This window comes from Pectinophora gossypiella, chromosome 8 (assembly GCF_024362695.1).
Source record: "Pectinophora gossypiella chromosome 8, ilPecGoss1.1, whole genome shotgun sequence".
Classification (NCBI taxonomy): Eukaryota; Metazoa; Arthropoda; class Insecta; order Lepidoptera; family Gelechiidae; genus Pectinophora; species Pectinophora gossypiella.
Window position 1 is genome coordinate 10993050 of NC_065411.1, and position 144179 is coordinate 11137228.

The window sequence follows — 144179 nt, forward strand, 5'->3', positions numbered from 1 at the left end:
ATAGATTGTATAAACGCTGTTTCTTTAATAAGTGAAAATTTTGCTTATTGAACAAAATCCTATTTCAAATTCAATTTCCGTTGTGAATAACGATGATCAGTTTTCTTTTCATTTTGTAGCCGTTTGCTACGATCTCCGTAGCTGTCTGCTACGATAGCTGTAGCACAATGCAAATAAAAATTACCGACTACTCGTTGATGTTTTAATTAAAAAGCAATGGAAATGCTAATGAAATATTAATGCTATATAAAAAAAACTGAGTCGATATACACTTATTTTAAAATTTAGAATAATTTTCAAGTTATAGTTTATTTGTATAATAATTATCTTAGTAATGTACCTAAACCATTACGTCTCACACTGTAAATGTTGTGTGTACCCTTTAATTGGCTCATGTAACAGTCCAAAGTACGGGACCTTAGTAATTAAATAAAAAAAAAATACTAAAATACTCGATATCACATTATGAACTAAAAAAAATGTCAAAATATTTCTATTTTTGTAGCAAAAACGAATCGACTATATCGACTTTCGATCTTAGGATTAATAGTGTATATATGACAAACATAGTATTACATTTTGGTACGGAACACTAAAATCTGTGCAACTAGAAAATATTTAATTTATCATCTACATTTACTTTAAGCATTTTTTTAATTCCAGACGATGATATATTTTAAACTTAAAATATATTTTAATATATATGTCTTGTTATTAGATAGCTGCAGCTGTGAGAATCATCCATTTCTACTGTATAAATAAGATAACAGTTATAAATTCAACTGTTTAATATAAGTAAATAAATACGGCACTTGCGAAAGGCAAATTGGACTTTACCTGAAAATATACCATAGTATATTAAAATAAAGTCGTATATGCAAATTAGAGGCTTGGAATTTAATCTTGAAATATTGCAACTATCACGTAAATTTGAGGCTCACATACGTAACTTCACATGGGCTAAATTCTGAAGGAATTTTCTCTAATATTTCCCTCCTGGCTCGACTGCACCTTGTTTATATAGAATTCTTACGTCTGTAATCCCCATTGGTAATAACAGAACCATAATAACATAGTGGCTCCAATTCCTGCAGACACCTCTTAATTTTATTTTAAGTTATATCCGTCAAGGAAGGGAAAGGGACGAATGATTGACATCTGTTAATTTTAAAACGAAACGAATGAATAATCCGGGAAAATACAATAGGCATCTCGTGTGTTGCCAACTTAATTGTTTCGGGTTATTAATTGACCAATATTCAATTTTGGAAGGGTTTTTTCTTCTCCATATAATTAACGTGTGTTCGTGCATGTTTTTGCCTGTCGATTACCCGTCCCTTTCTTTTTCGGCGGATAAGAAGAAGAGAGGTATAACTTAAATGAACTTAGATGGTGTGTACAGTCATGAGCAATACTATGTACCCACTTTAGAACCCTATCGTACTATCATATTTGATATTTAATGAGACTTACGGTTTAATTTGTCAAAAAAGTTAGTGTGACATGGTATCAAAAGTGTATACATATTAGTACTCGTGACCGTACTGGAATATGCACCAATGTTATCAAATCAGATTATGGTACTACTTGTGGCTCAAAATATCGCCGCAGTGGGTTTATAAGTTAAATATGTGACGTATAAGATTCTGTAATTCTTCTTCTCTCGTCTGGGATGTAAGATCAATGACCGACCTTATCAATGGACCATGTAACCTATATACTTACTTAAGTAACTAGTATACTGGACCGACTGCTTACCGTGCTCTGCGAAGAATAGAATCTGGTGGCCTACAATGTCCTGACTAAACAGTCTCATAAGGCGATTTATTGTTAAACATGTTCCCAACAGGAATCGAACCCACGATCTCCGGATCGTAAGCCCAACGCTCGACCACTGAACTAGGGAGGGCGTTAAATCAGTAATAAAAACACATATAATATAATCCTTCACTATCTGGGGGGTGTATCTGGGGTAGGCAGAGTCGCAAGTGACTAAAAGATAAAATTAATTGCTTTTAATTCGAACTTTACATAAATATTTGTTTGTATTATACATTTTTATTTAGCCTAAATGGACTCTTTCTAACAGAAACGCCATTTGTAACTTGCATTCCGAATATTTCATATTTTGTGTAGAATATAATGGTCATTACATTTAACATTAATTTAATGATGTTTTGCTATTCTGTTCCGGCATTACAAGCATGTTACTACCATAATTATCTCGTAGTATCTATACTTATAATAAATCTGTAGAGAGGTCAATTCTGTACATTAAATATTTTTTCAAAATAACTATCAGGGGGTGATAAGTGGTCGATACTGATGCCAAAAATGCAATCAGTAAAATTTTTGTCTGTCTGTCTGTCTGTCTGTCTGTCTGTCTGTCTGTCTGTCTGTCTGTATGTTCCTTATAGAAACAAAAACTACTGGACGGATTTTAATGAAACTTGGTACAATTATTCTTCACACTCCTGGACAGGTTATAGTATACTTTTCATCACGCTACAATCAATAGGAGCAGAGTAGTGAAGGGAAATTCTTTTGTATGAAAAATCTAAACCACTCAAGTTAGACGTTTGAAATTTGGCATGCAGGTACCTTAGATACCGTAGAGGTGCACTAAGAAAGAAATTCCCGAAAATCCTACGGGAACGGGAATTAGCGGGAAAATCCTTTTGTATGAAAAATCTAAACCACTCAAGTTAGACGTTTGAAATTTGGCAAGCAGGTACCTTAGATACCGTAGAGGTGTACTAAGAAAGGAATTTCCGAAATTCTTACGGGAACGGGAATTAGCGGGAAAATCCTTTTGTATGAAAAATCTAAACCACTCAAGTTAGACGTTTGAAATTTGGCATGCAGATACCTTAAGTACCGTAGAGGTGTACTAAGAAAGGAATTCCCGAAATTCTTACGAGAACGGGAATTAGCAAGAAAATCCTTTTGTATGAAAAATCTAAACCACTCAAGTTAGACGTTTGAAATTTGTCATGCAGGTACCTTAGGTACCGTAGAGGTGCATTAAGAAAGGAATTCCCGAAATTCCCACGAGAACGGGAATTAGCGGGAAAATCCTTTTGTATGAAAAATCTAAACCATTCAAGTTAGATGTTTGAAATTTGTCATGCAGGTACCTTAGATACCATAGAGGTGTACTAAGAAAGGAATTCCCGAAATTCCCACGGGAACGGGAATTAGCGGGAAAATCCTTTTGTATGAAAAATCTAAACCACTCAAGTTAGACGTTTGAAATTTGGCATGCAGGTACCTTAGATACCGTAGAGGTGTACTAAGAAAGGAATTTCCGAAATTCTTACGAGAACGGGAATTAGGCGGAAAATCCTTTTGTATGAAAAATCTAAACCACTCAAGTTAGACGTTTGAAATTTGGCATGCAGATACCTTAAGTACCGTAGAGGTGCACTAAGAAAGGAATTCCCGAAATTCCCACGAGAACGGGAATTAGCAAGAAAATCCTTTTGTATGAAAAATCTAAACCACTCAAGTTAGACGTTTGAAATTTGTCATGCAGGTACCTTAGGTACCGTAGAGGTGCATTAAGAAAGGAATTCCCGAAATTCTCACGAGAACGGGAATTAGCGGGAAAATCCTTTTGTATGAAAAATCTAAACCATTCAAGTTAGATGTTTGAAATTTGTCATGCAGGTACCTTAGATACCGTAGAGGTGTACTAAGAAAGGAATTCCCGAAAATCCTACGGGAACGGGAATTAGCGGGAAAATCCTTTTGTATGAAAAATCTAAACCACTCAAGTTAGACGTTTGAAATTTGGCATGCAGATACCTTAGATACCGTAGAGGTGCACTAAGAAAGGAATTTCCGAAATTCTTACGGGAACGGGAATTAGCGGGAAAATCCTTTTGTATGAAAAATCTAAACCACTCAAGTTAGACGTTTGAAATTTGGCATGCAGATACCTTAAGTACCGTAAAGGTGCACTAAGAAAGGATTTCCCGAAATTCTCACGAGAACGGGAATTAGCAAGAAAATCCTTTTGTATGAAAAATCTAAACCACTCAAGTTAGACGTTTGAAATTTGTCATGCAGGTACCTTAGGTACCTTAGAGGTGCATTAAGAAAGGAATTCCCGAAATTCCCACGAGAACGGGAATTAGCGGGAAAATCCTTTTGTATGAAAAATCTAAACCACTCAAGTTAGACGTTTGAAATTTGGCATGCAGGTACCTTAGACACCGTAGAGGTGTACTAAGAAAGGAATTTCCGAAATTCTTACGGGAACGGGAATTAGCGGGAAAATCCTTTTGTATGAAAAATCTAAACCACTCAAGTTAGACGTTTGAAATTTGGCATGCAGATACCTTAAGTACCGTAGAGGTGCACTAAGAAAGGAATTCCCGAAATTCCCACGAGAACGGGAATTAGCAAGAAAATCCTTTTGTATGAAAAATCTAAACCACTCAAGTTAGACGTTTGAAATTTGTCATGCAGGTACCTTAGGTACCGTAGAGGTGCATTAAGAAAGGAATTCCCAAAATTCTCACGGGAACGGTAGTTAGCGGGAAAATCCTTTTGTATGAAAAATCTAAACCATTCAAGTTAGATGTTTGAAATTTGTCATGCAGGTACCTTAGATACCGTAGAGGTGTACTAAGAAAGGAATTCCCGAAATTCCCACGGGAACGGGAATTAGCGGGAAAATCCTTTTGTATGAAAAATCTAGGACTTATGATGACCAAATTGGAGATGTCCTTAGAAAAGGTTCAATACGATCTACTCTGAACCGGCGTGCGTGTATGAAGCGATTGATGAATGTGGAGGAAGCAAGAGAAGTGTGTCAGGATCGAAGCAAATGGAATTCTATAGTCTCTGCTTACCCCGGTGGGAAATAGGCGTGAGTTTATGTATGTATGTATGTATGAAAAATCTAAACCACTCAAGTTAGACGCTTGAAATTTGGCATGCAGGTACCTTAGTTAACTTAAAGCTTAGTTGCAACAGGATATTGCAAAATTCCCACGGAAACGGGAGTTAGTGGGAAAAAAACATTTGTATGAAAAAATCGAAACCGCGTAAGATAGATATTTTCAATTCAATTCAATTAAATTAAATTATTTATTGCATTCCATGTAGTACAATGGGGTGTTACATAGGCATAGGAACTAAAACATGGACCCTGTAGGGCACAGCAACGTTGAAGGGAAGAGAGGAAGTGTGTATTAAAATTAAAACTCAATGAACAATCAATTAAAAAAAAACAATTCAATCAATTGATTCAATCTAGCATGCATGCATACCTTAGTAAATATAAAGTTTATTTTTGGCTGTATTTTGAAAAATGGGAGTTATTGGGAAAAAAAAAATGTACTTATGAAAAAATCTAAACTGCATAAGTATGCACTCCCACACACACAAAGATCTCTCTCTTATATAACACGCCACGCGGACGAAGTCGCGGGCAAAAGCTAGTCCTAAATATTACCACACTAATGATACATTACGTCAAGTAATGGTTTCCCTGTGCCCACGGGGGTAATGAAGACGGATACCCTAGGGACATTACCCTTCGCTAATGTGTATGATGATTGATTTCAAGGAGCAGGTAAAAAAGTTACTACGATGAATAATTGGTTATTCGTCTTTCATTCCTGTTCAACGGTTATGAATTAGACATTTATGTTGGTTTTGTACGGCCGGCCTGAGGGCGGGTAAAACATATGGGATGGACTTAGAACAGTTCGCTTTTTAAATTACAGCTGTTAAGGCGAAGCAATATTAGCGCCACGTGAAGAAGCATATTTTTAAGGTGGCATGTATGTATATTAGTTTAAAATAATCTGGTGAAATTGTATAAGTACTAACAAAACATTGTGAACAGGTGAAAGAAATACAATTTAATTTACATATCATAAGAAAAGCTCACGACTATTTCTCAATTGGGGTAATCAGAGGTACATACATCGCAAGATGAATTAAGCACTCACACCTCATCGGACTTTCTGTTAAACCAACGTGATAGGTTGGGAGCCGTATCATCGTTAGTGACATCGTAACGAATACTGAGGGAGATGATTCAGGCCGTAATTTAGAGTTAATATCAAGTGGAATTTTCGATCGCAAAAGTATGGAACGGAAAATAATTAAAAAGAACACTAAAATTTTCATGAATTTTCCGACAGGAAATTCCACTTGATATCAACTCAGAATTATAGTCTGAATCATCCCCTTCAGTATTAGTTACGGTGTTACTAACACCCATACCTACTTGTATGGCTACCGTATGTACTTGTATGGGGTGTAAGTGTCATCGTAACGAATACTGAGTGGGATGATTCAGCTGATTATTCTGAGTTAATATCAAGTGGAATTTTCCATCGCAAAAGTATAAAATTGAAAATAATTTTAAAAAACTAAAAAAAATCGTGAATTTTGCGACGGAAAATTCCACTTAACATTAACTCAGAATCATGGTCTGAATCATCCCCCTCAGTATTCGTTACGATGTCACTAACACCCTGTATAATGGTAAAGTCAACTATATTAGTGAAAATTATAACTCATTGGTACAAATCCGGTACCGGGGTTCGAACCGGCGGCGCTCCACGTTTGAGATGTATGCCGGTGAACCACAGGACCACAGTAACAGTTAGATGATCGAAACACAATTTAACGTATCAAAATTCGCCGGTTTATAATCTGTCAGTAGTTAGCCGTAATAATAAACTAACTTTCGCGCAGGCGTGTCATCAGACAAATCAGTGAGGCAGTATTTATAGAGACGCCGCAAGTTTCTTCGTGAACACTTATTTGTATAAATAGCCATATTATGCCGCTTAACGGGAAATGTATGTAAGTGATAATCACCTCATCTCCGATACGGAGAAGTTACGACACTATCAACCGTTGGTAACAAGCCATGCATATCTGATTGGTTTAATCAACCAATTGCAGAAGTATGTATTAATTTAATGGAAAATATAAGTAGGTACGTATACCTACTTGTGATGACAGTAGTGTAGCAATAAGTGCCGATGGTGTTCTTTGAAAGATATTTTCTATTTGCTATCTTCGTCATTTCTTCCAGTTGATTAAGGGGAGGCCTGTGTCCAGCAGTGGGACGTATGTAATATGCTGTCTATATATGTGCACATCTTCGTCTTTAACTTTTTAAATTTATTCTTCTCTTGAAAAAAAGTAACAAAACAAAATTACTTAGGTAGGTAGTTATATAACAAAACGGCAATAGATGTGACGCACCAAAGCATTCGATGGCAAAATGGGAATTGGAACTAAGCGTGCACAAAATCACAAAGCGAAGAGAAGTTCGCCGTCCACGCGTATCTGCGGTTTGGACCATTAGCTGCAGTATCCTAGACAGTGCTGGAACAAGAGTCCACGCAATACAATATTAATTTTCTGTATTGCACATAACAAAAAACCCACGTTTCCGAGAAATGCATTTTCGGAGGTAGGTATGTGACTTAACTTGTATTGAGGTGGTATTCCCTTCGCGGGGTTGGAAGGTCAGACAGGCAGTCGCTTCTGTAAAAAACCAGACCTGTCAAATCTTCAGAGGTAAGCGGACCCTGTGAAAAACGGGATAATGCTAGGGAGATAATCATGATGCACATAACACAAGAAATATACAAAGAGCAATTTAAAATTCAAATTTACCTACAGAGTTAAGAGTTGTAAATGAGACAATATCTTGTTCTAAGTAGGTATAGGAAAGAACAGACTTGACTTACTCTACAATAAATAAATAAATAATAAGTTCATGCACCGCCTGCGCAATTTGAGTGGCAGGACGGGAGAGACATACTACCATTGATTGGCAGACCGTCAACATTTGACACTTCTTCTATCGTGTGGGTTGTAAGGTGGATTACCAACTTCATCAACCCTGGTGTCAGGGTTACTACTGAGCCGCCAAAGGCCCCTGACAGGACTCATGTAACGACTACGTTCTTACATCATCAGTAAGTTGTAACCGGGACCAACGGCTTAACGTGCCTTCCGAAGCACGGATCGTCTTACTTTCGGACAATCAGGTGATCAGCTCGTAATGTCCTAACCAAACTAGGGATCACAAAGTGATTTTTGTGATATGTCTCCACCGGGATTCGAACTCGGGACCTCCGGATCGTGAGCCCAACACTCAACCACTGGACCACGGGGGCCGTCAGTTTGACACTCCATCCGCCAATTAGACTATTGCGCCTTCCCGCATCTCACCGTTCACATACCTCAAGCGGTAACAAAAAATTGCGAACGGATTATACTAACATAACATTATTACACCAGTTAATCCACTAGAAATAGAAAATTGAAGCACAAACCTTCAAAAACAAAAAAAAAGAATTTTCGAAATTACTATACGGATAAAACGCCTTCGATTTCGACACCTCAGGTTGTCGTCTAGAACGTAAGGCAAGTATACCTAATATTTATGTGAGAGTATTGAACATTGAAATTCAACTTTGTTGTTTTGCTGGCTTCTAAAGTTTGTTGTTTGTTTTCCTTCTGATTTATTTTAGGAAAGTTTCGGGAGTTCTTTGAACCCGTAAAAATATTTTTCCAAGGCATTTCTAAGTAAAACAGAACCTCACGGTTTCATAACCACCTAGGTCCATACCTGTCATGTACCTACAGTCTGTAATAGGTGGTAATGGTAACCACTGTAAACTGCAACTACGAGTACTTATTTCGTTATTGTGCAGTATCTATCGTCTTTGAAACCGTGTAAGAACCTAGTGTTTCAAAACCCGAATAGCAATGTACGTACTTCTAAATGCTATTCCAATAATTAGAAAAAAAGGCTGGGATAGCTTAGAGATTCGAAGTAAGTACCTTTAAATAAATCAACAGCGAAAAATTTTATAAGTGCAACTGTTTTTGACATAAAATCTAAGGATAAGTAGATGGAAAAAGGTGTATAAATAGATATGAATAATACACGTAACCCTATCATTGAATCGTTCCGTCAAATTGATTACATTACCAATTGGAGCGACACGAATGATTATATTTTAATACGGCCACAGGAAAATCTATACGCAAATCTATACTTTACCTTAAACGCTATTTTGTATCTGTAGTTAGGTATAAACAGGGTGTTAGTGATAGCGTAACGAATACTGAGGGGAATGATTCAGACCATGATTCTGAGTTAATATCAAGTGGAATTTTCCGTGTCTCAGAATAATGAGCTGAATCAGTATTCGTGACGATGTCACTTACACCCCGTACGAGTAAGTACATGTAGCCATACGAGTACGTGTGGGTGTTAGTGACACCGTATCAAATACTGAGAAGGATAATTCAGACCGTGATTCTGAGTTGATATCAAGTGGAATTTTCTATTAGAACATTCATGAAAATTTTTGTGTTTTTTTTATTATTTCCAGTTCCATATTTTTGCGATGAAAAATTCCATTTGATACCAACTCAGAGTCATGGCCTGAATCATCTCTCAAAGTTTTTGTTACAATGTTACTAACACCCTATATTTATAATATTGTACCAAGCAAAGTAGGATATTGTGTTGACCTTCTTGAACAGGTAAGTTCGAAAACAGGAAGCCATTACGACCACCAGGTACGACAGTTTACAGGTTAATTAGTGTACCGCGATAACCGAAGTCACACGGACGGAGTAACGAACTGAAAGCTAGCAGAAAGGTACAAATAAGTTCTAGAAAAATAAGTCAATAGATCCCCTCAATCTGTGTCAACGGTGAACTGAGCTCGCCGGCTCAGGGGTGTAATCGCTCGGATTTGCGGCATCCGCCCTGACAACCGTAACATTCGTAATAAGATGCCCGGCTCTTCCCTCACAGGTTTTTTCTCCGTAATTTTCCGAGTTATTTCTCAGTAAAACAGATAATGAAAACATTACTGCCTTTTACTTGCTTTATTTGTTAACAAAATTTTACATACTTACAAAAGGTTTAGTACAATCTACTCTGAACCGGCGTGCGTGTATGAAGCGATTGATGAATGTGGAGGAAGCAAGAGAAGTATGTCAGGATCGAAGCAAATGTAATTCTATAGTCTCTGCTTACCCCGGTGGGAAATAGGCGTGAGTTTATGTATGTATTTTACATACCTCACTTATTAAATTTTTCCTGACGGTGTATTATATAAGCAGCCCTTAGTATAAGCCTGCAATTATTATAAGCACGGCCATAATCACAAGAACAGGGAGCTCGGTGAGGTGTGGGTACTTAATTCATCTTACTATGAATGTACCTCTGACTTCCCCATTTGGGATATAGTCGTGAGTCGTGAGGTTATGTTATCTTATAGGTAATCAATCACAAGAGTTACAGGAAATTCTAATATGGAATATTAACTAGATTTTTATTGGCGAGATATGACAAATATGATAGACTGAGTAATCAGATTACCAGTGCCTTTTATTCTTGATATTATATCTACTTACAGGGGATTAGTCCATTGGTCGACACGCCGAGGATGAAAGAGCAAATTGTTTCACCTCTCAGGCTATGCCTAAAACGTAGCAAAATATTAAGAAGATTATTTATCCCCAAAATTAATAGTGTACTTATCTATACTTATAATAAATCTGTAGAGAGGTCAATTCTGTACATTAAATATTTTTTCAAAATAACTATCAGGGGGTGATAAGTGGTCGATACTGATGCCAAAAATGCAATCAGTAAAATTTTTGTCTGTCTGTCTGTCTGTCTGTCTGTCTGTCTGTCTGTCTGTATGTTCCTTATAGAAACAAAAACTACTGGACGGATTTTAATGAAACTTGGTACAATTATTCTTCACACTCCTGGACAGGTTATAGTATACTTTTCATCACGCTACAATCAATAGGAGCAGAGTAGTGAAGGGAAATTCTTTTGTATGAAAAATCTAAACCACTCAAGTTAGACGTTTGAAATTTGGCATGCAGGTACCTTAGATACCGTAGAGGTGCACTAAGAAAGAAATTCCCGAAAATCCTACGGGAACGGGAATTAGCGGGAAAATCCTTTTGTATGAAAAATCTAAACCACTCAAGTTAGACGTTTGAAATTTGGCAAGCAGGTACCTTAGATACCGTAGAGGTGTACTAAGAAAGGAATTTCCGAAATTCTTACGGGAACGGGAATTAGCGGGAAAATCCTTTTGTATGAAAAATCTAAACCACTCAAGTTAGACGTTTGAAATTTGGCATGCAGATACCTTAAGTACCGTAGAGGTGTACTAAGAAAGGAATTCCCGAAATTCCTACGAGAACGGGAATTAGCAAGAAAATCCTTTTGTATGAAAAATCTAAACCACTCAAGTTAGACGTTTGAAATTTGTCATGCAGGTACCTTAGGTACCGTAGAGGTGCATTAAGAAAGGAATTCCCGAAATTCCCACGAGAACGGGAATTAGCGGGAAAATCCTTTTGTATGAAAAATCTAAACCATTCAAGTTAGATGTTTGAAATTTGTCATGCAGGTACCTTAGATACCATAGAGGTGTACTAAGAAAGGAATTCCCGAAATTCCCACGGGAACGGGAATTAGCGGGAAAATCCTTTTGTATGAAAAATCTAAACCACTCAAGTTAGACGTTTGAAATTTGGCATGCAGGTACCTTAGATACCGTAGAGGTGTACTAAGAAAGGAATTTCCGAAATTCTTACGAGAACGGGAATTAGGCGGAAAATCCTTTTGTATGAAAAATCTAAACCACTCAAGTTAGACGTTTGAAATTTGGCATGCAGATACCTTAAGTACCGTAGAGGTGCACTAAGAAAGGAATTCCCGAAATTCCCACGAGAACGGGAATTAGCAAGAAAATCCTTTTGTATGAAAAATCTAAACCACTCAAGTTAGACGTTTGAAATTTGTCATGCAGGTACCTTAGGTACCGTAGAGGTGCATTAAGAAAGGAATTCCCGAAATTCTCACGAGAACGGGAATTAGCGGGAAAATCCTTTTGTATGAAAAATCTAAACCATTCAAGTTAGATGTTTGAAATTTGTCATGCAGGTACCTTAGATACCGTAGAGGTGTACTAAGAAAGGAATTCCCGAAAATCCTACGGGAACGGGAATTAGCGGGAAAATCCTTTTGTATGAAAAATCTAAACCACTCAAGTTAGACGTTTGAAATTTGGCATGCAGATACCTTAGATACCGTAGAGGTGCACTAAGAAAGGAATTTCCGAAATTCTTACGGGAACGGGAATTAGCGGGAAAATCCTTTTGTATGAAAAATCTAAACCACTCAAGTTAGACGTTTGAAATTTGGCATGCAGATACCTTAAGTACCGTAAAGGTGCACTAAGAAAGGATTTCCCGAAATTCTCACGAGAACGGGAATTAGCAAGAAAATCCTTTTGTATGAAAAATCTAAACCACTCAAGTTAGACGTTTGAAATTTGTCATGCAGGTACCTTAGGTACCTTAGAGGTGCATTAAGAAAGGAATTCCCGAAATTCCCACGAGAACGGGAATTAGCGGGAAAATCCTTTTGTATGAAAAATCTAAACCACTCAAGTTAGACGTTTGAAATTTGGCATGCAGGTACCTTAGACACCGTAGAGGTGTACTAAGAAAGGAATTTCCGAAATTCTTACGGGAACGGGAATTAGCGGGAAAATCCTTTTGTATGAAAAATCTAAACCACTCAAGTTAGACGTTTGAAATTTGGCATGCAGATACCTTAAGTACCGTAGAGGTGCACTAAGAAAGGAATTCCCGAAATTCCCACGAGAACGGGAATTAGCAAGAAAATCCTTTTGTATGAAAAATCTAAACCACTCAAGTTAGACGTTTGAAATTTGTCATGCAGGTACCTTAGGTACCGTAGAGGTGCATTAAGAAAGGAATTCCCAAAATTCTCACGGGAACGGTAGTTAGCGGGAAAATCCTTTTGTATGAAAAATCTAAACCATTCAAGTTAGATGTTTGAAATTTGTCATGCAGGTACCTTAGATACCGTAGAGGTGTACTAAGAAAGGAATTCCCGAAATTCCCACGGGAACGGGAATTAGCGGGAAAATCCTTTTGTATGAAAAATCTAGGACTTATGATGACCAAATTGGAGATGTCCTTAGAAAAGGTTCAATACGATCTACTCTGAACCGGCGTGCGTGTATGAAGCGATTGATGAATGTGGAGGAAGCAAGAGAAGTGTGTCAGGATCGAAGCAAATGGAATTCTATAGTCTCTGCTTACCCCGGTGGGAAATAGGCGTGAGTTTATGTATGTATGTATGTATGAAAAATCTAAACCACTCAAGTTAGACGCTTGAAATTTGGCATGCAGGTACCTTAGTTAACTTAAAGCTTAGTTGCAACAGGATATTGCAAAATTCCCACGGAAACGGGAGTTAGTGGGAAAAAAACATTTGTATGAAAAAATCGAAACCGCGTAAGATAGATATTTTCAATTCAATTCAATTAAATTAAATTATTTATTGCATTCCATGTAGTACAATGGGGTGTTACATAGGCATAGGAACTAAAACATGGACCCTGTAGGGCACAGCAACGTTGAAGGGAAGAGAGGAAGTGTGTATTAAAATTAAAACTCAATGAACAATCAATTTAAAAAAAACAATTCAATCAATTGATTCAATCTAGCATGCATGCATACCTTAGTAAATATAAAGTTTATTTTTGGCTGTATTTTGAAAAATGGGAGTTATTGGGAAAAAAAAAAATGTACTTATGAAAAAATCTAAACTGCATAAGTATGCACTCCCACACACACAAAGATCTCTCTCTTATATAACACGCCACGCGGACGAAGTCGCGGGCAAAAGCTAGTTCAAAATAAGATATTTTAAACACGTACTACTTTTACATTTCTTTTTCTAAAACTTACATTTCGGAAAAATAACTCTAAAATATTTATGTATTTACCTTCTAAATTCTAGATAAGTAAGCATTTTAAATAAGTACGACCTTCATTCACCTTTTTTTGCCTTTGCTTCATTATGTAAGTACTGATGTCTAGGTAAATTATGTCTTGGCTAAAAAAATATCTTTAAATAGAATAGAACGATAAACTTAAAAGAAAGTTTTAACATTGTTTTGTCGAGTAAATTACTTCAATTTTAAAAAGTAATCAAAAATGTTAATAAAATATATAACATAATATAATAATAAATATAATAATATGTTAATAGAATAGTATAACATTATCGTTTCATATTATTTAGGCATTTCAGAGGGGTTACTTTAAATTGGCTAAGAGAAAACACTTCAGAAGTGGTGCTAAAAGTAGAGGACGAAGAAAAACGCCTTATATGGCCAAGTATGAGATGTTTTTACACTAAGTGATAAGTCTATCATCAGCCCTATAAAAAGGGAATATGACCTCATTTTCCGTTTATATCTTTCCATATCTCCAGGCACTACATGGACCCATGAGTAGCGAAACCATTCTTCTCAAAGTATGCCACTGAATGTTATTTTCCTTAAAAAAATATATGAAAATTATTTCCCACTGCGCGTTTACTAAAAATAGTATGCTGAGTACCATTTTCTAAAATTATTTGACTAGGTAACATTTTTTAAAATTATTTGGTTATATTATTTGTAAATAAATAATATTTGTAAAAAAATATTTGTAAATAATATAACCAAATACATAGCATTATATTTTTAATAAACTCATAAGTCTAATAACTAAACTAACGAAATGACACACAACAAAACAAAACAGAAAAATCAAATCAAAACAAAAGAAAACTGTCTGTGTAAAATATTCTTTCAACCTACGCTATTTTACAAATTACTAAAGTTCACAAAGTGTGTAGGTGTATACATGCAACCCTAGAGTATAATAAAAATAACTGTGCGGCTGTATTTGCGTCTATAATTAAGCTGTAACATTTTATATAAGTATAAAGGTTGCCAGTGGTAACAGGGTGCGAGATCTTTAATTAGTACACCTCACGTTATTTTATGGTCAAGCTGCACAATAACCTTTCTATTTTATCTCTCCGGGTTTATTTACAACGTACACAGATTTAGCTATCAACGAATAAAAATAAAGTAACGATTTGTTTAGTGTTGCGAGTTAATAAAATGTAAGAAAACAAATACAATAGAATGTAGACACGCAAGTATATCCTAATTAGGGTAGACAAAAGTATATACAGCCATCGCAAGATGAACTAAGTAGCCACACAGATTTTTGATTTTTTAGACCAACTTGTGGTGCTCAACGGTGGCGAGCGATAACGCCGTCTATAATCGTCGAGCCAACTGTGTTAGTGAAAACTGCAATGGACATAAGTAAATTAATAACTCAATAAATTCTTGGTAGAATAAGCTCCCAAATATATGAATTCAAAAAGTGCATTATATAAAGATGTGACAGAAACCAATGGACTCTAAACATTAATAAATCTCCAGATCTTATTCAAGTATAAACATAAACAGCCTGTATAAGTCCCACTGATGGGCACAGGCCTCCCCTCAATCAATCAGAGGGGGTATGGAGCATACTCCACCACGCTGCTTCACTGCGGGTTGATGGAGGTGTTTTTACGGCTAATAACCAATGGCTTAAAGTGCCCTCCGAAGCACGGAATCATCTATTTTTTTCAGACAATCAGGTGATTCAAGCCTGTAAAGAACGATGTAATTTCGACAACATCCCCATCGGGAATCGAACCCGGTCCTACAGATCGTGAGCTTAACGCTCTAACCACTATACCACGGAGTCTGGTGTTTTATTTATCTTGAAATATTTATAGTTAAAACAATATTTTACAGAGCATAAAACGCAAAACAAAAACCTCTCAAATAACATTACGAAAATTATGGGCAAAAGCTTAGTGTGCAACGTTATTCAACTATGTAAATCCCTTGGTAAAGGCAATAATTTCACTTGCGATAGAATAGTGGGTCTCTTGTGCTGAACGAATACCCACGGGACTAACTATAAAGGCTTCTACACCAGAAGCAGGTCAGAGACGTGTTGTTTGAAGTCGGGAAAACAATTTGAACCACGACACAACAAATTCAGGCACGCATCTGCCTGAGACGTGCCTGTCCTAGAACAATCTGCTAAATCACCAGAGTATCAATAGAGCCTCAGTAGTCTTAATAGAATAACCGGAATTTTGAAAAAAGAAGCATTATAGATGTTACTCTTATCAAGGTCACTAATGTAATGCGTTAGAGCAGAACAAAAGGAATTGAGGAATGGAAGAGAATTTTGAAATTTAAAATGATTGGCGGTAAAAAGGAGAGGCCAGTATGTGCAGAGATTACACTCTGCTATTTGATGTGTCATGATTTATGTATAATTGTTTTAGTGTTGTGTTTATATGTGCAATAAAGCGTTTTTGTATTGTATTGTATGTTTCCATAAAATGACAATTGTAAGAAAACGCAGCATTCCGCTAACATTTTACTTCTATTTACATTGTGATATATCAGTTCGATGGAAACCCTTGTCTTATTTAAAACTAGCTTTTGCCCGCGACTTCGTCCGCGTAGCGTGTTATAAAAGAGAGATCTTTGTGTGTGTGGGAGTGTATGTCAAATTTCAAGCATCTAACTTATGCAGTTTAGATTTTTTCATACGACATTTTTTCCCCGCTAACTCCCATTTTTCAAAATACAGCCATAACTAAACTTAGGTATGCATGCATGCTAGATTAAAAACATCTACTCGTATCTTACGCGGTTTAGATTTTTTCACACAAATGTTTTTTCCCGCTAACTCCCGTTCCCGTGGGAATTTTGCAATACCTTGTTGCAACTAAGCTTTAAGTTTACTAAGGTACCTGCATGCCAAATTTCAAACGTCTAACTTGAGTGGTTTAGATTTTTCATACAAAAGGATTTCCCCGCTAATTCCCGTTCCCGTGGGATTTCCGGGAATTCCTTTCTTAGTGCACCTTTACGGTACCTAAGCTACGTCTCTTCCAAATTTCAAGTGCCTACGTTTAGCCGTTTAGGCTGTGCGTTGATATGTCAGTCAGTCAGTTTCTCCTTTTATATATTTAGAAGATTAGATTAGATTAGATTTTTTTAACAAATGTTTTTTCCCGCTAACACCCGTTACCGTAGGAATTTTGCAATATCTTGTTGCAACTAAGCTTTAAGTTTACTAAGGTACCTGCATGTCAAATTTCAAACGTCTAACTTGAGTGGTTTAGATTTTTCATACAAAAGGATTTTCCCGCTAATTCCCGTTCCCGTGGGAATATAGGGGAATTCCTTTCTTAGTGCACCTCTACGGTACCCAAGGTACCTGCATGCCAAATTCCAAACGTCTAACTTGAGTGGTTTAGATTTTCCATACAAAAGAATTTTCCCGCTAATTCCCGTTACCGTAGGAATTTTGCAATATCTTGTTGCAACTAAGCTTTAAGTTTACTAAGGTACCTGCATGTCAAATTTCAAACGTCTAACTTGAGTGGTTTAGATTTTTCATACAAAAGGATTTTCCCGCTAATTCCCGTTCCCGTGGGAATATAGGGGAATTCCTTTCTTAGTGCACCTCTACGGTACCCAAGGTACCTGTATGCCAAATTCCAAACGTCTAATTTGAGTGTTTTAGATTTTTCATACAAAAGGATTTTCCCGCTAATTCCCGTTCCCGTGGGAATTTCGAGAATTCCTTTCTTAGTGCACCTCTACGGTACCTAAGGTACCTGCATGCCAAATTTCAAACGTCTAATTTGAGTGTTTTAGATTTTTCATACAAAAGGATTTTCCCGCTAATTCCCGTTCCCGTGGGAATTTCGGGAATTCCTTTCTTAGTGCACCTCTACAGTACCTAAGGTACCTGCTTGCCAAATTCCAAACGTCTAACTTGAGTGGTTTAGATTTTCCATACAAAAGAATTTTACCGCTAATTCCCGTTCCCGTGAGAATTTCGAGAATTCCTTTCTTAGTGCACCTCTACGGTACCTAAGGTACCTGCATGCCAAATTTCAAACGTCTAATTTGAGTGTTTTAGATTATTCATACGAAAGGATTTTCCCGCTAATTCCCGTTCCCGTGGGAATTTCGGGAATTCCTTTCTTAGTGCACCTCTACGGTACCTAAGGTACCTTCATACCAAATTTCAAACGTCTAACTTGAGTGGTTTAGATTTTTCATACAAAAGAATTTTCCCGCTAATTCCCGTTCCCGTGGGAATATAGGGGAATTCCTTTCTTAGTGCACCTCTACGGTACCCAAGGTACCTGCATGCCAAATTTCAAACGTCTAATTTGAGTGTTTTAGATTTTTCATACAAAAGGATTTTCCCGCTAATTCCCGTTCCCGTGGGATTTCCGGGAATTCCTTTCTTAGTGCACCTCTACGGTACCTAAGCTACGTCTCTTCCAAATTTCAAGTGCGTACGTTTAGCCGTTTAGGCTGTGCTTTGATATGTCAGTCAGTCAGTTTCTCCTTTTATATATTTAGATTACATATTTAGAAGATATTTCCGTCATACATGATTTCTATGTAACTTTAACCATTAAAGCTGCTCACGCGACGGAAGCTTAAAAAATGGAGTAACTTCTCCCGTTTTCCCAAAATTTCCCTTCACTACTCTGCTCCTATTGATTGTAGCGTGATGAAAAGTATACTATAACCTGCCCAGGAGTATGAAGAATAATTGTACCAAGTTTCATTAAAATCCGTCCAGTAGTTTTTGTTTCTATAAGGAACATACAGACAGACAGACAGACAGACAGACAGACAGACAAAAATTTTACTGATTGCATTTTTGCCATCAGTATCGATCACTAATCACCCCCTGATAGTTATTTTGAAAATATATTTAATGTACAGAATTGACCTCTCTACAGATTTATTATAGTATAGATAGAAGAAGATAGATATTAGAAACTATTGTTCTGTTGAGACGCTACCCGCGAACCAGCAAACAAACTCCGTAACGGAGAGGACTTGTTGGGGGGCTTAAAATATTTACGTTAATAAAACCATACGTGTGTTGTGTAAATCAGGGGATTTACACATACATGGGGCACACGTTGCGTAGCGCAATAAATGATAAGGTTTTGCTCAGCTCATTTGCACATTAACGTGTGCACCGTCCCCCTTATATTTGTTTTGTTTCCTAAAGGGTTTTTGGAAAAGGTTGGTACTTAACAATACTTATCATTATATATAGCCGTTACTTATCCTTTATGTTTGTATCATCAATTTGTCGAATTTACAAAGTTGATTAATTTATAAGTTAACAAGTGTAAAGCAAATCAAATCAAATGCATTTATTATGTAACTATAGGTTAACAAAAAGCAGGCCTTATGCTAACACACACACACATAAATAAACACACACACATCGTTTGCCAGCTCACATTGCTAATCTCTATGACATTGCTATGACAGGACATACCTAAGTAATCCCTGGCTGTCTTTTGAACGGTATCCCTTTGTTTGTCATTCTTACCACAATGATATCAAATAAAATTTGTATATAAATTATCTGCTACTTTAAAAAAGTATTATAAAATGCTTGCGTAGACAGCAAACCTAAAATTCTATGTTCTTATTAGCATATTCTATAAGTATCTTTTAAAAGATACACAAATACACTTACCTCAAAAGGAATCTTCGAAACGAGGACTTATTTTGTTATAAGTTCCTACCAAAATGATAACAAAGTTTGGACGTAAATTAATGGCGAATCGAAGCGAGGCTGGGTTGGTCTCGAGGGCATAAAGCCTTCACAGCATCTTGTCGCCGGGAAGGCCTGCGCTATATCAATGTCTCGACCCTACCTATTAAATAAAATGTCAACTGCTTTGGTCTAAAACCCTAAGATGACGTGTTCTAAGACATAAACTTATGACGCTTAACGTTTATCCAAACATACTTAAGTATATTTTATTGAAAAAAAAAGATCTAATTTGACCACAATCTCATCTAAAGCAAGAAACAAGCTGAAGAAAAAAGCTGGGAAGAATGCTGGTAGTAAGTTCAACATCTGACGTCACGACTAACGCCACTTGATGGTACGGCTTAGTACCATCATCAGATAATGGCACTTACCTCATTTATTATTTTACAAAATCACATAGTAACTTTCTAACAATAATGTTCATTTCGCTTATCATCCGAGTATGTCGTACAAGGTTCATCATACCTATGAAAACTTAAATTTACAAGCTACAAAAAACTTTAGACACAGTTCTAAAATGAGTTCTATAACCATGTGTTTGTACAACTATTCACTAGCCATCAACCTGGGTGGTCCTGGATATAAAATCTCCTTGTGAAACTGACAGTCGCTTTATACCAAAACCTTGCGACATAAAGCTCCCGCGGGCATTGAGGTTCGTTCCTGGGAAGTCGCTTCGGGCACGGTTTTGACCCCACGTCCGCTCTATCAATGTTCCATACCCCACCTATGAGAACTGACAGCTGTTTTAATCTAAAAAGTTCACCGAGGAAACCGTCTGTGACACTGGGTAAGTACAATCAATGTTCTTCTGATTTTCTTCAGATTTAGGTATTGACTATTTGTCTTTGTATGAATGGTCCGGAACAGGGAAAAAATGTTGGAGTATACCATGCTGCTTAAGTTTTATAGGCATGTCGCCTTCACAAGCTATCGAATATGAATGAACGATCAATGGGGTTCGTAATTTGTCAATAACAGGTAATCATTTGCATCTTTAAATTTATTTAAATAAGTACCAAAAATGCTTACTACTCTTGTGACAACTTGTAACTCTCCCGCCCCGGTAGAGATTACGTGTATATAAGCTCACATAACCAATAAAATTTTATGAAAATAAAATCATCATAGCTATCTACTTACGTATCCCATTTTCATTGTCCACGCCAATTATTATTGCCGTTGTTCAAATTAATTCGCGCTCAGCTGAAAACGGAATCCATTAAAATTCCATTAATTAAACTCTTTCAAACTGGCTCACAAAGCAGAGCAATCTCGTCGATTACTTGATAACTTTGGGCGTCAAAGGAGCTAGGCACAGCAAAAAGTTCCTTCATCTATAGCGTTTCTGACAAACTTGTCTTCTAGCAATTACAATGCTGTCAGAAAGTCAGAACGGCGCCCGCGGACCGTTTGTTCTAGCCGACCTACAGGGGCATACTCGCTACATGCTCGGGGCCACGCTTCGGAAAGCTTCAGGCAGATTGTGTGCGAAGATATTCAATTAAAATGCGCTTGGAAAAGGTCAGGTACTTATAATCTACCCACAGAAACGCAATTACTCCTACCCCTCATTAAGGCCCATATAAATAACGTTTAAATAATTACAAACCATGCTAATTATTGTACCTACTTACGTATTATTTATAGCCACAATTATGCTTCTTCAAATATTCGAATTCTTCAAACATGTTCTATGAATCAATATGGCGAATTATTGTATATTAAAAAATATGACAGCTACAAAAAAATGAAGTTGGTTGTCAAATTGACAGCCAAAATTACGTTGGTAATGTTGGTGTTAACAACAATGCCACATATTGGGTTAACGGGTGATTTTTTTGAGATCCGAAATATTTTTTAAACTAAAATATTATAATATTATGTAGACGTTTTAATTTGAAAATTTTATTATAAATACCTCACCAACGTTTCTATGAGAAACTTGGTTGAAAACAGGGCCTCAAATAGGTAGGTAACAGTACGCCGAGTAGTGTAGTACCTAACCTCTACGCCCCGAGCGTCCGGGTGGCGTCCCGAGTGCTCCACCTCGCGAACTTTGTACCTCCACGATGCGAAGATACATTTCCTGGACATTTCTGAATATTTGCCCCGCTTAGCATAAAGTGTCCAAGTAAACTGTTACGAATAGTTGCATTTTGCTTTACTTTATTGTACTGCAAGTGTAAGTAATGTAGTAAAACAAGAACGTTCAACCGTTATCAACGAAAATCAGAGTGACATTTCAAGTAGTAGAAATTAATTTAAACAGTAGTGTCTTAAAAATTGTTGTTGAATGATCCGATCCTAAAATTAATAAGTAAGTTATGAAAAAACTATCCAATATATCATAATAGATTTTTTTGGCGTGACTTATTGTAGATGATCGATTTGAGAGGGACTCGCGTGAGCGAAAACTACCCCTGCATAGGTCATGATCGGACGGATGCAAGTCGTGTAGATTTTCACCTTATTCCTAAGGGATAATTTACTACGCTTGTTAAGGAGACAAATTACATACTAAAGTTCTTAATATCCGTTAGAAGCGAAGAAGAAGTAGGATAATGTTAATGGCTCATGCAGCTGAAAATGACTGACCTGTAAGGAAAACATCGCTCATTCTCTGTACATCTCATTTCCAGACATTTCCTTATGCGGGTCAAAAGTTTACGTTTAAAGATTTATTCCTGGCGTTTGAGAAGACAAATGTTACAGTAAGTACGTGACAATGTTGCTTGTCTGGTTAACCTTTAGGCAGACATTCACTGGAAATGCTCGTCTAATGTAACAATGCACAGAACATTACATTACAATAATGCACTCGATGCACTGTCAGTCAGCATTACGTTACAGTCACACACTCATTGTTTTAATTTTCGAATGTCATATTTTGATGCATTTGGTTCTTTAAGGAATTTTGGATTTTGGGGTGGGTGGCAAATCTTAATATTTGGCCTGTATACACTTTCTTTGTAGTCTACTAGCCTTAATAGTTTGGTCTGTTTAGTTTGTTCGCCTGGGCCAGATTACACCGAACGAAGAATGAAGGAGTAATTTAGTCCTAAGATGTTGTAAATAATATTTTTATGTGCGAACGGACTAAATTATCAAAAAATTTTTCGTTCAGAGTGACTGAACCAGTCTCACAATACCATTCAATTAGTAGGCTACAAAAAAGTCGCCAACAGGCCATATGTTAAGTGGGTGAGCTGGCACCCCTGCATTAATGCCATAAATGTTTTAATTTTAAGTAAACTAATCCGTAACTGTTACATTACTTGTAACCGACAATGAACTGATAACATGTCGCCGTGTTGTTCATTATGTCCATCGATGGAGTGTCAAGAGTGCTTGCGGATTATTTTACTGAGGCCTCCTCGGCGATTACAATACAAGTGAATGCCTCCCATGAATGGCTGGCTTTACATTTTGTTCCGCGAATAGGTCGTGCGGTATGCTCAGGTGAGTCGTAGCACAGGTTTATCGATTGTGTGGGCACAAATTATTAGATGGCTCCCTCGAGCCCGAACGTGTCTCGCCTGGGAAACATAGACTTCTTTATTACCAGTTTCGGTATTTTTTACATGGTAAAATATTTTTACGGCCGGATTTCCCGGCGATTTACCACTAGCCACTAGACAACATAGGTTTTACTAGGGTATAAATATTTTTTTATTTCTCAAAAGCTAATTTCCACCCTCTTGATAAAAATTCAAAATTCACATCTCTTGTTAGTGATACGCTTACATTATAATACTTTTTTATTTGTATTTTTTTTAAATAAACGATATTGATTATGATGATATTACACAATTATTTTTTATCAATATCTTTTTTTTGTTTTAAGTATATCTTTCTTCTATCAATTGTTTATTTGTGTGTACATAGTTAATACATTAATCTGATACAACAGTGCTGCAAGCCAAGGCCGACTGTGCTACGAGTACGAGCTACAAGTGCTACGACACGCTACGACCCACGTGAGACGTAGCACGTTGCTACGCGCGTAGTTTACATTTTACCTGCCAAGAAAAATGTGGTACTGTGGTGTACTAGAAGGAACAAGTTGAATTTTAAATTTCGTCATGCATTATGTAGATGTACCGCGAACACACGTTACTTTGTTCACTCAGTCTAGCCTGGTATATCACCTGTAAACAGTCATAAGTTAATGTACGTACCAAGAAATCTTTCTTAAGGACCGCGCTTAAAAATCAACTTGTTCCTCTCTCGTATCTGTTTATAAAACAAACGGTAACACATAAATCACCAAGTTAATATTTCACCATTATCTCCGTTACTTACCAACTTAGCTTCGTGTTCACCTGTAAAACATCGCGCAACTTAAGTTGGTAAAGTAAAACTTATGGTGCTCGAAGGAACAAGACGGATAGCAAATAGAGACTTATCTTACCCGAGCTGGCGCAGATAGATAGGCCATAAATTTGTTGGAGCTACACATCCCCCCCCCCCCGCCTTCCCGCCCCGCAGCCCCCGCAGACGTCCGCGGCCATTTCTCAAACAATCGTGGCTTGAATAGTTTAACGAGAACTGCTAACTATGAATGATGTTCCTTTTTAACAGAAAGACTCGTTCTCTTAACTGTGATGGATTTATTTATATAAAATTTCGAACTGTATTGTAGGTTTTAATTTGTTTTGGTTAGTTGATGATATCTTTCAATGGTTTCTCAAAGTAAATGTTTAATTAAAAAGCTATGAAGATAACATTCTACAAATCTCACTTGAAAAGATTTTAATTAAAAGTTAGTATACTTAAATCTTATCTGTTAAAAATACGAACGTGCATATTTTTAATTTTCTCTGAACAATTACCCGTTTGCTCTGAGTAATTTTAAAAGACATAAAAAATGAGAGAACGCTAAGTCAATGGTAGAAAATTACAAATACAAGAAATATGAGACGAAGCTAAAACTTCACAATTCATCCACATTTATCAACGTCGGAAAATATGAATTTAAGAAAGTCAAATTACTAAGTTATTTATTAACTCTGTTTTGCTGGACTGGAGTTAATCCAGCTGTCGAAATAAAAAAGTCCCTTGCTATCTGTTTCAATTAATTTGTCTGGACACATCCAATTATTTGCTATAGGCATTACGCGTATATTATTTTTCTGTGTGGTATTGCCTACTGTTTTGCAAGCTAGAATTGATAGTAAGTAATTGAATCGATCAGAATGAGATTGAAGCTTATTGTACCCTCAGATGGAATGGCCGGAAGAAAAGCGTCGCAAGTTTTTATATAAAAGAAGATGTATAAAACCGATTACAATAAAATGTGTATGGCTCGGCACAAACGGGCCAAAGACCCAATGGCTATTTTGCACCTATTCCACATGACAAATAAGAAGAAAATAAGTAGGCACTCTAATAAATATTGAACGGTGTTTGTGTTCTTGACTTGGTATAGGTAACATTTGTTTAAAAAGAGACTTATACTTGACTCAGACTTTTATCTGCCAGGCGCGAGTAGTGAGATGCTACAGAGTGGAGTGGGTTAGTTTACGTAAGAAGAGAATTTCAGTGATTCAAACGGCAGAAAATGCGGTATCTACTTAATATGTTTAGAAATTGACAATCCTCCGAATATGTCTCGATAAAATTGTAAATTATATACTTAATAAAAGCTAGCAAACTACCAACGTCACACGTGTTAAAGCTTGGATCAGTGTTGGATAAAGTTGCGTAGTTCTGAGCAGAGGATTTGTCTCGTGACTTCGCTCGTGGTACGTGTATGTTTGTTTCTAAGTTTCATAATAAATGGGCAACTGTAATTGCTTTTACGTGCCGAAGGGCGGTCAGGGCAGAGTTAGTCCTTTTACTGCAAAATTAAGTCGTATGACATCCTGTTCCAGATTGGTTTGATATATTTCTCTCGACTGCCAACTCATAGCCGAGTTTTCCAACTAAGTGTTTGAGGTTTCAGAGCTTCGAACGCTTCAGGTGCTTCCTAAACTTTCCCATTTGAAACGTCAGTGTTAGAATGTGATACCGTATAAATTTGTGTTTTCGTATCCTTAGAATTACGATAACGCTCACCACACGACGGCATCCATCGCTGAAAGTATTCGGCTGAGAGCCAAATTTTAGCCTATAACTTACGTTTACCTTGAACTTACCACACAAATTAAATGCCACGTTATTCTAAGTCTTCCACCCCCACCTGAGAGTCGTACGATAAAGAATTTCCCTAAAACGTACCGACAGCGCAAAGAAAACCCATACCTACGATTTGCTCAGTAGTAGAGAGACAATGTATTATTCACGAGATAAGACTGGCCTTTGTGTAACTGGTAGAAGCTCAAATAAAATATTAAGGACAAGGTAATCACTCCGTTTGCTAAGAAAACACAGCGTACCATGAAAAAATGTCTTTCAGCGGCTACGGAGAACGTACAGCGCATTATTTATGAGTTCGCACGAAACTAAAGTGTAGGTAATACAGAGCGGGAGTCGCTCGGAGCAAAAGGTCGTAAATACCGTGAGAGTGTAGTGTGGTCGTTATTACAAACGCCGCTCTCGGTTCGCTCTTAAGAGCGGGAACTGTTACAAATTTAACACTTTCCGGCTGGCTTTTAGCCGAGTATGCATGTAGTCGGGCGTCGCGCCGGGCGGCCGCCTCGCCGCGCGCCGGCACACTCCAGCGCCGCCGCACTCGCCTCGCCATTCGCATGCTGCGAGCGCTTAAAAATTTAAATACCGGATTAAAGTCGCACACGTTCACCAAAAAAGCATAAAAATGTTGTTTCTCCAACGATTGTTATTGTGCCCAATTTTTCTTTGCTCTTGCTGGGCTTTTGTTAATATCCTACGTTTTCCTCGTTCTGTATTTTCACATTAACCATGTACTTATAATGAATAACAGAAAATGTTTTATTAAGATCAGAAGGTAGATTAAGTACATTTAATATTTTAAAACAAGGGTTTCTTTACTTTGATTACATATAGTTATTTTATCATTTCATATTAATTAGAACTTACATTCGCTCCCTCGAAATGGACAGATATTGGAAATGCACTGGAAAATCTCTACTAGAGATATAAATTACCGTAGTGATTTAATTATGTAAATCTAGTTGGGTTCCTTACAGTTGCAACGATTCATAATCAAGAGTTGTCCCTTCACGGAGTGAAGGAAGTAGGGGAGGGACTACAGATACGGATTATACAATAATTACAAATGCAATCAAAATCATATTCATTATATAATATGTACAATTACTTAAGGTACTATTAGTCTTAAGTAAAGGATCATTTGTCTTCCAGAAGGCGTCCATCTGTGTATCAACTCCATTCTTTGCAGCTTGAACATAGACCGATTAAACAAATATATAGCTGTAAAGGTTCTCTTCTTCTTTTCCCTTTAGAATCCTTTTTTTTAAGCAATGGAACAAATTATACGCTATTGATGTACTTACGCTAACACGCTATTCATTCACAGGCAACGGTAATTTTGCGAATTAAATGTGTAACCGATTTTATTTAGAATATTTTTAATGACATCATTAGTTACCGTTATCGTATTATTGAGTCAGTGATAAGTAATTCATTTGATTAATAAAACCACAATCAAAATGTTGCATGAAATTTCAGATGTGAAAATTTTGGTCGATATATTAATCGTGTTAACATTAATTAAATCTGTTCAGTACAAGCGCAATATTCAAAATACGTATGTGCCTAAGTCTGCTAATTTTGATGAAAAGGTGATGGGACAATCTTTTATGTAAGTAAAGCAAATAATAGACAACTCTAATACTTAGATAAAAAAAGTCTCTTTAAAGCGACACACTGAGCACCAAATCATGATAAGCGTATCGTGTAAAACCGCATCAGCGCCAACTCTTCCTCGAGAATTTTCTTTTCAAGGGTCATTTGAACTATTCAGTTCAGCAAGGTACAGCAAGTTTGAATTATACCCTTTCCAGAAATCCCTAATAAAAAGATCAAAAGTGCCTAAGAGGCTTACCAAACCGGGCCTTGGTGTAAACACGGTTATTTCACGGGTTTGCTCCAATCCCCAGAAAAATATCTAAGTATATAAATTCATGAGTAATATCATAGTATTTGAGTACCCTGACACTTTGACATATTAGATATTAAGTGAAAATTGCAATCCAACAGTTAATGTGACATGGTACTAAAGTGTACAGGCACGGGAACATAATTACAATCGACAAAAACAGCGAACTATGTGATACGTTTATGGATAAAACGTCTACCAGCCCGCAAATTTAGCTACTGCAGCTGGCCCGGCACGGAGACGTCTAGAAGTTTATTTAATTTCCTGATTGCCAACGAAAACTCGCAACAACCGGGAAGCTTGAACCGAGACCCACCGCAACTTACTACCAGAAATGTTTCCACTACGAAACTACACTTTGTATTTCGGCTATCTCAGTTTACAGTCGCGAAGGCGCGTATCGGATTACTAACCAATGAAATAGGTAAGTACATAATTTCAAGCAGAAACTCGACATCAATAAAGCACAGACAATCCTGATATCTGATAATCTTCTTACACATACATACATAAACTCTCGCCTATTTCCCACCGGGGTAAGCAGAGACTATAGAATTGCATTTGCTTCGATCCTGACACACCTTTCTTGTTTCCTCCACATTCATCAATCGCTTCATACACGCACGCCGGTTCAGAGTAGATCGTACTAAACTTTTTCTATTAAAATCTCCAGTTTGGTCAATGTGAGTCCTTCTAGGTCTTCCTCCGCCAGCCCTACCATCAACTTTCGCTTTATATACCGCTTTCGTCATAATATATTTACTTCTTTTACTAAATTAGATGCAGCCTAAAAATTACCACTGTTAACAATAATTCCACATCGAAACTAAGTACCTAAGTAGTACCTATAAGTACATTGGTTTTGGGCTATCACAATTTAGAATCACACACATTGTGCATATCAGATTACCAACCGTTTGAATATCAGTCGGAAGTAATTTGGAGGATTTATGTGAAATATTTGTAAAGCTAAAAGGTACATTGATTGTTGAGGATTTGTAACAGTGTACCATAGATATTTTATACCATTTTGTTACGAATATGACTTAGGCATTCAGATGATTCTCATACGACACCACGTACAGATGCGGCAGGCGGGTGCGGTGACGCGGATTGTGTAGTGGTGCACACCGCGTGGCAAGACTTGTCCGCGCGGATTACCGCCCCGCCGCGCGGATGATTTTCGGTCAGTATACACATATAACAGACATGCCGTATTACAGTGATGCGCGCGTAAGGTGTAAGGTAACATTGCAATTGGATGGGGGTCACAGTGGCAGCAGTGGGACACACCAGAGCCGCCGGTGACATGTTTTCCGATCCGATTTGCGGAAATGTTCCCGGATTAATTTCATCACGACATTGCTTAAATAAATACCTTCCAATAATATAAGAGGTAGGTACTTTCACTTGCAAAGATCCTTTGATGACTAGGTACTACATGTTTTATTCATTCGATTACTTATTTAATTTATATTCGTTTCATCCTAACAAATAAGCTCGTTGTTACATCCTGTTTACCTCTACCCTCGTAATAGATTGAAATCACTGTGTTATCCATCCCAATTCGCTAAATTAGAGATCATCATAATAATCTTACCTACCCGAATCAATGAACAACATACCTATTCTATTGATTATTTAAATGTGAAAAATTCTGCTAAATCTGGAGAAGATAAATCGTCTATCATTTCATGGCAATATTCCCATGGTTTTAAGAATGTAAGTGTTATTTTAAATGGATACTGTGATAGAAAGAGCTGGCAGTCGCTGGCGACATCTGTTCCGATCCAATTTGTGTGGGAGTTCTCGGATTAATTTCATCAAACGACGACGCGGCAGAACAAAAACTCCCTTGTTAGTTGGTAACAACTTCTGCAGCTTACCACGACGCCAACTGAGGTTGTGACGTTATTTTTCATAATTTGTCTTGTTTGTTCACTTGATTTGCCCGGTGTAAGTATGAATTGTCGCGTTGACAGCGACTCCCCGAACGGCGATTCCCGCTACGGCGCGTTTGTTTACGGCAAGTGGCTTAATAATCCTCGTTTTATAGTTAAAACAAGTGTATAAGCGCCTTTCTTTAAAAAATCACGTTTGGATGTGATTTCTGTTAATAAGCTAGTTGCGATAGAAATAAAATTTTGTAATCTCAAATTTTACCCGGAATTAAATGAAAGTAATCGAGGTTTTGTTGAAGAAAAACACATTAAAATTTGGTTTTTTACAGGTGCACCTACTATAAGGTGCAACAGTATAGGGCAAGTAAACCTTTCAGACTATAAGAATATAAGATAAGATAAGTTAAGATAATAAGATTATTATTGAGATATTTAAGTAATTACTAAATTGAAGTGAATGACGTCTGAGGAAAGTCGTTTATAATATTATGAAACCTAAATATAAAATGTAAGATAAATGCTACGAGTATTATTTATAATATTTACCTAAGTACGGTAAGTATTATATTTACTTTTACACTTACTACAGTTATTAAGTAAAAATTTGTATTATTGTATCTCAAATAATAAAGATGTAAATATGTCAATTTGGGAAGACACTGGCTCCTGAAATACAGTTTTTATTACCTTCGATGGGTTTGCTCTTGGCCCCAGAGTACACTGACTACTAGTACTGTTACTGAGTTATACTAGTTTAGGAGTCAAAGCCTTATTTATAATTGTTACTTGTTTGATGTACTCATTAAACTTTCTTTCTTATGGTTAACTTCTATTGTAATGATAGGTATAGTTCACAGAGACGACATTTTTTACTTTTACACTCATTAGTTGATCAAAGGAAGTCTCTCTCTTTTTCGCAGACTGAAGTCTTAAGAAGAAGAAAGATAATAAAAATGTTAATAAAATATATCTAAATTGTGGAAGTACGTTGCTTCCGAGAAAAAGATTAAGTCAACTTTGTAGCAATACCGATTGTCGATACGTGCCGCTCGTTTATTGGTTTTCGATGTTAAGATACTGCCTTAGCTCGTACACCACCATATTTATATATTACATTAAACCGATATAAACGGGCTCATAAAATTGTTATTGCTGGTTATCTTTGTAAACTTTGAAAAGTATTCAGACAGATGATATAAAGCCTATTCATAATAAATATTTAACAATAGAAACATGATTAGTATCCATTAGTATTTCTTCTACGTTATATCGATATCATAGAATAGGGAATAATATTATGTATAGAACGGAAACTACTAGGTTTACCTCCCCTCCCGCCCCCGCCCCCTTACTTTAGTCCTCAATCGTATGGCGTTAGGTTAGACGTCACACACACAGCTGCGCGTGTAAAATAACGTTAATGTGTAGTATCTGTGTAAAACGAGGTTTTTTGTATGAAGTGTCATCTGATCTACGTGTGTTCTTTTCGCAACCTACCTATACATACCTATGTTACATACCTGCCTCAGATGCCTTAACTACTTTATCGGAAAAATGGTAAGCACTGAGTGTTTAAATTCACATTTGAGTGATTATAACAGCGCTCTAACCTATATATATGTATAACAACCTACTCTACCTGTGTTTCACAAATAAATCAATTTGTATTTGTATTTATGGTCAACAGCCTCCGTGGTCTAGTGGTTAGAGCGCTAGACTTACGATCTGGAGGTCCGGGTTCTAATCCCGATGGGGACATTGTCGAAATCACTTTGTGAGACTGTCCTTTGTTTGGTAAGGACTTTTCAGGCTTGATTCACCTGATTGTCCGAAAAAGTAAGATGATTCCGTGTTTCGGAGGGCACGTTAAGCCGTTGGTCCCGGTCATTAGCCGTAAAAAAAAAAACACCACCAACCCGCATTGGAGCAGCGTGGTTGAGTATGCTCCATACCCCCTCCGGTTGATTGAGGGGAGGCCTGTGCCCAGCAGTGGGACGTATATAGGCTGTTTACGAGCATATTTATGTAACACAATGGTTCGGATATAAGTATATATTACTAAGTCTGTTTATGTAGTACTTGGTTATTCAAACCGCCTAAGTCAGCACTAAGTAAGACATTGATTGATGAAGTAGCAGTTTCGTAACATAAACATAATACAACACTATCATGTCTAATTTCAGTTAGACGTGAGCTACTGCACAGGTAACACGCGCATCGGTGACTGACTAACTTCATAGATCGTCAACCTTTTTGAGACCAATTATGAATTGTGCTACGTGTGGTGAATTATTCAACGACGGCGTTCAGTGCGGCGTGTGTAAGAAACATTATGATTTCGGTTGCGCTGCCATTACTGAAGCGGGATACCGAAGGTTAGGTGCTGATCGCAGGGCGGCCTGGAGATGTCCCGTCTGTAAGATCGGCGGGGCCTCACCCGCACGTGTGAACACTCCCGAGCCTGTCACGCTGGAAAGTATTTTTAGTGAAATACGCGAATTGAAACTGCAGCTAGCTGGATTGCCGATGCTAGTGGAAGACGTCAAAACTATCAAAGCCGAGTTGGTAGAACTGAAAACGTCGTTCGAGTTTCACAGCGTAAAACTCGAAGCATGCGATAAGCGGCTGAGCACTGTGGAGGTCGGCATGTTGGAGGTAACAAAACTGCAAGATTCGCTGCTTTCCACTGAGAATCAGATCGCGTGTCTAAAAAAGGAGTTGGCCGAGAGGGATCAATGGTCGCGACTTAACAATGTCGAAATTAAAGGTGTACCTTTGAAGAAAGATGAGAACTTATTCTTGATCACCGAAACTTTGGCGAAGGAAGTTGGTTGCACCTTTCCTCGATCGCAAATCAACTATATCGCTAGAATACCAACCCATGGATCTAAAGAAAAGTCTATCATTGTTAGCTTCTTGAATAGATACGTGAAAGAGGATTTTATAGCTGCGGCCCGCGCACGTGCCAAGAAAACCCTTACTGCTGCCGACATCGGATTCCAGGGCAATACACATCCTGTTTTCGTCAACGATCATCTTACTCCCCAGTCGAAGATTTTACTTACTAAAACGAAGTCCTTGGCCGACAAGAAGAATTATTCCTACATTTGGGTAAAGTTTGGTAAAATACATGTGCGGAAAAACGACGAGTCACAAGTATTTATTGTCTCCAAGGAGAGCGATTTAAACAAAATTACATAAATGATTGTTTAGTTTTCATACTTCACTTTGCTCTATTAATTAACTTAATTTCTTGGCTTACTTTAGTAAATGTCAAATATTATCACTTCTCATACTTTTTTACGCTAATATTTGCACTATTATGTTACACTAGCATTTATAATTATCAAATGTTTGTTACCCCTGTACTATCTATTGACTTGACGCCTCGTTATTGTTCGCGACTATATGCTATACCTATCGTCGCTCAAAACCGGTCCATTCAACTGAATGCAATATACTCGTATCTTATATCTGCCTCGCTTTTTCTTACATTCATTACAATTAGGTTTACTTGCTCGCACGCTCGCCTTACTGTTGCTACGCAATACCTTTTCTTGACGATTATTACCTACCAGCGACCATTCTTATCTATTCGTTGGAAATTTCTAAATTACTGTGTTAGTTTCTCGCTTTGTTATGGTTTGTTTCTTGGCCGATTGTTTTATATCATATTAAGCTATCTTATTTATTTATTTTTTGCTACTATTGTGATGTTATTATCCTTTAATTGCAATGCTTGATCGCAATCTCAATATATATTATCAGAATGCAAGGGGTTTACGTACTAAGACTGCAACATTTTATCGAAACGTTTGCAGTTGTAATTACGACGTCATTATAATTACGGAGACATGGTTGCTTGACTCAATCAAGGATGCTGAGTTGTTTGATGGAAGGTATGTGGTTTGGAGACGAGACCGTGACTATGCCTTTACTCAGCAAACGAAAGGCGGAGGGGTTCTTATAGCTATACGCAGGGACATCCCGGTCACCCCGCAGCCCACCTTTAACTCATGCGCTGAGGACTTATGGCTTACATTGTCTGTTAAATACAACGGTAGCAGGTCGCCCATAAAGCTTAACACTTGTGTGCTTTACTTATGCGAACAAAACTTGGGTTATTCTTTTTCGCAACAGGTACATAACTATTTTACCAAACTCGACGAAGTTGTAACCGTTAACCCGGAGGATAAATTTCTTGTAGTGGGTGATTTCAACATGAGTGACATAGAGTGGACGCCTAGCAATTACGATGACAATGTGTTGATACCCTCTAACTTCAGAACTGATTGTGAAGTCCGCTTAGTGGATGAGATGAATGCTCTTGATTTAAGTCAATATAATGGAATTAAAAACTCTTACGGTAGGACTCTCGATCTCGTATTGGCTAACGACTGTGTTACAGTCCGGGATTGCAGTAGTGACCCTCTAGTTCCTGTTGATATGCATCACGGCGCCCTCTCAATGCAGTTAGACTTTGTTAAATGGGACCCATTAATTACAGCTCCATATACTAGGTTTCTTTTTGATCGGGGAGACTACAAATCTATTAATAAAGAAATTTCTAATATTGACTGGCACGCTGAACTGTCCATTAATTCTTTGGACGACGCTGTGGGTGTTTTTTACAGCATTTTTGAAAGGTTAAGAGATAAGTATGTACCGTCTAAACTTATAAAGAATAGTTCGTACCCTAATTGGTACTCGTCAACCTTAAAGAGAGTTATCAAAGAAAAATTTAAATATTTATGCAAATATCGAGTTTACGGAAACCGTTCGGACGAGCAGTCTTACAAACTACTGCGGGACCGTGTTAAGATTTTAGAATTAAAATGTTACAATGACTATATTGGTACTGTGGAAAAATCTATTGAAAAAAACCCCAAGTTTTTTTGGTCGTATCTTAAATCGAAATCAAAATCCAATACAATGCCTAGTAGCTTAAATTATGATGATATTGTAGTTAACACTGGAAACTCCATATGTGATGCTTTTTCGTCTTATTTCCAATCTAATTTCTTGACCACAACAAGCCATCAAATCGATCCTCAAATTTCCAACTCCTGCTCCACTGTCTTTGATATTTCATCTATTCAAATCGACACAGATACTATTATAAGCCTTCTTCAAAAACTTGACACTTCTAAATCAGCTGGACCAGACCATTTGCCGGCTATTTTTCTCGTTAACTGCGCTAAAACCTTAGCGGTTCCATTGAGCATTCTTTTTAAACGATCTTTAGCCGAGGGTGTTGTACCCAGTCTTTGGAAACAAGCTTTTATTACGCCAGTTCATAAGAAAGGGCCTAAGACTGAAGTAACCAATTACCGTCCCATATCCAAGTTGTGCATAGTATCAAAAGTTTTTGAGAAAATAATTTATAGTCAGGTTTACCCAGCATTAAAAAATTCATTTGCTCCATCCCAACACGGTTTTTTGACGGGTCGATCAACTGTGTCTAATCTTGTGTTACTTAATGCCTTCGTGACCGAAGTTATGGATATGGGCAGCCAGGTCGATGTCGTTTACACAGACTACAGTAAGGCTTTTGATCGAATTCAGCATGATCTACTTCTATTGAAATTACAAAAAATAGGTATCAGCGGGGACTTGCTAAGGTGGTTCGCTTCCTATATTGATAATCGTTCACAAGCGGTTGTTATTAATAACTACATATCTAGCTGGGTCACAGTCCCAAGTGGTGTTCCCCAGGGTTCGTTGTTAGGCCCTCTGTTGTTTATTGTCTTCGTAAATGACATCGACCTCTGTTTCCGTACTTCCCAACTACTATGTTTCGCAGACGACATGAAAATTTATGCGCGTGTTTCGTCGGTGGCTGATGCTGATAACCTACAAGCTGATCTCGTACGTTTGGAGGAGTACTGTTGTTTAAATCAATTAGATCTCAATCCTACCAAATGCAGTGTTGTGACTTTCAGTCGTAAACGCAACTTAATATCGCATAGTTATAAGATTAAAGACAAAATTCTTCTAAGACAGTCTACCGTGCGCGATCTCGGAGTCATTCATGACTCCAAGCTATTATTTGAGAGCCACATTGATAACATTGTGGCTAAGGCATCTAAAGCACTTGGATTTGTTAAACGTAGCTGTAAGGAGTTCACGCAAATTAAAACATTCAAAATTTTGTATTGCTCTTTAGTTCGCAGTAACCTGGAGTATGCGTCTCAAATTTGGAACCCCAGATACGCAACTTACGTTGATCGTATCGAAAGTATACAGAAAAAGTTTGTTCGCTACTTATGTTATCGTAGTAACGACCGCTATGAGTCTGCTGGTTACTACGACCAGTGTAGAAAACATCACCTTCTTCCACTGATGAAACGTCGAGAAATTGCCGATCTGATATTTTTGCTAAAAGTTGCTTGTAATTCAATAGACTGCTCAGAACTTCTATCGCAAATCTCCATCAGAGTCCCTAACAGGACCCTCAGGTTCCACCAACCCCTTTCTCTGCCTTCGGCCTCAACAAACTATAGACAGAACACCTATGTATGGCGAGCGTGTAATAATTTCAATAAACTTTGTAAGGAAATTGATCTTGACTTGTTTAACACCGGTTTTGCAGCGGCGAGGAGATTACTCAGTCAAAGGTTTTTTGATGCCTAATCTTCTTTTTATGTTCTTTATTTTAACTTTAATTTGCCTGTGCACAACTCTCTAATATCATTTTTACTAGTTTAAGATTATCAGTGGAAACCTGTAATTAGTTTTCAACTGTTATGTTTTTTGTCTACTTTCTGTATTTTATAACTGTTGGTTTTCCTTAAATAAAATAAATAAATAAAATAAATAAATAAATAAATAATTTTCCTCAAATACTAAGCTAGTATTAACTAGGTAACAGACAAGGCAAATGGAATTGTTGTAGAGCAAATAGAAATACTGAATGTAGTGTAGTCATTACCAGGAAGTGTGCGGCGGAATGCAAATAACATTCACGTTCACAAAGAACATGCAACATTTAGTGCTTCCTATCAGTATACCCGTAACGCCAAGTAGAGCCGCGCTAATCTACATAAAGCTACGTCAAAAAAAAACATAAATTAATTTAGCATTCTCCACTAGTTTTCCAACGCATGCATGCGAGTATTTTTAATATTCTCGACATGAATAAATCAAGTCTTATGACTTTTATTTCCTGCAAAGTACATAATGTATAGAAATTCAAAATTGAAACACTTAGATTAAGTACTTAATAAAAAACCGGGACTATTATGCACACGGTAGTTAACGGTGCTCATTACAGGACATTACAGGCTGATCACCTGATTCTCCGAAAGTAAGATGATCCATGCTTTGGAAGAATAGAATTGAATAGAATAGAAAAAGTTTACTATAAAAGGACGCCACATACAAAAAAAAGACAACAACATCATATCTTTCCACAAAAACAATTACAAAAAAGCAGGATGTTTGTCGAAATGATCATAAGGTGGTGGTGGACGTCCTGAGATAAAAGGGCCTCACTCAGCACAAGTCGCGGCGTGAACCACGACGCTGATATTATGTGGAAGACACGTTAAGCCGTTGGTCCCGGATACTACTTACTGATATAAGTAAGTAGTCATTTCAGGGGCCTTTGGCGGCTCTATAGTAACCCTGACACCAGGGTTGAGGAGGTTGGTATTCCATCTCACAACCCACACGATAGAAGAAGAACGGCGCTCGGTGAGGCGCGGATACTCAGTTCACCCTGTGACGGATGAACTGGCTACCCCTAATTAGGATATAGTCGTGAGTTTATGTATGTTAATGTTTATATACATATATACATCATCATCATCAATTTAAGAGCCACGCTCTTGTCTGTGTTGCATTTTCCATTCCAGTCTATCAAAGGCCAATTCCTTGACTTCCCTATAAGACACGACGTTAACCTACATATATAAATACATACACAAATTCACTCCTATTTCCCACCGGGGGTAAGCAGACTATGGAATATAATATACGGTTATGTTTACAGAAACAACCTTCATGACTCTTGTTTAGCCTTGTTATTAGTTAGATCACGGGACAGGCTGGGTAGATTGTAACATTGTAGGCGATTTACATGTGTCAAGAACTCATTCAAAACAGATAATCTACACCAACCATACAACATGCAATATTTAGTACTTCCTTTTAGTAACTACCCAACGGCACGTGGCTTACACTCCGTACTGCGGCCGTCGCGTACCAATGAGCACAGACACCTCATGACAGCTTAATTATTCCGTTTGTCGGCGCCCACCACTACCACCCGCCCAGTGGCGTAGCTAGGTAACCAATAGACCTGCGGCAAAAAAAATGGGACCTCCTAATCTGTACTATATATACCCCGTTAAAAATTGTTAGATTGGCATGACAGCTGTCAGAACAATACATTTTCCTGATTAATGTGCCAATTTTTATCGAAATCGGCAGTTTAGGCGTGAAAAGGTGACAAACGAACAGACGCAGTTATTCCCATTAATACTAACTTAGTATGGATTCTGAAGGTTTCTGAGACACTGAAGTCTCCGAGGTCAGAGTAAGTGTGAAGTTTCCTGTTAAGGGTCCGAGGGCCCCCCTGAGTTTGAAGGCCCCAGTACACCGCTTAGCCTTCCGACAGCTACGCTACTGCCCCCCTCGCCCCCACTCCCATAGAAACAAGTTTTTCTTCTTTATTTCATTAATTACCTAGCTGACTATAATCCCTACCAATACTAAAGCAGTATTCATATTATGTAGGGGAGAACGAGATAATCGAAATCCAAGTAGGAGTCGCGGGCCGTAAGCTAGTTTGATTACTATACTTATCACTTTTAAGGACAGAACGTGTAATGATGTTCCGATTCCAAGGTGCCATACTATCTGTTGGCATCCCCAACAAAATTATATTTGCTTTCCTTCTTCTTTCACAATCTGCATAACTGACGTGTATCGTGTGTTGAACTTTAAACTATAAAAATTAATAAAAGTGCCGTTAATAACACTGTCCAGCTGTATTATTCCATCGAGAAGAGCATCGCCAACACCTAGATTCCCACACTATCTATCAATGACCCATGGTCTCTGCCTGTGAAATGGTTAAAATATATTCGGCCGACTACTGAGCACAACTACAGGGAGGTGTAGACTCGACCTTACTGGCCTGTTATCCCAATAAATACTATATGTATAAGCTTCTATTAGTATGTATTTATTGAAGCCAATCCCAAATGGTTTGTTAATAAATAGTGATTAAACTTAGTCAAATGAGACTCTTTTTAGAAATATCAGACCGAAAATATACATATAATTTATCTTTGACCCATTAAATAACTTATTGTCCCAGATATTATTATGACATCATCACTAATTTAAGAGCCACGCTCTTGTCAGTGTAGCATTCTCCATGCTACTTTTTAGGGAAAAATAGGGCAGTGGTTTCCCTCTTGCCTTCCGCCCCAAACCCCAGTACCCAGATATGACAGTTATTAATATTATTTCAGGACAAAAGAAGTGTAAATACGTGGCTGCTGGGATAGAAGTATCTACTAGAATAATACTATTTTTACGGTTTCCAAAAGTTGATCCAAAAGTCTGGAAACTTTCGAGCGCTGCTCTGTAATTCCTTTAGCCGAGGTACGTACGGTCGGCGCCAAAAGAAAATTTCATCTTAATAAAAAGACTTCATTTATTTATTTTTTAAGTTGGAAGTTTTATTGCAAGTGAACAAAGAACTCAATTGTATTAAATGAACTCCTTCAGAACGTCATTATTATTTTCTGGGAGATTGTTATAGTTTGACATGCAGATTTACCTCGGAATTCACGGATAAAATAAGCTTATATATTTTGGTGGCAACTGTACGTAAGGTGTTTGTAGAGTGGATGGCGTTTTATTTGCGAATCTGAGCAAAGTTTAGCGCAAATCCCTTTCAGCTTTAGGTTCTCTGCGACGACCAACTAAATGTTCATTTAGAGTGGGACTTTACGTGCCATTGGAGACTGACGGACGATGTGATTAGCATCTGATTTATAAAGGGGAATTGAGTGCTGCTTCACGCTTTACTTTTCATTAAGTTTGTTCCACGACAGAACTGAGAAAAAATTGTTCAAATCAAACTGCAAACTGACAATAAAGGCATATCAGCGTTTCCATCATCATAAGGACCTATCGAGAGTATTTGTGATGACTAATGCATGTACTATATTATATTTACAATTAACCTCTGTAGAGCATTGATTCGACTAACCGATCATAAATTAGTTACGTTTACGAGTGTCTCTCTACTGACATAATGGGACTCGATTGGTGGAAATCATGGCGAGGGGTGCGGTCTCTTGAAGTGGGGTAAATAAGCTCCGGCATATCGTGGGTACTTACATGTAATACATCTGAAGAGAATTATTGACAGTATTACAGCATGAAAACTCGGAGTAAAATTGTTTTACAAAGTCTTCTATCGTGTGGGTTATGAGGCGGATTACCTACCCCTTCAACCCTGGTGTCAGGGTTATTATTGAGCCGCCAAAGGCCCGTGATCTGACTCATATAACGACTACGTACTTACGTCAGTAAGTACTAATCGAGACCAATGGCCTTTTCAGGCACGGATCATCTTACTTTCGGACAAACGGGTGATCAGCTTGCAATGTCCTAACCAAACCAGGGCCCACAATGTGTTTTTGTGATTGTCTCCACCGGGATTCGAACCCAGGATCTCAGGATCGAGAGACCAACGCTCAACCTCTGGACCACAAAGACCGTTATAAATGTAAGTAAGTACCTATATTATATGAGGAGCTCGGTGGCGCAGCGGTTAACGCGCTCGGTCTGCGATTGTTCAAGTTAAACAACTTTCGCAAAGACCGGTCATAGGATGGGTGACCACAAAAAAAAAGTTTTCATCTCGAACTCCTCCGTGCTTCGGAAGGCACGTTAAGCTGTTGGTTCCGGCTGCATTAGCAGTCGTTAATAACCACCAATCCGCACTGGGCCCGCGTGGTGGTTTAAGGCCCGATCTCCCTATCCATCCATAGGGAAGGCCCGTGCCCCAGCAGTGGGGACGTTAATGGACTGGTGATGATGAAGTACCTATATTAGACTACAAGACTACATTTCACACAACTTTACATAATATTAGTAGGCACCCGCGATGCACTTTACCACCCTTAGGTAGCTACTTAAATGTATTTATTTATTGTTTTATTTTAGTAAAAATAATGAGATATTTATATTTATGTGTTAATATAAATTAACACATAAATACAATAAAAGTAAATAATAATAATATTTTTTTTTTTTTTTAATATATACCTTATACCTTCAAAGAAGCGATCTTTACATTGAAACCCACTTTTAACAATTTTCAATTTAAACCTGGAGACAATACAGTTATGTTATTTTGAATTTCAAACACGTTATTGGAGTAAGCAATGTAAACATCTCAGGGCTTCATGAATTATGTAACTATAGCACCTACTTTCCATTCCAAAATATGAGAGACCAAGATTATTTATCAATTGCAGTTTATAGATGTAGGTCTCGTACTAAGACACTGTACTAGTACTAAGGAACCATGGGCAAAGGATTAATAGTTCGAAAACCAAAACCAAATAAACTCACTTTATTATAGACATATTACTAGATTTAGTTTGTATGCTAGAACAGTCTTTTTGTCGCCTAAATCTAAGTTTAGTAAATTAGAAACGTCATTTTAAAATGACATACGTCAACTAAAATGTGCCGCCAGAATACTAATCCGGTTAATTTTAGATAAAATAGATAGATAGTAAGTTTGCCTGCAACAATCGGCACTATGTCAAATATAGCTGTTCGTCTCGTTTGCCATAAAATCGGCAACCATTGAGGTAAACGTGTGATTTGGTTACAACGGCTTAGAAATCGACTAAGGATTACGTGTTCCCTGACCTTTCCTTGGTTTAAGTTAAACATACATACATACATACATAAACTCACGCCTATTTCCCACCGGGGTAAGCAGAGACTATAGAATTCCATTTGCTTCGATCCTGACACACTTCTCTTGCTTGCTTGCTTGTTTTCTTGTTAAGTTAAAAAACTTAAAAATATTAAGTTCGTTTCTTAACTTAATAAACTTAACTTACTATCTTCCCTTATTAAGTTCCGTTTTCTATACGATTATATAAGTTGAGTTAGTGGGACCTATACGTACTAATGTAGGCTGTTTATTTCTAAAAAATAAAAACAAACCAAATACTTACAAAATATTCTTTATAAGTACATTGGTAGTTTATTATAAATTAATGACTTTCTTTCGGAAAACCTTGAAACATCTTACGAATTATGAATTCCAATAACATTGTGTACGTAAACAAGGGAAAATTTTCATGGCTTCATGAATTATGTAATATTGGCAAAACAACAGAAACAGGAACATTTTTAAGTAAGTACTTGAGTACAGGATAAGGAATGGAGTATGTGTCAACATTAAGTTCCATACCAAGGCACACTCCGGACAAGTCATCCAAAAAAAACTCTATTGAAATGTAGGTGACGCAAAGAGAACCGGTTAGTAATTTGAGTTTAAGGCCCCAGGTATTTTGAATGCTTTCACGTGAGATCGCGCTAAGAGAATTCAACTCACCAGACATGAATCGACTTCCGGCGAACCTGTGTACTATTGTAAGTTTGGTCATGCCATGCATGTCCCTTTCCGATTAATGAGTACAGACACGTGTCCAGTAATTGGTATGTCATATTGTTCGCAATCCCCTAAGAATAATGGAAGAATTGTCTAAAAGAATTTTCTAATCTTCTTGTTAAGTTTTTCACGTGTGGTATTCTAAACAGCTGTATTAACTTTGTGCCTAATTACTTAATGACACCGCCACATACTCTTTAGTTAGATATTAGTAGTTAGATATTAATAGTTAGATATTTATAATATTATTAGAATAAGGCACCTAGAGTCGCCTCTTTTATATTGCCGTACCCTTGCAGGGCGTCACATGTAGCTTTTTACTATGTTCCACCTTAATTTATGTTTGTGACATGCAATAAATAAATGAATATGAATCTCAATAAAATTGACATCATGAGCAATGGACGATTACTTCGGAGGGCGGCCGTATAATATTTTGATTAAAAATCATTAAGAGGCAAATCGCTTGAGATTTAGGTCAAATGAGCTCATCAATGCAAAGAATATTAAGTAAGTACTTACTTATAAGGAAATAAGATTATATTTAGTACTTACTAAAAGATCTATTTTCTATAAAATATGAACGACCAATCTTCTTCTATCGTGTGGGTTGTGAGGTGGAGTACCAACCTCATCAACCCTGGTGTCAGGGTTACTATTGAGCTGCCCAAAGGCCCCTGACATGACTAAAGTAACAACTACGTACTTACATCAGTAAGTAGTAACCGGAATCAACGGCTTAACGTGCCTTCCGAAGCACGGATCATCTTACTTTCGGAAAATCAGATGATCAACCTGTAATGTCCTAACCAAACTAGGGAACCACAAAGGAATTTTTGTGATATGTCCCCACCGGGAATCGAACCCAAGACCACCGGATCGTGAGCCCATCGCTCAACCACTGGACCACGGAGGTCGAACGAACAATTTAAATGTAGGTACTTATACCAATTTTTCTATGCAAATACAACAATACACTACAAAACAAGGACTCGACCGCCTCTTCGCAGTTCGCTTACTACATAACAACGGAAACCTGTAAACATGTTTTCCTTTGACTGCGCACTAAGTAGTACCTACTCATACAGGTTTAGTTAAATGCAATCCCAGATTAACCCATAAGCAAAATAAGCAATGGAGAATGTTCACTATTTTTGAATTTTAAGTTTCTGTAATCTCATTTGAAAATAAAAAATATGTGTGATAGAATTATTTTGATACGTCTTGAGCTAAAGGCTCATGGCTCATGTAACGACTACTAACTTACATCAGCAAATAGTAACCGGGACCAATGGCTTAACGTGCCTTCCGAAGCACGGATCATTATCATTATCTTAAATATTCATTATCTTACATACATATTATTATTATTCTTTCGTATGAGCTTTTCAATAACTAAACTTTAACAACTTTTAAAAAGTGCACATATTTGATGCCAAAAATGTGCCTTTCCTAAAGTGTACATAAATTATATAAATAATTAGTTATCTGTATTATTGCTATGTTATTTTGAAATGTAAAACTAGTGTTATAAGTTTTCATAACGTTCAACCGGCGAAACATTGTAAATTATATGTAAGTACTATGAACTTGACTGTGTCAGTTACTTAGTGATTTAATACTTATATCAAATAAAGAACTTTGAAAAACAAACAAACAATAAATTAGTAAACTTATTGCTTATTCTTCTTCGTTGTGTTGATACTTATGTTGTCGCAGTGCTATCGAGAATTACTTACCTACATAACGCAGACGAATATGAATATACCTTAATTCAGCAGAAGGCAAATAATTATGGAATTAAGAAAAGAAAATAGAACGTATTCAAATATCCTTAAACAAAATAAAGTCAAGTTTAAAAGAAAAAAAAACGAAAGCCAGTAAAGCGCAGATTCGGGGATAAAAGTGCGACACAAATGATATCCGCACAACTGCATTTTCTCCTCAGGTGTTCTCTTTTGGATATCTGCCAGAAATCCAAAGCAATATCGCGCCTCTTTAATTTGTGTGGTGAGAGCGCGGGCGGCAACCAAGCCCAAAGCAATTTTAACATCTCTTTTCTTAAACTAAGTTTAAATCTCTACGTAGACTTTTTTAATAAAACGCCTATTATTATACTTCTTTTTTTTTTCAAGAAGTTTAAACAAATCACCGCCTTATCTTCAATCATCTTAAAATGCAAATGGTAGTGGGCGTACAAAGAAGTTTCGGTAAAATAAATAGAAGTGTGATTTTTTTCCCACAGTAAATATTTTCTGTCTACCTGCTCCGCGGAGGTCCGTGTTGCTCTACCTATATTTAACAGATAAACTTATTGAAAGTGAAATCGATTAATGAAGTCGATTATATGAAATTGCTATATTGAACGCGACCCTATGAATGTCATTTTGGCGTTGTGAGGCGCCATTCAAGAAAAAAAAGGCTTTTCGGCGGGAAACGGGAACGGGACAGTTGCTTTCTTCATTGAGTAATCTAAATAATTAATACGAAGTGGTGTTTTGTGGTTAATGATCGCATTAAGTTAGTTGGAAGACATTCGCGAGTGTTATTATATTGGAGTATTCAATAAACAAAGTGTATCTGCCTATTTTCGCTTCGTGCCGGGAAGCCGCTTCATAACTCAAAAGTTTATGCGGACTTTTGAGTTAATTCGTTTGGGGTTCGGAGTAGGAGTCTACTCCGAGGGTGGGGGCTAAGGTTTCATCATCATCACCTTTCATCATTTCATTAATCATCAAGAAAAAAAATACGTCAGACATGGCTGTATGGGCATAGTTCCCTTTGCCTTACCCTTCGGGGAAAACCCTCAAACCAAAACAAAAAAAAAAACAAGAAAAAAAAGGCGTTGTCAGGTTTTCGGCGGGAAACGGGAACGGGACAGTTGCTTTCTTCATTGAGTAATCTAAATAATTAATACGAAGTGGTGTTTTGTGGTTAATGATCGCATTAAGTTAGTTGGAAGACATTCGCGAGTGTTATTATATTGGAGTATTCAATAAACAAAGTGTATCTGCCTATTTTCGCTTCGTGCCGGGAAGCCGCTTCATAACTCAAAAGTTTATGCGGACTTTTGAGTTAATTCGTTTGGGGTTCGGAGTAGGAGTCTACTCCGAGGGTGGGGGCTTAGGTTTCATCATCATCACCTTTCATCATTTCATTAATCATCAAGAAAAAAAATACGTCAGACATGGCTGTATGGGCATAGTTCCCTTTGCCTTACCCTTCGGGGAATACCAAAACAAAAAAAAAAGGCGTTGTCAGTTTTGACATTGACAATTTTGAGTTGCGAATTTGAACACGCCGCGGCTGTGCTCAGCTCACGTGTTTTTATTCAGTATTTTCATAGATTATTATAAATATGGGCAAAAGTAACAAAATGATATCTGTAAAACAGGCAATGCCGAAGAAGATGAAGGCGAAAAAATTGCAGAAGCCTGCCAAAGTAGAAAAGAAGGTTAAATCGAAGCCGGTGAAAGAAATTGCGACCAAACTATTATCTGAGGAAAATCAAATTGCAAGAGAACCCCAAAGTCTCGTAAATGACATTAAACAGAAGAATAAAACTAAATACGTTATGCCCTCTAAAAGCATTACGGAAAAGCTTGTGAATCTATCTCTTAACGCATTGCAACAGTTGACTGTTCACTACAAGAAGAAAAATACAATCTTTGAAGACGAAACGCCAATTTTTGCTGAAATAAATTGTATTAAAATACAAAACACAAAAGGAAATGTTAAATTGTAAGTATAGAGTCAATTATAGTTTACTTCAAGCATTTAAATAGCACAGTTACTTTGTCTCGGTTGTTTGAGGTTATTTATTATATAAAACAACTTTATTAAATTTACATTTATTCTTCTCAGTGTGCTGCCTCACACAACAGTTGCGTCAACGGGTGAAGTTTGTTTGATAACACCAGACTTGAAAAAAGGCAAGAAGATTGACCATGAACCAACAGTGGACCACTGGGAAGAACTTCTTCGTAATGCTGGTGTCACTGCAGTAAGTACTTATGAATTGTCAATAATTAAATTTGTTTTTAATCTTATAATCAACCTCATCAATATCAACTTACTATAATTCTCTCATCTGTTGTGATTTGTATTATATGGAGATTTACATTACAGGTTAAAACTGTCATTCCAATGAGGCAACTTAGAGTAGAATATGATCAGTATGAACTCAAACGTCGCCTACTTACACAACATGACTTTATCATGGTGGACTCTAGGATATTGAGTCATGTGTCACATATACTTGGAAAGATGTTCTTTAAAAAACACAATATGTTGATACCTGTCAGGATAAATGAGAAAACTAGTCTCAAGAAAGATATTGATGTTGGTTTACGTACAGCAATGCTTCGCCTCAGTGAGGGCGCCACTTCGACTATTATTGTAGGCCATACTGGCATGCCACAGAAAGCTGTAAAGGAGAATATACTATCCCTGGTTCAACAATTCCACACTAAATTCCCAGGAGGAGAAGCCAACATTAGGTCCATTGCTTTGAAGCTACCACTGTCTTTGGCTCTGCCTCTTTATGTTACATTGAGTAAGTATAAATTGGTTATTTTTAAATGCTCATATGGCACTGCCACTAGGCAACGCAAATACATGTACCTGTATTTATAGTTTAAATGTCTGTTCATTAAGAATACCTATAAATTACATCTTACATTCAATAGAATGAAATTTCCATGTTGTCCATTTTGAAATTACTTTACAAATTGCAGGACCATCAAATACAGTTGTACCACCAAAGCTACACCACCAGAAGCCCAAGAACTTTACAGTGTTGGAAGACGAGCTGTCAACAATACCTGGCAGTACTGTTAGAGTAGCACCTGATGGCACAGTTCACGTGAAGAGAGGCCCAGTGAATGACATTGGGTAAATGTTATTTACATATTTAATTTTGGAAGGAAGGACAAATATTTTTATGTTATGGGCATGACCGGTTGTCCTTGTGATCACAATTACTTTTTATAACACAATTATGTAATTATGGCATAATGTAATTACATCAACCAGTCCTAATAATACTAATTATGTTTATGGGGACCAGTGAAGTAAAATATGGAAAAACCCATTTTTCACTTTTGGTATTGTAAAATTATTTATAATGTAGTAAAAATTAAATTATTTTTCCAGAGACATGGAAGAGGATGACGAGGAAGAGAATGGTGAGGAGGTCTCAAGTGATGAAGAGGCATTAGAAAAAGAAGAGGATTAGTGAATCAAATGTTACTATTGAAAATAAATGTAATTATACAAAATAATTATCATAGTGGCTATTCCTTTCCATTCATGCTAAAATCAAGAGTCATAATAGAATATTTGTTTACAAAACAAGTACTGTACTTAAACTAATTAATAAGAATAAAAAAGTATTGTATAACATAGAAATTAGTAGCTTTGTGACGTAATCTCTTCAGCAAGTGAATCTGGAATGACAATGCTCATGGATGACTTGGGGATTACTGTAACCTGCATCTTAACAGGCCACACCTTTCTGAATTTCTTGAAGTTCTTAGGCTTTCCCCCTTGATCACCTGATTCTTCAATTTGAATTGGTTCCTTTTTGACAATTAAATTTTTTCTCACTGTTATTATAGTTGTACCTAAATCTAGATCATTCATTTTGACGTCTAATTCATCAGGATCCTCTTTCTTAACTTTTACATTTTTATAATCTGATGACCAATTGGCCTGATTTTCCATAAGTTCTTTAAGTTTTGAACCCCTTAAAGCTGATATGTCTACACTATCATCTAACTTGCGCTTTTTCCCTTGAATACTCTCAGCATCCATCTCTTTCTTAATATAATTAATCTTATTGAACATTGTATTATTTGATGTATCTCCGGCTTCCTTATTCTTTTCTTCATCTTGAACAAAGTTAAACAAATCATCCTCATCATTTCCATTGTTTTGTTTGTTTTGTACTGGTTTGATAAAATTCAGTAATTTTTCAGATTTATCTCCATTACCATTTTCATGTGAATTGTTCTGGAAATTAAAGATATCATCATCATTGTCTACAGCCATCTTCTTACTTGGGTTCAGATTTTCATTGCTGTCATCGCTAAATTTCCTTTTAACACTTTCATTATTAGATATAGGTGAGTGGCTAACATTGGAGGCAAATTTTTTATTAGCTTTTGCTTCATCATCATCTTCTAATTTCCTTTTTGAGCTTGCAGGTGTCAAAGTTTCATTTATCACAACATTTTCATTATTGATTTTTTGTGTTGGTTCTTGAGATTCTTGAGCCAGAACATGTCCTGGCTTAGTGTTTTGAGCAGGTGTTTGTTTTATTACTTCAGTTGAGAAATTGAAATCTGGATTGCAATACTTATCAGTTGAACAATAGAGAACAGCTAATCCAATCTCAGCATCTGCAATGATTCTCTTTCCCTTACTTTTCAAATAGTTTATAATGTCATTGATTTGATTTCTTTGTGCTTGTGTTTCTTGAGAAGTATTATTGGTCAAATTATACTGGATCACTATCTTATTTTGTTCACAGAGAGAAGACTTTGACATCTGTGTTTCACTCAGTAATAAAGCAGTGCCAGAACATTGTGTCAATACAGTTTTGTACATGTCAAGTTGTCTTCTAGAGAAGAAAATAATTGTTTTTCCAGCAAACAACGATTTTCTCTCTGCATTTGGAAAGAAAGAAACATTTTCTTTGTTCAGTGTAGACTCCACCACATGAGGTGTGAATTTACAGGGATCTGGTAGTGATGTTTGATTTTTCACAGCATCCACACACTTGCTCCAGAATTCAGTTGTGACAATGTAGGAACCTTGCACTAATGCTAGGACAACTTTGATGGTGAGAGTAATTGCAGGCATTGTTAAATATGAACAAGTGTCATCCCACTCACTTTTGAAGGTTCCTGCCAAGTTACTCAAACACAGCTTCAAGTTCTGTAAGCTCTCACCTTTAAGAGTAGATGTACAAGTAACTAAACTCGTTGCATGGACCTTCCAGACGCTGTTGATTTTGCCAAACCTTACAATGTCATTGTTGTTTAGCTTCACCTTCGAATCACCAACTTTTTCAGTCATGTTGTTAACAAAAGTGCCGTATCTCGATCCCATGTCTTGCAAATACAATTTGTTCTCCGTAACTGCCAGAGTCGCATGTTTTCTACTGATCGATGCATCATCAGAAATAGCAAAGTTGCAAACCTGCGCATCAACGCTTCTTCCTATGGTTATTTCATTATTCGGTGTCACATACAGTATTCTAGGATCGTTGTCAGAAGTTAAGTACCACATCGTCGATGTTTGTTTGTATTATCAAGAATAACAAAAATTTTCAATTTTCATAGATAACCTCAAACTAATGACAGCAGCGGTAAACGACGCAAAGTAGGTACGCGAACGAACGCTTCTGGCTGCGAGTGCGAAACAGTGTTGCCAACTTTATTTTCACCAGCCCACCAAATCTCTCGAATCTCGAACCACCAGAATTTCACTAGATAAAATACATACATACATAAACTCACGCCTATTTCCCACCGGGGTAAGCAGAGACTATAGAATCACTAGACAACCCAAAGCCGAATCAGTGCAATCAGATCGTGGGATGTTTTTTCCCCCTCTTTAGCGCCGCGTCGTAGTTAAAGACGTGCTAGAGACAGGGTAAATTATTCAATTATTACTAAGAATGATTCCTTAATAATATACCATATAATTTGCACTTAGCAACTGGATCACCAGTGCTTTCGACTATTTGCAACCAATCCCTTAAAACTGGGTCACGTAACCAACAATCACGAAACTTTTGGATGTACTGTGGCTTAGGCATCTTGATCTTACTCAATATGAAACTTATTGTATGTATTATGTACTAATAAATAAACTTTATATTGGTTCTTTCGCTCAAGTAACTCATAAACCATATTCGGTTGTGTTAGTGGTTAAATTCGTCACTTACCGCTAACTGGAAGGACTCTAATCCACTAAAAAATCCACTAGCCACTAAAACTAATATTTTTTCGCCGAACCACATGTCTAAACCACCAGATCTAGTGGAAAATCTACTAAGTTGGCAATACTGGTGCGAAACAAACATACAGGGTTGCCAGACACGTATTATGGATTTCCCCTATTCTCTACAAATAAAATTCCCAAAACAGTAGTATTTCAACTATTATTTTATGAAGTATTATGAAGATTTAAGTTTCTTACGTTATAATACTACACCATATGATACACCACCGAACATTCACTATACACAAACATGCCCGGCTGAACGGACAAAGTCCTTAAAGCACGCGTTCCAAGACTCCATAGCGTAAGCTGGTAGTTTTTCGAACACTGAAAGTCTATAAATAAATAATTACTGTAAACGTAAATTCTATCATATTTTTTCTAACGGTAACGATATTGATTTCCGGTGTTCGAAGATCTGCCAAGGTAGATCTTTTAAAACCGGAAGTCAATGGCCCTAGTAGATATGCAAACGACATTTTCATGATGACAATTTATACATTTCCTTTTTCCCAGACTTTTACGAAGAAGACTCATTTTGCAACCCTACTGTTGACTGATATAAAAACAACAAAACTCTTTGGTAAAAAAAAACAACATAGTCTCCTCTCCATTCCTCTCAGATTTTTTTTTTTTTTTTTTTTTTGTTTTGGTTTTCCCCGAAGGGTAAGGCAAAGGGAACTATGCCCATACAGCCATGTCTGACGTATTTTTTTCTTGATGATTAATGAAATGATGAAAGGTGATGATGATGAAACCTAAGCCCCCACCCACGGAGTAGACTCCTACTCCGAACCCCAAACGAATTAACTCAAAAGTCCGCATAAACTTTTTTGAGTTATGAAGCGGCTTCCTGACACGAAGCGAAAATAGGCAGATACACTTTGTTTACTGAATACTCCAATATAATAACACTCGCGAATGTCTTCCGACTAACTTAATGCGATCATTAACCACAAAACACCACTTCGTATTAATTATTTAGATTATTCAATGAAGAAAGCAACTGTCCCGTTCCCGTCTCCCGCCAAAAAGCCCATTCCTCTCAGAGTCTCCTCCATGTCTATGGTCTCCTCCGCTCGTAGTTGACAACTTGTTGACAACACTATAATACCATACATTTGATTAGAAAAATCGATTCGAACGTAATCACTCACCAATTGATTCAATCTCAGTCAATCGTTTATGGCAACCCTATGTTTTAAGGGACAAACGACGGGAAACTGGAGTTTAATGAGAAAAAAATATTTTGTTCAGTGATATCGACATTGTCGCGTGGTTTTTAATATTACGGCGAGCTATCAAACAGTGAATTAAATCTATAAATACGTCAAATCTGAACTTAACGGAAGCTATCAAAAAAATCGTAGTGGCAGAACACGCCCCGTGGCCGTAACTCGTTTCTTCCCTTTTCGCTCAAAAATACCATTAATAATTTCTTTGTGTTGATCCAGTAATCTGGGCAAGCAGTGTCTTGGTTATAATATGATGAACTTAATATAAAACAGTGATTAGATTCTTCTGAATCCGATTTTACCGGTGTTAATTAACAGCCGAAATAATGAATGACAATGGATGCATACATCTGAGTAATTTTAAGGCTGCGAAGGGTACAAATCCTTATAGAATTGTGCATGCATTTTTTGTATGCTGTACCTCGTACGAAGCCAGGCGCTATAAGGTAAGTTATAGTACAAGTATATCTCAAAGAACCGAAGATATAGGACCTTTATGTAAGACGCAATTTAATAATTAATATTATCGTAATGACAAACAATGATAACTGGATATGACGAGTCTCATTTAGATTTGAAATGAAACTGTCAGCTGTAGGTAATCAGCTGATTGCTCTTTGATCACATACCAGCTGGTCATGAGTCACAAACCAGAGAATGAATGCAAATTATGCACTCATTGTTTTTCACACTTTGAATACTGAAAGGCACTATGCAAATACAACCTTATTCCAGTTTGTTAATACTTTTATAATCATTATGTACTTTCACCACCTGTTAAGCATAAAATGTTGTCATATAATTTTGAACTATGCTACTATTTGACTTATTGTATTTTATTCAAATATCAACTACTCCAATAAGCAACAGGAGTGATATTTAGTATGTATGTAACTAGCACATGATTCTTACCCAAATACTTATCATTATCAACTTATATTTACTTTTATCTTATTACCTAGCCAATACAATTTGTGACGTTCTTGCATGGCCTGGGACAGTGTAGGGAGAGGGAAAGGCATTATTCAGTATGTCATTTCAAATATACCCTCTCTTGCATAGGCTACATCATGCCTGTGCTTTACCTGCGGCCAGCCTGGCCCACGGATGCACTCTTGCCTCCATTGCATCTTCTTTGCCTGCTATGGAGGTCACATTCAAGACCATTCCAAAATTAAGAAGCATTTCCTCTATGTGGACCTCAGCTATGGGAATGTCTTCTGTGCTCAGTGCCAGGACTACATCTATGACCGTGAATTTACTGAAATTGCTCAGTCAAATCGGTTAAAAGAGGCCAAGTAAGTATTACTTTATGAAATTTATAAAATACCTATCTATTAACCCCTTAAATGCCGGAACGCGGATCTCGACCAGACACAATGTAAAATCTATTGTGTCTGGTATCTCGGCATATGAGAGGTTAAACAATTCTTAAATATCATGAGTGTATAGAACATACGCTATCATGATATAGGTACCTTTTTGATTTAATTGTTATATAAACTAATTTAAATGATTGCATAAAACTGATTATTTATAGAGACACCAATCAGATAGGTATTTAAAAATCATCAAATTCTCTCATAGTCCCCATTGGTGACATATGTAACCAATGGGGACTATACCAATACTTCAGCTGGTTAATTAAATCTGACGTTTTTGATCTTGTATAATTTATCATAGGTGTTCAAGATGAAAGCAAAGCCAAAGAATTTACTTGATAGAATATTTGAACAGGTTAATAAGTTTAACCTTTATATATTATAAGATTGAGGCCAAATATGATTCTAATTTTGATTGGTTATGGCTAGAGTAACTAAATATGTAATAGGTACCTGTATTAATTTTATCTCATATATACTATACCACACAAGGCCCAAAAGCCGAGGTCTAAATAAAAACTCGAAATAGATAACTATTCTATTCTATCCAAGAAATAATAACAGCATGTAATAGCACCTTTGGTGTACTTGTAGAGCCTAGAGTTCAAGTCGACTTTCCTTTTGTCTAGGTCCCTGGGAATAGGTATGCCCTTCATGCCATGGCTGCCCAATAACAACGAAGCTATGGCGCTACGGCGTCTGCGCAAACGGCGCATAATAAGCCCACACACCACCATTGGGCTCAGAGGCTTACAGAATTTGGGCTCTACTTGCTTTATGAACTGTATTGTCCAGGTAAGTGCACAAAAACATGATTTCTTCTGTCGTGTGAGTTGTAGGTCGATGACCGACTGCACCAACCCCAATTATTGAAAAACAATTTGGTGATAAAAGTACCTATAACCATCGCTTGGTAAATTTTACGATTTACCGTACTTCGAGCTTTTACAGTAACACATCTACTGAAAACCTAATTACTTCAAAAAGACTTTATTCAACTGATATCACAGCTAATATAAACATTAAATGTGTACGTTATTTTATTAGTTATTGCAAATACCTACGCGAACTGAATTATTTTTAGTTTATCAAATTATAGGTTAAACTTTACGTACCTACCTCCGACGTAGTATTTCCAAAGATAGGCAAGGAAGTTGTTAAACGTTTTATTAAACAGATGCTTATTTTTAATGTAGGTACCTACCTATCATCAGGAAAATACATTATTTCAATTAAGAGCCTCTATAAAACATCCTGTTAAGTTTGCCTGTTATTCCTCTTAAATCTAGTCATTTATTATTATGCGAAACTCCTTTATTCAGTTGGTGGATATTTGCATAACATAACATCACGCATGTATCCCTGATGGAGTAGGCAGAGGTATATACTTACACCCACTCGCCAGGTATGTTTAAGCTCTATGTAGGTAATAGGAGTTGAGCCTATTGCTGTTAACCGGGTACAAATCCTTGAAACCACGTGATATCAATTACATCGATAATCCAAACATAAATTCAAACTCATAAAGTCGAAATCTATGGTTTAGAGCTCGAGCTAGGATTCGAACCCGTGACACTACGATGTAAGTCACGCGTTCTACGACAGGGCTACCACAGATTATACGGAGTTTGGTATTTGCAACAAAATTGTAATTTAAAAAAATAATATTCTACGAATTTTGAATTCTCTTTTCCATTTGTAGTATTCTGCAGCCAATTTGTTCGTTTCAGACGTTGATCCATACGCCGCTCTTGAGGGATTATTTTCTGGGAGAGAAACACAAATGCAAAGCGCAGGGTACCGGGAAATGCCTCGTTTGCGAGGTTTCTAAGCTGTTCCAGGTAAAGTAAAAATAGCACCTAGCACGACGCAATAAGCTCGTATTGATTTTCAAGACCTACGGACGGCGCATCGCGCGGGAAGCGAGACCTGGGAATTTCGATGCGAATTTGTTACCTAGAAATGTACGATGACGTATAATGTCTGCTTCATTGTTCGTTTGTTATTTATCTACTTTCAGGATCGTTAGAGTCAAGAATTTCAATCAGTAGTTTTGATCGCGTAATTCCATGATCTCAATTACGTTTGTAGCAAAACTTGTCCTTAAAGCGAATGATTTTACAATTGCTATAATAGATACCTGTTAGTAGGTAAATTGATGTTTTAGAAGATATCTCTTTACGATTGTACGTCTTATTTTCAATTCACCTAACGTAACGATTCAAAGTTATAGATAAGTTAAATTATTTATCGCAGCTTAAAATAGGTGGACATAACATAGTCGTTGACTTGAATGTCTACTAAAGTTCGTACATATTTTCAGGAGTTCTACTCGGGCGCTAAGACTCCGCTGACTCTACACCGTCTGTTGCACCTGATATGGACTCACGCGCGCCACTTAGCCGGCTATGAACAACAGGATGCTCACGAGTTCTTCATAGCTACATTGGACGTTTTGCATCGGTAACTGCTTCACACTTTCGCACACTTAAATTTGAAATTATATAGGTATATGCCTACGTCTACCAATACTAGAAATAATATATTTTTCTGTATTTTTACGTGCTTTCTTACGATTGTTATAAATTCATCTTTACTCGCGTTACGAACACTTGTTCGCGTCATGGCATTTTTCATGAAAACGTCCGGTGATTTCGATCACCTCAAACTTGGATAAAGAATTTATTATCAGTCTGTTACTAATCTGATTTCAAAACTGCATTAACGGTATCACATGTATAATTAATGCTTATTGTAACAACACCTTCTGCTGTATCATTTCAGGCATTGCATGAATGGCGTCGAAGATACCGAGAAGAAAGAGAACGGTCGTTGCAATTGTATTATCGATCAGATATTTACCGGGGGACTGCAGAGCGACGTGGTGTGCACGTCGTGCTCGGGAGTCTCCACCACGATTGATCCATTCTGGGACATCAGTCTGGACGTGGCCGGCCCGGGATCTCTGCAGGCTTGCCTGGAGCGCTTCACACGGGCCGAACACCTCGGGTCCGGAGCCAAAATCAAGTGCTCCAACTGCCGAGTGTACCGCGAATCCACGAAACAACTGACCCTAGAAACGCTGCCGATCGTGGCCAGCTTTCACCTGAAACGCTTTGAGCATTCCTCGCAGATTGACAGGAAGATATCTGCGTTTGTATCATTCCCGGCTGAGTTGGATATGACTCCTTTTATGTCGTCGCATCGTCGAGCTGTTGACGTCGGAGGGGCGGATAACAATAATGCTCCCGAAGGCATATTTGAGGATAACCGCTATTCGTTGTTCGCCGTTGTGAACCACCTGGGTTCGCTGGATGCCGGCCACTACACGGCGTACGTGCGACAGATGAAGGGCAGCTGGTTCAAGTGCGATGATCACATGATCACCCGCGCGTCGCTGCGTGAGGTCCTGGACAGCGAAGGGTATGTGTATATTACTTTACAAAACAATACAGGACAATTACAAAATAAAAATAGAATTACAATCGGCGGCCTTACTACTTTATATTTGCGTTGTATACTTAATTAATCGTAAACAGAATAAATACGTCCCACTTCTTGTCTGATTCTGATGCCTCTCCATCATCAATCAGATGTTTCATCCCTACTCAAATTATGGAGGTCCTGTAGTAGTTTACGACTCGTAACTAACCTAGTTGTCTAGGTTTTTAATGATATTCTGATACAGTAAATGCTGTAATGTGTGTGCATCTACAAACCAAGCACTAACATTATATATTTTTTTCTGTTGCAGGTATCTTCTCTTCTATCACAAAACGGTTCTGGAATATGAATGCGACGTCTCTTAAACGGTCAGTAAATAAAGATATTCTAAAATGTATACAATATCATGGATATCCGATGTTTTACATCCTATCCTGTTATATTCAAATTGCTTTCAATTGGTATACAAAGAAAAAGTATACTTCGGATGTTGAAGTAATATAAGAAAAAAGTCATGTTTCCTCTCGTGATATTAGTAAGTAGATGTTTGATGGAATTCTTAAAGCAGGGCCGCAGTCAGAATTAAATTCAAAGAATGTAGACCCTTATATTACGGGCGATATATTTAGATCTAAAGTCTGACTACGACACTGGTTCATCTCGTTCGATGGTTTCTGCGTATAATTCACGAATTTGTTAGAATTAAGCTTTAATGTTATGTAGATTTTCTCCGTAAAACAGTCGGAAGTCGTAATAATATTATGTTATAGTGTTGCCAATCGATAGTTTGGTAGCTGTCGATACTATCGAAGCTCACAGAAGAAACAAAGCTAGTGATACTATAAATTCTTTGGACTATCGATTTTTTGAGATTATAGTATCAAATTTATATACCACAAAACTACTTTGCTTCAGACAGCTTATACTTTGGTGATAATCTTACAGTTGGTCCATAATATCGTCAAATTTTGAGCTATCAATACTATAATGCTCTTTTTAAGATAAAAACTATCGGTTGTAAAACTATCCATAGTTCGGCAACACGAACTAAAAATATTATAAATGAACTGAACTTGTCAACTATTTTTCTCATTATTTTAAACTATTTAAAGCTTGTGAACTTTGCTTTATTGAGCGACGTCGTGGGTGCATCGCATTCCCGCTTTAAAACTTAGTTATATTATGCATTGAGTTAATTACATGTCGCAAAAATATTTAGTGTCTGTTGTGAATATTTGTAACAAAAAAGTGTGAATATAATTCTGTAGATATTCGAAAGGTATTTAATAAATTAAATATTGAAATTGATTTTTACATGTGCCAGTAAGCTCATAAATAATACAGGTATATTTCCTAACGCGTGGGCTATTTTTTTATTTAATTACGACGTGAATGAACACCGCAAGCATATTACAATCAGAACAGCAACCATGCAACGACAGATAGTAAAAATTTCCTCTTCCTTTATACTACAGAGTTACTAAAATTGTGTTTAAACAGATGCGGCAACAGGGTGCAACTGCAATCTTGAATTCATTTCAACCCGCGTCTGTATTTCTCTGCTGATACGCTCACTTATAAGCTTTTATTAAGTATGTCGCTTATTTGGTACTGTATTAGGTACTCACTTATACACGTATAAATATCTCGATTAGCTTACTATTCTGATTGTAGTATGCCGCAAGCAGTTGTGTCGTTTGCTGTCAGAACAAATGTTTCTATCTACCTCGCTGTTTTATATCGTTTGCATTTCGACACCCCCTGTAGTAAAGAAAGGATTCTGAATTGTGAATATCGTTTGTTTTAGGACTTAGTAAAGTTAGCACTGGAACGAAATGTACTAAGATCAAAATGAGGTTCTGCAATGACTAAACCATGGCATGGTGTCACATGGTGTTAGTTGCAATATGAAACATTGTTTTCTAACATATTCACATATCGTCGCTCTTGTACACTTCGTTCAAGTGCTAATAAGTTGAAGGATTTAGTAGTTCGTAACCTATGACTGAACTGACATTAGCTTAATGTGATATTTAATATTTATGACTTGTATTAAACTGTAGTTAGGTGTATGAATTTACAATTCTGGAGTAGATTATTTTTGTTTGAGTTTTTAATCATTATTTATACTGGTGTGGAATGGTGATGAGCTTCTACTAAAAACATACAGGTTTTAGTAAAGTTATGAAGTATTTAAAATCTGTAATTTGTACTATAAGTATGTTATAATTATTGAAAAGGCCTTTTGCCGGAATTGTGGCTATCATTTCAAACAGTTCCTGATATTTTCATGTTCTATACAGATAGCGCTCGTCATACATTTGACCGGTATGAAAGAACAATATACCTATTATTGTTTGCATTTAATAATTTTAGTAATTTGATCCGAGCCTTATCAAATCTAAAATAATGAACTATTAGTCCATACGGAAAAAATGTGATAAAATCTTAATGCGGTGTTGAAATCTAATCATCTTATTTTAATTTGACAATCAAATTCGCGTTAAATTACGGAAACGTGTAAAACTTAATATACAATTAAAGGGTATGATTGAACACTAAATGTGTACTATGTATGTATACGTGGCATCGATGTTCCCATTCCCCAAGTATTCAATGTACCGTGCATGCACTACTATATAGGTACTATACATATGAATTGTAACAAATATGGCTCCCTCCCCGCCGACTCGTATCCGTACTTGCTATAGTATAATCACACCAGTAGGTAAATTATCTTCATAGAATAGTATGTAACAAAACAAACGACAACATTAAATCACTTGTTGGCTTGAATTTGTCGTTCAGAGTGTACAACATGCATGCGCATAACAAGCTACTTCTGCACCATCATCTATTTTATGAAGATACCTTAGGTACTTGTCGGATTGTACTATGCTTTTGCTGTTGTGCAGACTACTGCCATTCGCCATTGTTAGAATAAAATGGATGTAACAATATATTAATGGATTTAACATTATCTAAAATGAATGTAATAGGAAATCAAATGTAACATTATACATCTATTAAAATATTTTTTGCATTGGCATTCATTATCAAAAATTTAACTTATTGATCAATCCGTGTTTTTGTTTAATTGTCATACCATGTCCTGTATGATGTATAATTATTATGAAATTAAAAATATTATTATGACCAATACTAGTTTCTTTACAACCTTTTTGCAATAAAACAAGAAGTTCTAACAATATTTTTATTTAAAATATCACAAAAATATAAGACTAATAATTTTTGCTTCAAGCAATGACAACACTATCAATAAAAATTTTGTTAACAGCTCGAATTCAAATAAATAAGATCAATTTTTGGGTCTATGTTATACATTATTAAGTCATTTTATGACATACACAATATTATATTCTACACACTAATGATTATATTAATAACGGTACTCAGCTACTCTCAAATATTGTATGCCTATCTAACAGAGAACGTGGAGGTGATATAACTGGACTGCTAGTAGGACTACCAAATTCATTTATTTTTTTACGATGGTCGTACCACCAGAAAAATAAATGGCTTTTAGTCCTAACATTAATAAGTGGTAGTACCACAACCAACCAAAGCCCCACCAACACACAACAACACCCCCCCCATATTACCCCGGAGGCATCAACGTTCCAAATATATGGCAAAGTCGCAAGGTAAGATGCGCGATGTGTGGCGATATCGCCCGATGTCTCCTGAGGCTCCACAAGGCTCTTCACTTTAGCGTTAGACACTAAGATATCGCAAATGGGAAAATGATACACACACTGGATACGACATAGATAGTTAACAAATAACCTAATGAGTCCACTTGAGGATTCACAGTTTATATTCCAAGTAAATACAAATTGACTTTGAAGATTTGTGTAATAAACTGAAAAGCAATATAAAGTGATGATTTGCGTAAAAACTGAGAAAATAATCAATTGTTATGAATGGTTTGCTCAATGTATTACCATTACATTTTTTAATCAATTGACATTCTCTGTTAACTAGGTTGCTATGGTAACTTACATATTATTAAACATTGTGGCTACTGGTTAGTACCTCTACATTAACAGTAAATACCGCGCTACGCTATCACATCACATCAGACTAAAATTTTCCAATTTTTGACCAACATATGTTTTGGTATAACATCATGGCATGACTACTAGAGATGTGCAGACGATGGTTTTGGCCGACTAGGCGACTAAATGATCAGCTACTGCTTTGAAGGAAAATACTGTGTCTGAAGTTGAAAATGTACATGAAACTTAAAAAACGTATACAGCTATTTATTTCTATCATTAACAATAATGGTTATCAAAGATTATTGACTGATGTTCGTAACATACGACAATTACTATTTAATGCAAATAGATATATTTCAAAATTTTCGTGATGTTTAAGCAGATTCACTCGAGTACTAAACTGTATATTCATAAAGTCTGAAAAAAAAATCGGCTGTAGTAGTCATGTCAAGATAAAAAGCAATAACAATCGATTAAACCATCACATTTTGCAAGTGACAAGGTGTCAGTTTGTTTTTTATCCCCCATCTCTTTTTTTCTCTCTTTCCTTTCCATAATATATTAATAAAGTGGAGATATAACTTCTAACAAAATTCTAAGCATAGATAATCCTATATACTAGGTATTTTAAACAATGTGGCAATGAGAAATAAAAATAAAAAACTAAATCTAACTATTTTTTGTAATATGAAGTGAGAATCTGAAAATAAATAATAATATTTGACATGATTAAAAGAAATGAAAATATGACTTCATTATGCCTTTGAAGCTGTGAAAATGAGAGCTTCCTATTGGACTAGATGTTAAGACTTTATTACAATGTAATGCTAAATACGCTCAGGGCAAACCGTTTTAGTAACATTTTTCGTTTTAACTGGCAACATTGGTCGCGATTGTTAGTAGTGTGGGTATGAGAGTGATAAGCAGAGAAGATTCTATAAACTCTAAAGTACTACCAAAAATTATAATTGTAATCAAAAGTAATGTTAACAATGTTGCCAGTTAAAAAATACATTACAATTATAGTAAAAGACAAATAATAATAATAAAATAATGATTATACAATATAGTATTACAATAATGATAGTATTACAATTGTAGTAATATCTTGTAAATTTGTGTGCAATAAAGTGCTTTATTATTATCATTTATTATTAAACTGAGTACTATTTTATCTGATTTTTTGCGACATTACAGTTATGAAAAAATATAAACAAAAAACAAACCAGTAACCGTTTCAGCCACATGACAACAAAAAACACACTGAACATACTTTACATTACATTGTTACAAACAGGGGGGTTAAAAAAACAAAAACAATATTGGTAATTGACATTTGTTAACATTGCACACTTTCTTTCATATGCGCAAGTGTCAAATTGCAATATTGTTGCGGCCTTTTTATCCCCCCAGCTACGTATGGAGATTCTATTTCGCGGCGGAGGCGGGAGCGGGCGCAGGCAACGATTCATCAAGTAAGCTCTCGAGCTGTTTGACGTCTGTCACGGGCAACGAACAAGCGTAGCGGCGGCATACGTACGCCGTTGGTACGTCGCCTGCCCTTATACGGCTTAAGACTGCAAAAATAGTAAACAACAATCATTATTTTTTAATAAACAAAATTACAATATACAAGATCAAATCTCACACTGATCTACTGCTGACGGCTGTTCTAATGTAAACAGATGGAAAAATCTATATACAATAAAAAATGTTAGTTTCACTATGATCCAAACATGAAGCCATTAATGTGACATTCAGAGGCCTTATTTGGCTGGAGTACAAAGGAGGTCAGCTGATATCATAATTGTTTCGAGATTTAAACAAAAGAAAAATCTCCTTTTCATGACAGTTGCATGCTTTTCTTGTTGTTTCTACAAATCAGCTTCTTGCTAACTAAAACACAACGAAAAAAATGTTGACAAAATCATCACTAATTTAAGAGCCACGCTCTTGACGGTGTAGCATTCTCCATTCTTATCTGTCAAAGACCAATTCCTTCACCTCCTTATAAGACACGACGTTCGCCTCGTTCGTCATTCGACAAAATACTTGTTTAAAAATAGACTTGATAAATATACAAAGAATGGAAGAACCAAATAAGTAGAGATAAGTAGCATTCATCAGTTGTTTAAAACTGCCTGCCGGCTAAATAATAATAACTAATCTTAAATCTAACTTGAGTAAATGAGTTCTAGGGCGTGCTTCATAAGGATCGCAGCAAAGACTCACGTATCTCAGACATACCGGCGGAAGATTCAGCACTGGGGTCGGCCACGGCGAGCACCCGCCCGGGGAGGAGCCGGGAGCGCACCACGCGGATCAGCTCCATGGTGCGAGGGTCCGATTGTCCGCCGGCTATTAACACCTAAAAAAAACCAATTTATTGTAAAATATATCTGCAAATTTTTTTTTGGCCTTTAACGGAATTTATGTAACATTTACCGTAAGGATACGTGACTAAGGATTTATATTTGCGTCAAACTTGGCGTACTTCCACGTTAATTAATCAATTCAAACACTCGCATCGGTAGCGCTACATCAACTGACCTATTGTAATTAAGCGCCTAATTTAGCCGTTAACGACCTTCTGATTTCTTACATTATCCTTTTGCCTTATAAACTTTCGTAATTCAAAATTAATTACTGCCGCTGTCGAGGTCACGGTCAAATGAATCTTAATGAAGACAAACCTGCGTAGGCGAGTCGTTGTAGAACATGAGAGCGGATATCATTTCGGGCAGGGTCGTGGGGGAGTCGTTGAGGCGTTTGGAGAAGGCTTGAAGCAGTCGCTTGGCTTGTTCACGTTCGCGTTCGCCGCCTTCCGGAGCTGCGCTCTTGTCGGCGTACGCGGCTAAGCGTTGTAGGTTGTGACATGCCACGCTGTTGCCGGATGGCTCTGCGCCGTCCTGGTCTGTGAAATGGAAAAGCAATAGTTATTTAGCAGCTACTTCACTTCTTTTACGACTTGGAGCGCAATACTAATTTCAAAAAACGTGAACTCGATTGACCTCTTCCTTGTTCAACTACATACATGTACATTACATGTCTGTGACATTTCGAAACTCGCAAAATCTAAATACGTCTTACCTTCTTTCAACCTCAACACAACAGTGGTATCCTCAGCGGAACAGGTGTAGTAACCGCCATTTACTGGGTCCCAGAACAACTCATCCTGTTTCAGTTGCAAGTCCCGCGCCCATTTTAACCAACCGGCGTCGAGAGACGCCTCGTACAGATCCAGTAGTCCTTTGATCATGTATGCATAGTCGTCTAAGAAGCCTTTGATTGGCTGTTCTCTGAAATTTTAAAATAGAAAGCTTCTTTGTTTATAGCTTCAATTACAGGCAAATATAGTCTTTCCCAAATTATACTTACGTCTGCGCAATCGCTCCATCATCACCTCTGTAGCACGAATGCAGCAATGTTTTAGCAGAAGCATCATACAAGTGTTCCTTGACAAAGTTTGCAGTTTTGATGGCATCCTCCACATAGTCCTTGTCACCCAAACCCTGTCCTGCTCGGGCGAGACCAGCAATCATCAAACCATTCCAAGAACAGATCATCTTACTATCCAAATGCGGACGCGGCCTTTTCTGACGAGCTTGATACAAAATCTCGGTACATTCAGAGATTACTTTATCAAACTCCTCCAAAGTTAAGTCAAACTTTTTAGCGACATCTTCTTTGCTGTCGTAAATAATTAAAACATTCTTATTAGTGAGCTCCTCATGAGGGTCGCTCTCAGGAGAAATGTTGCCATCTTCTTCAACATGGAAGTACTCACAGAAAATATCGAGATAAGGAGTAGATTTAATCTTTTTGTCACCAATAAGTGATTTTATTTCATTATATTCCCAAACACAGAATGCTCCTTCTTTCTTGTGAGGAGCACCGAAAGTAGGGTAAGAATCAGCATCTTCGGCACTGTAATATCCTCCCGACTCGTGCCTTAAGTCCCTGTTCACATATTTTATTATGTCGCGAACTACATCTGCATAAAACTCATCCTTACTCGCGAGAAAAGCATCGGTATAAGCAACTGTTAGTTGAGCCTGATCATATAACATTTTCTCAAAGTGTGGCACATGCCATTCATTGTCAACTGAGTACCGAGCAAATCCGCTGGAGACATGGTCATGTATACCTCCCATAGCAATCTTAGTGAGAGTGTGCAAACACATTTCCAAACACTTCTTCCCCTCAGGATGAGATTTATCACGGGCATAGTAATGGAAGAGGAAATTAAAAATGGAAGCTTGAGGAAATTTAGGTGCTGTACCAAATCCACCAAATTCAGGTTCATAGATGGACATGTATCTGCGGACACATTTCTCCCAAGTAGCTTGTCCAGGGACTGATGCAGATGTCTCTGGATCAACGAGAGTTATTTTTTGCAAGGCTTCCAAGATGTTGACACTGGCCTCAACAAACTGTGCATGGTTTTCCTTCCATTTTTTGGCTAAGGAAAGGAGAATGGTTTTGAAGCCTGGTCTCCCCCAGCGGTCTTCTGGCGGGAAGTAGGTGCCACCTGTGACGGGACGTAAGTCAGGAGTGATAAAAACAGACATGGGCCAGCCACCACCTCCAGATGTGGCCATGATAAACAGCATATAAACTCTGTCTATATCTGGCCTCTCCTCTCGATCTACTTTAATGTTGATGTAATGTTCATTCATTATTTTAGCAACATCTTCATTTTCAAAACATTCTTTCTCCATTACATGGCACCAATGGCATGTAGAGTAACCAACTGATAAGAAAATCAGTTTGTTTTCCTGTTTAGCTTTATCTATAGCTTCTTGGCACCAGGGGTACCACTGCACTGGGTTGTGAGCATGTTGCAGCAAATATGGGGACTTTTCAGAGATCAGCTGGTTAGTGTGTTTTGGTCGATCTGGTGGCTTCTCATTGCTTGGAGTGGCCATTTTAATTATATTGTCGCTTAAACTCCTTGTCAACTGAGGTTTGCTTAAATTGTTTGGTGTCAATGTAGTCAATCTGTTGTAAAAATAATAGACACCTTTATTGTTAGTGAATTAAAGTGATGATTTAATGAAAGTTAAATTAAAAAAATATACATATAATGATTATGCATTTATTTACCTTTTGAATATATTCTTAATAAACATTAAAACAATAAACTATATTAGGTATTTATGATATCTTCTGTTCTTTGATTTAAAGGACTGCAAGCAACATTTTGTTAATATGGTTAATCATAAATTATATGGATGTTAATATTTGTTAATGTACATTACTGTTTCCAATAAGAAATTGACATCAGAATTACATTAGTTAGTCACTAGCATATTATTACATCATAACATACAGTTCTAAATAGTACATCATCCAGGTAATATTTTTATACTTCTTATTTATGTGAATGTAAAAGTTTCTTTAAGACAGTAGGTACTGAAAGTGTTGCCAACGATGTTTGCGTGTAACCATGCATTGAATGCTAATGGACGATAAAATATGCCAAGTTTTGTACCTATTTGAGTTATACAACAGGGTCAGTAACCACAACTTATTAACTGTATTGATAAAATTAACATAGACTCTAAGGAAATCTAGTCAATAAGGTTCTAAATTATAATTAATTGTGCAAGTTGTTGCGCCTTTCTCTAGTAAACATGGCTAGTAAACAAAACAAGGTCACTCGACAGGACCAAAATAGACAGGCAATGCTACGGCTGATAACAAGCTTGTAGCTACGCAATCGTCTCCCAACTTACATGCAGCTATAACCTACATTGCTATTTGTATTTAAAGATAAGAATACCTCTTAGACTGGCCCAAATCTCGGTGACAACAGACCGGGTTTGGCAGAACTTGCTCCTTCGTGCAATTAGGATTCAAGTTGATATTCTTCAACCGGCTATCCCCCGTCGACAGACGCCGCAACAGCAAGACAGCACGGCCAGTAGGCATAATAAACCAAATTTAATAAAAATTATTGCGTTTCACAACATGAAATTTCGCATTCCAGACAGCACAACATGCCACTTTTTTTTTTTTTTTTTTTGGTTTGGTTTTCCCCGAAGGGTAAGGCAAAGGGAACTATGCCCATACAGCCATGTCTGACGTATTTTTTTTCTTGATGATTAATGAAATGATGAAAGGTGATGATGATGAAACCTAAGCCCCCACCCTCGGAGTAGACTCCTACTCCGAACCCCAAACGAATTAACTCAAAAGTCCGCATAAACTTTTGAGTTATGAAGCGGCTTCCTGACACGAAGCGAAAATAGGCAGATACACTTTGTTTATTGAATACTCCAATATAATAACACTCGCGAATGTCTTCCGACTAACTTAATGCGATCATTAACCACAAAACACCACTTCGTATTAATTATTTAGATTATTCAATGAAGAAAGCAACTGTCCCGTTCCCGCCTCCCGCCAAAAAGCCATATTTTGATTGATTTGACTGACATTTTGATCAAAGTTGCCATTGTAAAGTTTTTACCAGTGTCGCTAGGAACAAATTAAAATATCTACCATGCATGTTTTATACTAATTCCATAAACTTCTACTAGAGGGCGCAACTTTACTCAAAGTACCCTCAATGATTTTACACCACAAGCAAATACTGAGGTAGATTAATAGATTTTCATTATTTAATCGTAATCTTGTCTTGTTCATTTTATTTATTTAAGCCTAAATAACCTCACCCTTAATTACCGTTACTTGTTATACGTAGTATCTCTTACTAGTCTGTGTTGTTATACATATATTTACAATGATATAGGGAGGATTTCCTTTTTATCTCTCGTATAGAGAATATAAAGAATAATGACTAATCATGGAAATCTTTTTCATCAAAGGTTCTCTTAAATTTGTTATTTATATACTTTTCTCCTGGTCTGGAGTATCATAATCATTAAATTTTATCACCTGCTTAACTGGGCATGTACCTATCAATAGTTGACTAAAGGATAAGTCCTTTCTAAATATTTAGACAATTCTTCAATACCTACCTATCCATCTTTTGTGACGTGTTTACGGCTTTATCCACTCCAGTACGTTACAGGCGTGAATACGCCCGAGCTCCGGGCATAACTTACATTATATCTAATGTGCTGTGTCTGTAACCTATCAATGTCCCAATATTGATTAAAAAATCTAGAGATATGCTATATCTCCATTCCACACCATATTTCGTACCTTATTGGGAAGTATGGGAAGGTTATAGGTATAGGTAGATAAGTCCCTACACTAAATACATAAAAGGTACCTTATGCAAAGAACACAGGGTACCTCGTTCTACACCGCTTTTATACTGCAGGACACATTACTTAATAAACATCCGCACTAATTGCCTATGCATGTTGTCATAATCTATTCTGTGCACCGCAAGACTGCACCCTCGTGTATTATGTACAGTACGCATGCGCTGAAATCTGGACGCCATTCTCACTTTCGCCGCGACCGGACATGTTTTGACGTATCTAAATGTCCAATGTATTTGATCTAATGTGTTCTTGACACGAAATGTGGTGTTTTTCGGAAATGAAGAGCCGTGTGAAGTCCCCCTTATGATATTAAAAATATTTAGTCGAGTAGGTGAGTGTTTGTTGGGATCAAACTTGATTAAATTGTTATGTTTGTTTTATGGCCGCTAGTTATTTACCTACTCAACCGTTTATTTTCCAAAAGAGAAGCTTAAATGTAAATGTAGAGCTTTGTAGCGTTTCAGATAATAGTAGTAGATAGGTAGGTATGTACAGATAATAATAAGCATGTTGAACTTTCGTTTACGTTGCAAGGCTTTCGTTAAGATTTGGTTATTTGCACAATACGATAGGTACGGTAATCATCAGAATTTAGCTAAGATCATAATTAGGTATATCTACCTACAAAATATAATACTTATCTAGGCATGACCACCCTTTTGTACCTTCTTACTACCTACCTAACCATCCTCGTTATGTCCTACGTTTTAACTGTATCACCTACGCAGTCATCTCATTTTTTTAATGGCGGAGATCTCGTTTTCCTGTCTACCAGGCCTCTGTTATCAGTTTACCTAGTACCTAACACTAGATAAGTACATACCAATCGATAAAAATGGCTCGTGAGCCGTTTAAGCCTACGAATTTACCGGCATGCGGCAGACAGACTATGAACACACTATAAGCTACCGTTTCCATGGCAACATAAGAGGGTTGAAGCCCTTTCGTCGGGCTCGCTCCCTCTCCCTCACAAATTGGCCCTCTACAGTGGAATCACATTAAGCCGTCTATCAAGTTACCTTAATGAATTTATTAGCAAAACATTTATAGGTGAAACAAAGTTGAATCGTATTAAATTAATACTGTATGGGTCCATATCTATATTCAAGCTACGTCAAGTCACATGGTTAATTTTTGCTAATCAGAACCCAAGTCTTAATAAAGTGACAATCTAAATTCTTAGCTTTAATAATACAAGTTGTAAATGGACAGTTATTAAAAAGTAGATCAATAAACAAATTGAATTCTGATTGAAATTGAGCTTAACAACGTAACGGTTTCTAAGTTATTAGATAGGTAGGAGTTACCACACGACAAAACAAGTTATTAACAAGTTATCTGTTATAATATTAACCGAATAGTGAGGTAGGTCTGCTACGAAAAGAAAAATGTAACATCAATATCTTCCTGGCTTTAGTGGAAGCCGATTCTAGATCACTTCGTCTAGTATTTAAGACGAGAGGCGATGTTGTACACCTGCCACCTATACCTATCTAACTACACCTATATTTATACCTATTTCATTCTATCCATATTAAATTAAATACCTATTACCTATTCACATTTAGTAACTATTTAATAAGCACTTAATTAAAAATTGGACCTTGAGATGTTCATTGTACTCTACCCTCACGAAACTACTAGACACGTATTTATATATGCCGCTGGAACCCCTTATTAGATTCCTGTTGGAAACTGCCTTTGTTCTTATCACTACAAAAGACTGACTTAGAAATCAAGGTCACAATTGAATGCTTATGCTAGTATTATTAGTGAATACATGTGCCTCTATTAATAAAGAAGCCCAGTTGGTAAAACGCTTGCCTCTCACTTTGACGTCGCAGGTTCGAATCCAGCTCATGTCATGTTTGGATCATAATTGATTATCACGTGCTCAGCGGTGAAGAAAACATCGTGAGGAATCATTCCAGAGAAATGCATTTCGGAGGTACGTGACCTAACCTGTATTGAGCTGGTTTTCCCTTCGCGGGTTGGAAGGTCAGACAGGCAGTCGCTTCTGTAAAAAACCGGACCGGCCAAATCTTCAGGTTAGGCAAGCGGACCCTGTGGAAAACGGGATAATGCTAGAGCTCTCAGCACGAACCATTACATTATTAATAATAATTATTATGCAGTCAAAAAGTAATTACTTAGATACCACCCAAATCAAATCCTAATCTAGTCCAGCTTATAATGTCCTGGGGTTAGGGTGAAAGTCCAGTTGTCCATAGAAAGTCCCGTTGAAACACTTTTGTATCTTGATTCCAGGTTTCCAGGTGTGCCACTCCAAGAAGTTTCAAAATCACGTGCCTTAGATATCTTCCTCCGATTCACTCTACACTTGTTATTTAGAGTAACTAGATTTTATAGTCCACGAGTTAGCTGTCCAAACACGCGTCCAGTAAAGTCGGCAAAATTTTCGGTCCGTAACATTCTGTCCTGAATTACAAACACTATAAAGACGTTTTATTGAACACCAGACGTTATGACGAACTAAATAAAGATTTATTACATTATTAAATTAAAATAATATAGTTTTTAATTACTAGACGAATATAATGTGCCATATCAAAACGAAATACAGATTGGAAGCAATAGCGCAACGAAAAGTTGAAGTGTTCGATTGAAAATTTAAAGGCACTGGTACCGACTAGTGGCGTCACTAGTGCCGGGAATTTGGAAGCGGAGGGCGCAGTAGGGTGGATGTATGAGTTGCTGGTATCAGGATGTCATTGTGGGTGGGCAGCGGCGGCGGCGCGGAGCTTCGCCCGCCGACCACCACCGCCGCGCTCATGTCGACCAACACGTCAATGGAGTCGGGCATCGAGGCCGGGGTGCTGCCCACCGTCACTGGGTCCCTCGCCTCCGCCCGGGACTCCCTCGGGTCTCTCTCCCGCGCCGCGGAGCCCATGTACGACACCGACCACACAGATCTCGGATCCGAACTTGACGAAGCCGAGATCAGGAGGGAGTTGATGCATGATGTGAGTTCACTCAGTATTTTTTTCAATTTGAAACCTGATATTTAAATCTAATAAACCTACTTTCTTGTACAATGGCAGAAGCGTACAAAAGTTACCTACACAACATGAGATAGCTACTTATTTAAGTAGATATTTCACAAAATTACACACTTGAAATAATTGACACTATTTCAAGTAACAATAACTATTTAGAAAAAAAATGAATTTAGGTATTTAAAAAAATACCTAATTCGATTAGGTACATATATACATATCTAGGAGCAAGTTGCTAGAGCTGAATATCTCTCTAATATAATATTTAATACGTTTATTTCCAGAAATGGCGGCTGCTGTTCGATAGGGTAAGTTTCATTTTTACTTCAGATAAAGTTGTACCTATGCATTCAATCGATTCGCTGTTTGTCGAACGAAATAATTGAATGACGTTGGAATGACGTACATTATTTGTTCCGCTATGATGAGTAGGATGAGGGGCATTCTCTACGCCAACGTGGCGTTTAGAATAATGGGCTATAGCTAATCATACCTTTCATAAAACCAATGCATTGGATATAAGAAAAGATAACAAAGACATAAACCTGTTTTTAATTCAAACCAAGAACCTATTTTATTTTATACTCAGTTCATAAATTGAAGTAAGTGTTGTGGATGCTTACGAAAAAAAAACAATAATTTAATGTCTTACTCAAAACATACCAATTAATTTAAAAGCTAATAAACTTCTCTACTCTTTCCGATAAAGCTGCCAGTCGACTGGTTATAATTCATAAAAACTGCCGTTTGACGATGATGATACGGAAACAAATTTCAGAGAATATTCTTTGTTTTTGACTGATTAAAATGTACAGGAGCAGGGTATAAAAAGTTTTTTAAGCAGATAAAGAGTGGCGGTAGCGCCGTGGATCAAACGAGGACTCGTCACGTAGCAAGCATTCAGATAATACGAGGTAGCAAGGTAGCAAAGAGATAGGGGCGCTTAACTTTTTGTGCCTCTCTTTTTGGAATCGCACGGAGATATCATAACACAGCCATACACACGTGTGAAACAGCGATTACGACGTTTTGGGTGCTCTGTTGAAATCATAATTAACTACTCGAAGTTATGTACGTGACCGTATCAAATATCGAAACGGTTGTTTTTGAGTATAACAATAAAGAGTGGATTTAATGCGAACCGTGGTTGCAGTTCGATCCGGAGGGCTTCGGAGAGATCCCGTGGCCGGACTTCTTACAGACCCTGGAGCACCCAGACTTCATAGCACAGGTGCCGCCTCATAAACTGGAGGTAAATATTATTCAACTATTTTCACATGTGACAACTTACGATGGGATAGACATTGGTGAAACCGTCCTGTATCCTTCGGTATAGGTGATCAGAAAATAACTGGCCCATAGGTACTTGATATCCTATGATGGATATGATGACCGACTGAGTGTCTGAGAGACGACAGGTCACCATCCCATTGCCGATATATAAATTACACCATACTTAAATTGACATTCTACATCTTCTGTGATTATTAAGTCTCCGATTGAACTTGAAATGTAGGAACTACCATATTTTTTTTAATTAAGAATTTGTGGAAAATACACTTTGAAATAAATACAATGTCGTGTATTGCAGATCCTGCTGGACAAAGCTCGGAGTGCCACGAGCGACGCCATCACGTTTCAGGAGTTCGTCAATGTGGTAAGTACGAAATAACTTCTTAAAATGTCATACTAAATTAATTGGACTTCCAACACTTACAACTTCTATATAGGTATTTATGAAGGTATACAGACCTAATTTATCTCCAAAAGCATACTTTAACTGCCCAATTAAGTCCATAAATTCTTTTTTACGCTCATGTGTAATAAATACAGCGATATATGCGTCAGAGGACGGCGTCCTTTACCTCCGCAGTGGGTTAGGTTATGTCCCACCGCCGCCTCCCACAGTTACAAGACAACTAAATTAAGATGCAACGCCGATTACACTCTCCTCGCTCGCGTCCGTAGCACTCTCACTCCCTAACACACACACGACACGAATAAAAGTTAACAAACTTCCACCTCACAAAATATATGGTATCGTAAACGTAAACGCGAAAGTTAAAGTTCTGTGTGGCCGCAAGAAACCTATATTCGAAAAGGACCCACGTCCTTATCGGGGTCTTATTGTCGCGTCTCGAAAGACGATAAGGTCCGGCACGATTTATTAGGTGGACATTTATTTTTGTATGGTAAAATATATTATCTTAAATGCGTATTAACACTGAGCACCGTCCTTTTTATTATTTGTTTTGTTTTGGCCCTTTATTAATTTTAGGTAGAGTTACGGTGTCAAGCAGGCGTTGAGGAAAGATACACGTAATTATTTACTTTGTAGGTAAGTATTATTATTATAAATGTGAATTGCAAAATGTAAATCATACAAGTAGGTTAATACAAAAGAAAAACAAATCTTAATCAATATTTACGAGCTGTTTAAAATAATTAGAAGATCTGATTAACCTTCATATATCACTTTAATGCAGAGACTTGTCAAATGTAACCGAACCCTCGATTCATTATTACTCAGAGTATATTTTTACAATATTTGCATAAAAGAATCTTAAGAAGCACTTTACGTCCAAGTAATGTGGGCTGTGAGATATGACCGTCCGACGCTCACTTATATTAATTAAGTTATTAATTCAAACGGTCGTTTTAAAAAATAAACTTAAGGAACTTCATAAAATATTGTCCTGTTTATTCGGGATGACACTTGTGAACGAATGTTAGTTATGTTACATTTATCTTCCGTATTAAAGCCGTATTGCCAGACATAAAGTTATAACAATAGGTTGTTTAAAAATAATTAATGTTTTTAATTATTTTGTTAGTAAGTATTACCTATAATGATACCGTTATGCACGCTATTAAGACACATGTGAAGCTTGAGTTTGTTGAACTGAAGAAGACTGGGACGCCTTGGAGATAGGGATCTTTGTCTTGATATTATTTCTTAGCTGCATCAAAAAATGTTTTGCGTACAATTGTATGGATAGTCGTAAATCAAAATTAAATTCGACGTATAAAGAGACAACGAGGGACAGAGGAGGCTCGTGGGCGTCCGTGATGCGGCATTCTTATGCTAATCCGGGCCACATTCGAACGGGGTGGGCCAAATTGTTATTTATATTGTCACCTCGCGCTTTTTTGTTCAGATCTACCTAAACTCTTCAACTAAATTACTGGTTGACTTCATATGAACATTGTAAGCTCACAACCGATCCGATGATTCGACGTTTTCACTCCGGAACAAATAAATGTACGACCAGCCCCCAGACACTTGCAATACGATGTGATATTCGAAAACGATCGGTCATACAATGGAGTGACCCCAATATTTACTGGGAATAGCAGAAATGTGGAAGTCATTATTTTCCCAAATGTTAGGGCAATAGCCCTAAACCCTGCGGTTTTTGTTATGAAAATATGTTTTATTGGCCGCCATAGGTTGTGATTGATGTTCGAACAGTGACTGGAACAGAGGCTTTTAGTCAAATCGTGCTCGTTCACCGAGCCAATTTCCTAACAGGAAATTAGTTCACTCCATTATACTGATTTACCCGCCAAAAGATTAACTGAACATCTTGCTTCCTCTATTATTTTATTAATGCTTTTGTGAATAGCTCGCACATAATATTATTAGTGAAAATATTTAAAATAAACTGCCTTGATAACAGAGTAGCTTCTGAAAGTTTTTCCTAAGGAAGCAAGTTCGACTCGCGGTGGGACCACACCTCTGAATATAATTTCGAATTCCGATCACTTTCTTTGTTTCTTTAACTTGGCTGTTTATATTTTCCGAAAAGGACCCACCTAGGTTCCCTAGTAACGAACCTTGTTCTTCAAAGTAGGTACTTACGAAGGTAGTTTCAAAGTTAAAGAGCGTAAAACTAAAATGCTAAACATATCGGAAATATTTTCTTACACGGAGATATATCCTCACGACTCGCGAGTCCCGCATTAACCCTCCTATGGCTGCTGCAGCGCATTACCTGTCTCATAGCACAAAAAACTTTTGAGCGTCGCCGCAGGCCCTTAATCAATTTATGGGGCGCTAACTGGAACACGGAAAATGTATTAAAGCGCTGTGGGAACCAGACACACGCCAAACAGTTTTCGAAACACTAATAATGTTTCATTTTAACCTTTGACAACCTATTATGTATTATCGGAAGGAATTCGAGATTGAATTTTTCTTTAGTAACCACACACCTAAAGCAAAAAGTATCTTGACTAATATCATTGTAGCAAACACACAGCACACTTTGTTCACCAAGTAATGCCTCAAAATGTCACGGTAAGCATCTCAAATCCAAAATTTCGGAACAAAAACAATTACTTAATAAAACACACTTCAATCAAAATTAATTGCTTTACGCATTAATCTCTTTATCTTCCCTTACCTACAAAACAACGTGTCCGGCCGTTCGCCGAGGTAATGGAAGCAATCATTCCAGATAAGATCCCTCTAATGTGAGAAAAGGTAGACGTTCGGCTCGGATCGTTAATTTAATTTGAAATAATAAAAGTTATATCCATCATTTATCACTTTCGACAAATTTATTTTTAAATGCCCACTTCGGGGTCCTTCTTATCTATGACTGGCCGGCGGGGTGGGGGCAAAAAGACAAAAAAGCGCGTTATAAATAGGCGTAGGCGTGCCGCTGTCGACGAGGCGTCAAGCCGTCATTAATTCGAGGTGGCGGCCAGAGCATACGCAGCCTCACGCCTCACGCTAGACGCAGTAAGTACATAACATGTTCATGCGCGGCGCTGAAGGGTTAACAGGCCTCATCTTAAACAAAGGATCTTTATATTTAGTAAAGAAATTATATAAAATCTTCGTAGAATTGGCAACATGAAAAATATTATATGTAAGTATTTACTTACCTCCACTGATCCATATACCCTTTGCCCTATATATATACCTACGACCGCGCTATCCACTTAGCCGGCCCCAATATTCCCAGTAGTGATCCATAATTTAAAAAATAAAATTGAACTGGGTATATGTCAAAGGCAATTTGGAGCGGGTACCTACCTAATTCGTTAGCAGGTCCTGTCGAGGGCGCATTCCATCGTCGAGTAGGTTTTCGTGTTCGGCCGGTGTGTCCGTCCGTAACTCACTTGGTATCGGTGCCATCTAAATTGAGATTTTATTGACGATTACTGTTCTAGACGGTATCGTTGCGATCTTGGCGCCCGCCGGGGCTGTCGCGCCGCTTTGATCCCACCTCTGATCAGATGGACATTTTTTTCCTTTGGACTAGAGATTATTAGGCTCCTAACTCTATCATTGGCAAAAAACTCAAATTGTTTATTCTATCTTTCAGCCCTGAGAATGTCACTGTACCACATGTCTACATTACCTAAAATTATCAACAAATAAACTCAACTTGATTCCAAACATCAATAATGAACAATAAAATTAGGGACATCAAAATACATGCCATGAAATAAACAACAGCTACATTTATGTAATGTGTAAATAAAAGAGGTTGTTCAAATTAATCTGTATTGATTCCAGTGATCGAGCTCATTCTACTTTACGTGTATTTATTGTGTTATATTCACTAACTCCTAATGTCCCAATGCATCGTCCACAACTATTCAAAACCTCCTCCTCTACATTTACTGACCGACTTCTTTTACCAATAATGATACAAAAGTATTTAATTGTGAGTGTCAATCGACATCGATAGGGACATTAATTTCTATATCACCTATTGTCTGACTGAACAATGTGGGGTATCTCTGGGAGGATTCGGCAATATAAGCTTTTTTCCCTGACACCGATAGCCATCGACGCAATCAACATTATCATACAAAAGCATGGATTGAGTTGGAACAACTTATCCGAAATAATCTTCTTTGCCTGCCAATGCTAAGTTATATAAAACCACACACTTTATTTTTCAATTTAATATATATTTGTCTTCTGTACTTGAGATAGGTATTTCGGGAACACTTTATAATTTAAAACATCAAGAGCAAATTCAATAAATTAAGTAATTCGAACGATGCTTTTCAATAATCGGGCACGATGCTTTCCATAATAGACAGACTATGAATTGTATCGTACACTCAACATGAAATGGTATGACCATTAGGTCATCGGTTTGTCCGCATATTCCGATCTTAAAGATTTTCACACAGGTTTGCAACATAATGCACGATTTCTGAGGATTTCCAGAAGGAATATTTGGGTGTGACAAAAAAGGGCGGAATCCCTCGGAGGTTACTGAGGGCCAAATGATGATGGCCGAGGTCGCCGTGGCGAATCAGCGCGGGGGTTGATGGCTCATGTAATTCGAATATATTTTTTTTAACCAATTTTTTCCTAAGACCACACCGGAGCAAATTTACAGTAATTTCACGCGCGGCGAGTTCACACGCACCTGTGCCCGTACAATGGGTTTGTTTACGTAGAATAATAATATAACCCGATAGGGTTGAAATGTAATGACTTGACGCTTCATTAATTGCTTAGCTTTGAAAGTCTTTATTATCGTTATGGCGCCTCTAAAGTCTAACATAACATAGCGTCACTCTGTGATCACGCCAGAATCCCTGAAGGCCTCTGGCTACCTGGGACCTGGAGCTTTGGTGTTGGCGTTGGAGGTTTGAACATCACCACTAGCTACATCTGAAATTACTTAATGTTTCCACAACATTGATGTCGCAATAAAAACCTACCTACAACATATTATCCTTCTGTATATCCCGTAAACAATGAATGAAATCCTTATATATGCGTCATCTGATTGATTAACCACAGAACCGCGTATGCGTATACCTATTTAAATGGACCATTATTAACTTTTAGCCTTGGCACCTTTAAGGGAATCTAATAGACAATCATACTAATAGGTCAAGAGGCCTTCATTGTTATAGGGTTGTATTACGAATATTAATTGAATATAACCTAAACCTAAAGAGAATAATACGCCTCTTTGAAAATTCAAGTCGGAAATTCCAGTGCGTACACTTTTGTACTAGACCAAACCACCCATATACGGAAATGCTCATCATATTGCAAATAGATAAAATCTAAGTTGACAATGACATTGACATCGGTTTGCCGGTGAATGAACTGTTGCGAATATGTGGAGGTGTTGATCGTAAAGATTCCAAAACGGGCCCCTCACGGTGATGGGGGCCGGTGACATCACCGCATCACCGCACGCTGCTCCGAATAGGACCTCACCTCACCTCAGTACCAAGCCGTGGCCGACAACTACTATTTAAAATAAGAAATTGCGTAAAAAGGATAACAAAACAATTGGACAGTTAAACGAGAACAAGGCGCCTGCGCCTGGAATGCCGCTCTCTATATTTAGCGAGCTCGTTTGCGCTGTGTCGAAATGAATAATATAATATGAGAGAACAGAAGTTGAGCGGCGTATAAATTAGCAGATAATCGACCGACATCACCTGTCGATGCCCACGCGCACGCGTCTCGCCGCCTCGCGTCGCGGACACTCCGGCCGATGCTTGATTTACACCGTAATCTGTTGCTATGATATCGGAGCACGTGCTCGCTATCTAGCAACATCATCGCCTTTAAATAAATAAACCTTCTTATTATCTGCGTACGGAAGTTTTCAAGAGCTTGTCGAAGCGCCACTTTCTAATCTTTATTTACAAACCTGTATCCTGTACTGACATCCCGACATCGGCAGCCGGGGTTGCCCGAGCAACCGTTCACGCGCGCGATGCGGAGATAAGACAAGGGCGATGCCAGACGCCCCCAACTAAATATTTACAGTGCGTCTGTGAGGAAACATAAATAGTGTACGTCCGACAGTATTCGTTAGTGCTGTTAATTGGATTCGTCATGCAGCCCGCGGCGTTCGCTGTGGTCGCCGACATGACCACATCACGCGCCGACAATCGCACCCGTCCGAAATATCACCCGCTGCACAATATACCACTGATTACGATGGACGATATGAAAAAGAACGAGCTGCACATTACACATAACATCCACATCTCAAAGGAAACGTATAAACAAAGTGAAGAGTAGAAAGCGTAGCCTGTATTAAATAATAAGGCATTGACTGGGAATGCTCACAAGCGCGAATTAGCGTCCATAGTTATGCACATAGAAATATAGGGTAAACGCCCCTAATGCAGGCGTTTGTACGTGTTTGACGTCCAGATAATAACCACGTTATGTGGCTTAGTGTACAATTAACCTGGCGTTCTCAGAGAGCTGCCAATTAAAAGAAGCACTGGGATCGAACTCCCGACCCGCGGACACTGTCCGATCAGATGATGATTACTACGCACTAGGAAATAATAGGCAATGCAACCAGGAACACAGCCATTTGTTACGCTTATTTAAACACCTGTCCTATTTAAACTACGTCTACGCTTCCATGATAGCTATTACATTATGTTTTATACAAAAAATATATATTGTTACCGCATTGTGTTCGTGATTCAACTGCAGCAAGGATTACTCGTACAATTGAATATGAAAGCCATTAAAAAAGGAATTAATCAGCATTGTGGGTGATAGTTTTTGAAATATATGTGTTTAAATGGTGTAATTTCATGGCGGATGAGCAGGGCAATTAGTGAGGTCTCCGTGAGAGTGGCGAGAGACTGATAAGCATCGGAGCTGGTAACTGGTGTTCCGTTGCCGACGGCGGTCGCCGGGCGCCACTTCTCACGTACAATATAACACGATATAAACAACTGTAAATACACCCCACAACTAGGCATCGAGTATTTACTCAAATTTATTTAAAACCGTCTCGAGCCCATTTAGTTTAAGCATGCATGTTTTAACTTAGGCTATACTCGTATGATCGAAACACATAAATTCAAAGATTCGAATTGACGACCTTCGCATGTTCAGGGTGTTACTATTATAAATTTCTCACGTGCAATTCCACTCCATAAACTCCCTACCTCATTGTTTTTGCGTGTCTCGCTAAAATTATTTCAAAGTTCATGTACTAAAATAATTAACCCCACAATTTCACTGTGCCACCTTAATTCACCTCCAGCTATTCTATATTATTTTTATGTGTACCTACTTACTTAATTGATTTATATCGTGACTTTGTTGAAATGTACGCGGTCAACTTGTGTGACCGATAAGGAATTACGATTACAAAGCTATTGTATTTTTTGAATTAACGTTAAGTAGCTACTTAAGTATATTTATTTTTAACAAGTTACAATTTGTATTATAACAGCTTCACCTAATGGAAAGCAAATAGTAGGTAGACAGTAGAGACTGATTATTATCAAGTTAATTAAGCTTTTGGATACAAACACCTTCGCTGAATCTGTTTAATTATATAGGTAATAAGTAGTGAATACATAGTGGTCAAACAAGAAAGCCGTCAGTAGTGTAGTGGTGCGTGCGTGTTTGAGTTTGAGTAGAACATTAGCGGCGCGGCGCCCGCGCAGCCGCCCTCGCGCCTTTCTCACGCCCACACCCACGCCCGACTCTCTTCTTTATTGCTCACTATTCTCAGCCATTGTTCTAAATCTTTAATATTATCCGTCTCTTAACACTATAAAGTTATTACACGTATTATCGACAATGATTCATAGATAGACATTTATTCCGCTTTTTAACCAAATACTCGATGTGGGCGGGTTGGAGAAATTGTAAGTGCATTATGTTTAAATTCCATTTGGTATAGTAAACAACGCGTAGGCACCGGGAGAGCTCGGGGAACTATTGATCGTGAATAATAGATGTGGAACAGTAAATTGTGGAGCTCTGCATCCGTATCCGAGCGGAACTGGGCGAGCGCGCCACACAAGTCGTCTCTAATCCTCGGATCCCGGGAAATGCCGGGAATAAGTCACCGAGGCGGTGCTACTCGCAATTGTTACTGGCCACTAATGTGCTGTTTGCCCTGCATTAGTCGCGCTACAGAAATAGATGTCTTTGTCGCGCTCTCGCAAAGGGAATAATGGCATTCTGTAAAGGATTCAGTACTAAATGGTGCGATGCGGCTCACAGCTAAATCCGATAACACTATAACGAATAAAGACCTGTTTTTTCAGCTTCCGAAGATTACAACGGACTATTTTTACAATATTACGACCACATATAGAGTTTAAAAAATGCGTAAATGTTTATTTCTTCAGAAGTTCGTCTTATACTCAGTCACATTAAGATGGGATGAATGGTAATATCCATTTAATTACTTTCTGAGTGAACTGTCGCACGCTTAAATGTATTAATAATAAATTAAATATCGGTCATAATTTCTTATGCTTCATCAAGCTTAAATGATTGATATGGATGTATTTACCCATTGGCAAAGAATAACACAAGATATTAAAAAAAAAGTTTATTTAGTTTATTCGCTTCGTGAGCCAAATTAAGCAATGTAATGACTGTTATCCCCTGCCTAATCTCGACTCTAATTGCAATATATCTTACAGATAAGGTGATATCACGTCTCCGGGCCGTCTCGCGTGCTCGTGTAGGCGCAGCTTGAGACAATAGACGTGTTTGTTGCTGATCTCGCGGCACAGCCGATCTCCGAAACTATTAAAAGCTAAAATTACATTACATATTACATTATATTCATAGGTTATTGGTTTGAAATAGGTATTCGGGGCAGTAAACAGCGTTTGTTAAGCGACAGTCTGTATATAAAAGTTTCGGATCAATAGGAAAAAGGATTATTATTATTTTTTATTATTAATTTATTACATTTTATTATTAGGATTATTATTTTTATTAAGGTAGTAGGTACATAATAAAAGCTCAAAATCAATGACGGCAGCGGCAGGCCTTTTTTGGCGTGACCTTCTATGGCACATTCTGTCTCGCAAAAAATAGATTTTAACACGATTCCACTAAATAAATACTAATGTGTACTTAATACATTCGTGGTACAATTGGAATACGGTGAATAAAGAACTAGTAAAATGGCAGTAGTAAATAGTGTGCAGTGGCGGAACTAGGCCCCAGTGGTGCGATTTGTGGGCTGAATGTATGGGCTAACGCTAACAACTGGTTGAACATCCGAAGTCCTTGATTTAGTAGTACTAGTAGTAAGTACTTAGTTTCCGAACCTACACTGTCAAACTGCAACACTCGTCTGATTTTCTGCATTCCAATTTTAAAATTACCAAAATTTGTTCTTGTTTAAAGTTCATTATTGTTAGTTTGCAAGAGAAGTGTGTAAGTATCGAAGCAAATGGAATTCTATAGTCTCTGCTTACCCCGGTGGGAAATAGGCGTGAGTTTATGTATGTATGTATGTTAAAGTTCATTATCTTCAGTTCATAAATAATTATTTATTTATTAAGTATTTTTCTTTTTCTTTCTGCTTAAATGTCCCATAATGATTCTTCACATGTGGAGTGGTGCTCCCGCTTTGTGGGTTGATAACCAAACTTTAAATAGATATGTGTGCAGTGAGCCGTAAAAGCGCCGGCTAAGAATAGTTGGCAATTTGATCAATTTTGCATATAAACTTTAGACAAATATGCATACAGTGAAGCTAAAGCGCTGGATGGATGTTAATAGGCAAAGAATAGTTAGCAATGTGGGCGATGTCCAAAACCCGAGCCCACACACCTTCTGACCCCGTGTTCGTGCTTATTATTTTGGTTATTTATTGATTAATTGCCATATGTCATGTATGGCGTGCGATAACACAATCATCAATGAGACCGTCTATAACTTATTTCCACTCGTGTGTAGGTTGAGTTGCTTTGTTTTTGGTTATTAACCTCTCATTTAATATAGGTATGTATATCTGTACTTTGTGTGCATGTACGTATAATGGACAATGATATTGTTTTCTAAAATTCAATGTCTTTCCTAAGCGATATACTTAGGTAACTTAGGTGACTTAGGTAACTTTCTTATTGAAGAAAAATAATGTTTTCGAAGCTTCGACTTCGATGTATTATTATTTTTCACATAAGAACTCTTTGAGTACCCGGTGACGGAGCTTTGGATTAGACTGTACAATTTTGTAAAAAAAACAGTTATGTTAATAAATTACATAGACCCAACTGATGGGTTAACCGTTGTTAAAGCGATCCATTACCAAAAATAAAAACACATACTTATTGATCTCAAACTGATGAAATTAAAAACATTTAGCTTACATTATTCAATCTACGATGTGAAGAGCAACCTTTCATATTTCGCGTCGGCGTAAATTATATCACAGTTGAGTCTTTAATCAGATTTCCATTAATGAGGTAAAAACTGAGATGACGAACAAACACCATTACATTTGCTAATGGACCCGTCTAATGAACAACTTTCCTTAATAGGAAAGCGCCTTTTATGCACGTTTCTCTCAAACAACATTAATTATGAGCTTGTGAATATATAAACGTAAAAAAACATTTTGTACAATATGTACTTCGTTTGGCAAGTCAGCGAGGAGAGTTTTTTTAAAATAAGTAAAAAGCTAAAGAAAAAACTGAAACTGAAATTGATGAATGGAAAAGTCGATAAAGAAAATGAGGTTTTATGAATAAGTTTTTATTTTAGTATTTGTTTCTTATAAACTGAAGACTTCAGGAGACATCATACGAATTCTGAAAAACACGTTAAATACTCGTTTACATTTTAAAGGATATCTTCATCAGCTTTGACACTTTAACGTGTGCTTATTTGCTCATGTAGGAGGCGACACCAGTAATTCTGGGTGTGTTATGTTACGTATTACCGAATCACGGGTTGGTATGCGCGCGCGCAGGCTCGGTGGCCGCCCCCCGGGGGCTTTGTCGGCGCCCCCCGCGGCTCCCATCTCCCACTTACGTGAAAAATTACTCTCAAATACCAACAAACAAGATCTGTACACCTCAATTTGATATCATAACTCCTTCGAAATAAAACCTGTAATCATTCCCGCCACACTGCGTCAGTTACGATAGCTCGAAGCTTGTAAGTCGGCAGCGTTTGTTTTGTCACTTGCACGTAAACTAACAGGCAAGTGCGGTGGACGTCTTAATAAACGGTGCGGTCTCGGTGGCCGCGCGATATATCACGTGGACTTAGATAAATAAAGGACCTCCACTAGTTACGGCGCCCATTTAGTAATCTCCCGCTTTTATTGCTTTCATATACACTTTTTTATTCGAACGTTTCTTTTATAAAGCGTTGTAAACGTCTGGAAAAATATTTTGGTTAGTAAACGTATCGGTAGGTATTACCGGTATTTCGACATGACTGTGATGATTTCGTCGAATTTGTCGATGTTACGAAATCAATTCGTCATCGGCGATGTGATGTACCGTCGTGACAGGTGCGCGAGTCACCGACACGCTCCGGATCGATGCCGATCAGCTATCCGATCGATTATTTATAAATAATTGACCGATCGAGATCTCAGCTACCGAACAGTCACGTTTATTACCAAAAAAAATCGATTTTATAAGTCGTGCGGAAGGCTGTGATCGATTGGATCGGCAATCGTGGTGAAATTTTTTCTTCCTTTAAAGATTGTATTGGTTCCTCAACTTGCTTTTGAATTAAGTAAATGATATAGGTACCTAGTTAGGTATCAGACAAAATGTACAACTTAAGTTTTTATTTTATTCAGGAACCTAGTTCAAAAGCATTCTCATTTCAAATTATTAGTAAAAGATTGACTAGCGATCGTAAAAGTCTTATACGAAGTGTAAACAAAAAGAAGTATAACAACTTACTCGCACGCCTCAACATGCGATGCGATGCGAAAGCCGACGTCCGCTGATAAATCACAAATCTGGCAGGTAGCGTGACTAGTGTGGCGACATACGCTATGAGCTTCCAGTCAATATCGATACATACACCTAAAACCTAACACATAGAACCTACGCTAGGTTTAAAATTAAGTTTTATAACAGTATTAAATGTTCTTCTATCGTGTGGTGAGGTGGATTACCAACCTCATTAACCCTGGTGTTGTCAGGGTTATTATCGAGCCGCCAAAGGCTCTAAAATATATAAAAGAAAATTAACTACTTTAGTAAGTAAGTAATTAAATAAATAAGTTACTTTACTATTTTACGTAGATATTAATTTAAATATTATTTAAAAGAGAATCAGAAAACGAACAAAATATTGTGACATCAACTTACTTAATTTAGATTTGGTTTTTTTATTTTCTTCTACAGGAAAAATATACTTACCTAGTCCTTGATTAGGTACATTGCCGTCTGAGTCAATCTAACTATATACATAGGTACCATATTAAAATCACTTTATTATAAGTATTAATACGTAGTAGGTACTTACTTAATTTTAATATTTTGGCCATTGGTGCTAATTCCTGTAAATACCATCTAATTTTATTTTAAGTTATATCTGTCATTTTCTTATCCGCCGAAAAGGAAAGGGACGGGTAATTGACAAGCATAAAATTTATGGAACACACGTCAATTTTAAGCACAAATCTAAACCAACCGTCTAAAAATTTTACATCAGTCAATAACCCGACACATTCATTTACTCATTCTTCCTAAAATTAAGAGCTGTGAATCATCCGTCCCTTTCCTTTTCGACGGATATGAAAATGACGGATATAACTTAAAATAAAATTAGGCGGTGTTTGCAGGAATCGGGGCCATTGAATAGTTAAAATAAAAAACATGCTTGGATAGGTACCTAAGTACCAACTACCTATTTGATTGATATGAGTCGAATGTTCATGTTTTTGTAATGCTAAAACAAAAACTTTTACGAAAAACTTCAACCAATCGCAGTGAATATTTCAGTTACCTACGTGACTTGTGTTTGTCAAAAATATCGATAACGCTTTGCATTATTTATGAAGGACATCGACAAAAAGATGACACTTTTGCCATCTCTCTTAAACCCCATTTATAATAAGTTAATTTTTTGACATGGCCCATAAACCGATTATTACTAACAAGGTGGTCCTTCATTATGCTTCTCTCTCACTCCTTCGTTGCAAGTTTATTTTTGTCTCTTTTTATCAGACGTGATGATAATAGTGTAAACAGTAAGGTCCAAGTGAGAGCCGCCTTTGGATGGCTCTATTATAATGTCAGAAGCCTGTGAAGTTTCGGCAACTAATTCAATCAGTCTACTTGCCTAAGTCAAAGTCAAACAAAAAATACTTTACTGATTAACTCTAGGAAAAAATCACAAAAATAATAAATAAATGAACACCTATACTTATAAGAAAAAAATATAAAAAGTATAAAATAAATATATGATTTTTTTATCTTTTTTGTGACTAGAAATCTTTAATGCTTTTTTCGTTATCAAGCTGTATTATAAACTCTTACATGCCTATTATGTTTACGAGTAGTATGTGAATAAATAATCAATTACGTATGCATATATTTTTTTATGGAATTCTATAGTCTCTGCTTACCCCGGTGGGAAATAGGCGTGAGTTTATGTATGAATGTGTGTATGTGTTTGCATATTCTTCATTCTTTGTTATTATGTATCTATATCAGAATTCAGAACTTTTCATTTCCAATTTTTAGCTGTGATATCGTTGCGTTAGTATTATAGTAGATAGGTACATCCCGATTGGCATTTAGGTGTGTGTGGAGGGCTGCTATTCCTGTCTTGTCCCGGAGCGGTCTTCCTGGAACGGAAGTCCCGTCGGAGAGTGGAGAGCCGCCTCCTTGTTAATGGCCTGTTTAGACGAGCTCCTTTGTTACTTGCTCACGTCCTGCCACTCACTACCGATTAAACTAACACTAACATATCAACGACATCGCTTGCTGCCTTTGTTTTACCGTCTCCACAGAGTTACATGATAAAAAAGTAATGTACGCGACGTTCCTTTAAATTGTCGGCACCAGAAACAAAGGCTAGGTGTGATATCGTTGTCTCAGTTTCGACTAGTTTAAATTGACGTATCCTGTTGTCAGATTTCCTGGCGTTAATCCTGTGGATCGTGTTTAAATTAGTCACGAGCCGTTTACTTTCTTTGATGTTTTGATCAGTTGTTTTTTTAAGGTATTTTGAGAACGATTCCGATACTTTTGCTCAGATCGCCGGTGAGTATTGTTTAGTTAAGACACATGCGACAACAGCTCTTGTTGATTTAAAGGTGTTAAAGAAACATTATCGGATGTTACGGCTGCTGCGACATTTGTATTACTTACCTTTTTATAAACAAACAAATCGTTCCTATGTTTAGGTGGTGCGAGTGGTAAAAGTCCAGTTTGAATGAGGGACTTTCCAGGCTACGGTCCTCAAAAACAATATAGATGGCGTTGTACAGATTTCACGTGATACTTAATTACCTATTTTCTCATTGCTCGGGTATATGATTATTCAAAAATATAATGTAATGACAGAGTCATACATAAAAATAATTGTTGATTGATATTTGGATCAGATATGGTATAGCTCTTTATTTTGTTCAGAATAATAATGGATGGAAGATGTGTTGTGGCTGGGTGTAATAACAAGGGTCATCATGGGCCATAAACAAATATAAAAGATGCATATGTCTGTTGTCCATGAAATTAGAAGGTTAAAAGAAAGCAACTAGCCTGGAAAGTCCCTCATCGCATTCGGCTCTACATTAAAAATACTTTACGAATCGAGCATTTGAATTTATATCCAATTCATATATAAACATCAATCAGTATTAGTTTTTAAATGAAAAAATATCAATAGTAATGAAAGTCAATCTAGCGCACTGAGAAGTGAAATTAGACTCACCGAAATAGTAGAACTATGATGATAATAATATGTTATAGTCATCACAGAGATGATAATATAAAATACCTTGACACATTGACATCGAGACTCCAAATCATTAGCTCAAAACAAAGTAACAAAATCTAATATAATTTAGTTATAATTCGGCAAGAATACCTACTATACCATCCAGGTATAAGACATAAACAAGGGTCAGTCAAATAATGATGGATGGCAAATTATGTGACTTATCTCAGATACCTTCTCAAAATCCGTGAATCATTGCGTGCCGTTGTTCTGAGTCAAGGCAACAACATTGGCAAGGTCACATTACTACCGGTGGCAAATCCTGCTTGAAGACATTGGACAACTTGGACTTTCGTTCGCTTACTACCGTTTCTATGTCCTGTATGCCTACTGTTTTGGAATACATAGTTATGTTTGTGTATAAAAGCCCGAAGTACCCACGGTCAATCAGTGATGGTAGTAAAAGTCCGAACTGATTTTGAATAATCGTGATTTCGAACTTTTACCGGAAGCACATGGTTACTCTTAGCATTTGCCATTGACGGGTAAATTAAAAAAAAGGTGACATTTAGACATGCGCGGCGTGCGATGTCGTCCCTGGTCCATTAGTTGAGCGTTGGGCCCACTTTCAGCTGGGTAAATCCTAAGTTTAACCAGGTGCCTGCCGGTAAAAGTTCGAAATTAAAGATTATTGAAAATTCAGACTTTCACCACCATCACTTGGTAAATCTTAAGATTTATCGTATTTCGAGCTTTTACAGTAGATAACTTACGCCTACCATTTGTAAGAACTATACGTATACTTAGGCAGTGCATAGTAATTTCACAAAAGGTCGCATTACTAAAGTGACAAATCAATCCTACATGTTGAATTGAATATTCGTACATCGCGGTAAATTATGTTCTTTTTTAAGACACTAGCTCTTACCCGCGATGTCAACCGGGTGAGCTTACAGCACAGAATAAGGAATAATACTACGTAGAACGGCAACTCTCCATTCCCCAGCAGCGTCCTGAGCTAGGTTTACCGCAACCCCCCTCGAACAGTGTCTGACGTCACACACAGATGTGCGTGTACGATAATGTCAATGTGTGGTGTCTGTGTAAAACGAGGTTGTTTGTATGGATGTGCTTACCTATAGTCTAACAACCAATCAGCTCGCGATACCAAACACTTTAGGACCCCGATACCGACCCCGCCGGCGTGGTCGACAATTTCCCTCATTCAGCGCTTATCGCTATCGACCCACTAGGGTCGATTAATTCTTTCAAATAATTTTCTCTCAGACGACGCCCTGAGCCGAGGTTCGCGCCCAACTGGGCACCCTCAGGTCTGTTGTCTTAAACGTTGTACCGGGTGAGAGCCTTCAGCGCTCTCCATTTGTCCGGCCAAGTAGTTAATGCCATCTGCGGCAAAGCTACAATAAGTCACGTCAAAAAAAAAGCTTATAGCCTAAGCCCATCTCTGCAAATTCCGCCATATTTCTAGGTGCCAATGTTCTTGTCTTTGTTCTGTCGTCATCAGTGGTATAGTCGTGGAAAAGTAATAATTACTTTTGTTATTATAATATTAGTGCGTATAAATAAGGATTGGTCATTCATTCATCAACTGCCACTGGTTGGTAATGTCCTGTTGTATAGTCCAAGTCCGGATTGCACATTCACACGGTAATTTACATATCTATAAGGTAATTTGTATTGACGTCGTTGGGTATTACCATATCCGCTACTAAATTGGTAATGTCACAATCATAACGAACTCTACTTTTTCCGGTATATTGATTCAAATATACTTAGGAACTATTTTCGTTCATCCCCTGGTAATTTGTAAGTAACTTTAATTTAATAATTAAACTAGCTAAAACTAAAAGCGAACCAAAATTAAATAATTACCCGAATCATTACGCAAACAAAGAACCCAAACGCCACATCTAATTTCCCATAGCGCTCAAAGGACGTGGGTCTTACAAATAAATAAAACAAATAGTAAATTTCATTTATTTTCGATGCGCTCGCGCTGCTTACCGCAAGCTAGTAGATGATTGCTCAATTACAGGACCTCCTTAGTAGAAACACTAACAGCAATGCACAATCTAAAAGCAATTTCGACCTTATAGAAGACGACATAGACGTTTTTTGTTCAGTTGTTAATCTCGGGCGGCGTTCACAAAAGGTGGGTTCGAGTCCGCGCCTTGTCATTAGGGCACAATCAAACATTATGTTTAGGGATCGCCGACAGCTTAACCGGAGTTTTTCATCGGTTTCATAATTTGTTATTTGGGATTATAGGGAGCGTGCCGCGCACAGAGTAAACATCACTGCGCTGGCGGCGAATCGACAAATAACGACCGGTGATAATTGACCGCGTGTTTTTTGCATCTCCAATCTACAGGCCATCAGAGTGGTGTGTAAAATAACGATCAGTAAGCGTTATTCCATTCTTTGATTGGCCTACAGTATCCCACTTCATGTCAGAAACTTCTATTCTTAACTTTCAAAACGGGATTTTAAGATAGGGTCATAATAGATCTCATTATTTACAAACATTTATCAACTCTACTATTTTGATAAGCTGTGATAATTGATATTACGTTTACCCTTAACAATCTATATTTTTTTTAATATTATATAATACTAGCGACCCGCCCCGGCTTCGATCGGGAGGAGGAAAAAATGAAATTATTTACGACATCACATTAAATACAACAAAAGTAACAGTATTTCTCCACTATTTAATGGATGTTATTATACATGTAAACATTCTTCTTCAATCACTCTATCTATTAAAAAAAACGGCATCAAAATCCGTTGTGTACTTTTACAGATTTAAGCGTACATATGGATATAGGGACAGAAAAAGCGACTTTGTTTTATACTATGTAGTGATTACAGATACACGTATTACAGATAATTTGTAATTAGAAATGTTTCGACATAGTTCTGATTTCAGTTGCTAAACAGCATAACATATCACGGCATAAATTATACAATCAAAATTTTATAATCCTGAAACACATAAAACTGATGTTATGCGCCAGTCTAATTTACACTGATATAATTATTTCACACGTAACAATAAGTAATATCCAAGATTACTGTTAGGTATTACGGGTCTTGACCTCTGTAAGTACTTACTGTCTGTTTGCGAAACGTCAATTAGGAATATATTCCTACATTTTTATTACTCGACGATAATTATTTGAAAATATTTATTTTTTTAAATTCCTAGTTCGGTTTCAATATACCAATTGTTGAAGACACGCCCGCGGTAATATATTTCAGCAGAAGGTAGGTAAGTACCTACTAACAAAATGAAAGTTGTGATAGAGTAGCCCAACTCCATCTCCAATAAACCACGATGGCAGAATTATGTGATATTTTGCTCAATAGTAAGTATTTACTTTGAATATTAACCAAAGGTATTGGTACCTATATAAACCTTCATGGTAGGTAAGGAAGTTGCTGTAATCGGAACAGAATAGGGTTGCGTAAATTTGCATAAAAAGACATAACAAGATTGCGTCGAGCATGTAGTGTTCGGGTTTACTGTAAAATACGGTAAACGGTAATGCGACTTGTTAGTTCCGCCACATACCGGCCGCGGCGATCCGTTCCACGCACCAGTCACGCTTGGCGACACCCAACTACTACTGTTTGTTTCCATTTTTTACATACACCACTCGCCGATTACGCTCCGTTTCACGATTCAATCGCTTCAATCGGAAATTATGCAATAACTGTACATGTCCAAATCCTCTGATACTATGTTTTCATTGTGTGGGATTAGTTTATGGTCAGGTGCTCTCAAAAGCAAACCCTTTTCAGCACGGCATCAACTGTAGCAAGCATTTAATCCGTGAAATTATCCTTTCTTATTTGCAATTTTGAATTCGACACACCGTACTTGTGTTCGCTACATTTCCAAAATGAATGTCCAGTTCCATTTTAAATTTGGCATAGTTTAGGGAATTTTGTAGCCAACCTACAACACGAACATTTTAGCTAACGAATTAATTATGTCAACAACCGAAGTATTAAAAAATCAAGATTTTTTTGAGTGAGTAATCGCATCTTTATCCTTGCATCGCCTTTAACAATACATCAACAGAACAAACTTGAAAACGTTCAAAATAAATTATTTGCCCTGTTAGCCAAATATTGTCAATAAATGAGAAGCATGTAACATGCGTGTAACCCAATTGGCCGCACAACGAAGCAGATGCATCTTGACAGTTATTGCTTCCCAAATTGCGAATTTGTAAACATTAGTGAATCATGAGAATAGCTGAACACAAAGACGGACCCGGATCTAAGAGTGCTCTACCTGCGGCTTCCGAAATCGCGCAAAAAACACCAAAATTGATTCAATGGGCTAGCACAAAAAGCCGTTCATTGTGTCCCCTGTATTTAGCGATGCCGATTCGACTCGACAAATAAGGTTATATCGCTTGGAAAAAAATAAGGATTATTGGTTTGAGAGGGCATAGTTGCTGCTACCAATCGAGTAGCCTTCCATATAAGGCGGAACGTAAAATATTAATGGGCATATTAATGCCTGACTCCTCGTTCTACACATTCATTGCAAAAGGTCGAACAGTTATAAAATTTAACTTTTTTGGCCACTACTTAATCTTGTTTTTCGTATTTATGTTAGTTGGTGCGCCACCATTTTAATATATATATATATATAATGTATAAGTTTACTTAAGTAATTTACTGTCTGACTAAATAATCTGCTCATTCTTTGACATAGTTGCTGGTAGTCGCCTAAAGTAACATTCCGTTCGATATTTGATCGCAATGGTTGCATTCAATGAACGATCTAGTTCACACATAAGCCGCCTTTTGATTGGCTATCGACCTGATTATCACGTTTCCAGGAATTTGGGTCAATGTTAGATTATTTCTGAGGGGACTAGTTGTCGCAGTAAGTCGGTCTGGAATTGACAGGAAGACGGTAATGAGAGACAGGATGGACTAACTGGCATCACTCGGCCCACACACAAGCTAGAAGTTACTGCATCAATAATTGGGTAGGTGATTCATTTGCTAGACTACATATTTTTATGTAGATACCGTGGTTCTATTGTCTCAAAAATATGGACATGTTTTTGTTGTCATTCATTTGTCCGAATAGTAAGGAACGTTAGGATATTTTTCATTATGCGAGTATATCATTCCTTAACTGCACAACTAAACACAAAAACCTCTCACATAAAGATATCCCATTAATTTCACATTAAGTTCATAACATAATTTACAACATTACAAGGGACAAGTACGGGTACAAGAGACGGTAAACGGCTGGATTAACATTTAATACACATTGCGGCGGCAAAAAGTTGCGCGGGCGCAGACGACGAGGCGACGCGTGCGCCAATGAGGAAATGCTTCAGATGTCGCTGTTGACACGCGATGCAAGTTCAAACATGTTGCAACTCTCGTGCCGCTGAAAAAAAGGCGAATTCCTCTCGCAACTTTCGCAAATTGACGTTACGGTTAAACGTCTTCCGGTCGTAAACTTTTGCAGAGAACATTTAGGCTATGAATACATGTAGGTATCGTTATAAAGGAACTAGTGGAGACATTTTATCGTTTTCCTCGTACATTTGGCGACAACAGGACAATATTCAGGTGTGAATTGCGCGTGCGTCATACGGCACGGGCGTAATGAGCAAATCGTGGTCTTCCGCCGGAGGCGCGGCGGCGCCACTGCCACTCACAAGCATACACTTTTGAACATACAGAATAGATCTTCCCCACAAAAATAGAATAAGATTAAAAATTGTAACTTACTTTTGTAATTGTTATGCAGGAAATCCGATCAAATACGGCTATATTGAAATTAGTTCCGGATTGCAATATCTAATTAGAACTCATCATTTAATTTTTTCATTTCATTTCATTTTATTTCTCGCCTTTTTATAGTCTTAAAAATATCTGTAGTTCACTAACTACTACCAACATAATTATAAATACATCAATCAAATCAAATACCCTTTATTGCACACAAACAAAACATACAAACATTTAAATATAAAACATTTAGTAACAGTACAAATGGTGCCAATCAATGGTGCCTACCTATCTAGATAACAGCAGGTATTCCTTGAACATTTTCAATTCATTCAATTCTCTTTGTCATAAAACTCGTTTAATAAGCAAATCACTGATTAAAACAATAACATTTCTTCTTTTGTTACCTACCTTGAATCAGTTGACGTTAAAGGAAAACAATTTCCGAGTAAGACATTGATGACGCGAATAGTTTCAAATTAAAAATGACAAAGTTCGATGTTAGGAGGCTATCATTCTTTGAATTACCACGATGCGGCATGTCACCGAGTTAGCTACCTACCACATAAAAAGCGCTATTATTACAAAATATTATTTTAATTACTTACTTATCGTCGTCTTATAGTGAAAACCTCCTAAGCACCGTTTAGAAAAACTACTTGATTTTCTTTATTGCCAAAATTTAGGAATACTCAACAGTACTACCGCCTACATTAGGCTGGTTTCCAACTAGTCAAGTCAGTTAGATACTTTTTTGTAAACGTCAAAACACGAAATTACTATGGAATTTATATGCAAAAAAAGCACTCTGTCGCACTTGTTATTAAGTTTTTCTTGATTAAAATTCATAAATAAGTAAAATAGAACAAAAAAGAAAATGTTTTTCGTTAGTTTTAGATCTGTTTTTATTTAGAAATCAGAATTCCATAATTTATCTTGAACCTAGTACACGACCTATTTGAGCTTCTCGTTTTTATCCTCATTAAGTAATTTCAATCTGGGTAAAAACTGAACCACATTTTTTTACCCGGATTGGAACTAGCTATTGCGAGGTTTTGTTACCAAAAATCACAGACTTACAATATAAGGCGACTATATTAGGTATTATTAATTACCTACCTATTGTTTCATGTTAAACCGCCAAAATTTCCAAATTACCATGTATTTGTTTAGTCTAATATACGCGTATTTCGATATTTACTTAGCCTCTTTAATACGAAATGTCTGTGGCACACCTACAGTGGCGGGCGCCGTGTGTTTATTCGATAATAAGGCAACCGCCGTCGCCATCAATTGAATGATTGAATGATTGCAACCACTCGTCATAACAGGGTATTACTGCACTTCACTAAATATGAACTACAGAGCTCATGTGTTTTATAATATATATGTATTTTTATGTATTCTTGTAAGGAATACATAATAATCCATACTAATATTATAAATGCGAAAGTAACTCTGTCTGTCTGTCTGTCTGTCTGTCTGTCTGTCTGTTACTCTTTCACGCCTAAACGGCTCAACGGATTTTGATGAAATTTGGTATGGTGATAGATGATAACCTAGAAATGGTCATAGGCTATAAATAATCACGCCATCGTTCTTAGGGGGTAGGCAGTTGGCAGATAACTAAATTGATTTAGTGATTTGTAGTCGTTTTTGTTGGGACTTTTGCTCTTTCACGTCTAAACGGCTGAACGGATTTTAATGAAATTTAGTAAGGTAATAGTTGGTTATCTAAAAACGGTTGTACGATCAAATTGATCACGTCATCGTACTTAGGGGGTAGGAAGTAGGCAGAAAACTGAATTGAGTTAGTGATTTTTTTATGGTTTTTGCTGGGAGTTTTGTCTATCATGCCTAAACGGCTCAACGGATTTTGATGAAATTTAGTTAGCTGATAGATAGTAATCTAGAAAAGGATATGGCCTATTAATATTTATGCTATCGTACTTAAGGCGTAGGCAGTAGACAGAAAACTAATTAGATTAGTGATTTTTAATTGTTTGTTTTAAAAGTTTGCCTCATTCACGCCTTAACGTCTGAACGGAATTTTATAAGACTTGGTTAATTTAAAGATAGGATCTTAGGCACGGACACAGGCTACTTTTTATGGCGGGAAAATACCTCATTCCCGCGGAAATCCAGATTTTGTGATCGTGTCAAGAAGCGCATGACGCCATAGCTACTGGAATGATTTCGATGTTTTTTTTTAAACTGAGTGACTTCAAGTTAGTATTTGATCACTTTTCTAACTTAGAGGGTAGGTAGGCGCCATAATTTAGGGAATTTATGATAAAATTTTGATGCAACTGTCTTTATTAAACAGTTATATCTCATTCCTACAGGAACCTACACATAGCTATAGCTAGCTATCTATTAACATTAAAACTCTTTCTAGAATCACATTACGCCAATTAATTGATCTGATTTGTATAAGTTTTTTTATTCAACTGACTGTTACATTACATACAGATAAAATCTAATTACTTACACCACATAATTAATATAGTACTACATGACTAGCTACGCTTTAAACTTGAGGAGGTAATTCGATAGACATTTATACGAACTTTAAGCCCAGTAATCAATCATAGTAATAAGGTAATACTCATTTTAGACAAAGAAACGGATAGGTAATCAGTTCGTCAACGAAATTATAACACCTACACTTAGTTTGTTTACTATTTAACGAGGGAAAATAATCCTTACTAATATTATAAATGCGAAAGTAACTCTGTCCTGTCTGTCTGTTTCGCTTTCCCGCTTAAACCTCTCAACCGATTTTGATTAAATTTAGCACAGACAATCTTTAGACCCTGAGAAAGAAAATAGGATACCTTTTATTGCGAAAAGAAGGGACGAAGAGATTGAAATAGGGGTTGAAAGTTTGTATGGGATATTTTAATCTATACTTATAATAAATCTGTAGAGAGGTCAATTCTGTACATTAAATATTTTTTCAAAATAACTATCAGGGGGTGATAAGTGGTCGATACTGATGCCAAAAATGCAATCAGTAAAATTTTTGTCTGTCTGTCTGTCTGTCTGTCTGTCTGTCTGTATGTTCCTTATAGAAACAAAACCTACTGGACGGATTTTAATGAAACTTGGTACAATTATTCTTCACACTCCTGGACACGTTATAGTTTACTTTTCATCACGCTACAATCAATAGGAGCAGAGTAGTGAAGGGAAATTCTTTTGTATGAAAAATCTAAACCACTCAAGTTAGACGTTTGAAATTTGGCATGCAGGTACCTTAGATACCGTAGAGGTATACTAAGAAAGGAATTCCCGAAAATCCTACGGGAACGGGAATTAGCGGGAAAATCCTTTTGTATGAAAAATCTAAACCACTCAAGTTAGACGTTTGAAATTTGGCATGCAGGTACCTTAGATACCGTAGAGGTGTACTAAGAAAGGAATTCCCGAAATTCCCACGGGAACGGGAATTAGCGGGAAAATCCTTTTGTATGAAAAATCTAAACCACTCAAGTTAGACAATTGAAATTTGGCATGCAGGTACCTTAGATACCGTAGAGGTGTACTAAGAAAGGAATTCCCGAAATTCCCACGGGAACGGGAATTAGCGGGAAAATCCTTTTGTATGAAAAATCTAAACCACTCAAGTTAGACGTTTGAAATTTGGCATGCAGGTACTTTAGTAAACTTAAAGCTTAGTTGCAACAGGATATTACAAAATTCCCACGGGAACGGTAGTTAGCGGGAAAATCCTTTTGTATGAAAAATCTAAACCACTCAAGTTAGACAATTGAAATTTGGCATGCAAGTACCTTAAGTACCGTAGAGGTGCACTAAGAAAGGAATTCCCAAAATTCTCACGGGAACGGGAATTAGCGGGAAAATCCTTTTGTATGAAAAATCTAAACCACTCAAGTTAGACGTTTGAAATTTGGCATGCAGATACCTTAAGTACCGTAGTGGTGCACTAAGAAAGGAATTCCCGAAATTCCCTCGAGAACGGGAATTAGCGGGAAAATCCTTTTGTATGAAAAATCTAAACCACTCAAGTTAGACGTTTGAAATTTGGCATGCAGGTACTGTAGTAAACTTAAAGCTTAGTTGCAACTGGATATTACAAAATTCCCACGGGAACGGTAGTTAGCGGGAAAAAACATTTGTATGAAAAAATCAAATCTAAATAAAAGGAGAAACTGACTGACTCAGTGACTGACATATATCAACGCATAGCCTGAACGGCTAAACGTAGGCATTTGAAATTTGGAAGGGACATAGCTTAGGTACCGTAGAGGTCCACTAAGAAAGGAATTCCCAAAATTCTCACGGGAACGGGAATTAGCGGGAAAATCCTTTTGTATGAAAAATCTAAACTACTCAAGTTAGACGTTTGAAATTTGGCATGCAGATACCTTAAGTACCGTAGTGGTGCACTAAGAAAGGAATTCCCGAAATTCCTACGAGAACGGGAATTAGCGGGAAAATCCTTTTGTATGAAAAATCTAAACCACTCAAGTTAGACCTTTGAAATTTGTCATGCAGGTACCTTAGGTACCGTGGAGGTGCACTAAGAAAGGAATTCACAAATTCCCACGGGAACGCGAATTAACGGGAAAATCCTTTTGTATGAAAAATCTAAACCACTCAAGTTAGACGTTTGAAATTTGGCATGCAGGTACTTTAGTAAACTTAAAGCTTAGTTGCAACAGGATATTACAAAATTCCCACGGGAACGGTAGTTAGCGGGAAAAAACATTTGTATGAAAAAATCAAATCTAAATAAAAAAGAGAAACTGACTGACTCAGTGACTGACATATATCAACGCATAGCCTGAACGGCTAAACGTAGGCATTTGAAATTTGGAAGGGACATAGCTTAGGTACCGTAGAGGTGCACTAAGAAAGGAATTCCCGGAATTCCCACGGCAACGGAAATTAGCGGGAAAATCTTTTTGTATGAAAAATCTAAACCGCTTAAGTTAGACGCTTGAAATTTGGCATGCAGGTACCTTAGTTAACTTAAAGCTTAGTTGCAACAGGATATTGCAAAATTCCCACGGAAACGGGAGTTAGTGGGAAAAAAACATTTGTATGAAAAAATCGAAACCGCGTAAGATAGATATTTTCAATTCAATTAAATTATTTATTGCATTCCATGTAGTACAATAGGGTGTTACATAGGCATAGGAACTAAAACATGGACCCTATAGGGCACAGCAACGTTGAAGGGAAGAGAGGAAGTGTGTATTAAAATTAAAACTCAATGAACAATCAATTAAAAAAAAAACAATTCAATCAATTGATTCAATCTAGCACGCATGCATACCTTAGTAAATATAAAGTTTATTTTTGGCTGTATTTTGAAAAATGGGAGTTATTGGGAAAAAAAAATGTACTTATGAAAAAATCTAAACTGCATAAGTATGCACTCCCACACACACAAAGATCTCTCTCTTATATAACACGCCACGCGGACGAAGTCGCGGGCAAAAGCTAGTCGAGTATAAAGTACTTACGTCAGAGATTTATGCCAACAGTTTAATCTCTTTATTGCACTTATTTCAGCAAACTACAGACATACGATTGTATCTAATCTTAAACGAAGATAAGATAGATTCTAAGTAGATTTCTAATTGAATAAGAATACGGATACTAGGCACACAGCAAACACTAGCGAATTTGTTAGTTACTGTATTCTTATACAGTGTTAACAAGTATCTTATTAAAAATAACTTTCCTACATGAGCCCATGTACTTACCAAGCAATCAACGAAGTTATAGAGCTCTCATTAAAGTAGTCGAGATATACGCGTACGCCACACGCGGCGCTCTGACCTCCCAGCTCAAAGCAACGTAATCACCGTAATCAATCAGTATTCAGTATAATTCAATATAATTTAATATTGACATCACTAATTCCATCGCCTTATCACTGCTACCACGGGAACGATATAAAACATCGCTTTGCGACATAAGTACTATCATCAATAAATTATTTCTGCCAATTCCATATTATTAAGTTAATCTTGATTTGACTTTTTTATTTCATATTCATTATTCGCTAAACAGCTCTCTTTCTATAAGTAACATAAAAATTTAAATAAGTACGTAAGTAGTTTAAATTATGTTCCGTGCGTGGTATGAAATGGTTCAATGCAATACTAGTGTCACTTAAAATATCATAGGCTGGCTAAAATCTTGCAATAAGTAGGTAAGTATATTATGCGTGCAATATGAATGGTCATATATGGTTGCTATTTTATTTTATTCCTGTTTTAATAATCCCATGATTATTAAAAAATAAAATAGCAACATAACAAACACAACATAAACCCACGACTATATCCTAATTTAAGTACCCACGCCTCACCGAGCTTTCTGCAAAATAGCAAAATGGTACATATTATATAAATATTTAAAAACAATATTAACAAAAAAAACAATATTATTTTTATAAACAATATTTAGGTAATAAATTAGTAAGTGATGTCAAGTATGTTCCTACTCTATCGAATTGGTTATATAAACTGTAATGGTATTTGTAAGGTGTTTTGAATAAATAAATAATAATAAATAAAAAAAAATAGGAATGATTTCCTTTATTTCGCCAATTCATATTCATCGCCTGCTATTGGCTGCGGATGCATTTTATTATTAGTTTTTCACAATGTTAAGCTTTTTGCACTTCTTGTGAGAACTGTTATTTTTTCCCATGGGAATAGCCTGCGTCCATTTGTGTGAAATAGGTGTTATTTGTAATTGCGAAACCTTTTTATAAAACTTGCAGAAGTAGCAAACAAAGCAAAGTAGTAGTAGTATCTGTTTCTCACCTTCATTTGAATGGGAAAATAGTATCTTTGTTAACTTGTAATAAAGCTATTACATTAAAGAGTTCTCAGAGCACTAGAAATCAATATCGCTTCAACACAAAAAATATCCTAGAATTTCTATCTTTTTACAAATTTTGTTCACCATCTTTCAGTTGGAAATGTTATTCTTAGTACATTGGCGGGGACTTTTCTTCTCACAGTTAGAGAGTAAGTACATCTTATTTTGTTAGCCCTTTACTTTTACACGTGGACAACATTATGTACCTACTGCTTGCGTACATAATTTGTATTTATTATTTTTTCTAAAATAAAAATAAAATATAAGTAAGTACCAACAAACGCACTAATGATGAACTCGAATGAAAAACATAAAACAAGATACACTTAATAAAAATTCTTTGCCTCCAAGCTCCAAATACCAGATCACAATTAAAAAGCAGAGAATTACAATTCTCATCGAATTACAGAAGTAACAATCTCGGACCGTTTTTCCGCATTTTTTGTTTTTTCTCAATAAAAACGTTCCGGCTCCACGTGAACCCGGCCAATTAATAGCTCTGTTAATTAATGGATTAGCAAGCGGTCGCGGATCAGAAGCATCCGACGTTATTACTCTTGGGAAACTGGGTAGACATCGGAACTGATAGATTTGACAATTGGGATAGGAATAGATATAATTGATAATCACTGATTGATTAAATATAGTGTTTGCTGGCTACGAAATATTCACAACATGTAGTATAATCTTCTTTTTATTTATTCATAACTAATTTTGACACTTTTGGCTCTTACATTTTATTCTTAGTGTCTAATTTATTTGAAGTTTTCATTGATGCTACACTGTCTCTGTCTGCTATATATTATTCTTATCTCACTACCTCTGGCTTGTTTGCCAATTTTTAAAATGAAATACTTTCACAATAGAGAGGGATCAAAGTACACCTACAATATATGTAACAAACAGTCATAGATAATGACTTTTAGAGTCACCAATACAAAGTATTGGCATCTCTAATCCCTCTATCCTCTACAATGCAGCGTGTAGGAAGCCGTCACGGTGCGCGCGCGCCGCGCTTTCACGCGCGCGCCCCTGCACCCGCGCCGATACAGATCTCCGCCACAATTGCTTCACCACCACTGTGCGTCTATACATCCAGTAACGTAACGATGCTGATAATGAACAGCGACTTTGAAAAACTTAATTATGAAGCAATTTATAAAAATAAGATAACGACGTAAGGTGTCTATATGAAGATAAAGTCTCTGGAGTATCCTGTGCGATAGGGGGACGAGAAAAAAAAAACGAATATGTAAAGCGCACTACATTAAGTACTCATAATTTCGAGATTACCAAAAGCAAAATAAATAAGCTAAAAAAATACTTTAACCTCAATTGGGTAAAATGATGTTCAACCTTTATAAACGTCAAAATACCATGCAAAAGTAGGTGTCGTCCGACAATTATTCTTTCCCATTTTAGTTATCTCTCTCTAATAGAGCTTGGTGAGGTTTTAAAGCTTGCTTTTAGGGCCGTAACTCACCGAGACGCCATATGGCCACGTCGGGAAACAATTTACATTGAAATGGCTTTGTTGCCAAAGCGTGTCGCCAAGTAAGTTACCTACCATACATTTCAATTCGCCGGCGACGTGTCCATGGCATCTCGGTGGATCATGGAATTATGATCCTTCGAATTAAATTTAAATGGTATTGAGCTGCCTCACTGCCACAATGTAATATTGTGCCACCACGCCGTACGCTAACTAGAGCGATTTTAATTATGCATATATAAGAGCACCGTGCATACCTAATGTGTTATAAATTTTTCTAATGTGTAAGAGAGTGTCATCCGTTTTATGAATATACTTAAATAATAAAGTAAATAAGTAGTTCTAGTTCTAATGCCATATAAATAAAGCAAAAACTTTATTTTTTTAAGGGATTTTAACAAAGTTTGTTATGCCAGCCCCATCGATCAAGACTGTTTAGATCTGATAAAAACACACAGCCTAAAATGTGAAGCTGTTGTGAATGAAAGCATAAATCAAAGCATCAATATTGTTGCTAGTTTAAGAATGACTGAGAGGTCTTAGACTTACTTACATCAAAGCCGTAATCTATACTAATTAGTATCCAACTATGATGTGTACGTAGTACAATGCGCATTATAAATTAATCCTCAATAACTAAAAACATTATAAAAGACATCAACGACCACTGTATTTGCCAGCGAGTGTATACTTTCAAGAAGACAAAAGCTGGTTATAATTTACAAAAGTGTCGACGGTGTAACGAGCTATATACATATCATAAACAGCCTATACACGTTCCACTGCTTGGCATAGGCCTCCCCTCAATCAACCGGAAGGGGGTATAGAGCATACTTTACCACGCTGCTCTACTGCGGGTTGTTGAAGGTATATAAAAGAGCTATATATAAGAAAGTGTTGTATCTTGATTTCCTAAAGTTTGAATATAGCTTAGTCAATCCCATCCCATCCCCAACAAACAAAAAGTGTAAACCGTAGGGGTGACGACGATCAATTACATGCTAAAACACACCCGACACCGATAGCCAAACAAAGTCGCTTCTCATGAAAACTCAAACAGAACTGTTGACCAACCCCACGTTCAGTTGTCGGTCACAGTTTTCCCATAAACTTCGAAAAATACTCGTCCATATTTGTTGTGAGCGGCAAACTGACAGCGCAAACAGTGTGGTCAAATCTTTTAAGTAGGCAGCGAGGGTCAATATTTTTGTTAATAATTTAGTGGCGTTCCCACGGCTGGTAATGGAGAGGGCTCGAGCGTGAACTTACCCTTGGTATAAGGACCACTTTGTTTGGCGACGAGGAATATTGACAGAGGCTGCGAGTAAGACATAGTTCGTTGGAATTAATTTAAATTTAGATTGTCTCAGTTTATTTTTTTAATAGCTATCTTTACGTGGTTTAAGATTGTATGTCAGTATTTTGTAAAACGAGTAATTTCGAATAGTCACGAAAACTCCACGCAAACACTACTTATCTATAAAAAAGAAAACAAATAAAGTACCTAAATAAAACCAACATCGACACCTCATTGTTTATACGTAATTTCAATTAAGCTATCCAATAAGGAAGCTGAAAAAAAGTTCATTGTTTTTAATTATTTGCCTGAGGTCCGTTAAATGAAACAAGAAGTCGGTCAATGGACAAATTAACAATACAAGAGAACAAAAGATAATTAGCTGGTGGTGCAATAGACTGTGCCAAACCGTGGAGAACAAAGGGAATAGAAATTCTAACTTCTTGTGATAGATATTTTACCGGATTTATGTACTTCTCTGTTTATGTTATTGAAGACAAACATACATTTAATTTAAAATAAATTATACCACGTTCTATTTTTTAAAATATAAACGTATGCATATTAAGTAATACCCATAACTGTAACCGTGCAGTTGAAGAATGCGCCCTGTTCCTAGTTCAAATGAAATCACGCGAGGGTGTGAAGTGACCGGCGGCGCCAGCGTGTGAATTGCAAACCATCGCGTAACTCCCACATAACACAAAACAATAGGCAAAATATAGGCACGTTATAGAGCAATAGAAAGTAGGAGGAAACTCCAATAATAAAGTCATACATACATAATAAGATTGTATACGTAATGGAATTGAGGGCGCCTTGATTGAAAGAAAAGTGAATTGTATTCCACAGTTCCTACTTACGCTGAGTACTGAAAAAGGGAAGTGAAAGAATATAACGCTAAATATGAGAGACGTGGAGGAAGACCAAAAGAGCTTACATGGAATAGATTAAAGAGAAGGCGAACGTCGTGTCTTATAAGGAGATGAAGGAATTGGTCTTTGATAGACAAGAATGGAGAATGCTACACCGACAAGAGCGTGGCTCTTAAATTAGTGATGTGATGAGGGACGTGATTCTTGGAAATTATAATACGTATGTAAGTATCTATCCATCAAAAGATGTAGTAGTAAAGCAATAATTATACTTTGCATGAAATAAAAATTATTATTTCCTTAAAAGAGCATTTCAAAGCCATTTAAAAAGAAAAACTTAACAAAATCCTTGCTAACACTAAACGAAGTTACGAAAGGTACCGTAAATTGTGTTAAATGCATTGTTCAACATCAATACCTAAGTCGTGATGTAACATTTTTAAGCATAAAAATTCGTTGCAAGGCTGCAATTATTAGAACCGCACGAATTAGTGCGAAATATAGGGCTCTGAGGTGAAGATTTAAAGTGTAAACATCGAAAATTGGTGATCGCTGTGTTTTCACACGAGAAACATCGCACCTCGTCATCTGTTTGCCAGACAAATGGGTTCTTTACTATTGAAATATTATGCTGCTAATCGCTAATATTACTGCAAATATAACCATCATATCCATTTTAAACATATGAATTTATCCTAAATAGCTATACTGTTTGCGAGGATGACATACTTTTAAGTACATTAACGGATTTTACCGATTCATAAGATAAAGTTAAGATTACTACTTTCGTTACGTTTAACGTGACAAAATATGTCCGACATTTATTTTCTGATGACGTGGTACCTATGTTGTTTTGCTAATCGTACTAGTCTTTTACTTATAGTACGTACGCAAAAAGCAAACTAAAAAAACAGCCCAAAATTATTATAACAATTCCGTGCCGCTACCATTGACACTAGTAATGATATAAATTACGGCGCAGTGCGCAGGACATTTGACGTAATGACTTCCGCAGCACATAAATATGCGCGCCATCAATGGATGCACTTGAAAACCCGTGAATGAGCGACAGAGAGCGGCGCGCGCGCACCGAAACAATAACAATGGTGGCGTGTGAGTTGCGTACGCAAGTACTACAAATTGTTTCACACTGGCCGCTACTCAGAAGTATGTTTGGATTTGAGCGGCGACATGTTAAAGTTAAGACCCTTTTGGAATGTCTACCTAGATTATGTGTCGGTGTTTTGTCTTTTGATAATCGATTTTTTTCTTTGTTCGAAGTTATGTATATCTCTAGAAATATTATAATAAAAAATACTCTTTATACCATTTTTACCTTTGATCTGAGCGGCCGATTTCTAAGGACGATGGAAGCAATAAAGACGATGTATTGGCGACGAAACGAGCTCTACAAAATTTCCCTTGCGTAAAAAAACCATTAAAACTAAATCAACCTTGACGTACATTTCTCTGAACTGCCGAATATTTTCATCTGAATTCGGAAGTGAGTCAGTCAACCTACCTGTTTCTCCGGGAACTACGATTTTCATTGATCGCAGAGTTCATTGATGAATGAGCGCGTGAGTCATACGCGACATTAGAGGTGCGCGGGCGCACGAGTCACGACCGCAACCGGACGGAAAACTACGGTAACCAGGATTCACCAGAAACTATAAGTTTAGATAAGAAATAAACAAATGAACTCTCTTTTGATCACTCGATTACACAGTAAGCTGTAAGTATACTTCCTTAGGATGAAAATAAAGAAGTTTTTAATCTAAATAGTAGAACATACCAAAGTCAATAAGACAGATTTGTTAAAAACCACCAACATTGTTAGGTAAATTTACTTACTGTACTAATTGATTTAGGTACTACTATATTGAACTTAAATGATGAAACACAACAGCAACATAAGATTATGACTATTTTCCCAATTAAGTTAGTTAGAGGTGCATCAAACATACAATAAAACAAGAGGTAATGTGTAGAAGAAATATCGATATTAGTAACAAAAGCATTCCAAACTATAACCAGACGCGTGGTCCACCTACGGAAGGCCGTCTGAACGGACGGATGTAGTGACGTAGACTGTGTGCTACAGTACATATAGCACATACCTGCAACTGCATTCCTAATGCCATCCTACACTGGACGTGCAAAGGGGTATTGATTTGCAGTGCACCTGTTTCATAGAGTAGGTATGTAATAGAGACGTCACATTATAATATTATATACAAGGTGTCAGTGACATCGTACAAATACTGAGGGGGATGATTCAAACCATGATTCTGAGTTGATATCAAGTAGAATTTTTCGTCGGAAAATTCATGAAAAATATAGTGTTTCTTTTATATTATTTTCAGATCCATACTTTTGAAAAATTCTACTTGATGCCAACTCAGAATAATGGTCTGAATTATCCCTCAAACTTTTTGTTACAATATCACTAACACCCTGTAACTGGCATTATTTTTAATTCGCAACTTTGACGTAAACTGTAAACGGTTGCACCATTAAAACAGTGGGGCAGTGTGGACCTACCTACTTTAAATCCCGTCCCATTGATTGAAGGGACGCCTGTGCTCGCTCAGAAGTAGTGGGACGTACATATATAAGATTTATATGTTATTTATGTATTGGCTGCAGTAAGAGCTTATTGTACTTAGTGTAAAGAATATCTGAACGATGTTTATGCAGAAACGCCACTTTAGAGTTGTTATTTTTCAATTAGTTCATAAGAACTTCAAAAAAAATATATAATTCCAAAATAACACCTTCATTTTAATAGGACAATAACTTTTACTTACAAAGTTACTATGGACTCTATACGCGGTTTTCTTTCAAAGTTAACTACCCTACGCCATCAATAGCCCTCTACTGAATTGAAAGGTACCGGCTGCGACTCAGACGTGATGGTACTGCAGTATTGCGGATATCGCAGCAGATTCATTCATTCCAACCTCGAACAATGACATCGAAACTATTTGGTTCCAAATTAAAAAAAAGTTTCATTGACCATCGCATGTTTACGTTACACAAGCTCGTACAATAGCGAGGTAAATGAAACGTAAAGCGTCCCCCGCCGTTTAGATATGGTACGTAGCTGGAGAGACAATACGAGAGCGAGAATAGTTACCTACCTACATAGAGAAACTTTTCTAGAAAAGTTTCCAATCACTCTATGACACAAAAAAAAATCACTCACTCAAGTTTCGAATCACTCTAGACATCAAAATGAATCATAATTTCCTGTAACGAAAATTTTACAAGGCATTTTCCCTGTAAGTACATTTCTTAAATGTTAAAAGTATTGAAAATGAACTTGAAAAATAATTAATAAAACAAAGAACAGTGTAACAAAGTGATTTCAACAATGTCCCCGTCGAGAATTGAACTTGGATTTCCTGATCGTGAGCCCAACGCTGTAATCACTAGACCATAAAGGTTAATTGATTAATTGATTGTAATAATTCGATTAATTAGTACCTAGTTAGATTCAGTTGTAACCAAATTTATGACTCCTGGGGCCACATTATTTTTCTATTCAGACAAATTTGTCTCCACAAAACAAAGTTTCTGTTCCACTTTTCCATCTAACCTAGTACAATGAATACAGGAACGTGAGAATGTTGTTTTAAACTAACTTCATCTCTCTACGTGCCTTCACAAAGGGCGCACCTCAAGCCTCCTTCGGTCCTTTGCCGGCAACTGTACAGATTAAGTAAATAACTGTTGTAAAGGTGTCATAGCCATAAACAATGTGTATTCTCTATCTTGGAGTAAGCTTCGAAACTTGCATACAATCACGTAATGACTTGAGGACGACAAAATGCAATTATTGTTTTGTACCGTGGGAACGAGCACGGATTTTGCCTTTTTTCGCTGCTTCCTGTGCGGACAATTGGATTGTAATTTTTTTTCTGCTATGTAGGACATAGGTACCTGTTTTAAGCGATGGAGACAATGCGACCGGATATAGAAAGTGAGGAAGTTAATAAACTCTTACACTACTCATAAGTAGTCCGCAATCCTATCGACTTTATAATTTTAACAAACCAATGTTGTTCCATTGTATTTGCCCAACACTGTCTCATTAAACACATGACAAAAACGAAGCCCAATTCCACGTGGTGGGTAGTCGAACTAGTAGCATGATCGATGGCGGGACATCCGGCGGACATACTTCCTCTGCATTGTCCTCTGTCCTCCCCTCATCGGCTGCCTCCCGAGCCCTCACATTGCACTTCCCGTCCACTTGCGGCATGGCAATGTGGTACCTACCTAATTGTTGAATAACCCTTTATTCATTGCAATATATTTGTGCCTTATTGTTCATACGAAAGAAGTAGCACACATAAAACATACCTAAACATAAATCTCTTTTTGTTTAATATTTATTTTAGGTTATACTTACGAGTAATATTGTATGCATACTTAGGTTAAGGTATTTATTGTATGTTGTTGTTTCTTATGCTTAAGATACATGTAAGATTCATTTATCTAGTTTAGGCATCACAGACTTCTCTTAGGCAGCAATTTTTTCTTTTTTTATTTCTTTTTTTTAATTTTTATATCGTTTGTAGTGAATAAAATTATCTTTTATTATCTTTATTAGAACATAAACAGTCTCTGTATGTACCCGCCTCCCGTCAATCGACCGAAAGAAATAAAAACTTATAAAACAAGTCGCTTTTTTAAAATAACTTGAACTTAATTTAATAATACAGAACTACCAGTATCTAAGAAACTAAAAAAAAGATAGAGCCTTGGGAAATAAAATCATTTTGCCTGCATAATGAAAAAAGTAAGATCATAGCCTTATTTCATCAACTTTATGATCGCGCGCGTTAAAAACTTCAACAAAGTAAATTACCTAAACATTCCAAAAAATATTTTTTTTAAGTTCTACGTCAAGTAACGAAGTTGTGTAAACGCTAATTAATGGAAGTTAAACGGTCGTAAAGAGTATATAATCGGTGGAGCAGAGCAGACGTTCAGGCTAATTGTTTACCGTTCAAATTACAAGACGGTTACTCGTCTTTACAGAATAAATTATTATACAAAGTGGGCAGTTATATAACTTGTGTATATGTAAAATACACAATATATTCAGGCGTTTGTATTCTATTTAGAATATGGCGTCATAAATGTACCTACCTATTGTGTCCTACTCAACATGATGGTCTAATTTCATGGGTGAATGGATTGATCATCTGTCATCGTGCAGTGTATGACTTCATATTAAGGTCTTAAGGTCAAAGTCTTTAAAATCCAAACCTCATTGTTTAATAATTGTGTCTATAAATCTGAGTCTCCTTTGGTGATTAGATTGGTTGGTACTCCACGTCACAACCCACACGATAGAAGAAGGTGATGGCTGCAAGTTGTCTTCTGACGTGATCTACGGATCAAGGACGTAACTTTGTGTACGTGTGTATTCTATGTCATCTTCATTATTCATGTGCTCGTCGATATATATAGATAGAAGAATCCAATTGTTTCTAATCTTCTAAAATATTACAAAATAATCATCCTTCTGCCTTTATCCTACTCTAGGTGAAATTGGCACAACATATATTCCTCTCCCGTTCAATCGTCTCGGTGCTCACACCTTTCACTCACATATCCTTCTTTACACAGTCCATCTACACTTTATTGGATCGTCTCCCTATACTATATTCATCCACATTCTTAACTTTCCTCGTTATATGTCTTAAGCTATCACAAAATTATTTTCTTTAAATTTTATCTGTCATACTACAAAGCGCCGACTTCTACCACCGTTTGTTATTAAAACTTATTAATTAATATGTAAACGGGCCGTCAATGACGGATATTAGAATGCAAACAGTGTTATCGTGTGATAGAGAGTTAGTGATGTTACTACAGCGTGTGTATAAACGTCCTTTTTTTGACGTAACTTATTGTAGATTTGCCGCAAGTGGCATTAACTACTTGGCCGATGTTAACGTTCGATATCCTTTATTTTGCGAGTCAAAAAAAAATTCAAAAATCAAATAATATATCTTTATTCAGTTGGTAACATAGTTACACTTTGAATCGTCAATTTTTACATAACGAACGTCTCATCCGCCTAAAACTACTGCAACTTCTTACAACCTGTATAGCCGGGGAAAAGAAGCTGCAAGAAAAACCTCGGCACAGGGCCCTAGACGTTCTTTAAAAAAAAAATAAACATAAAATATTGGTATACAATTGAGTAATTTAGCTGCCTAATATCAGTTCTCAAACAGTTAATCCCGTGCATTCATATCTTCTAAATAATCACTAACTTACTAGTACAATAAACTCTGCTCTGAATTCACTTCTTTAGTTAAATAGGATGAATGATAACTGAGATAATCACTTATTAACACCACAGAAACAATGTATTTGATACTACTGAAGGTCGACTGAATAATCCACAGGAATAATTAATTATAAAGGTTAACATTCTGTACTACCTGCTATCAGAGGTGTTGGCTAGAGCGGAAGAAAAGAGTGTCAGATATTTCTCCCCGGTCATACATAATTTTCTGTTACGTTCGATGCGCCTTAATCTCACTCCGATTAGAAAACTCCAAAGTATATGCAATCGATGCGATGATGAAGAAAGTACTCGAGTATTCAACTTTTCTAATTCGGATTACGATTAACTAGTACATCACTAGCAGTGAGCTATGCGCAGCCGCCGGGGGTGTGTCGGCAGGTGCGCGGACGCACGTGCGCAGCAGCTTTGACGCGCCTCTCCTGAATTTAGGCTCATCAAATAAGAACAAAAAATATAGGAAAGGAATAAATTTTGCTTCACTTGAAATTTTAATAAAAACAATCGGTTTCTAGTACACACTTCTTCTATCGTGTGGATTGTGAGGTGGATTACCAACCCCATCAAGCCTGGTGTCAGGGTTATTACTGGGCCGCTAACACTATGTACATAATTTATTTTATTTTGAGTTTTGTTTATTTGTTTTAGTTTTACTTAATTTTATTTTTATTTAGTTTCATATTTTTGTATCTCTCCTTCCGAGAAACTGTGAAAGGCATACTTACAATACAAGGAATAAAAATAAAATTGTTGTTCAAAATTCTAGATTAAGTAAATTAAATTCATCTTTTTTGGGGTTATGTATACGTTTTTACAATAAAATACCAGATAATATTTTAAATTTGTCAGAGAACAAATTTAAAGCTCACGTGAAGCTTACTTTATGTAAAAAAGCCTATTATAAGATTAATGATTACCTAAATGATAAAAATGTCTGGTATTGAATGTGTTCCTCTAGTTATTAAATAACTTGTAATGTACCCTCATTGATTTAAAAGATGTGTTGCTGTTGCAGTTTCTTGTCATTTCTTCTCCTCAGCCATAACACCTTGCGAAATGACGTAAATTCAAAAATGTTACATTGACCTTCAACAAGTTTATCCATGATAATTACGTTGAATAAAATGATTCTGATTCTGATTCTTTGTTCTGTAACTGTTTTGTTTATGGTGTAATTAGGAGGTGTCTGCGGAAATCACCACCGTTATACACAAGAATGTTCTTGCTTGCCTTCTGGGCAATTACTCTCTAATAACACTTTTTATTTTGTCAAAGTAATGGTATCTTCGTATTTCTCAACTGACACTAACTAATTGTGTTCGACTCCAAAAGCTCGAATAAAGCGCCCAGGAATGGATGTGTGAAAACACAAGCATAAACGTTTATTTACTTACTTACTTACAATATTGTTGCTTAAAGAACACACGAGAGGAAACTTGCTCCTACTAAAACCTGATTATGTTTCACCTCCTACGGTAATATCTATACATTACTACTTTTCACAGATTGCTAAGCTTTCCCCAGTTTTCGATTGCTTCTAAGTAGGTACTAAACAATGCCATAGAGTACACAATATTACTGCGTATAGAAGGGACACCCTCCGCCCACTCTAATACTAGCTTGATATGCCTCAAATCCCCCCATCGGGGGCCACTATAATCTATCCGTAAGTACTCTGTCTCGCTTTCATGTACTTACGGGGTAAGGCGGTATATGGTAAAAACGACACCTTTGTATGGAGTGACCGCGTGCTATCAGTTCAGTTCAGTTTCAACAGACACTTGTAAATACTTCTCTGAGATCATTGACTTGTCTACTGGTCAATAAATTCAACAATAGGAAAACGACGGCTTGCGGTTGCGACTAAATTATGATCTTCCCACCTGCTTTTCAAACATTAATATTACACGCCTCGCTTACGATACAAACGATCCTGTTCTGTTGTGTTGGCGCGATGATGAGGCATACTCGGCCGGTGCCCACATCGGAACCAGTCGCGCTTCTGGACCGCTCGGCTCATTGTCAGTAAGTCACGGTGCTCGCGCAACTGGTCCGACAAACAATGCTCGACAATACGTCGGCAAGTTACCGTGGAGACTCAAGTAGCTTGTTGTCACAATGTCACTTGACACTGGCTCCCATACGCCTATGCATTCCGGTCTTTGCGACATACTATTTCCTTGATTAGTACCTGCCTACATAGGCTTGTTCACATTACAATAAGGTAGGCTTTCTAGTTGTTGCGAAGCTTCTGAATTGATGTGACATGAAAGGAAATGTCCATCTGTCAAAATCAGCCCTGACGTATTGGAATTGTGGAAAAAAACCGTTTAATTCTCCCCTAACCGCGGCTTTCGGCGTTGATTCATGTCCACCCTTGAGCGCAGTTTAAGTAAAAGAACAAGTACAATCGGGCGGAAGCGGAAGGCGCGTTTCGCGATCTCGCGGCGAAATTCGGATGGCAGCTGCGCGCGCGCCGCTCCGCTTAACCAGCTGCCGTCTAATAGGTCATTTCCGTTTTGGTTCTCTTACTCTTCGGACGTCTACAATCAATGAGAAAGTACTCGTACATTCTATTACTGCCAGAGTACTCATTAAACTCTTTCTTTTATGTTTACACGATGTATACTTAAGCATCATTCAAATGCCATTAGGACACCCTTTGAATAGCAGTTAAATATCATTTCAGTCAGTTTGCATGGCATCATTTATGTTCCCAAAGTATAATTTTAGATTGCAGAGTGCGATAAAAATAAAACATTATCTTATTTTTAGCCTCTCTGGGGAGAGTGAGCTTCCGTCGATTTATCACCTGGATTAGAAAAAATGATCTCCCAAGGCTCAGTCTCGCATATGCCAAATATAAAAAAACAATTTACTCTATGAAATCTTAGAAGCGTAGTACGCTCGTCGCCACCCACTGTTACCAAAATAAAATCTTCATTCAATCATACAAAAAAGTTCTCGGTTGCACCGTTAATTTGTGTTTGATTGTTTTCAGTGCAGACGGAAGTCATTCGTACAGATGTTTCAGTTTTTTTTCCTGTATTCGAAAATAGACTCGAGATCAAGCACGTGAAGTTTTTCATATCTCCGTGTTGACAAATAGCGTGTGTAGTCGTGTCATTAATTTCGCGTCTCGAGCGAAGGAAAATTTAATAAACTTGGATTTATGAACGCGTGTCAGCCGCAGGAAGCAACACTGATTCAAACGACGGCTTGAATGGCTTCTTGTGATTCCTTTTTGATCACACAAGTCGAAGGGTGATTCTATAAATAAAACTATATCTGCTTCTTTAACTTTATACATATTAATTTGATTCGAATAACTAAATGAAAGTCGCTTTGTATCTATATCTCATTTTTGTTAATTATCGTGCCTGCTGAAGGAAATTTAACCCAAACTCATCAATATTTTCATTACAGCCTTAAAGTCTCCTGGAGTTCATTGCGGTCACAGGCCACTTTACCACAGGCCTCTTAAAAGTCCATCAGAATACAAAAAGCTAACACCCAAATTCAATTTGGTCTCATTTCTTAGCACTTGAGGTGCACTTAAGATGCACATGGTGGTAATACTGTGTAATTCGATTACTTGGTTCCTCCATCTGTCAGCAGAAACCGTCCAAACGCCGCGCGCCGGCAAAAAGCCGCATTCTTCCGACAACCTGCTTCCGGAGTGCGCGTGCGATGGTGACAATAGAAAGCGTGTGCTTTTTGTTACACTTTTTTAATAATTTTAAAATATTTAATGTAGTTCAATGAAGTACGAGTAAACTATGCAGGAATGTCAAAAAAGAGATGTAGAGACAGCCTCGTAACGTGTCGGATTAATAAAATGTAGGTATAGATATTCGTAGAAATGAAAAACCTCATGAAATAAAAAATATTAAAATAACACCCAAAAACCGGAAATAAGAACATTATCTATCTAGTACTGGTACGTTTCTGTTTACAACAGTTTTCCACTACCATTTGTCTTATAAGGGCTTTTTAAGGCAGTGGAGTAACTAAGTTAAAATAAAAAGTGTTTAACGTGTAAATACTCATAGTTAATTGTATATCTAGGAAAGTACATAAAAACACAAACTACAAAAAGCAGCAAAGTAAGGGGGAAGCCTCTGTCCAGCAGTGGGTCGCAATATGCTAAACTATACATATAAAATTAATGCATCACTTTATCTATGAATATTTTTCTAATACTTTATTTATCATGTTGCATGGTAGTAGACAAGCTTAGAAACATCTGTTCGGTAATAATATTGACATTCCGTAGGCGCCATCAATAAACTACCACTGCATTTATGGCTAGTTGCATTTTTGACGGATACCGTAATGCGTTTAAAAACACCTTTTAGTTCAATATGTTTATTTTAATATACGATTATTACAGGCGATGTCTATTAATTTAATGTTATTCCTGGTATTAAATTTACGAAGTACCTACATGTTAATTAATTGTATGACTAGTCTATTAGACTAGTTGTCATAGTAATATACAATGCTTCTATTTATTGTTAACAAGCTATTGTATTAAACTTAAGTAGGGAGTATACAAAAAGGAAATGTGTATACTTTTACATCCTATAATATTATGCCCACGTTATTCGAGTACCTACTTAACACCTAATAGTCGAATAGTAGAGAAGTATGGAGCATCATTCGATTAAATTAAATTCATTTCATTCAAATATTAAAGTCCATATTTTCAATAAAATTATAAATTAGAATACAATAAATAATATTAAAATGGGATAGGCAGGTTTTAGTACCTTCTCACCGGCACAGATACAGGCATAATCTGTCATGAAAGCTTTCGGTGCAGTCATTAGTACTGAGGAATCAGTTTAGAGAAGGCCTTTATTTTTCAAACTAAAGTAGCTTTCTAGCTACCTTATTTAAACGTACTATCTAATTTCTTTGACATAACACGATTTCGCAAATTCCCTAATCCCATGTCCTTGCAAACTTAATGCTGTTTCTTTTGTTACAGGTATGTATCTCCAATTTCAACTTATCGCCTAATCAGCGACATATCAGCTACACAATGGACAAACTGGTGTTGTAAGCTTATTATAAGCTTTGTCGTAGCCCATGATCTTGTTTAAAACAAGATTATGCGCTTTGTATACTTCTTGCTATGATCTATTGTTATTTGGTAGTCATCCTATTGTCCCCAGCCCCTTAGCCGCTGAAGCCACATTATCTGTCCCGTCATCTGAGTGAGATGGGGTAATTTGATACAAGTCGTCTCCTCGATGTTTAACCTAGTTTCGTGTTAATTCATTGGATAAGGCAGTGATTTCTTTGAAAAAGGAATCTTGAAAAGAGAAAATTACTTAAACCGAAAAAGTAGATGTTGGTTTTGGAATTTTATAAGTTATGACTGATAATTACAATGCACTCGTACAATATACGTATACCAAACCGCAACAGTCCCTACACTACAGGTATAGCCACAAATACAAATAAGTATACATATATACACAAATACTTCTATATCGCAAATAGGCAAGAGCCGTACAAAGCTAATCCATTCCCGACCCAGTTTGATAACATCTGGCAAGTAAGGTGTCTCATACATACCCATACAACGCTAGTCTACTGTAGCCATTCAATAACCATTCAATTTGACACACGTGTGCCGAAACATACGACGCGGATTAGGGAAACTATTAGGCTACAGAATAGCATAGGGTTCAAGGGAAACAGGGATTTGTCCTCATGTTAGTTGGAAATGAGGACGAAGGTATGTGACAATTTCGCTAGTGCCTATCAATAGGTATATAAAAATATTTTTATAAGTCTTTAAGGGTGAAAGCACATTCGGTGCGGCATCGATTAGCAAATCAAACATTCATTGAAATGGGTTGCCTTTGCATAGCTTCTCGAAATCTTTTTAATGATTATACTATTGATCGACCGTGAAACAATGAAATGAAACTGAACAAATGTTCAAATTTTTTACACATTAATTTAAATAAACTACCGTCATGTGGCTGTAAATATATTTTTTAATGTTCGGAAAACTTTCACATGTTCATTTTTTAGTAAATTTCTTTGGATTTCACTTACTTGGAAACGAAAATAACTTTCTTACCGTCAGCCCTGCGCAAAGAGTGCAGGGCTGTTCCCGTCACATTAGCCGGGTGTTAATGCGTTTTTTCTATGACATGTGCTACTGGCAATTTGGCCGAAAGGTGCGATCGGCACTGATTTCACATGTGCGGACAACGGCCCTATTAGCTGCACAATGGTATACGTGCCACATGGTTACATTGATACACTGCCACCTTTAATCCAACCGTGATTTTCGTAACATATTTTGTTACGTTTAAACATGTATAAATAGGTATTATTAAGTATTTACATATTAAGCGGTCTTTTCTGTCACTGAAATAGATTCTAATACTTAGATAGATATCGGACGCCGTGGTCCCGTTGAGGCCTATGATAAAATAGAGGGCGAAATATAGAAATAAGTCACTAGTATATAAGCATATCTAAACAAAGACAAAAATTAAGGAAATGGTAAATATTTCAATCATCAAAGTGCACGGTAAACCCCGTGACGCGGCGCTACAAGCCAAGAAAGGGGTCGACTAAATTATGGCATACCTACCTGTGCCTTTACGGGCTATGCAAGTTTTATGACCAGGAAATTTAGCAGAAGGGAGTGCAGTGGATTTACGACTACTAGTACACTTCAATCATTTATTACCACCCCCTCGCAAGCTCATTTTATGTACGTACTTTATGTCGTTAAATTGACGGTAGTACGCTGCGAATATAGCAATCTATTCCATACGTTTTAATATAACTTACTGCTTTTACTATAAGAATTCGTTTCGTATCAGGAGATGAAGGATTTGACGGGAAGAAGAGAGGAATGGCGATTACTCCACCGACAAGAGCGCAGCTCTTAAATAAAGAGAGAGATAAGAATTTTGTGAAAATTGTTCCGACTTCCAGTCTAATCTGACATAAATATGAATAGCCTATATAGGGTATTTACACATTTACTTCCCATTACTGGGCACAGGCCTTTTAATCAACTCGACCAGTCTAATCTAAAACCTAACGTCTAACGAAAACCTCCTTTACTTTTTTGCGGTCTTCGTCGTACCAAAAGATAATAGAACAATTATAAATGATGGTGCAAATTAATGGAATTCCCTGCTATTAACAATTCCTAGACTTATGTGCTAGAGCGGAAATGACACTGTACTGATTCGAATAAGCACTATTCATCGCTTTGAATGATTATACGAAGCTAAATTGCCCTGAGCTTAGTAGTACAATGGGCGGAGAACACACAATTGTATTTCTATAATTGTATTTAATTGGCTAAGTCCTATTCACAGTGGACAAATAATTACCAGTTTTCTTTGAATTTTAAAATTTTTGCTCCATTTCTGGTCGAATAAATACTGCATTATATCCGCATTTTATGTTTTTGATAAATTATAATGAATTACCTACTGAACATAACTCTCTGACCGGTGACATATTATAAAACTGTGATTAATACAAGTCGTTATTTATACTACAACAATAGGTAAGTACTAGGTTTACTGAAACAAAAGGTCCCCGCTTAAGTTCCATTTTTCTGTGTCAGTATAATAAAGGATTGAGTGTCGGGGCGCCACGAAGCCTGATATCTGTAATTTAACGCAAAAGCACTATAGATCACTCCTTAAGGCCTGCTACGTCCTACTTAGCTTGTTGTTATAACCTAGAAATAGTTTTCTATAGTAAATATGTCATCACGTTAAATAAACAAGATTGAAGATCCGTTACCCCTCAAGTTATAAACTCATACTTTACTCGGCGGTACGGCTCACCACTTATCACGTTGGTCTAACAAAAACCACGGTGAGATGTGAGTACTTAGTTCATCTTGTGATGGATGTACCTCTGACTGTCCCAATTGGGATATAGTTGAGAGCTTATGTTATGTTAACAAACTCATAGTACAAGTAATCTCCACGAAACGCAGCGCAATATGAATGTTTGTATCCGTTTGACATTGAAGAGTGTACTTACCTACAAAATTATTGCTTGACATTTAATGTCTTTATATTGGAGCTAAAATTGCTCCGCTTAACGATGTTTCGGTCTCAAGACATCTCAATCACTTTCCCTGCATGTTTAATGCATGAGATGAGAATAACTTGCAAATGTATAGCGGACAGAGGCTCGGTTTATTAACAAAAAAAAATATAGTACTTTGTGATGTAACGCGAATTGCTCAGACACGCCGGCGCCGATGGAATGGCTAGGAATAGATGTTAAAATAAATCTAAGATGATACTATTACTTCTCTGTGCGCTACGTCGGCGAAGTTTAGTTCCGTAAGTATAATAGTAATTCCGACTGCTGTTATTATTCTTAGTACCGAACGATTTTAAAGCAAAAGGTGCCGTTTCTACATTTTTATTTTTATGAAGAAGAACCTAATAACGACTGCAAGAATTGCAATGTTCATTGCGTCGTACGTTTAACCCTCTACAATGTCCCCGTACTCCTGTAACAAAACACTAAAAACAACTCAATTTGAAGAATCTATAAAAGACTAGCCACATTTATGTAACAAGTACCTACACCAAGAACTTTCATACATAAATATGAGAAGAAACCTTTCAAAACCAAAATGCGCTAGCGGCGACGGTCGACGTTCCCCCCACAATATCATATTCGGTATCCCCTCTGTGAATTTATTGGAATCCGATACACTCGAGATAGCCTGTTGACTGCACGAAAATAAGGGAAAAATGGGGGAACTGATACATTAAACTACATAGGCGATAACCTACTGCAGTGCACTAGCGTAAAAACATTTAAACGAAACGAATGGAACTTTTCATGTTATGAAATAGGAAAGCGTACTTTATTCAGTTACGATTTTCTTCGAAAGCAGATAATTAATTAGTGTTTAGAGTGAATGTAGTGTATGGAGACATGACTGTACGTGTCCGATAGTGTATCTATCGTACTTATGATGTGTGGGCTGCTTATGTACTTATAATTATAAAACGTAAGTACGTACGTAGTATTATCATTTATATGCTTAAGTGCTAGCAAATGTTCGACTTATGTGCAACTTATGTAGTTTTATATACCTAGTTAGACTAATTTATTCAAGTTTCTTTAAGTTTTATGATTTAAAGAACATACCCGAGTGATCTATAGTGCTTTTGCGTTATTGTATCTTAAACTGTACTTACACGTTTATTATTTCGTTTCTTCTGTTTATTTATTAATGCTGCTGTTATCGTACTTGTCCCCGTTAACAAACGGTTTACGTTTTTTTTAGTATGTAGTTAACTATTTAGACTCATATATGTGGTTTTTTTTTTGTTGGCATGTAGCTTCTTAGAGTTGTATACATTTTGTGTCATTTTGCTGTAAATTTCCCTAAAAATAAATAAATAGCAAAAAGTTATAGGTTACTAAATATAATTTTACGTCACAAAACCTTCGCGTGCGAAATAACACAAGCAATAAAAGATTATAATTCGTTACAGTTTCTTTCTTACAAGCAGAAAACTAGTTTTTATTACTTTTCAATAAAGAGTAATAAGTTAGGTCCATAATAGGCGAGTTGTAGCGTAGCTACAAGATTGCATGTCGCCCAAACGAATGTTTTATTACGGTCATATTTCCATTGCTTCAGAATGGGGTGAGCTGGGTATGCGTGATGTCGGTCAATGCCTTAATGTTGTACAGAATTTTCCTAGAGAATAAGGGAAAAGTAGAGTACGAAATAATACCGGTGTAGAAAAGTTATTCCGTGTGGAGTCCGGGTAGAAAGGAGCTAAGTCTATCATCATCATCAGCCGTATGACGCCCACTGCTGGGCATAGGCCTCCCCCAAGGATCTCCACGACGATCGGAGATAGCTAAGTATATAGAATAGAAATATTTTCCAAGCTTATTAATGAATTGAATAATACAAGGAAATTAGTGGCTTCATCTATATATTTATATCTGGCCATGTAAAAATACGATATAGATAATTAGATTCATCAATACATATATAGGTACCTATCGTGTTACTTCCCATTGTAACTATACTGTACATACTGTGTTTTTTTTTTGACGTGACTTATTGTAGATTTGCCGCAGATGGCATTAACTACTTGGCCGGACAAATGGGGAGCGCTGAAGGCTCTCACCCGGTAAACTTACTGTGTATATTACTGGTACTTACAAACAAATTTCAATAATTCGACGTTATCGTTACACATGTTTTTTTTTTTATTTAGATTGTACTTAAAAACAGACAATTCTTCATTCTTTATTCATAGTTGGAAGTACTCTGTTCCACTGTGAAAACACTAAAAGTGAAAAGGTTACATGTGGTATCCTTCAGCAAGTACGTCGTACTAACCACGTGTGCTCGCTGAGTGTGGTATTGTTATTGCCCCCACGAGCGTGCTCACATATTTTCACATATTACCGTGTAATTATGATAAGCACAGGTGGGCACTGAACCTGCACCTTTATTGTTATACTTTACGAGTATTTACGATCTGTGTTTGTTCATGTCCGCGGCACTAAAGGATTTTCTCACACTCATTTGAGCTGCTGTTTTGTTACTAGTTGTCTTAATTCAACCATTGTTGTAATTTATTTATTGATAAGCATATCTGTTTGTAGGTAAGTATTTTTAAGCTATGTTCGCACATAATTTTATGATTTTATGCACTAAGTATGGGATAATATACTAGTTTTGTTTGATAACTATGACGCGACGGAGACAATGTTAAATAATTATTTTTGTGTTGTTTGAATGTTAAATGAATTCAACTTTACTTTGAATTCATGTTTTGATCATAGATAATTGGTTTGGTTGGTTGGATGGTTTTCAGGATCAGAGCGCGGTTAATGCTTGCCTATGGCCTCGTTACATGAGACTTAAACATATCTGGCGAGGATCAGGCGTATAATATATCTCTGCCTACCTCTTCAGGAATACAGGCGTGATGCTGTGTTGTGTATTATTTTAACAATTTTCCATCGGAGCTCAGTAATTAAACACCGCATAACATGCCAAAGTCTTTCGATGTTTAAATTTTCTCAAAAACTTTGTAGAATTGGCAAGTTTTACTCGTTGTTTTTTAGTTTTCTGAACATTGCAGAGTCCCGGGAATGTAGGATTTACACAGTTATTTTTTATTTATTTCACATATACATAGTCATTACAGATAAACCAAATCGACAATGTATGCAAACTATTTACTAAAAAACTTTAGACTGATATTAGTTGAATGCTTTGGCCATAGTTTCACTCGTTTCGAAAGAAAATATTTAGGTCGAAAAATAAATTCCTCTTTATTACTTCTCTCGAGACTCTTAAAGCACTTTTGAATTGTTCAAAGTTCTCTTATTAAATTGAAATAAAAAAATCGAAAGCTACCTTTTATACACACAATTACAGTAGGATGAGCGAAAATTAATTTTCCTGGGACATGAGATCTAAACATAGGTGGCGATGACGAGGTGTATAGGCCATAACCATAAGTATACATTCTATAAATATTTACATACTTAAATTAATATTCAAACGGTTCAAATTCCAGTGCAGTTCGCTAATTTAATTAATAGTTGGACCGTTCGTGAATAATTACTATGGTGGTCACATAAATAGTCCGGATAAGGCTCTGGAACGTGCCAGTGTGGCATACGGGCCTCCTAATTTATGTCAGACGCTACCTTCACTGGCTATTATTTAACTTTATAAGTAATGCCTTACGTAGTCTAGAAGGAATCATCTAGGTTAAGTACTTATTTGTAATTGATGAATCAAAGTGTAACTATGTTACCTATTGAATAAAGATATTTTTGAATTTGAATTGATAATAATTTATTCTTCAGAAATAGCTTATTTATACAGTAAATATTTCTTTAAAAAAACTCTATTTAAAGAGCTTAGTCATTACTCTTTAGTAAGTAATTCATGTTAGGGGCCTTTAGCGGCTCAATAGTAACCCTGACACCAGGGTTGATGAGGTTGGTAATCCATCTCACAACCCACACGATAGAAGAAGAAGTAAGTAACTATGTATGTGGAGGAAGCAAGAGAAGTATGTCAGGATCGGAGCAAATGGAATTCGATAGTCTCTGCTTACCCCAGTGGGAAATAGACATAGTGGACAAATAGTGGGACAGAGTATGTATGTTTAGTAAGTAATTATTTATTATGCGAAAATTCTACGAAGATATAAATACCTATTATGATGAACATAGACATTTAATTCGTAACCCACCATTGTACGGTGCATCACAATTTTTTAAATGTCTTCAATTAATTCTGACTATTTATATTTCTATCTATCCCAATGTGTCTATACACATGAACTGTATAATTTATACTAGATTTATGATAATTACTAGAAATAAAATATGATATACGTATTATTCATAACATCGGTTCCTTCGTTCTCGACTAGGTAACTTTGAAACTCACAATGGCAGTCATTAACGTTATTAAGCCGTTTTAACGTCACTACGAAAACTTTTCTCTATTAATCCGCCATTGTAATTTGCTTCTTATCTCCAGAGAAAGCATCGATAAGGGAAAACGTGGGAGATTATTTAAAGAAAGTACGAAACAAGAAGTGGTCCCAGCGAAGTGACATATTGTTTTTTGACTTCATTTGTTAGGCAGAACAATCATGCATTCAATGAATTGCTAATTGAGAGAAACCAATCAACATAGCAGACAATTATCGTAATCTTGAGATCAACAGATCTTGTTGTGTTAATTGTAATTATAGCTTAGTACTTCTACCTATTACTACTAGCTAAGCTACTACTACTACTTGACGAGCTCGGTGGCGCAGAGGTAAACGCGCTCCGTCTGCGATTGTTGAAGTTAAGCAACTTTCGCAAAGGCCGGTCACAGGATGGGTGACCACAAAAAAAAATCATCTCGAGCTCCTCCGTGCTTCGGAAGGCACGTTAAGCCGTTGGTCCCGGCTGCATTAGCGGTCGTTAATAACCATCAATCCGCACTGGGCCCGCGTGGTGGTTTAAGGCCCGATCTCCCCTATCCATCCATAGAGAAGGCCCGTGCCCCAGCAGTGGGGACGTTAATGGGCTGATGATGATGAAGCTACTACTAAGTAGCTGCGTACTACTACATTCTATTTGTTACTAGCTTCCCGCCCGCGGCTTAAGGTGATTCGTTTTCCATACAAAAGTTGATGCAGTGCTACAGGAAAACGGATAGAGGAATATTGTTATAAAACCGATAAATAGTAATATTTTGGTGTATTATTTTCGCAAACTAACAAAAATTTAGGGTCCGAATACGAGAAGTACCATATTTCAGACCCTCAATTTTGATCAATTCTACATTTGTAGTGGTGCAGATTACAGTGTATTTGCTGAGCGTGTAGAGGTGTCAATGTTAGTTTGTGTGCGTGATAGTTTTTTTTTCTCTAAAGGCTTTGACTACTTGACAAGTGTAATAGAATGTCAGTGACAATTTATAAAGAGATTTTGTATGAATAAATAAAAAACTAAAAATACTACAATCTGAGAAAAGGAATATTGGAAAAATATTTTTGTTTTAACGCATATTTATTTAAACATTTTTAAATAATGGGTAAGTACCGTGTTTTAAAAGAGGACATATATTATAATAAAAAATCAATACATCAAATGAAATGGCTGTATGGGCATAGTTCCCTTTGCCTTACCCTTCGGGGAAAACCAAATCAAAAAAAAAGTTGTTGCATTTGCCGGCCTAAATAGTAGTCATTTATAATGAATTGTTTTTCCATCCAACATACAGACTTATTTATATTCTCTTTGCCGCGGACTTTTTGGTGGGACCGGGAACGGGAAGGTTGCTTTCTTCATTGAATAATCTAAATAATCAATACGAAGTGGTGTTTTGCGGTTAATGATCACATTAAGTTAGTCGGAAAACATTCCCGATAGTATTATTAAATCGGAATATTCAATAAACAAAGTGTACCTATCTATTTTCGCTTTGCGCCAACAAGCCGCTTACTTCGTTTGGGGTTCGGAGTAGGAGTCTGCTCCGATGGTGGGGGCTTAGGTTTCATCATTTCATTAATCATCATCAAGAAAAAAAAACACAAGACATGGCTGTATGGGCATAGTTCCCTTTGCCTTGCCCTTTGGGAAAAAAAATAAGATAAATTTTGAAATTCTTATGTAGGTATGTATAATAAACAAACATCACAGACATCATGACAGATCTAAAACTAACGAAAATCTTTTTTCTATTTGACTTATTTATGAATTTTAATCAAGAAAACGTGATAATAAGTTCGACAGCAACCAGTTCAGGTCCCCGAAACAGCCCATTTCAGGCCGCATATATATGGAAATACTACTTCAATACGTCTCAGCCTCGTCTTTTTTTAACGACCTCGTTAAAAAAAGACGTCCTAACCTGAACTAACTAACCTAACAATAAACACCACGCGTAAATATAAGTCCAGAAATGCAATGCAAGTCGCCTTAATTTGAAAATAATATAAGACTTGGCTTCGGCCTTAATTTTTAAAACAAACTAAGACATGGCTTCGGCCTTAATTCTGAAATCAAACTAAGAATTGGCTTCGGCCTTAATTCTGAAATCAAACTAAGAATTGGCTTCGGCCTTAATTTTGTAAAAATACGCCAGACTTGGTTTAAATCTATGAATTTTATAACTAAAAATATATAAATAAATATAACACATGACTTGGCTGTATGGGCTATGATCCCTTTGCCTGTCCTACGGACAAAATAACCAAAAAAAAAAAAGCAATGCACGTCGTCTGGACTGGGCGCGAAAACAACATAGAATTCGATTAGCTGCTAAGTGTCCCGCATGCTATCACCAGCTGTCACTGACATACGTATGAAGTCCCGCGGATTTTATTGGAACTAAATGACAAGTCATAATAATTATATGCGGATACTGCGACATCAGCGCCGTGCTTGCGGGACGTCCTGAAGCGCTATTACATCTTTCAAACGCTATTCGTCAAAGTTTGAACTGACGCAATTTAGGAAAAATGTACCTTATTATTACTGTACTGTGATCGTTATTTGTAAAATCATACAATACATATACCCAATTCTTTATACACAATATAATTATTATGACATATTGTGGACTTTTCGGTAGACCTACAAAAAAGGAACAATTCAACCATACGTTGTTTTGTTATATCTCAATGGGCTCAGGCAGCGTTTTCGCCGAAAGCTCCAAGTCGGCTATATTTGTAACGATAATTATGTTTGACATTCATCATCATTTTTGAACCATTTTATACAAAAAAAAAATACTTGTATAAATTATATACCCTAAAGCCCGCCCATGAATCACTCTACTCATTGGTGAAAACCGTATGAAAATCCGTTCAGTAGTTTTTTAGTTAGCCGCATGTTCACTGATGCGATTAATGCCTGTTAGAATTTTACAAAATAAAAAATACGGAAATTACGGAAGGTACTTTAGTGCAAAGTACATTATTGTATAATTATAATATTATTGGTAAAAGTGATACTTTTTGAAAATTCCGTAACAAATAGACGGGTTCGCCAAATTCAATTGTAAAAAAAAAAATACAAAAAGTAAAAACAATTAAAACATGCACTTGGGTTTGAACCGTGAAACTTAAGAATGGCGGCGACTGCTTTACCAAATGCGCCATTTAGAAGTTAGAAGCAGACTTCAAATTATGCATCTCTTTTAATAGCTAACCTAGTTCGCATGTGTGTGTGACAGCTTCGTGTTTGTACACAAATTGAAATGACACCAACTTTTGATGCAATGTTTTAATATGATATCTGCAGTAAATACTTCGAAATTGTAGCTTAACTTAAAGATAATGTATGTAAGATTTCGCCACCTAACATTTCACTGGGTCAGAACTCAACACTAAACGAATAAATGGAAAAAAATACGAAAACTGCAGAAGTAACGCCATCTGCTGACGCAGCGTTACCTAGCTGACTGAAACGCATCACCTTAATACGCGTGAAGTCTATTCTCACAGTAAGTTATAATATTACTAAGACTGTCCTTACAAAATGTGCCGTTAGGTATTTTTTATTATTTAGGCATGTAAAAGTCGCATTGTAACAGAACGCACCACAATAATCGTCGCGGATGGAATCATCTAGGTTCTTTTCAATAAACTTTAATGTACATCAATAATGTGTTCAAATATTTGTCTAAAACTTAGTACTTAACAGTAACTAAAAGGTTTGGCTATGGGGTGAAATATTTTTTCGACATTTATTTATTATTTTCGTCTTTTTGAATTTATATTTTTATTATTATAATATTCTTTTATTTTTAGACTTTAAACAGGGAAAAACCATAATTGGAACTTTGAGAAACATGTAGGTTTTGTTTTACCTTTAGGCTTCATAATTTCATAGACCTACAAACAAATGGAATTCGGTGGTCTCTGCTTGCCCTGGTGGGAGGTGGGCGTGAGTTTATGTATGTATGTATCTACAAACCAATACGGAAGTGCTAATGATTTTTTAGTGATTATACCATTATGTAAATACTTAATTCTTAATTCGAATCTAGTGTTTCTTTATAAGGCAACTTTTTTACTATTTTTATAAATTTAACGCCATCTGTTAGGGAATAGATTTGGATAAGTGCATCTACTCGTACATAGATGGAGTGGGAAATGGACTGACATTTGTGAAAAGCAGGACTTCAATTCTAGGCAGCTTGATAGCTAGAAGTCATTGTAGTACCATAGCTTGCCAATAGATGGAGCTGTACGATATCAATAAAAATAATCAACCAGGGGATTATTAATGAAACATACTACTTTTCTCCAAAACTGCTTTATTTACTATTGATGTTCATAATTAACAATGTACCTTTGATGTGAGAAACAGTAGCGTGCTTGTAGGCTTAAATCTTTCATCTTGCTAAATCTGTCCGTCATTCACATTTATTTTTCCATAATTTTCTTTAATATTCTGCAACAGATTCCAGGTTTGGAGTAGATATCTGTCCCTCCTGGATCTTTGGACGATTCTGAAAGTAATTCATAACTGAAATTAGGGGTAAATTTTATGTAAGAGCATAATCACTGTCTAGTACCTACTAAGACGATGACTTGCATTTACTTATTGTTTCCACAGGTATTATTTATGACTCACAGGACTCTAATAAACTAATAAAAACATGTGAATACAATAGAAGTAGGATTCAATCTTATTCTCAAAACAATATGAAGGGAGATCAAATCTCATCATGAATGCCAGTTTTAACCGAAACCGTTTTGCTAATAACTTTTTATTTTATGTATCAATCGAGAAACTATTGGTTGATTTCATGTTTGGTAGGTATGTAATTTACTAATTAGTATATTACTCATCAATAAAACAATGTTTTTAGTGACTGAGCATATGTTGGAATTTAAGGAATATTTGAAAAATTTCATCTGTTAATATCTCATTAAATCCTAAACAGATTCAAATAATTCTTGTAGTCCTGATAAGAACTATTTCCCCACACATGGAGTTAGGTAATAAATTTTAGTTTGATTGCTGTTTGATAGTTGAAATTATCGTAAGAAAAATTGGAATAAATGGTTGAAACAGTGACTTTTTGCACTACGAATTTCTCTATAAAATACTTAACGAATACAAAAGGTATTTATTAATTTCTTACCTGGCGAGTGAATATTTTATAGGATACATTAAAAACATCGTCAAGAAGTCTTCAATCTTACTAATTATTGTAGCTAAAACCCGTACGTTGCATCTTATTTTGTCTTCCTTCCATTATGATTCCCACTATTCTGTAGTCATATTAAACACAATCTGAAAGGTTTAATAATTATATTTAACACAAAAAGTACACTAATTGTCCAAACAATACAAACCACACTACTTGATTCAACTGTTTTGTTTAACTGTGAGAACGAATGAAGGATATGTTCAGTTTACGTCACAGGAATACATAGATTATAAAAAGGTATACGAAATTTTAAAGTTTGTTAATTAGGAGTCGAGATAGGGATGTTATTTTGAAAGAATATGTACGAAATTATGGAATAAAATTATTTAAAATACGAAAATAGACATTAGGATAGTTTGAATTTTCGCGGGAGTAGCAAGCACCAAAAGGGTGTCGATGTAAAAATATATGAATTAAGGGTTTTGAGCTGGTATATTTTACAAAATTGAAAATAATAGCTATATTACGTAGTATTTCTTGTTGAAATTGATTTATAAAGCATACGAAGTTCGTACCTATCGTTTAAAATATTATTCTAATTTTTTAGAACTGTAATTCGCGAAAATTGAAAAAATCATGGAAAAAAAAAGTAAAACTAAAATAATGCCAAGTGTGAATCGCATTATTTTGAGGGGTTCCGTGCCTACAATTGAAAGAACATTTAGTGAACAAAAACATGAACGTGAATTGATCGTGAATTTTATATTGCTAGTATGTTGTCGTTGTTAATGACAAGCCAAAACATGCATTGGAGGATCGGGTTTGTAGAGTGGGGGATCTTTTTAAATGTTTGATTTATTGTGTTTCTTTGAATTTGTAGTTGTGATGGCAATGGAGATGCATTGTTTTTGAAAGTTTCAGCTACCTAATTGTCACAGTTTAAGAGATATAGAGGAATTTAGGTATTATTCATGGTTTTTGTCTCCAAAAACGGAACCGTTTTTGGATTGTTGACAAGGTGTTGTATTGTACGCGTTTTAGACCCTAAAATAGAACAATCTAGAAGTCACGCCACTTTTCGCGTACACAGAGAAACAGCCAATAAGGTTGAGGAGCTTGGTTTGTGTAGATTATGTAAATTACAGATGTGTGCGAGAAACGTCAGGCAAATGGTCGAGCGAGTGTTTGGCTTTTTAGAAATTCTACAAAATTGGATATATTTTTTATCTAAAATTCTGCAGTTCTGATTTGATAAATTAAATAGAATTTGATTAAATAAATAACATCATTAGTATTATAGTCTACTTAAGAATAAAAATAAAATTAAATGAATATTTTTATGTCAATAGGAAGTATGAGATTTTCAATAAATACCTCGATTGTCAATGTCGGGTAAATGTCATTTGGATGTTTTTGAGGCGCTAGTGGTAGCAATATCGCGATTGCCTGATAGATGAGAGGGAGCATAACGGGTATAAAAGGGGTTTTGCACGATTTTTTGAGGAACTTCGCTCGGAGCAAGAACAGCAGGAGGTGCTGCCGGTTTAGGAATTTCAAGTCGGACTAGCTATTCTGTAAGTCGGTAGGGATCCGTTCTGCTGGATTACCAGCTGTCGCGACTTTTGAGAGCTCCGTAGCTCAGGATTACAGTGCGCGATTGCTATTTTGACAAATTATGTAAATTTGCTCTTTAATCAGCTATCCGAACCTTCCGTGGTGTAGCTGGTCGTCTACCGCGCTAGAATAGGGATTAGAATTAGTTTCCGTGCGTAGATTACGTGAAATATTTAGGGTTTTGTCCGACAAAAGTCCGCGGAGTGCGCTGTAGGGACCCTGTTAGGTTTAAAATAGGAAGTGTGGTGTACTAATTACTTTTTCTTACAGGCATCGTTGGAAACAGGTCTGGGATCATCAGATCTCAGACGGCAGGTACAATTTTACGCTAAAGATAGGGCCCGATAGGAGTAGGATGTGTCAAAAGTGTGTAGGGAAGCTTGCGAACGTAGGGATCATGTGCTGCTTGTGATTGTTTACCTTTGTTTGTGTTTTGTTATTATTTATGTTATTTTATGTAGTTTATGTATGTTTATCTATTTAACTTTTGACAGACACTTTACTGACGCGTAGGGAATGACTGCTTGCGACATATTCTGACTGGATTTTATTATCTTATTGGTTATGTTTGGGCTGTGAGTCAATGTTTACAATGAAAATTGTACATATTGCCGCATAGACTGAACAAAAAATGTTCTTCTTGTAGTTCTGTGTGTTGGGATCCGCATTTCGAGGTAATATAATTATTGCTTGGAGATGGGGAGATCAGTATGCAGAATGAGGTATCCTTGTTTTAGAGGTAACCTCATGGATTTAGATTTTTACTTTATATTGCGAACCTAGACTGTTGGTCCAGGTTGGATTGTAATCTTGCTGTGTTTCATTGTAGTTAGAATTCCCCTGAGGATTCTATTCGAAAACCAATCTGAAGTTACACAGGGTGAACCTTTATGGTTTACGGCCTGCTACCTCACTGTGTCAATGTAGAATAATTGTAGGAACAGTTGTTGTTACCACTGTAACATGGTTCTGGATTGTTCTATAGTGGTGCTTTGGGAGATACAGCTATCTACAGGAGTGGGGCGGTGAGATATTATTATCCATGACCTTCTTTCTGATATTGGGACAGGATGACCATCCGCCAATATGAGATGAAGCTAGATAATCAGTATCGAGCCAGCGCTGCGACTTGGATAGTCAGGTTGGATTGCCTCCTCCTGATGAGCGGTTGTGCGTGGCGATGCTTTCGAGTATGAAGACTCTAGCCGATGCCATATAATCAGTATTGTATGGTATGGGTCAACTTTGTCCTCTTGTGTTATAATGTAAATTTATTATGACCCTCTCTGGACCTATCAGTTTATTGTGGCTTATTAAGCCATGTAAATAATACAATTAATTACTAATTTGAATTAAATTATAAAAGTCTGGATACCATGAGATGAAGGTAATGGTATTGATAATGGCTTTTGAATAAACTTATATACTCTGAATCTGTGTTGTTATTTCACCTATGTGACTTAACATGACTTCTTATATACTTACTTACGTGTATTGTCCGGGCCTGCCTGGCTTGATTACACTGATATACAAACCAATTCAGCACAATTTATTTGTGTTATTTTACTATTCATCTACCTGATAATACCTTAATGTCACTGCTGCTAGTTAGTGACATACCTAACTTTACAACCTATACCTTGTCCAGGGGTTTACCTGGCCTGATTTCACTATGCAATTTGTTTGCTTACTAACATGCAATTTTATTGCAATAATGCATTTATGCATAACAATTACATCCAGTTTGACTGCATATATTCTTGTGATTCATGGTTGGTGTCATATTCATGACCATCCATCTCACAATCATACTTATGCCTATGGCTGGTGTTATTGCAATGCCACTGAAGCCATAGTAGGGACGTTAGGGACATTTTTGCTTAGTATACTCGGGGTCAATCCAGTTCGGTAGTCTCTGCTTCTGTTGATCCTCTTGCACTGTGGTGTATTGGGGGGAGGACAGTGATGAGTAGCTGCGTATTGCCTTCGGTTGCTAAGTCGCTCATTCGTTTTGTTAGGGACCTTTTGCTTAGTATATTTGGGGTCAATCCAGTTCGGTAGTCACTGCTTCTGTTGATCCTCTTGCACTGTGGTGTATTGGGGGGAGGACAGTGATGAGTAGCTGCATATTGGCTTCCGGTTGCTAAGTCGCTCACATACTTACCTTTTTGCGCCATGGCTATGGTGCTAACTATGCATCACAATGAGTTGTGTTGTTAGATTGGATGTAAATCTGTCTAACTTAAATAATTTTTTTACATATGTGAAATTGGTGTTGGGAAGCTCTTCCCTTTACCTACCAATTATTTACCTAATGCTCCTGATATGTCACATTTATGTGCTTATCATTTCATAAAAAGACCTATTTGTTCTTTCGGAGAGGGGCCTAAATCAGGGTAGGGCCTCATTCGCCGGTGAGCGTGGTCGGGGCTCGAAACGGCACCCTATACTATTACATTGTTGGTATGGTATTCTAATCCTTTTCCTGTGTTCCTAGATCTTTTACAATAATAAAACTTAATTCCTAATCATATTTTAAATAACTAACTAATTTCTTACCTTCTTGTAAGTCTCTCTTGTTTAATTATAAGCCTTAATCAGTGTCATTAAGTTTAGGTTTGCTTGGCGTTGATTTGACTGTTTTTAAACTATAAATACTTATAATATCTCACATCCCATTGCCCTATTACTTAGATATTTACTTGACTTTCTCATATACCATAGTGACATAATTATAACCTATTTGTATTGTTATTAAGTATATATGTAGTATATTAAGTTAGTATTATTCTTTATTTACATGCCCTCAATAACATGCATTCATATCTGACTCAGCTACCTTCATATAAAAGAATTTGAGTCACTACAAAACACAACATAAGGTCCTACCTTTATACTAGACGATCACAACAATAATAATGGCCAATTTAATCACTTAATTTGACTATAACCCAGGGTCGAATCCTGGTCAGTTTAGTCGTGGAGTGGAGTGTGTGGGGTTTATTTATATTTATTTTAAAGTATAATTTTGTAAGGGGGGGGTCTTTACAATTTGGTGCCGTGACCAGGATTATGAGGTCTCAAATGCTGGGAAAAGATTGGATGTCTTGGGGGCGTGAAATTTGATAAGTATGTGTATATAACTAGGGGTTTATAAAGATGTGAAATGTTTATGTATGTGTAATCTAAGGGAGACATAAAGATGTGTATGTATGGTTAAAATAAAGTGGGGGCGTGAAAATTTATATGTATGTATGTAAAACTACGGCTTATAACTGTGTGAAGTGTTTATGTATGTATTAATGTAACCTAGGAAAGGTGTAAAGTTATGTATGTATCTTTATAGTGATGAGGGGGCGTAAAGTTATGTATGTACCTCAAGAATTATGTGGGGTGTAAAGCTATGTATGTACATCAAGAATGATGAGGACTCGTAAAGTTATGTATGTATATCAATAATGATGTGGAGACGTAAAGTTATGTATGTACATCAATAATGATGTGGAGGCGTAAAGTTATGTATGTACCTCAAGAATTATATGGGGGCGTAAAGCTATGTATGTACTTAGAGAATTATGTGGGGGCGTGAAGCTATGTATGTATCTTAAATGTCCAGCTGGGGCGTTCTATTTTTGTGAATAGTAAGGGTCTGAGACTAACCTGCCAACCCTGATATCATAAAGGGGTGAAGTTTGTGTTAAAACGGTTCCATCTTATGGTTTAATTATCAATTATTATAAATAAGAGACTGGTTATCATCAACATTCTAATATTATTTAATTTTATAATAAGTACAGTTGTCATATTCTGCTTATTTTATTTATTATTATTTCACTTTAATTTCACTGTGTATGTCCATGTCATTTTTGTTTTATCTCACTGTGCATGCTTATATTATTTTCTTTGTGTCACTTTCAGTATCCTCTTACTGTGGCCAAGACACCTTTAGCCTAACCACGGTCACATGAGTCTGTGTGATTGGCAGTAAGAAAATCCTTCCTACACCTTCTCCTTTCCACTATCCGCCTGTTGCCTTAGGTCTCATGGTGCAGGTATCCCGCCCTATGTATCTATTTATATATTTTCTGTGTAGGTATGGCTAGGGCTAGGGCTGTAGGACGATAGGCATTTTGACTTGCTAGCATTGTAGGGTTTCGTTCTTGCATAGTTAGGCAGGGCTATATTATCATTCCGAAGCTGTAGGTTATGTAGAAACATGCGCGTAACTGAAAACAAAACAAAATAGCATTGTAAGCGTGTTGTGAACAAGATGCAAGTGAAGGTTTTCCAATGTAATAACGTATTATTTTAAGTAACCAAACTTTTATAATTACCTTGTGTCATCTTTTATATGTTTTTACTAGGTAGAATCTTCTTATTTACAATGATTTCTTTAATAATCACGACGAAATAATCGTAATACAACGGATGGATCTCTCCAGTTGTCAATCTGACATTAAATTTGTTTGTTTTTGGTTTGTGTAAGTACGTAGACAAGGATCATCTTACATACAGCCTTGTTTTAAGTTCATAGTTTGACAAAGGCAAAAATTTTTTTTATTAAATAAGCGTGTTTATTTAGTATTTTTATAGATACAATTTATCTAAGGCTATAGAATGTAATTTGTTACGTTTTGATGTAGGTTTATCTTACTTTTATAAAAAATAATTAAGAAAATCGATCGATCTAAACTAAAATCGATTTTAATCGGTTCGTGTATAGATGCTTTATTTTGCCTGCCATCTGGTGACGAGTAAGAGTATTAGTTTGACATTTTATTAGATAGACTTCGCATAGAGTCTCATATCGAGGGACAAATTATTAGTTCCGCTGTTCACCGTTAGAGTGCGTTGATATGCATTATTTGTTTTGTTTTTTTAGCGTATTTTTTATATATTAGGGATTAAAAATTAGATATGGATTTTAATTGTTTTTATTTGCTTGTTTTTGTATGTTTAGTTTATTAGTGTAAAAGTGTTGTTGATCGCGGTTGTGATACGCGGGTAATTTAAATAGGGTTACTATTGACCACGGTAGGTAATTTAGCTAGGGTTAGTGTTGTTCAAGGTTATTTAATCAGGTCAATAATCGGAAGGGTCAATAACCGGAAGGGTCAATAATCAAAAAGGGTCACTGGTAGAGAGGGTATTGATACGGAGTCATTGATACCGAGTCAAGGACATGGGGTCATTGATCGGGGTCATTGATCGAGGTCATTGATCGGTTTTATTGGTCAAGGTCATTGATGCCGGGTCATTGACACGGGGTCATTAGTCGAGGTCATTGATAGAGGTCAGGGATAAGTGGTCGTTGACCGGATTATAGGTTAGGTTATTGACTTGACCTACTTCCATTAGTTCCAATGTTCTCTCATAGATGGCGCTAGTAGTTTTGAAATCTATCTTTATGTTTAGATTTAATTGAATTTGATAGATTTAATTTAAATAATTTTAAATAGTTTACTTTTGTTTTGTTTATTACTCAATTATTGAGTAATTATTTATTTATTTTTGTTTTTTTTTTACGTTTTTATTGTTATTATGGGAATTGTTATAAGAGATATTTATTAAATTTATTTTGAAATTATTATATGCAGTAAAGGTTTAATTATTAAAATAATTAATATTATTATTAATTATTATGGTTATTTAATAATATTATTGAAGTATAATTATATTTTTGTTTTTTTTTTTATATATATAGTAATATTTTGACATCACGCTCGTGTTCCCAAAGGAGTAGGCAGTAGTATATAATATTATTTATTTTTATTTTATATCTTATATTTAGGGAAGTAATTAGGAAACATTTTAGTATACCTGTCTATTTATATGAGTGTAATTGTACATATCATTTATTTTCAAATTTTGCTATTATTTCAGCATTTATTTATTTTACTCTTAAGGGGAGTTCGGTGGTCTTTCCTGGGGGGAGAATTAGGTAAATTGTCATTGTATATAAGATTTAATAAAGGTTGAATAAGATCTTCTTTCGGAAGTCTTATTATAGTAATATAAAGGTTTGCTTTATTTATTTAAGGCTAGTTTATTGTGGTGTTTCTTTTTATTTTTTATAAATTATCACTACGATAAACTACGTAATAATTTAGGGGGCGATTGTAACAGAACGCACCACAATAATCGTCGCGGATGGAATCATCTAGGTTCTTTTCAATAAACTTTAATGTACATCAATAATGTGTTCAAATATTTGTCTAAAACTTAGTACTTAACAGTAACTAAAAGGTTTGGCTATGGGGTGAAATATTTTTTCGACATTTATTTATTATTTTCGTCTTTTTGAATTTATATTTTTATTATTATAATATTCTTTTATTTTTAGACTTTAAACAGGGAAAAACCATAATTGGAACTTTGAGAAACATGTAGGTTTTGTTTTACCTTTAGGCTTCATAATTTCATAGACCTACAAACAAATGGAATTCAATGGTCTCTGCTTGCCCTGGTGGGAAGTGGGCGTGAGTTTATGTATGTATGTATCTACAAACCAATATGGAAGTGATAATGATTTTCTAGTGATTATATCATTATGAAACTACTTATTTCTTAACTTGAATCTAATGTTTTCTATAAGCCAATTATTTTTATTTATTTTATAAATTTAACGCCATCTATTAGGGAATAGATTTGGATAAGTGCGTCTACTCGTACATAGATGGGGTGAGAAATGCCTGTCATCTGTGAAAAGCAGATATTCATTTCTAGGCAGCTTGTTATCTAGAAGTCATTGTAGTACCATGGCTTGCCAATAGATGGAGCTGTACGATATCAATAAAAATAATCAACCAGGGTATTATTAATGAAACATACTATTTTTCTCCAAAACTGCTTTATTTAATATTGATGCGCATAATTAACAAAGTACCTTTGATGTGAGAAACAGTAGTGTGCTTGTAGGCTTAAATCTTTCATCTTGCTAAATCTGTCCGTCATTCACATTTGTTTTCCCATAATTTTCTTTAATATTCTGCAACAGATTCCAGGTTTGGAGTAGATATCTGTCTCTCCTGGATCTTTGGACGATTCTGAAAGTAATTCATAACTGAAATTAGGGGTAAATTTTATGTAAGAGCATAATCACTGTCTAGTACCTACTAAGACGATGACTTGCATTTACTTATTGTTTCTACAGGTATTATTTATGACTCACAGGACTCTAATAAACTAATAAAAACACGTAAGTACAATAGGAGTAGGATTCATTCTTATTCTCAAAACAATATGAAGGGAGACCAAATCTCATCATGAAAGCCAGTTTTAACCGAAACCGTTTTGCTAATAACTTTATATTTTATTTATCAGTCCAGAAACTATTGGTTGATTTCATGTCTGGTAGGTATGTAATTTACTAATTATTATATTACTCATCAATAAAACAAGGTTGTTAGTGACTGAGCATGTGTAGGAATCTAAGGAATATTTGAAAAATTTCATCTGTTAATATCTCATTAAATCCTAAACAGATTCAAATAATTCTTGTAGTCCTGATAAGAACTATCTCCCCACACATGGAGTTAAGTAATAAAATTTTGCTTGATTGCTGTTTGATAGTTGAAATTATCGTAAGAAAAATTGGAATAAATGGTTGAAACAGTGACTTTTTGCACTACGAATTTCTCTATAAAATACTTAACGAATACAAAAGGTATTTATTAATTTCTTACCTGGCGAGTGAATATTTTATAGGATACATTAAAAACATCGTCAAGAAGTCTTCAATCTTACTAATTATTGTAGCTAAAACCCGTACGTTGCATCTTATTTTGTCTTCCTTCCATTATGATTCCCACTATTCTGTAGTCATATTAAACACAATCTGAAAGGTTTAATAATTATATTTAACACAAAAAGTACACTAATTGTCCAAACAATACAAACCACACTACTTGATTCAACTGTTTTGTTTAACTGTGAGAACGAATGAAGGATATGTTCAGTTTACGTCACAGGAATACATAGATTATAAAAAGGTATACGAAATTTTAAAGTTTGTTAATTAGGAGTCGAGATAGGGATGTTATTTTGAAAGAATATGTACGAAATTATGGAATAAAATTATTTAAAATACGAAAATAGACATTAGGATAGTTTGAATTTTCGCGGGAGTAGCAAGCACCAAAAGGGTGTCGATGTAAAAATATATGAATTAAGGGTTTTGAGCTGGTATATTTTACAAAATTGAAAATAATAGCTATATTACGTAGTATTTCTTGTTGAAATTGATTTATAAAGCATACGAAGTTCGTACCTATCGTTTAAAATATTATTCTAATTTTTTAGAACTGTAATTCGCGAAAATTGAAAAAATCATGGAAAAAAAAAGTAAAACTAAAATAATGCCAAGTGTGAATCGCATTATTTTGAGGGGTTCCGTGCCTACAATTGAAAGAACATTTAGTGAACAAAAACATGAACGTGAATTGATCGTGAATTTTATATTGCTAGTATGTTGTCGTTGTTAATGACAAGCCAAAACATGCATTGGAGGATCGGGTTTGTAGAGTGGGGGATCTTTTTAAATGTTTGATTTATTGTGTTTCTTTGAATTTGTAGTTGTGATGGCAATGGAGATGCATTGTTTTTGAAAGTTTCAGCTACCTAATTGTCACAGTTTAAGAGATATAGAGGAATTTAGGTATTATTCATGGTTTTTGTCTCCAAAAACGGAACCGTTTTTGGATTGTTGACAAGGTGTTGTATTGTACGCGTTTTAGACCCTAAAATAGAACAATCTAGAAGTCACGCCACTTTTCGCGTACACAGAGAAACAGCCAATAAGGTTGAGGAGCTTGGTTTGTGTAGATTATGTAAATTACAGATGTGTGCGAGAAACGTCAGGCAAATGGTCGAGCGAGTGTTTGGCTTTTTAGAAATTCTACAAAATTGGATATATTTTTTATCTAAAATTCTGCAGTTCTGATTTGATAAATTAAATAGAATTTGATTAAATAAATAACATCATTAGTATTATAGTCTACTTAAGAATAAAAATAAAATTAAATGAATATTTTTATGTCAATAGGAAGTATGAGATTTTCAATAAATACCTCGATTGTCAATGTCGGGTAAATGTCATTTGGATGTTTTTGAGGCGCTAGTGGTAGCAATATCGCGATTGCCTGATAGATGAGAGGGAGCATAACGGGTATAAAAGGGGTTTTGCACGATTTTTTGAGGAACTTCGCTCGGAGCAAGAACAGCAGGAGGTGCTGCCGGTTTAGGAATTTCAAGTCGGACTAGCTATTCTGTAAGTCGGTAGGGATCCGTTCTGCTGGATTACCAGCTGTCGCGACTTTTGAGAGCTCCGTAGCTCAGGATTACAGTGCGCGATTGCTATTTTGACAAATTATGTAAATTTGCTCTTTAATCAGCTATCCGAACCTTCCGTGGTGTAGCTGGTCGTCTACCGCGCTAGAATAGGGATTAGAATTAGTTTCCGTGCGTAGATTACGTGAAATATTTAGGGTTTTGTCCGACAAAAGTCCGCGGAGTGCGCTGTAGGGACCCTGTTAGGTTTAAAATAGGAAGTGTGGTGTACTAATTACTTTTTCTTACAGGCATCGTTGGAAACAGGTCTGGGATCATCAGATCTCAGACGGCAGGTACAATTTTACGCTAAAGATAGGGCCCGATAGGAGTAGGATGTGTCAAAAGTGTGTAGGGAAGCTTGCGAACGTAGGGATCATGTGCTGCTTGTGATTGTTTACCTTTGTTTGTGTTTTGTTATTATTTATGTTATTTTATGTAGTTTATGTATGTTTATCTATTTAACTTTTGACAGACACTTTACTGACGCGTAGGGAATGACTGCTTGCGACATATTCTGACTGGATTTTATTATCTTATTGGTTATGTTTGGGCTGTGAGTCAATGTTTACAATGAAAATTGTACATATTGCCGCATAGACTGAACAAAAAATGTTCTTCTTGTAGTTCTGTGTGTTGGGATCCGCATTTCGAGGTAATATAATTATTGCTTGGAGATGGGGAGATCAGTATGCAGAATGAGGTATCCTTGTTTTAGAGGTAACCTCATGGATTTAGATTTTTACTTTATATTGCGAACCTAGACTGTTGGTCCAGGTTGGATTGTAATCTTGCTGTGTTTCATTGTAGTTAGAATTCCCCTGAGGATTCTATTCGAAAACCAATCTGAAGTTACACAGGGTGAACCTTTATGGTTTACGGCCTGCTACCTCACTGTGTCAATGTAGAATAATTGTAGGAACAGTTGTTGTTACCACTGTAACATGGTTCTGGATTGTTCTATAGTGGTGCTTTGGGAGATACAGCTATCTACAGGAGTGGGGCGGTGAGATATTATTATCCATGACCTTCTTTCTGATATTGGGACAGGATGACCATCCGCCAATATGAGATGAAGCTAGATAATCAGTATCGAGCCAGCGCTGCGACTTGGATAGTCAGGTTGGATTGCCTCCTCCTGATGAGCGGTTGTGCGTGGCGATGCTTTCGAGTATGAAGACTCTAGCCGATGCCATATAATCAGTATTGTATGGTATGGGTCAACTTTGTCCTCTTGTGTTATAATGTAAATTTATTATGACCCTCTCTGGACCTATCAGTTTATTGTGGCTTATTAAGCCATGTAAATAATACAATTAATTACTAATTTGAATTAAATTATAAAAGTCTGGATACCATGAGATGAAGGTAATGGTATTGATAATGGCTTTTGAATAAACTTATATACTCTGAATCTGTGTTGTTATTTCACCTATGTGACTTAACATGACTTCTTATATACTTACTTACGTGTATTGTCCGGGCCTGCCTGGCTTGATTACACTGATATACAAACCAATTCAGCACAATTTATTTGTGTTATTTTACTATTCATCTACCTGATAATACCTTAATGTCACTGCTGCTAGTTAGTGACATACCTAACTTTACAACCTATACCTTGTCCAGGGGTTTACCTGGCCTGATTTCACTATGCAATTTGTTTGCTTACTAACATGCAATTTTATTGCAATAATGCATTTATGCATAACAATTACATCCAGTTTGACTGCATATATTCTTGTGATTCATGGTTGGTGTCATATTCATGACCATCCATCTCACAATCATACTTATGCCTATGGCTGGTGTTATTGCAATGCCACTGAAGCCATAGTAGGGACGTTAGGGACATTTTTGCTTAGTATACTCGGGGTCAATCCAGTTCGGTAGTCTCTGCTTCTGTTGATCCTCTTGCACTGTGGTGTATTGGGGGGAGGACAGTGATGAGTAGCTGCGTATTGCCTTCGGTTGCTAAGTCGCTCATTCGTTTTGTTAGGGACCTTTTGCTTAGTATATTTGGGGTCAATCCAGTTCGGTAGTCACTGCTTCTGTTGATCCTCTTGCACTGTGGTGTATTGGGGGGAGGACAGTGATGAGTAGCTGCATATTGGCTTCCGGTTGCTAAGTCGCTCACATACTTACCTTTTTGCGCCATGGCTATGGTGCTAACTATGCATCACAATGAGTTGTGTTGTTAGATTGGATGTAAATCTGTCTAACTTAAATAATTTTATTACATATGTGAAATTGGTGTTGGGAAGCTCTTCCCTTTACCTACCAACTATTTACCTAATGCTCCTGATATGTCACATTTTTGTGCTTATCATTCCATAAAAAACCTATATGTTTCTTTCGGAGAGGGGCCTAAATCAGGGTAGGGCCTCATTCGCCGGTGAGCGTGGTCGGGGCTCGAAACGGCACCCTATACTTTTACATTGTTGGTATGGTATTCTAATCCTTTTCCTGTGTTCCTAGATCTTTTACAATAATAAAACTTAATTCCTAATCATATTTTAAATAACTAACTAATTTCTTACCTTCTTGTAAGTCTCTCTTGTTTAATTATAAGCATAATCAGTGTCATTAAGTTTAGGTTTGCTTGGCGTTGACTTGATTGTTTTTAAATTATAAATATTTATAATATCTTTCATTCCATTGCCCTATTACTTAGATACTTACTTGACTTTCTCATTTACCATAGTGACATAATTATAACCTATTTGTATTATTATTAAGTATATATGTAGTATATTAAGTTAGTATTATTCTTTATTTACATGCCCTCAATAACATGCATTCATATCTGACTCAGCTACCTTCATATAAAAGAATTTGAGTTACTACAAAACACAACATAAGGTCCTACCTTTATACTAGACGATCACAACAATAATAATGGCCATTTTAATCACTTAATTTGACTATAACCCAGGGTCGAATCCTGGTCAGTTTAGTCGTGGAGTTGAGTGTTTGGGATTTATATTTATATAGTATTTTTGTAAGGGGGGGGGCGTTACAGCATCATACATACACTTTGGCATTATCTTTTTTTTGACATCATCTATACATAGTACTTATAAAGGTAAGTCCGCTCTATATGGGCTAATCTTGACAACTACTGCATTTCATGCGGTTTTAAACTCTAAGCATAGAATAAGGAATAATACTACGTGCTCTAAGTAGACAGCAGGAAAAAGAAATGCACTTACGTAACATAACATAACAAATACTTTATTGCACACACAGGGAACAAAACAAAAGAGAAATAGAAAGATTACAATAGGCGGCCTTATTGCTAAGTAGCAATCTCTACCAGACAACCTTTGACTATAGGACATATTAACTTTTTCAGTTGAAAATGCATCACTTACCACCTTTAAAAACATTAAAAGAACCACCTTCAATGTATGAAAATTTATAAGCATTAACAACTTGTTTAGCCCGTAGTAAGGTAAGTATAGTGAAATTAATTTCTAATCTCGGATTGTATAGATTAGTTAATTGTATGTCATGACATACACACTGCTAACTAATTATTTTTCAGGTTAAGAGGAGTTTTCCAGTTATTCCAGGGTTACGGTTTGGCCGAAAGGCAAATTGCGTTTCTTTTAATTGATAACGCATTGGTCTTTCAGCCGTACGGCAACCTGACAACATTCCGAACGATCGTCACTGCTGTTAATGACTCAGTATGCCAGTCTCATCAACTCTCAGTCATCTTCTTCTGGATTCTTTAATAATTTCGGGTTTCTGTAGGCAGACACGTGAACAGAGTTAGTTTCAGTCTCAACTCCATTCACGTTTCTGCCGACAGCATCCTGGCACCGCCCAAGCAGTATATCTCAGCAATGTCAGCAATCTGAAGGTAATTTGACTTATTTTTTTCAGTCTCACTGTGTTTACGCTAGACAAACAAAAACTATTTTTGTTAATTATTAGTTATTTTTCAGGTTAAACGCAGTTTTTAACTATAAAACGGGTTGCGGTTTGGCCTAAAGGCAACCCGAATAATCTCTGCTGTTAATGACGACCATCACCATTCATCTTCGCAGGAGTCTTCTTCTTAAAGAAGATGCGCAGTCACTTTAAAACTTAACGCCGACGTATTGACGCACGTTCAACGCTGCGTATTGATGTTCACAGACATCACAGATGACATACCTTGGTTGAAGCGCATAAGTCGTCAGTCTACATACATTGGTTGAAGCGCACATGTCGTCAACGTACATACGTTGGTTGAAGAGCACAAGTCATCAACCTCGTTACGTAAATCTTGATCTTTATAATAATTGGCATTTATCCACCTGCTGCACTAACATCTGATGTGGTGCTGCAAGAATTTTGACAGATTTCATTTCACTCATGTTTATTTTATATGAGCTTTTTAGGGTATGTACCTATTAAGATTTATGGTTACGTTTTATACTTATTGTCTACCCTTATTACTTCAGAAAACTGTGGACCTAAGCTACATTTTTCATTTTGGAGCAGCAAGACGTTAAATCTGTTTTTGTCTAAAACATGGAGGCTCTTGTAACATAACACAAGCTCACGACATTCCTAATTAGGGTAGTCAAAGGCACATACATCGCATGTTGAACTAAGTGCCCAATCCTCACTTTCGCGAACTGAACTTTCTGAACTTTGTGTTTCTTTCTGTTTCTGTTACTCTTGTAACGGATACAATAAATCATATTTATACATGTGTCTTTTTGCTCGGTCAATGCACGAAACGCGAATGTCTATGCGAGAATTTCATTAATACCTCGTAATGATTACGATCACAGCGTCCGCAGCCAGTTACGTAATAAGGGATGCGCTTGAGGCGCAATAGGTACCTACCTTAAAGTGTAAGTATGTTTAATATTGAAGTGTATTTCCCTTTGTAAGAAAATACTTTGCCTTTCTTGTCTTCATTATCTTCTCGAACATAAATTGTCGTAACATCAACTTTTAAAACTCTCCACCGTCCAAATAGAATAAGTTTCGTACCCTCAGACAAATGAAGGCTTTCTTTGTTTTCACCTGAATTCCTATAGCAAAATTTTCCTTCAGCATTTCCTATGTGGTCAAACAAATAGCCTATATCTTGGTTATTAAAGGACAACATGCTCGCTGGTGCCTGATTTACATATTTGTGTCTAGTCGGATATTATAGGCTGTTTTTTTATCCTAAAGTTATGTACCGAATACCTATGTATTTATCTTCAGAGGGCGCAAAACAAGCTAGCATCGAGTCTGTCCGCGAAAAAAGCGAAGAATCCTCAGTGAATGCGAATGCGTCGTGCACCTGCACTCCGGTCCAACCGGCCGACGCGTGCGCAACTGCGCACACAAGAAGCGCGCTTCAATGAATCTCTTTTTACGACCATCGGCTCGTTATAAACATTATGAACGGAGAATTAAATTCTTCTTTTACTTTAAGTATCTACTGGTTGATAAATATGTAGGATGGGATTTAGTAATAAACTGATGACGCAGTAGGTTAACTTCCCGTTTTTCGCCCTAAGTAAATAGATAATATGGAAATAAGTTAGGTGTTCCATGAAAAAATCTAGTGCACAGTAAAACTACAATATATTGCACCTATCGCTACCTATAGATTTTATTCAATTGGCCAAACTGATACTATCACCTTGCTAAACATTAATCAGACTACGTTTCACTATAGC

The 144179-nt window shown here is 36.6% G+C and overlaps 5 protein-coding genes and 1 long non-coding RNA gene across 8 annotated transcripts; 4 read left to right on the forward strand and 2 right to left on the reverse strand.

Annotated features, from left to right (window-relative positions):
* Nucleotides 1–45485: 45485 nt before the first annotated feature.
* Nucleotides 45486–47496, forward strand: LOC126368797 (ribosomal L1 domain-containing protein CG13096-like). Its single transcript, XM_050012952.1, has 5 exons — nucleotides 45486–45949; nucleotides 46073–46211; nucleotides 46337–46763; nucleotides 46945–47101; nucleotides 47363–47496. Exons 1-5 carry the CDS (start codon nucleotides 45567–45569, stop codon nucleotides 47442–47444), a joined length of 1188 nt encoding a protein of 395 aa, XP_049868909.1. The 5' UTR covers nucleotides 45486–45566; the 3' UTR covers nucleotides 47445–47496.
* LOC126368794 (nibrin) lies at nucleotides 47441–49621 on the reverse strand. The gene has a single exon (XM_050012949.1). The coding sequence runs from the start codon at nucleotides 49499–49501 to the stop codon at nucleotides 47618–47620; it is 1884 nt and encodes a 627-aa protein (XP_049868906.1). The 5' UTR covers nucleotides 49502–49621; the 3' UTR covers nucleotides 47441–47617.
* Nucleotides 49622–50854: 1233 nt separating this feature from the next.
* On the forward strand, nucleotides 50855–66704 carry LOC126368814 (uncharacterized). Its single transcript, XR_007566636.1, has 2 exons — nucleotides 50855–50960; nucleotides 66427–66704. It is a non-coding gene; the product is annotated as an uncharacterized LOC126368814 (long non-coding RNA).
* On the forward strand, nucleotides 51394–59252 carry LOC126368795 (ubiquitin carboxyl-terminal hydrolase nonstop). Its single transcript, XM_050012950.1, has 7 exons — nucleotides 51394–51899; nucleotides 52516–52751; nucleotides 53465–53630; nucleotides 54566–54676; nucleotides 55159–55298; nucleotides 55620–56258; nucleotides 56590–59252. The coding sequence occupies exons 1-7, from the start codon at nucleotides 51780–51782 to the stop codon at nucleotides 56642–56644; spliced, it is 1467 nt and encodes a 488-aa protein (XP_049868907.1). The 5' UTR covers nucleotides 51394–51779; the 3' UTR covers nucleotides 56645–59252.
* On the reverse strand, nucleotides 59480–66311 carry LOC126368792 (spermatogenesis-associated protein 20). Of its 3 annotated transcripts, none has more exons than XM_050012945.1 (6): nucleotides 66087–66311; nucleotides 63680–65302; nucleotides 63392–63600; nucleotides 62995–63215; nucleotides 62549–62669; nucleotides 59480–61878 (listed from the first exon to the last, which is right to left on the reverse strand). In XM_050012945.1, the coding sequence occupies exons 1-6, from the start codon at nucleotides 66233–66235 to the stop codon at nucleotides 61730–61732; spliced, it is 2472 nt and encodes an 823-aa protein (XP_049868902.1). In that variant the 5' UTR covers nucleotides 66236–66311; the 3' UTR covers nucleotides 59480–61729. The 3 variants fall into 3 exon arrangements, with proteins under 3 accessions (XP_049868902.1, XP_049868901.1, XP_049868903.1); XM_050012944.1 differs by having other exon boundaries at nucleotides 62534–62669; XM_050012946.1 differs by lacking the exon at nucleotides 66087–66311 and adding an exon at nucleotides 65408–65442 and having other exon boundaries at nucleotides 62534–62669.
* Nucleotides 66705–70099: 3395 nt separating the features above from the next.
* Nucleotides 70100–78588, forward strand: LOC126369141 (uncharacterized). Its single transcript, XM_050013434.1, has 5 exons — nucleotides 70100–70526; nucleotides 70844–70867; nucleotides 71713–71811; nucleotides 72151–72216; nucleotides 78406–78588. The coding sequence occupies exons 1-5, from the start codon at nucleotides 70269–70271 to the stop codon at nucleotides 78586–78588; spliced, it is 630 nt and encodes a 209-aa protein (XP_049869391.1). The 5' UTR covers nucleotides 70100–70268.
* Nucleotides 78589–144179: the final 65591 nt, after the last annotated feature.

Excerpts from the sequence above, each read along its gene's own strand:
- LOC126369141 (XM_050013434.1), top strand. The coding sequence starts at position 70,269 with ATGTCATTGTGGGTGGGCAGCGGCGGCGGCGCGGAGCTTCGCCCGCCG. Across the intron at positions 70,868-71,712 it reads GGCGGCTGCTGTTCGATAGG|TTCGATCCGGAGGGCTTCGG; the intron begins GTAAGTTTCATT and ends CCGTGGTTGCAG. Across the intron at positions 72,217-78,405 it reads TTCAGGAGTTCGTCAATGTG|CCCGCGGCGTTCGCTGTGGT; the intron begins GTAAGTACGAAA and ends TTCGTCATGCAG.
- LOC126368794 (XM_050012949.1), bottom strand. The coding sequence starts at position 49,501 with ATGTGGTACTTAACTTCTGACAACGATCCTAGAATACTGTATGTGACA.
- LOC126368797 (XM_050012952.1), top strand. The coding sequence starts at position 45,567 with ATGGGCAAAAGTAACAAAATGATATCTGTAAAACAGGCAATGCCGAAG. Across the intron at positions 46,212-46,336 it reads GTAATGCTGGTGTCACTGCA|GTTAAAACTGTCATTCCAAT; the intron begins GTAAGTACTTAT and ends TTTACATTACAG. Across the intron at positions 47,102-47,362 it reads GGCCCAGTGAATGACATTGG|AGACATGGAAGAGGATGACG; the intron begins GTAAATGTTATT and ends TTATTTTTCCAG.
- LOC126368792 (XM_050012944.1), bottom strand. The coding sequence starts at position 66,235 with ATGCCTACTGGCCGTGCTGTCTTGCTGTTGCGGCGTCTGTCGACGGGG. Across the intron at positions 63,216-63,391 it reads TGTGTTGAGGTTGAAAGAAG|ACCAGGACGGCGCAGAGCCA; the intron begins GTAAGACGTATT and ends TCCATTTCACAG. Across the intron at positions 62,670-62,994 it reads ACAACGACTCGCCTACGCAG|GTGTTAATAGCCGGCGGACA; the intron begins GTTTGTCTTCAT and ends GGTTTTTTTTAG.
- LOC126368795 (XM_050012950.1), top strand. The coding sequence starts at position 51,780 with ATGAATGACAATGGATGCATACATCTGAGTAATTTTAAGGCTGCGAAG. Across the intron at positions 52,752-53,464 it reads AATCGGTTAAAAGAGGCCAA|GTCCCTGGGAATAGGTATGC; the intron begins GTAAGTATTACT and ends CCTTTTGTCTAG. Across the intron at positions 54,677-55,158 it reads AGGTTTCTAAGCTGTTCCAG|GAGTTCTACTCGGGCGCTAA; the intron begins GTAAAGTAAAAA and ends ACATATTTTCAG.